At 45.2% G+C, this 144,179-nt stretch overlaps 1 protein-coding gene across 5 annotated transcripts; it reads right to left on the bottom strand.

Annotated features, from left to right (window-relative positions):
- Nucleotides 1-16,336: 16,336 nt before the first annotated feature.
- On the bottom strand, nt 16,337-91,644 carry LOC146859226 (uncharacterized). 5 transcript variants are annotated; one of them, XM_085649916.1, is made up of 11 exons: nt 91,552-91,644; nt 89,757-89,777; nt 85,747-85,770; nt 82,025-82,045; nt 76,838-76,882; nt 74,705-74,743; nt 68,264-68,299; nt 66,432-66,476; nt 50,074-50,121; nt 33,222-33,320; nt 16,337-16,675 (listed from the first exon to the last, which is right to left on the bottom strand). In XM_085649916.1, the coding sequence occupies exons 1-11, from the start codon at nt 91,598-91,600 to the stop codon at nt 16,518-16,520; spliced, it is 585 nt and encodes a 194-aa protein (XP_085506042.1). In that variant the 5' UTR covers nt 91,601-91,644; the 3' UTR covers nt 16,337-16,517. The 5 variants fall into 5 exon arrangements, with proteins under 5 accessions (XP_085506042.1, XP_085506044.1, XP_085506045.1 ...); XM_085649918.1 differs by lacking the exon at nt 89,757-89,777; XM_085649919.1 differs by lacking the exon at nt 82,025-82,045.
- Between the last annotated feature and the right edge of the window lie 52,535 nt (nt 91,645-144,179).

A 144,179-nucleotide genomic window follows, 5' to 3' on the forward strand; every position in this document is an offset into this window, starting at 1 on the left:
TCAGTAGAGGAGTAGAAGAGGCTAAGTCAAAAGACACGGTCCCATTTACAAAATGGCTAACACTGAGAATAAAAGTAGATGTACCTTTCTGAAAAGATGGTGCAAAATGTGCTGCTGCTGTACAGGTTTATTAATGCTGCTTTGGAGCGTGCTTGCTCTACTGATTTCATTTAGAGTCACTATAGACACTTTAGAAGGTCATACTGAGAACAAGACTAATATAGGGAAGAGTCCATTAAAGGTAGTTCCAACTAGAACTAGTAATGTGCATATACATAAAGATAGGTCAATTAATGATTTTTCTAGCAATGTTTTTTCTAAATTGTTGTACGAGTACGTAAAGACAATGGAAGTAAGGGATTGCTACGTCTGCATGCAATTACCTGCCTCTGTTTCGGAAGGAGTGACTTATCATCATCTTCCGGCTACGTATGGAATTTCCTGTAGTGTGTTGATTAGTATATTTTATCAGTTAGGGAAATTAGATTACAATATGTCTAATGTAGATAATATTCTTGGGCAGTTGCCTATGAATAAAGCATTGAATCCTGCAAAAGATGCTAACACTTTAGGTGAGATTTTTTTAGAAACCAAAGAATTAACCTTAGACTATGTATTTAGAAACAATTTAACTTGCAAATTGAAAGGAGAAGAGAAGAATTTTCTAGACATGGTTGAGAGAAGAAGATTGAACATGCACAAGAAAGCAGAAGGGCATAAAATGAGGGACACAATGTGGGATATTGAGAAAGAAAAGGAGTTGAAAAATGGAGGCAGTCCAACTATGGCTATAGATGCCCCACAGAAAGGGAAACTGTGCATTACCAGGAAGAGATCCCAATATGATTATTATTTCATAGGGACTAGCGAGTGCCATGATACATACTTTATTGCAACCGGATGGGGATTTAGAGGAGGAGAAGATCCAGTCTTTCCGGGAGTGTATTATATTTGTGGGAACAAGGCTTATTACCGTTTGCCTGACCATTGGTTTGGTACATGTTATGTTGGCCTGGTCTTTCCAAAGATTTTTCACATGGATAGAGTAGATGATGCTGAACATTCTAACACATTAACACGATATAAAAGAGAAACATGGACAGAAATTGTAGGAGATATTTTTGGAGCTTTGATTCCAGCAGTGGGAATTTCTTTAAATGCCTATGGCATTCGGAAGCTATCAACAGTGGTAGATCGCTTGTCAACAAGCACCGCTGGAGGCTTTCTTTTGGTAAATACAGAAATGGTTGCTTTGCGCGCTATGGCGATGCAAAATCGACTTGCCCTTGACATTCTTTTGGCAAAAGAGGGTGGAGTCTGTGGAATGCTGAAAGTTCAACATTGTTGCACTTACATTCCTGACGAAAGTAAAGATCTAAACGTTTACATCAAAAATATTACTGATTTGCATGAAGAATTAGTAACACTGGAAGCTGAAAGTATCTGGACTAAAATGGCTAATAAGATGATTGCTATTAAGAACTTTGTAGCTAAAATAGGTAGTACCATTTTTGGTAAGATAATATTTCCATTAACTTGTGTAATAGTTGCACTATTGATTCTTAGATTAGGATGTATGTGTTGTAGATATAGAAGAAATAAAAAGAAAATCATAAAAGAAAATGTTAAAAAAAGAGACAAAAGAAATCAGAGAGAGATCCACAAGAAATAGAACTTGAAGAATTGAGAGAAAGCATGTATATAGAAACTAAAAAGGAAGATGAGATGGAAACTAGGGTCTAAAGCAAGAACAAGAAGACATTTCAAACTCTTCTAAAAGGGGAAAACTAAATTGAATTTTGGGGTTTTAATTTTTGTGGTGATTATATATCACCAAAGGGGGGATTGATGGAGCAGGGTTTTTACTTCAAAACGGAATACCTGTTTCAATTTTGCATGTTATAATTAAAAGTATTAATGAATAACTAATAATGATTAATAGTTTGTCGAATGTTGACTAATCAACCTTATTAACAAGAGAATTACACGTGGGAAATGCTATTGCATGGCTAAATAATAAGTGAACTAAGTTGGTGAGCAAACTGACAGAAAACGATGTTGCTTATGTGATGTTATGGTGTTTTGCGCTTATAATTAATATGCATTGATAGCTTATGATGTCGCAAATGGCTAGATTAATACACACACATAAGGGTATTAGCTGGGGAATAACACTGTTTAATCATTTCTATGCAGTAATTATGTTTTGTGTTTCTTTACTCTTAAGTTGACAAATGTGGCCTACTGAAAGATGGCCACCTCCTGCAGCCTGCAGTCGAGTAGATGACTTAATGGAAAATTTTGCAAGAAGGCCTCGTGTTGCCTGTGACCTTGCCCTCTTGTCGAACTAAAAGAGCCATGAACATGACGACAAATCCAGGCTGACAGCCAAAAACCCCTGGATGAGAAAATTGTAGCAACTGAATAAATCTGACTACATGATCTTTCGGTGGTCCCATAAGATGATACATTTTATCTGGGAAAAACATCCGTAGAAGTAACGGATAAAATTATGGACATTACATTTTCTATTCATCGTTGAAGACAGACAATATTTGGGAACTTTTGCTCATGTTGCAAGACGACATTATTTCCGCTATTCATCCATTCTGAATAAAGAAATGATACTTTTTAGAATGTAATTTACAGTCTAAAAGAACGTAGACTAGAGAGGTCTAGCGCCACTTCTTCCCGAGCTGATGATGCGAGGTCCCTATGCTGATGGAGAGGACGATGACTCTACATGACGGCAGGAAACTGTAATTCTTCTCCAGAGGAGCGGTTTTCTGACTTAGGATCTGACATTTAGACAGAATAGGTAAATATGAGAAAAATGAATTTGCATTTAATTGGCTTTTCTTGAAATTTTAGATAAATGAACAATCTGTTTAAATTCCTGTCTCGGGTGATTATTTCTGGTCATGTTTATTTGATTTATGGTGTATTCTTTGAAATGTATTTTGCTAGATCTACAACAATCAGCAGGTCGCATTGACCTAAAAGTATAGGCAGATCGGATAGAGCATATGTGAAAGAAAGGTGTTTTTCTCCTTTACAGGGCATGGATAGAGTGATTTAAGGTGAATGTTGGTGTAATGGGCCCCACCAGCGTGTGATGTGTGTATCCGTGTGTGACTGTGAAATCATTCCATCCGTGGAAGTAGAGGAGATTTGGAAGCTCTGATCTTCACCAACAGCTCCTGGGGAGGGCGACAGGAGAATAACATATCATGCCAGCCCCCTCCTTATGGCTTTACAAAGGACTGTAAACACTATGGCATTCTTGGATACATAGATAGAGTATAGGTAAAGACCTGAAGATTGTCAGCCTCAGTGTCCGAGGCCTTAATCACCCAGTGAAACGAGCAGTGATTCTTTCTATCCTTGAGAACTCTGGGGAGCCATATGTATTCTCCAAGAAACACACCTGCTATCAAGAAACACAGCGCGTATGCGTTCCTAGCATTTCCCATGCCAGTTTCGGTCCTCAAGTCCCTCTAAAAAAAAAAAAACTGGATCACTGTCCTCTTGGGAGTGAGATTTGCGGGCAAAGTGGTTTCAATGTTCCTGTAAGTAAAAAGGCAGGTGCTTGTGATACGAATTTAATAGGAGTCCCTACATTTCAATTTAGCTAATATTTATGCTCCGAACACTAAACAAGAACTCTTTATCATATAAGCCCTTTTAGAAATTCTGGTAACCCCTGACACAGCTATCCTGGTGAGAGGGGACAACAATTTTGTAATGGACACGGAAGTAGATAGGTCCTGCTCACGTTCCGCACAGACCAGGCCATTTTCCACTGAAAGCAAGCGCTGGCTGGTGGACTATGGCTTTCAAGACACTTGGCAGCAGCAGCAACACCCGGAGTCTCGCAACTTGACCTATTACTCAGCGGCTATGAAAACGTACACGCGACTAGACAATTTTTTAGCCTCTGCCGTGCTCTCCTCTGGACTGATGAACGCAACCATAGAGCCAGGTTCCTTCTCGGACCATGCAATCATCACGACCACAATCCAGGTGGAGGTCGGAAACTCAGCACCCTCCAGATGGAGGCTGAGAGTGAACCTTCTGCAATCTCCCACAGTATTAGCAGAAATGCGCGTAAAGCTTTCAGAGTACCTGCGGGAAAATAACGTGGGAGAAACTTCTCTGGCAGCAGTCTGGGAGGCTCTGAAACAGGTGATGAGAAGTTGATTTTTCAACAGCAGAGAATCGAGAGTGCCAGGAGAAAAGACATGGGCTGAAACAGGAAGTGGCAGAGATTAAATCTATTCATAAATGGACAAGAACGCCAAGAGTATGGAAGGAGCTGGAAAAAAAAGAGGCTCCTGCTGAAACGCTTGGATTTGGATAGGGCAGAGTACGCCCTCCTCAGACTTAGGCATACATTTTTTCTGAGCAGCGACCGCTGTGGTAGAATGCTCACACAACGGCTTAGAGCCAAGACAATGACTACAACTATCGCCTCGGTAAAGCGGCCTGAAGGTGAAGAAGTATACTCAGATGCTCAGATAGTTGAGACATTTAAGAATTTCTACAAAACCCTGTATTCCGACACAGATCCCGTAAATCAGGATACTCACACTTATCTCACAGACTGTCCAGTTACTCGCCTCCCACAAACAATCACAGCCCGACTCGACCAACCGATACAAATAGAATAGAATAGGTGATCTCAGTAATAGCCTGCCTATAAGTGCAGAAAGCCCCGGGTCCGGATGGATACCCGGCGCACTTCTACAAAGCCTTCTGCCAGGAGCTGGCACCTCTCTTGACATGGTTGTTCAACTCGTTCCTCGAAACAGGCAGGCTCACTGAGTCCATGTTAGAGGCTTCAATCTCTGTCATCCTTAAACCCTCTAAAGACCCCAGCGTATGTGGGTCATATCAGCCTATCTCTTTGCTAAACATTGACGCAAGACTATTCCCCGGAATTTGGGCTGCCCGGTTAAATCTACTGATGTCTGAACTCGTGGATCCAGATCAAGCGGGCTTTATTCCCACATGCCAAGGGAGCAACAATACCAAAAGATTCCTCAATCTCATGGATGGGATTCGTAGATCCCATAAAGAAGCAATTCTACTGTCAAAATACGCTGAAATAGCATTCAACAGGGTTCGATGAAGGTATCTCTTTGATACGCTGCGCCATTTTGGGTTCGGAGAAGGATTTATAATGTGGGTTAGTTGCATCTATCAGGCTCCCCGGGCATTTGTCCGGGTGAACGGGACATCGTTCAGCGCATTGTCAATAGTCTGGGGCACCAGACAAGGCTGCCCTTTGTCCCCCTTTCTTTTTGCTTTCTACATGCAGCCACTAGCACAAAAGATCCGGGACAATCCATGAATTGACGGCATTAGATTTGGAAGGGACTCACACAAAATTTGCCTATATACAGATGATGTGAATGAAATGTGTTCCCTTCCGGCCTTACCCGAGAGATTTGGGGAATCCTCGGGCTTCAAAGTCAATTTAAACAAGTCACAGATCTTGAATCTATCAGTACACTTGAGACGAGCAGAGGGCCTCCAGAATACATTCCCTCTGCACTGGCCAGAAACTTCATTCCCTATCTGGGCATCCTCCAGGCCCCCACTATATCCAGATCCCTTGCGCTTAATTACGCGGCTCTCTTCGATCAAACGGCCAAAGCCCTGGATGGGTGGTGGCGGCTGAAGCTTGTGTGGTTTGGACGTATTTCACTGGTCAAGATCGCGGTACTACCACCGCATCTTATACATTTTCAAAACTCTTCCACTGTTACCTCCTCCGTAGGAGCTACGCACACTGCAATTGGTGATAAATACATTTGTCTGGGGGTAAACCTTTGACTGCCAATCGCTCAACTGACACAACTGAAATGAGAGGGAGGTCTGGGGCTACCACTGATCCATAGATATTTGCAGGCAGCACACCTCAGCTATATCGTCGAATGGAACCACCCAATGTCGGAGAAATACTGGGGCAGGTAAAAATATCTGGCAGGAAGCTTGGCTTCCACGTAAACACAGGGATGGGAACTATACTCCTCCCCGGTAACTTCGTCCATTATGAAAGAATGGGATACGGTAGCCGAAAAGAGGGGCCTAACAACTTTTCATCTCCAATGTCAGCAATAGTGGACAATCCCGATTTCCCCCAGGGATGGGAATCAGAGGTGTTCCACAGATGGCGAGAGCTGGGGTGCAAAAGGGTGGGCTCTTTATTTGACCCTGGAGGGATTATTCCTTTTGAGCAACTGAGACATGAATATGCTCTTTCGGCTACCTTCAGTTTCGACTCTGGGTTACATACCAGGAAATACCAGGCAGCACTCAAGAACATTACTGGCCTTTGAAAAGTGGATAATTGTCAAACATGACGACAAGCATCTCATCTCAGAGCTATATGCAATGCACTCTACTTCAAACCAAAGGTCAGCTTTGCTGGGAGGATGAACCGGGCAGAGCACTTTTTGATGAAGAATGGGTGGACATACACTACAGAGCACATCATACGGCCCACAACATTGCAGGGTCAGAGTCTTCCTACAAAGTGATAGCAAATTGGTATTACAACCCGCCCTATATACATAGCTGGGACAAGAATCGCTCTGAAAACTGTTGGAAAGGGTGCGGCCTGGCAGGCTCTCTGGTGCACCTACTACCTGACTTAGACGACATTGATTAAGCATTTAACACCACACTTCCATGTTTCCCAGCATATAGTCTACTGGGACTTCCGAACCCTCTGCCCTTCCCTCGACGCTTCTTAAGGGAAAGACAGATTGCACTAGCTTTACTGGCAGCCTGACAGGCACTTTTAGCTTGATGGGGCACTGACAACATACCAGACCACACTGCATGGCTATACAAGCTATGGGTAATATTAGCCATGAAACGCATGTCTCTGGTGGTAGAACACAAGGCAGAATCGTAGAGCTTTGGACCCCCTTTCTACAGATTCTCTCTACAGATTTTCAGGAGGCCACATGTCTCAAATATCTACACATTCTTAGATTCCTCCAGGGAGGTGAGGAAGGGGCGGTGTCAACCTCATAGACGTTGCTCCCCAAAACATAGCAAATATCCTAATCGACATCCAGCTACATTTGGCCCAGAGGGATAGGCGTTTGGTGAAGGAGAAAGGGGATTGGATTCACCTGGGAATTTTATTGTCCTATTGAGTGGTTTTGTTAGATTATTTTTTTGATAATTGATCCTACCATCGCTGCCAGCCTCAGGGTTGTAGGGGCAAGGCTGTGTAGAGTTGCACCCTTGGCAATGGTTGTAGGCACTCAGCTGTGTAATTGACGCACTGGATCTTGTTGAATAAACAGATTGGTTTCATAAAAATATTAAGAAGCTTTTGTAAGCCTTTAGCTGTCCAGGCGATTAAACCTGTAACGTCTGCATAAAGCAGGGTCGGTAAAGGGCGACCTCTATTTGATTAATATAAAAAATAAATAAATAAAGGTGCTAAATACAGCCTTGCCGAACCCCCGCCACCATTTAAAGTGCTCAATGCACTCCCAATTAGGGCCAAACCTGACACTAGTTGAAAGGTCTTTGTGCAGGTCATATTGAAGTTAATTAAAACCGAATCGACATCCATTTGAGCCATCATAGACGACAGCTTAGAGCGATTAACTCTGTCAAAAGCAGAGCTAAGGTCCATGAAGGCCAGATGGATTGCCCCTTCTTAGCCTTGGTGTATTTACAAATTAACACATAGAGATTTAAAAAGTTTGCTCTATAGTAACCCGGCCGGGATGAGCCCATACAGGAGGTAAGAAAAGAAGCCTCTCTCCTCGCCCCAATCCGAGAGGCCGTTTAATAACATCCAACCAATGATTTTCACCTCTGAATCTATCAGGGAGATAGGCCTGAATGGATGCTATCGCTACTATCAATATAAGAAAGTGCACTATTATGTGGGGTAGACACTCGCCCACCTCAAGGAATAATAACTCGAACATGTCAGGATGAACCTCAAACTAAATTAATCTGAGTTTAACCTCCTGGTTGCAACAGCACAAAGCAGACAGGCTTAAATTAGAACAACATGTCAAGAATGTATGCAGTAATAAAAGAGTAATAAAGTTAAAATCCCAAACACTAAAAATTTCAAATTGAATTATAAACATAGAGTAGGTTTTAATGAAAAGAATTACATCAAAATGACAAAAATCCAATAAGGGGAACCAATATAGGAATTTTTAATGTTATAATTGAAAACATAGTGCCAAAAAGTAAGGAGGGCTAAATGTAATGTATGGAAGAGGTAGGCTGGGACCTAGGACTGATTTAAGCCAAAAGCAATGGAGAGCCGGTCAGCCACAGCAAATGGGTCATTGCAGTAAAGATTGTACCTTCTGACTTGGTCTTTGTAATAGAGCTGGAAATCATCCAGCAGGGCACGCCAAAGCTATATCTGATGAAGTTTCATCAAAACTGGATAACTTTGTCGTGAGATCCAGCTGATATTCTGGAAGTCTTGAAAGGCCAAATATGTTCTATGGTCTAACTTTTTGAGGTTTTTTGACAGCTGCTTCTCTTGGTCACTTTTGAGGCTCCCGTGACCTCAGGACAACACTTAGGGGCCAGTACTCAATCCAGCAGCATCAGTTCCTGGCCAACTGGTCACTTCAGGAAAATGGCCTCTTGCAGTTTGTTTTGCCTCTAAGCCACACAGGAGATCAGTTAACTGTTCCTTGGAATACACTTATTTGGCCCGGGTACCAGAGGGAGCTGATCTAGTCCTTCATGGATCGTCTTAGGGAACAAAAGCTTTCCACCTTCCAGGTTACATTCCATGCACTAAACTACAGCCCTGCTAGTGGGGTTAGTTTTGATGGCTAGTCATTCATAAAATGTGCCTACTTTAATTGTAATGTTTAAAGTTATTTTATAGTTTTGACAGAATGTTTCAAAAGTAGGTCTATAGCCATGTTTTATAGGCCAACCCTGTGGATGGCACTGTAGGTGCTGCAGTCTACAGTGGGCCTATAACTACCAGGCCCCTGGGTGCATTTTGTAGGCTGTATACTAGGGCCCTATAGGCAAGTTGAAATTGTCAAACAGAAGTAAGCCAAGTTAACCATGTTTGAAAGGAGAACATGGGCATGTCGCTCATGTTTGGCAAGGGTAAAGTGCACAGAGTTCTAAGCCCAGCAAAAATTTGGTACAACCATGCAGAAAAGCAGATTGGCTACAGTTACTTACCAGGGACTCTGCTTCTCCAACACTGGCTTCTTTTTCAGATTTACATGATTGAATTATTCCCAGTCATTAGGCTGGGTACTTTCAGTAAACATTATATATATATATCATTGTACCTTTACACTCAATAACTTCAAACGTTACAAATAATTTTGCATGCTATTTACTTTGTTACCAATGATCCAAAGTCCAGCCAATCACCAACCAGCACCCTCAGTTCTTCCCCTGCCAAATGTTCTAGCTCATTTAGAGCTTGAGTAAAACATATTCGTATATATAGCATCATCGCAAAAAGGGGTGGTGGGTGTGTCACGCATGAGTCTATGACAGTTGTCAATGTTAGAGAACTGGTGTCGCAGCATTTTTCTTTTAGTGTCTACGTCAATGCAGTAGTGCATAGAGAGTCACCCTCCACGTTGCTGCTTTGTCAATGTCATTTAATGGAACACCCACAAACAAAGCTATTGTTAAAAACCATAGCCCTGGCCAAATGTGCCCTGTATTTGGTGGCCGTCTTTAGTGATGATGGATTTAGAATTCAGGACATCTTTTGATTACCAATTAAAGTGAAGCTCTTACAGCTGGAGTGCTTGAATTCTGAAAAAAGTTTGAAAGCGTAATGCATTGAATAAAATTTAATTAGATCATTACTTTTAGAATCAATTTAGGGTTAGTCATTAAGGTGACCTTGTCTCTCAAATTGAACAAAAATGCAACTTTGCTAGAAAGCACCTGCAGTTTGCTAACCCTCCTTTCTGTTTTCCAGTATATCGTACTGAGCTCCCATGCAAGTGGCATTCTTACTTTCTGAGGAATACCCTTTCAGATTACACTGAATTTCTATTTGGTGTTCTTAGATATCTTTTAATAGCAGAAAGATGAACTATGATTGAGGTAAAGTTTGAGGTACTATACCTGATAATAATTTTTTGGCAGTCTACTTGGCACCCCGCATACTTACCTGCTCCCTGCTGACGAGAGGCAATTACCTCGAAACACGTGTCCAGGGATGGCATTTTAACTATATACTCGTGGCATAGGTGTACCCGCCGCTGTCACTACATCCTCCAGAATCCTATGGGGCTATTTGCTAGTATGACGAGCGGTGTGCGACCCACCTCGCATTATGATTGAGGTAAAGTTTAGCTTGGATTTTGCCAATCTTAATATGTATGTCAAAAATTGATGTGGTGATATTTCCAAATGATTTACTTTTTCTTTATTTCCCATATCATGAATCTTTTCCAATTCATATCGTTAGATTTAATGGATTGCTACTTTTAATATCCTTTTGAAGTCACAGTCTAGATCCTAATGAGCCAAGTTGTTAACAGCAGGGTTTGTGGATGGTGGTAAGGAATCTGTTCCTCACACCTTGTAAGAAACTGGGTATCTGCTTTAAAATTAATTGGACTCTCAACCAACATATCACAGAGCTCTGTAATCCAAGATTGACACACCCACGCTAGTGCCACAAGGATTAATTTGCATCCCTCCTTTCTGATATTCTGCAATATTCTGGTTATCAGAGGAATTATGGGAAAGGCACACTATAATTTACCCCTCCAGTGTATTGTGAATGCTTCTCCTTCTGACCTTGGGGAAGCCCTTCTGCTCACAAACCTCATACTCTTCTTGTAGGAACAATTTGTAGTGAACCTGTCCTAAGATGGAGTGCCCCAGTTCTAGAACACCAGCGGCAACTACCTGCTGTCTATTTCCTATTTGTGAGAATTTGTGTATTGTTTGCTTAGTCTTCCACCACATTGTTGCATGCTTCTTCAATGGGCTCCGCTGAAATTCTGTCTACCAAGAGGCTTCTAACTCAATAGACTTAAACTTGCATTATGTGAATTATGAGAATGAAGAAGAGGAACATTATCAGCCAAACAAACCTCCCTATGATTTCCAAAAGTATGAAAAACAAAGAGACCTTCCAAAGAACCTAGTGGTATAACTACTAACGCTGGGCATAGTACTAAACTTTGCATAGCACAGTACATAGCGTAACATTATCAACAATACCCACAAATGTTTTGATAAAACAATTTTACATGCCAAAAAAGTATATTACCAATTCACAAAAGTGAACTGCGAATGAAAGTATTAGGCAACGAGAGAGGTGATGATTTTGGTGTCCCCGCTAACCTAGGGGAGGACCAAGCAGATGCCTTGAACACAAAGAGCATATCGTGCTGGTGAACGATTCTGTGGTGGTCCCTTTCTCCTAGGACAACCCCAAGCACAGTTATTGGCAAAAATTCAATCCCAACCAAAGGCCCTGCAAAGCATTATGGGACAAGTTTAGCAGTGGGCAGTGAATTTTATAGTGTCCAATATCAATATAATTCTTCAAAGAGCTGCAGTTCAACTAGTCGTTACTAGATGTCCCTCACGAGTCAAATGCAAAAGCACTGAAATTATTATTACATCAAGCTGCAGTTCCACTAGTCATCACTAGATGTCCCTCACGAGTCAAATGCAAAAGCATTGAAACCCTTTCATGAAGCTTTTGCATTTGACTCGTGAGGGACATCTAATAATGATTCATTGATTTTATTGTCATTTTAATTAAAGAAATATTTTTAATACATTTTTAGTTTCTGTGTTAAAATCCTATTTTACCCTTGAGTTTGGGTTCTGGAAAGTATTTTTCACTTTCCTCTTGTGTTTACATTGTGCTATATGTTATCAAGATTTGTTCCAAAGGGAACTTATATTCTACTTGTTCTGAAGGATAGGAACTTCAAGTGTGAAAAACTACTCAAAATGGCTTTGATGACAAAGATCCTGACAATCTGTTTTTGATGATGACGATAAATTGAATTTATTTTTCAGCTCAATTAATGACACAATCATAGTATTTAGAATTAAGTTAAGTACTATACTACCAGCTGCCACTCCTGAGTTCAGAGCGATTCACTACCAAATGATAAATATTGGTTGAATGCCTTGAAGGAAAATTGCCTCAACGTTTTAGTTGGTGATTTTCACATAAATATGCCTGGTCTAATATCATGTTAGACCCTACTTGGAAAGATAGGCAGCAAATGATGAAAAATAAATAAAGTAACAGCATTTTTTAATTTGTCCTGAATAGAGGAAAAGTACAAGCCTGCTTGCATATTGAGTCAGGTGAAAATGGAGTCAGTAGCATCTGCGATGGTGCATCACAAACCCTGTTACCCTTTTACACTTTGCACTTCACCAATGGACAAAGAAGGAAGAAAGTGTGGCCCCATGGACAACATACTGGCAGCAGATTCAGTTAAGATTGTAAAAGCATCAGCCATGATAGCTAGATTTGAGAGACAGTTGTTGAATGATCTAGCAGCTGTGCTCAATAAATACACCAGAGGAGGGGAAATCAAAAGCAGCAGCAAGTGTACATGCTAGAGAGCAGGCTCAGTCATCTTGGACAGATATTTCTATGGATTCTTCTAATTTTGGATCTTAGAAAGTTAAACAAATATGTAAAGAAACAGAGCTTCTGCATAATAACACTCTAAGGGATCTTGTCCTTTGTCAAAAGAGAGGGATTGTCTACCATCTCTGGATCTTAATGATGTGCATTTTCACATCACAATTCATATGAAGCAAAGAAAGTATATGGGATTCATGGTCATGGGCTGTCATTATCAATTCAAAGGTCTGCCTTTTGGACAAATGTTGAAATCTTTAATCTTTGCAAAATACATTGACCCTGCTGCTGCACATCAGAGAAATGAAAGATGCACAGTTCACCCCTGCATAGAGGACTTGCTCATAAGAGGTACATTTTCAGTACTGCAAGTGTATAACAAAAAAGACAATATCAGAACTTACAAGCAAAAGATCCTAATATTTGGAATCAGACTTTAATACTACCTCTAGCCAAGAAGCCAGGAACGGATGGCAACTATCCGCCTATATCTTTGCTAGCATTTATGTCAAAAGATATTGGGAAAAAGTGTGAATGGACAGCTCACTAACTTTTTGGAAAAGAACTATTTACTAGACTATTCAAAGAAGGACTTTCAGCCCTTAAATAGTACTGAGTCCAACATGTTGGCCATACTGGATGATATCAGGTCACCAGTCGATCAGGGTAATGTCACTGCTCTGATCCTACTCAACCTGTCGGTGACTTTTGACACCACCTTCCATTGTTGGTTGATGAGGAAACTTCATGAAACTGTACTCCCCTCCAAACCCTTACAGTGGTTTAAATAATTTCTAAGGAACAGAACGCAATCAGTCCAGTTGAGCACTTTTAGATCCTGCCCCTATGTATACAAATGCAAAGTCCCTCAGGGGTCCTCTCTGAGTTAGACTCTTTTTAATAATTATGTCTCCTCCCTAGTTAAGCTGGTAAGAAAATGGGGCTTCAAGATTGGCTCCTACACAGACAATGCTCGAATGGTCATCTTCATGGGGGAGAAATATGGGGAACTTTATTATAATTTAACCAGTTGTCTTTCAGAAGTAGCAGATTGGATGACAGAGCATTGTTTGAAACTCAATGCTGACAAAACTGAGATTCTGTGTTTTGGAGAAACCCACTGAATATGTCTCACATTGGTTTCCCATATCTCTAGGAGGGGCATCGATACTCAAGAAATCATAAAACAATCTTGGGATTATTATTGATGACTCACTTTCAATGCAGGAGCAAGTTGAGGCCACTTGCGGAAAATGCTGTGGTGTCCTCAAACTGCTGAGATGACGGTTCCAATGAATACATGCCGACTGGCATAAAACAATAGTCCAGACTCTGATAACCAGTAGATTGGACTATGCCAATGCCCTGGATGTGTGTATGGCCGATTATCTTTCTACTGGACTCCATGTGATCCAGAATGGGGCTGCTAAACTGATCTTTAATGTGGATAGATACAGTGCAGCACCAGCCTGCTTGACAACCCTAAACTGGCTGCCATTGAGGGTAAGAGCTAGCTTTAAACTTCTTGGTCATGCAGACAAGACTTTATATTAGACCGGGCCCGAAAGTCTTCAATCTAGAGTGGAATTTTACAAGCCAGCACACAAACTGAGATCACAAAACCTTGCACTTGCCCAGACCAAATGCATAAAAACAGCTAGAACTGGAGATCGCTCGTTTTCACATCTGTTAGAGATCCACTAGAACGTTAACCTTAGATCTTCACTTGACTGATAGCCACCTGTGGTTTAGGAAAAAAAGGAAAAACTTGGCTTTTTAAAGATTAAGATATTTCAGCAGTTGATCCAAAAACTGATTTTCAGTTCTCACAGTTGGAAGATACAGAGCTTTCTAGCACCGTGAGATCCCTTCGATGATGACTATTTGTGCTTTATAAATATAATAAATACATCTTGGGTATAGCGATAAACATGAGAAAATTAAGTCTATTCCCAAGCATAGACTTGGATTTGTCAGTTGCTAAAATGCAAGCAAAAAAAGGAACGAAACTCATTCAGCAAGCATCATTTTCTATTAGAAGCAAGGAAATGGTACAGATAAAAACTCTGCGAGATTCTGCGGACTTCCGCGAGTGGGTGGAACTCAGCACTTTCCGCTGATATTTAGAGCTGGTAGCATGTTCTCCGCTATAAAATCAGCTTAAACAGCATCACGCGGTGCGCCAGAGGCACTGCTTCTTTCTGCCACTTGAGTAGATTTTCTACTCAAGTGGCAGCTTTCTCAACGTAAACGGTAGCGACCTGCCACGACCTCCAGTGTTGAGAAATCTTGCTGAAAGGCATTCTAGAACTGGAAAATCACGCTAGGGGATGCAAATTCTCATTTGTGCCTGGCAACTTAAGGTTGCAGAGCTGCACATGAGTATAAGCATGGCCACATGACGGTTGGTAGTGTTTTGCAGGAATTATGTGCTCGAAGCAGAGTGCGAAGTATGCAAAACTCAGCGAACTCTGCCGGCGGAGCGGAGTGTTTCACCCACCCCTACAATAGTTATACCTGGTGCCAGCCTTTTAGGCTACCCTCACATCTGATTCTGGAAAGTTCCTTCCTTCACCTGAGAAGGGTCCAAGAAAGGTAGGGTGGCAAAAGAATAGTTTCAGGTTTCTTTGTACGTTTGCTGGAGGCAGTCCTTTGAAGTGTAAGTGGGTCAGGGAATAGCTCTGCATCAGCTATCCTTGCAGGAAAGCCCAATCTGACAACACCTTGCCCCCTTTTGTCCTACTGTCTGGGGGAAATAGAAAATGCTCAACATCTAAGATAATCAAAGTCACACTGGCAGAAGAGCACCAAACGGATAAGACAAGAAATCACCAGCATTCTAAAAGTTGCATTTTGAGAAATGGGACTTAAATTTTGACTTTACTATTAAAGAGGGTTTTAAACTACAATTACTTTGAGTCCAAGCATAATATTTTGACGTGCTCCCAATCAAATGTTAGCACTTACTTTTTAAATACAATGTACTCTGCCCTATGGGCTGTTTAAAGCCTGACACATGAATTAAAAAAGTAGATTTAGACTTAGCAAAAAGCTTATTTTGTCAGGTCAAAATGGCAGTTTAAAACTGCATTACCGTCTGCAGAGGCAAGCCAAAGATGTCTTTTAAAGTGCTAGTTTAGTGTATGGCACAATGTGTGCTGCAGGCCCACTAGTAGCATTTAATTTACATGCCCTGGATAGATGTAGTTCCACTTTACTTGGGACTTACTAGTAAATTAAATGTGCCAATCAGGTGAAGGCCAATACCGTGTTTTAGTGAGTGAGCGCAAACACTTTAGCACTGGTTGGCTTTTTTGTATTTGGCATCTATGAAGCTATATTCCTGTTTAGTGAGTTTGTGAGTGACGACCATCAGCGCAGGTCGACAAAGGTGACCACCAAGGTACGCAAGTGATATATATGCGTAGAACACCCTCCATTGGCTTGATATATATTTTGTGAGTAGAACTACCTAGTCTGTTCACAACCTCATGGCCAGCCATAAAGGATGAATGGACAATCAGTTTGCTTATGTTACAAAATCCTGATTGATAACTCCAAACACCTATGATCAATTTAAAATTTAAATTAACATTCAAATTTAATTACATTATTTTAATATTTATTTTTCTTTGGTTAATTTACCATTAGGCGTTGTATTCAGCAGTGATTCAGAGAGAACCAAAAATTACAAAAAGACAACTAATGTGGGGAACTTTTCAAATTCTTTATTGTACTTTTAATGTGTGATACTTCTGCAATCATTGCTAAATTCGGGAGACATTTAACTCTTGAAGTCCAAGTACGTTCATTCTTGCGAGGTGGTACTTAATAATGCAGAAAACACTGGCGTAAGGAACTTTCAACTGAAAACACTGTCGAGGTCCCTTCATAGTCCTCCTTCTCCTCCAGTGGCGCCACCTACGGCGGCCGGCAGGCTGTTGCACAGGTCTTTGGTGGCCAGGCATGCATCTGTTCTACAACACATGTAACTTTTCTCTCCGTCTGAGCAAGCTGCTGCCGATTTACATCCACGGAATGTAGTTTCTGCAAAATAAAACATATTAAGAAAAGCAAATTATACCACTGATAAATGAACCATGAATCATACTAGCGAGGGTCCGGTTTGTCAACCCACAAGACAGTAAACACCAGTGTAGGTTTCAGGCGAGTCCCAAAGAATATGCACATTTAAAGAATTCTCGGCAAGCTGTACGAAGGGCAAAATAGCACTTCGCAAATTGCGAGTCTTTTGCGTCTCGTAATTTGCGAGGCGCTATTAGGATGTACAACAGTGTGTAACACACTGCTAACGATTCCCAATGGGGCCGCAAATAAACAGGCTCATGAATATTATTGAGCCTCTCGCAATTTGCGACCCCATGGGAATGGCAGGCCCTCCCAGGTATTGTGGCCTGCTGTGCTCAGCAGACTACCATGTCTGGGACTGCTTTTAAATAAAGCAGTTTCTTTTTTTTTTAATGCAGCCCGTTTTCCTTAAAGGAAAACGCGCTGCATTTAAAAAAAATTAAAAATGAAACGTTTTTGTTTCATTTTTTAAGGGCAGGATGCAAAGGGAAGGGGTCCCCTAAGGACCCCTTCCCTTTTGCGATCCCATTGCCACCCTCTTGAAGACACAAAACATTCTTACATAGGGTTGCGCTCGCTATTAGGAAAGGAATGCCCCATCCTAATAGCGAGTCGCGTCGCAAAAAACTTGCTAGTCACAAAGTAGGGTTTGTACATTCCCATGCTATTTTTGCATGCGCAAACGGATTCGCAAACCCGTTTGCGCATGCAAAAATGGTCTTATATCTGGCCCTAGTAGAACCAGCTATGCATGGTATCTATGCAGGACCACGTGGCCCCCTATGAATGGTGATGCTGACATTCTCAGCTCCATCTTCCACTAGAAGGGGGGTAGCTGCAGACCTGCTGCAGAGGTGCCCAGTGGCAAGTGAGACATGAGAGCGCAAAGCCACCACCATGAGGGAAAATGCAGTGCAAGGCTCCCCTCACACTACTTGCAGCAAAGCCATCACCTCCCCAAGTGTGCCCAGCTGGATTCCTGTGAAAGGATTCCCTGTAATAGCCACCTTCATTTACTGCCTGGGGACAGAGACAAGCCTGTGGTCACGGCAAGACAGGCCTTTCAATCCACCAGGCATTTTCCCGGTGCGCCGGAGCGCTTGTAGGCTGGTATTGGAAGGCCGGGCCGTTGCAGGAACCTCTGTCACTTTCCCCAGCTCACATAGGATAACTGCAGGACGATAGCAGTAGACAGAGGGAGGCTTCAAGATAGGGAAAGCACCGCAGATGGAGAATGGATGCATGAAAAGGGAGATTACATGAGGAGAGGAAGGGAGCGGGCCATGGTTGCTTTCGATGCCCTAGTCCGGCCATGCTTGTGGTTCAGGGACCCAGTGGCTGGGGAGTCACGTGCTTTGGAGGGTGGAGGGTGGAGGGAGAATAACTGAGTCTCAGTCTGACAAGCTTGGCTGTAGGAGAGGTGGAGCTGGGACATGCAAGCCAATCTCAGTGCTACTGGTGCACAGACTGGGGCACAGAGGGTCTGAAGGAGAAGCGGCTGTATGGTGTGGAGCACAACTAAGCCTCAGAAGCTGCAGTGCAAGCCCTAATAACAAGCATTGACAAAGTCAATAGCTTGTGCCTTTGCAAGAGGTTCTATTTTTGTATTCTCTGTTCTACAGCAGTTGTGTGGATAGTAAGTGTCTGTGTTAATAAAATAGTTTTTCATGTTTTGCTGATCAAGTGATGATTGTTGGAGGTTTTGTCTGCCTCAAAAGACCTATTGGCTTTGCAAATGTTTTTTGACGATGGCATTGGAAACCACTACTGCAGATTACATAAGCTCCCTTTGTCAATCTATAGTGCATGCTTTTGTTAAGCCATTTTAGCAATGTTAAGCATAGAGGCTTGGTTCTTTCAGTAGAAGAAAGGGTCTTATTTTAGCCTCCATTCAGTACAGACGTTATATACATAAGGTGTTCATATATAAACCTAATTGAAAAGCAGCGAACTCTGTACATTGTCTTTGACAAAATACAGAGCTCGCTGCTTTTCAAGCAGAGCCCATCACAACCTATGCTACAAGTGGTGGCTGGTTTGTGGGCTATTGCTGATGCGATTTGATGTAAAAGTGTTGATCAATATTTGTATATCAATCACCTTTTGCAGCATCATGTGATGCAGCGCAAAGAAGATGAAGTAGACTGCTCGCACAACTGCTTTCCTTGCTCCTGAACGCTAATTTTTGAAACATGTGGGGTAGCCGCAAGACTGCGTATCAACAGACCCTTTTAATAAATACATAGCTGTAAAGTTTGGGGTTTGCATTTATGGTTGTGATAATTATTGTATGCATTGTGCCTCTGAGTGATGATTGGCTGTCTCACGTTTGTGTGTGTAGCTCTCCATTGCAAGCAGTTGTAATGAGGGGTCGGAAGGCTAAAGAGGTACTCAGAGGGGAGGAGATGGAAAGCGTGGCAGACGACAGAGGGGGCAAGCAGCGATGCAGAAGGAGGTGGGTGGACGAAACAGGTCCCCTCCGAAAACAGAAACGTGATGAGATAAGAACAAGATTTATACGGTTTTTAGAGAAACAAATTGTGCGCATACTTGAACTGAAATAGACTAAAGTGAAAGTAATAGGCCACTGCTTTGTGAGAGGCAGCAAGACACATGAAGGAGGGACAAAAACACAGATTACCCACAAAGAAGCAAGCTTTTGGGAACGCCGCACAAAGAAATGATTCAAGCCCACAGAGTGGATAAAGCATGTCACCTTGGCAGAGCAACACATGCTCTGCCTAGGTGAGAACTAAAAAATGGCTGTGTTGTGAGACAGGTCTGGCTCTCTTTTAAAAAAGCTTGTCCCTCTATTTAACAGGACCTTGTTGTAGTTGAAAAAAACAGCAGATGTTCAATATATCTTACTAGGGTATAACTCTGATACAGGGAACATAAATGAGGGGGTACAGAGCTAGAATATCGATGTATAAATATCGATGTACAGAGATTTCGAGGTAAAAATATTGTGGGATAGAAATATCGATGGAAAAAATATCGTGGTCAAGAATATCGATTGTTAGGTAAGTAATATTGATTGCAAAAACATCGAAGTGTTAAATATCGTTTACAAAAATATAGCTGTTAACCCCTTCGACGCGGCGCGGATTACCGCGCCGTGCTGAAGGTTCGTTGCGCGGGCGGGGCCATGACGGAGTGGTTCCGTCATGCGCACAGCGCAACCGACGCGCATGATGGAACCACTCCGTCATAAGCAGCGATGAGGTTAAAAATATCGATTTATTTATGTATGTTATGTATTTTAATATTTTGTATGAAAATTGTTTGTATTTTTAGTATATGTGTTAACATTTTAGTAGGTAATATTTTTCTTTTTTTTAATACAATTTTTTTGTTTTTAGTTCCGTAGTGGGTTGTGGGTTTATAGGGGAATAGGGTGGGAAATAATTTAATTATATAGATTTTATCTATTATTTATGGTAGTTAATAAAAAATGTAATTTGAATTTTGTATTTTTAGTTCTGTAGCGGGTTGTGGGTTTATAGGGGAATAGGGTGTAATTTAATTTAATTAAATGAAATGTATTCAATAGTTTATATGTATTCATAATTGTTTAATTGTGATGTTATGAGTTAAATGTGTACATTAATTAATTAATAATTGTTTGATAATTAGTTGTTAATTAATTTAAATTAAATATTTAATAATTAATTATGATAATTGTTTAATTAATTTTTGGTGTGTGTTGTGGTGTTTATAGGTGTAAATGGTGAGAAGGGTGGGAAGTAATTTATTTTTTATTGATGAATTGTTAATTATTTCTTAATTAATTTGTATTAATTAATTAGTAATTAGTAATTGTAATTGTGTAATTAATTTTAGGTGTGTGTTGTGGATGTTATAGTGTTAAGCAATGTGTAATTAATGAATGTTTATAAACTTTTTTAATAATAATATAATTGAATTTCAATATTATTTATGTTAATAATGGAAATTAAATGTAATAAAAATGTTTGTTTTTTTGTTGGTGTGGTATCTAGCACTTTCCCTACTGTTGCACTCACTGGAGTGGGAATAGTAATTATTACCCCTCTGCTATTCAACACTTTCCCTGATTTTCACTCAATGGAGTGGGAATAGTAAGTTTTACCCTTCCGCTTTCCAACACTTTCCCTGCTGTTGCACTCACTGGAGTGGGAATATTAATTTTTACCCCTCCGCTATCCAACACTTTCCCTACTGTTGCACTCACTGGAGTGGGAATAGTAATTTTTATCCCTCTGCTTTCCAACACTTTCCCTAATGTTGCACTCACTGGAGTGGGGATTGTAATTTTCACCCCTCCGCTATCCAACACTTTCCCTGATTTTCACTCACTGGAGTGGGAATAGTCATTTTTACCCCTCCGCTATCCAACACTTTCCCTGCTGTTGTACTCACTGGAGTGGGAATAGCAATTTTTACCTCTTCGCTATCCAATACTTTCCCTATTGTTGCACTCACTGGAGTGGGAGTAGTAATTGTTACCCCTCCGCTATCCAACACTTTCCCTGCTATTGTAATTATTGTGTTGTGAAATGTATGATATATTTTTTTTATTGTTTAATGTGGTAATTAATTATAGGATGTTTTATTTTATTTTAAATTATTGATACATGTATATATTTTATTTTTATATAATTTAAAAAGTTTATAAATGAAATAAAGATAATAGTTAATAAAATGTATTTAAATAAATATATGTATATGTTCACATTTGTGTGTGTTTATATTTTTTAATTAAGTTTATTTGTTATATTTAGTTAAAAGATATATTAAATGTAATGTATTGTGTTAAAAATATTAAAATTATTTAATTTATTTAGTTTAAGTTATATATATTTTTTAAGTCGATATTTTTTACATCTATATTTTTTATTTGATTCAATATTATTGTACTTACCTGTTTAGTATAGGGAGTCGATATTCTTGTATCCAATATTTATGCATCAATATTTTTGTAAACTATATTTTTTACATCGATATTTAAACAAGGAACCTCAAACAGTGGTTTATGAATGAAAAAATGCATCAAATTATGTCTAAATATGATTAGTTAGGCAAGCTATTTTACATGAGACTGTGAGTTTACCATGTCACAAAAAGTCAAAACACCCAATGGATTACAAGAAATAATTAATCTAGATATGACTTTTTGAACTAGATTGGAACGCCAAACTGACACTAGGACACAACTTTACACAAAAGTAAGAAGACTTAGAGAAACGGGTTCATAAATGTATTGTCAGATTTTCAAAATGTATTTATTTTCTATTCATTACTTCAAATGTTTGCTGATGTCATAAAACATATAAAAACAAGTCAATTTTAACACTCTGAGACATCCAGTCATAACTAGTCTTCCACAAACTTCAGACCTGCTTCATTTGTGAACAGAGCTTTGCACACTGAAAAGCAGCACTGTATGTAAACAAACGCTTTAGGCCTCCCTCTCGAGAGATGTAACTTCTTCTAGAAATCATATCATCAGCACACAAAATATACAGAGAGGGGCTTAGGTCAGACCATTGTTTGAAGAAAGCATCTTTCATATTGTGGATAATTCCAGAGGGTTATTAGGGGTCATACTACACAAAGTGCCCTAGGGGTGTAACAGGTATGTGTGCCCGGTTTGTGTGTTCCTGGGGCACTTTTGCATTATAGAAGGGGTTACACACATTTGTGCAGCCACTTTTGTAATACTGTTTGTGCTGGCGCACATGTGTGCAAGTGCTATAGTGAGAGGGCGTTCCCTCATTTGCATGGGGGCATGGCCCCATGCAAATGAGGGAATCTTTTTGTCTTTGCGCCCATAATGTGGACCAGGCCACTAGGGCAAACAAGCCTTTCACAAAAGAGGTCGCGCACTGTCAGTGCAGCCCTAGAGGGCAGCCCCAAGGAGGAGCAAAAAGGGGTCCCATGGTCACTCACTAAACTCGCCTTCAAGGGTATATGTTTCCCCTCTTGCAAGTGTATTCAGGTTGCCGCCTGCACAGTGAAACACAGAGCAGATTCTATACAGCTGCTATGTATTTCACGTGAATGGAGTGCACCCAGGGTAGCTCAAGTTCGCAGCTGCTCTGAGGGCAATGCATTCACTATGAAAGCATGCTCTTTCTCTGTTTGCGCCTAGTGCCCCTTTTAAAATGTGAGCCCAGTGAGTAATACAGCCCTAGGTGTGTTAGTTTGCCTGCTTAATGAGTCATTCCACTCCATTGCATTACAGTGATGGAAAGCAACTATGTATTTCTAAAAGTGTTTACACACTCCTGCTGATGTTTAAAAAATAGTAATTTTGCAGCATATGCAATTTTGCAACTACATGTGACTGTTACTCTTAAATATGATAAAACCATGCTGCTTTTGATACACCAAGGGAAACTTTGACACTTAGGGCCCCATTAGGATGTCAGGTTGACTTCTGTCCGCCCACCACCATAGCGGTGCCGGGGCCGGCTGCCAGTGGTGCGGCGGTCCCGCACCGTCATTTAGGATGCCACCGCCACCGTGCGGTCGCATCCCATATTCACAACATTGCGGCAGGCGGTGCTTACAGCACTGCCCGCCACAATGTGGGGAATGGACGTTGTTCATTGGCATGCACAACGTGACAGGCACCGAGCGGTGCCTGCCATCTTGTCCATGCCAATGTTGGGGGGTACCATAGGTACCCCCAAGTGCAGCCCCCCCCGGTGCCATCCATATTAGAATGCCCGTTCCTGCCCGGTCGGGAATCCGACCAGTGGAAAAGCGGCGGACAATCTTCCATCTGGCGCGGTGCCCCTCGCCATATTAATATGGCAGGGGTGATACGGGGCAATCCGGGGGGGTGGATCATCACCGCAGGACTGGCGGTGGTCGCCCCCAGCCCAGGGGTGGCGATCCGCCTGTCACCCTAAAGGGGTCCTAAATGTGATTTTACATCTAAATGTGAGTTGTGCTTCTAAAGAGTTTCCCGACCAAATGTTTGTAGCATCTTGTAATAAAAGAACGCTGGAGCTCTTTACGTTCCCACTGTTTACCGTAGGCCTGTGACATAAGCTTTAGAAGGATGGGTTGAAGGCAGGCTTAGAATGTTGAGTTCTGACTGTTATGCGGCAGAATAAAGACTTATAAATTTACTCTCCATATTTGGTGTACTTATTGGCAAGTGCCTAGGATGACAGGTTGCTACAATGCTGATAATCCATGAAGGGTGATTTTGCACTTCAATGTGGTGCCAAACAAAGGCGATGAGGAATAGGTTCTGCACTGTGTGATATTGTACCTAAATATGATAGCACACACCTACTGACTTTAACCAAGAGCAGTGTTGCACCAAAATGTATTTTTTGCCCTAAAAGTGTTTTTTTTATTCAAATGTGTTTTGCACCATAAATGTTTCTCCAAAAACCTCTTGTTAATAAATGAAAGGTGATTTTGCACCAAAATATGATGTTACCTTAAAAATATTTGCTCAATTCTAATGATATTGACTAAAGTGTGATTTTTCACCTGAATGTTTTTTTTACAAATAAAGGCAATTTGCTTCCCGAAACTATTACCACACTCCAGATGATGTTAATCTAAGGAAGATTTTGAACCTAAATGTATTTTTTATTCTAAAGATGACATCAGAATCCTGCTTAGTGTACACATAAAAGTGATTTTCACCTAAAGGCAGTATTGTGTGGGGTGATTAGGATGTCGGTCTGTAAGTCTCCGACAGCTCATCGGAGGCTTACAGACCGACATGGTAGGTTTACGGTCCGACCTCCCAATTATGATGTTGTGTAAACCAGCCAGCCTTTCTGACTGACTTCTGACAGGCTCAAGGAGCCCATTGGCCAGTTGGAAAGCTTTCATAATCCCCTATGGACACCGTTTCGCCCGTGATGTCCTTTCTTCTTACTCACAAAACACACAAACATATCACACAGGAAACATGGACAGTCAGAGGTTACCAACACGTGGGGCACTAGAGGGCGCACGGCTAGATGGCCGCAACCTAGTGAGGCTCTGCCCGGATGAGCGCTAATCCGACCAAAATCCGCCTATTATTTGCTGCATCTGTGCCTCTACAGTGCCTGCATGGTGTTGTGAAGCCCTCAGGCACGTATTGAGAGAGGTTTGGGCTTCTGGAAGTTGCTGTAATTTAGATTTTGCAGTCCATTTCACTCCGGAGGTGCCGCGAGGAAAAGGTGAAAGGGAAAAGGGCAGCCGCCGTGAGGCCCTGACTGTGACCCTCGTCTGTTGCTGGGGGCCACTCCTACGGCTGGAGGTATATGCCCGCTACTGCCGGTGCTATGGTGTTGCACGGCTAGCTCCCTGCGATTGCTGACTTGGGAGGTATCTGGAGCCACGCACAACTGAGCGAAGGGCCGAGTTCCTGCTGACGCTGCCGTGCCTGAGTGGAGACCAAAGCTGCCCGAGGATGATAGCGCTTGCCGGCGCCAGCTGTGGTGAGTGGGTGAGGCTTGGCCCAGACTGATGGCTGTGGAGGCGGGCGCCGGCCTGGGTGCAGGCTGCGGCCTGCAAGCTGCGGCGAGTTGCTGGTGGGTGCGGACAGTGGAGGCCGGGGGTTCCTACACTGCCCGGGAGTGTCAAGTGCAGCGCGGGATCTGGAGTGCTGGGGCCTGTGGAGATCGATTGTTAGGGACGCTGTGTATCGGATCCTTATGGTGGGATGTACCGCTGCTTCGAGGCCTTTGCCTAGGGACTCACATTTGCTGGCCTTCTATGCATGCGTCTGCCTGATGTTACCTCTGCCTGTCCTGGGTCTGCTGTTTGCTGCCTACATGCGGGTGGTTGCTGCTGGCCTCTGATGTTTTGCGGGCTGCCTCCCCCCCCGGGTTATCTGTTGAGTGTGGAGGACCTGTGAAAAGTGGCAGGAATTGCTTTGATGCACGAGAACATTGCAGAAGCATGACACCTCACCTCCAAAGAATTAATAGCGCAAGGCAGTCAGTGCATATTGTGACTGTGGAGCCTGCACTGTAAGCAATTGATGAACAGGCACACTGCGGCACAGGGGGTCGGCCTTGACTGGACCCAGCTGAGAATCAGTTTGTTGTCTCTACTGCTGGCCCCTTGGGCGCTGTTTACTGTACGCCCCTGTACAGCGGGGGTCCCCATAATTTTGTTGCGCTGAGCTTGGGGGAAGGTCTCTAACACGGGGCCTGCTGTGTGAGTGAGGTGCGGGCCCTGCAGCACACCAACTGTATAAACGTGCACAGAGAGGAAGGTGCTGTGGTGTCCCTGGGGCAGGTGCATTGTTTGTATTATAGACTACTGCAGGTACCTCAGATTTAGACTGCCTTAAATCTAGTACAAGTTTGCTAGGAGTGCGAGTCCTGCAAATTTACTGCACTTGCTCACCAACTCACATAAGTGGCGTGCCTAGAAGTGGTGGAGATGGGGAAAACTGAAGGCAGCGTCTGACTCAGAGGTGGACACTCAGAACGACAACCCTCCCACACTCGAGTCCACGCTGCTAGCTCTGCAACACAGTCTCCAATCCATTGAGGGTACAATGGCGGAGGCGAACCGCCGACTAGACCATATGTCGACACAGCTGGAAAAACAAAATACTTGCATGTGGGAGGTGGAGCAGCGGGTATCTACAGCGGAGGATGGCCTGAGTGAAGTCACGGAGAAGGCGCTTAAATGGAGAAAGTGTTAGCCCTTATCCAGGCCAAAAATGATATTTAGAAGCACGGTCCCACAACAACATTAGACTTACTGGGCTGCCAGAATCCACAAATGTTGGTAAAATGGAGACCTTCATAGAAAACCTCATTAAAGAAATCTTCGGTGCTGATCAACTTTCCAATGTGTTTATCGTCGAGCAAGCCCACTGCTCACTTGCTGCTAAACCTGTCCCGGGGGCTCCTCCCCGCCCAATAATAGCTTGACTATTAAACTATAGGAACCGAGACACTATTTTACGGATGGCAAGGGACAGGGGCAATATAGTTCACCAGGGTAACACACTGGCTTTTTTCCCAGACTTTACTGTGGTCGTGCAGGCAGCCAGAAGGGAGTTTGGCGTGGTGAAAAAATTCCTGCAAACAGAAGGAGTCCCGTATGCAATGTTATATCCTGCCTGCCCACGTATAGGCCCAGATGGTGACTCCAAAATATTTTCAACTCCCAAGGCAACCCTTGAACACGCTAATCAGTTGAAACGTAGGATGCGGGAATCAAGTACTACAAAAGATGATGAGGAGCAGTAGAGGGATGCGTTGAACTTTTGAATATTGTAATCTCACTAACTTTACTCTAGAGGGTTGCAGGCTCAGGTCATGATGTGTGCTGGGGCGATGGGGAGTGGTGGAGCTGGCACGCTTCATGGTATTACTGTAATGGACTCCCGGCCTCTTAGCCCTGAAGTTAAAGAATAATATTCATTATTGTCGAGTTAAGAATCTGGTCGCCGGATTATGTGGCCAAATGTCCTTCCTATTGTCTGTGGGCTAATTCCTGATGTGCGCTGTGGAGGTCAGTGCTTGCAAGATGGCACAATTATTAGACCTGCTCAGCCACCTCCTACTAGTTGGGAGGCTAGTAGCGCTCTGACACCCCACAATGGGTGTACCCCATATACATTTCTTTTGTTTTGTGCTCTGTTGGGGTTGAGTTGTACTATTTTGTGATGGCTTTGGCGAGTTGGGGTTGCTGAAGTGGGTGGGGTGTTGTAGGAGGTGGCACAGGAGGGGTGCGCCGGCATTGTTCTTTTATAGTGAATTTAAATCTGAGGGGTTTGGCGAGCTATGGTACACATGTGTGAGGTACTATTGCATTTCTAATAGCTTGATAATGTGTGGCATACATGAGTGGTAGAGAAAAGTGTCTCACCTGGAATGTGAGGGACTCAACACCCCCAAAAAGATTTGTTCCGTTCTGGCATACTTGGATAGAATGGATGTGCAAGTGGCGTTTCTTCAAGAGATGCATCTCAATAAGGCCTCAAACAAAAATTATGCGCACGTCGGGCATGTGTGAGAATTGCATCCTCTTACTCTACTTACTCCCAGGGTTTGCTAATTCTTGTCAAGAAAGGGGTCTCATTTTCTGTAAATCACGCGGAAATGGACGAGTCTGGGCGAGTGGCGATGGTGCATGGTCAATTGGGTGGTGGGAATATATTATTGGTCAATGTGTATGGGCCGAATATTAATGATCCGTCTTTCTTCTCAGATGTGTGGTGCCACATCTCAGGTAGGGGTGGGTGGAATTTGCGTAGTCGCGCTATGCAAAGCTCTGTGAAATGGTACTTTTTTCCTGTTCGTGATCGCCGTTTGCATGCTCGGGGGGAAATATCTCACGAACATGCATTTTGAGAACGCGAACAAAATAAAAATTTCGCGAAGCCGTGAAACGCAGAATTTTGGGCAATTCCGCCTTCTCCGCGGAACGCAAAATTACCCAAATTCCGCGAGCGGAACGGAATTTACCGCCCAGCCCTAATCTCAGGGATTTTTTCCAGCTGAGATACTCTGTGGAGGTAATGTATATCTGGATGTGGCTTTGGATCAGGTGGGTAGTGGGGTTGCAAGGCCCAAGCAGGCGACCGAGACACTACTGGGGATTCTAGATGCCGGCAATCTACATGACGTTTGGAGACTTCAACATCCTGGCGCAAAGGAAAGCACCTCCATATCTTCTGTTCATGGGACATGGTCTCGTATAGACTACTGGCTGGTCTCTGAGGCTGTGTGTACATGGGCGGTGAGAGTCAGCTCTCCGATCATGCGCCTGTGGTCCTGGAGCTACAAGTGCCTTTATGTGAGAGGCTGCCATTTACATGACGTTTGCAGCAGGCTTCGCTAACGGATCCTGGTTTCTAGCAGACCATTGGGGAGGCCATTCATAATTATTTTCGGGAAAATTAGGGTTCTGTTGAGAGTGCAGGAGTGCTGCGGGAGGCATTTATGGAGACCATCAGAGAAACATGTATAGGCGCACAAGCAGGGGTTCTGCGGGACATCAGACGCAGAATAAAAAAATTAGCAGCGGATATCTCTACACTTGAGCACGAATATGAGAAGCAGCCCTCTCCTGCCATGTTAGCTGAAATTAGGAATCTTGTCACAGAACATAATGACACCATCAACCAAGAGTTACTTCATTTATCCAGGCGTAGTATGGCTCAATACTACGGGGAGGAGGGATGCTCTAGTCGCAGCCCAAAAGCGGAGTTGCGCACTATACAACGCCCAAGATAAGCGACATTGTGCTCAACTTCTACACCAATAGGGGCTTGGTGCCTCCAGAGGAGATACACTCCTATCTCAATGATGTTGCACTGGGATGGCTCCCACAGGGTCATAGGGAATATATCACGCAGCCCTTTGATGTAGAAGATGTCAAATTGGCTATAATGTCGCTTCCTACGTGTAAGGCTGCAGGGCTGGATGGGCTCCCTAGTGAGTTTTATAAAGCTTACGTCGATGATCTTGCCCCTAGGCTTCTGGAGGTATACGCAGAGGCATACGAGGAGGGGAGACTTCTGCCCACCCTCAGGGAAGCTCTGTTGGTGACTCTTTTGAAGCCTGACAAGACTGCCAATCGGTGCGATTCCTACAGACCTCTCCTGATTATTAATATAGATGATAAGATGATAGCCAAAGGCTTCAGCCGCTGGTTCCCCTCCTGGTCCTCCCTGACCAGCCGGGTTTTGTGACTGCTAGATCCACAGCACACAACTTGCGAACGGTGTTCTCCAACCTCCATTACTTCGACCCAGAATTCCTGGCAGTGGCTGTGCTGCTCAATACAGCAAAGGCCTTTGATTCCCTTCAATGGGGATATATGTTTACAGTCTTGACCAGGATGGGCTTTCCCCAATTCTTTCTCCAATGGATTAAGGTTCTCTACACGGATCCAGTAGCATCAGTGCACGTAAATGGGTGGGTGTCCAACGGCTTTTCCGATAGAGAGAGAGGCATGCATCAGGGGTGCACCTTGTCCCCAATACTTTTCTCGCTGGTGCTGGAGCCGCTTGCTTGTAAGCTGTGGCAGCAGCACGCGGCAGCTGCTTTGTAATTTCGGCATGGACCACTAGTGGTCTCATTGTATGTCGATGATATGCTCCTGTATGTTCGTGAGCCAGCTACTTACCTACCTGAACTGTTCTGGGAATACATCAAATTTGAGAGGTATTCCAGCTTAAGGATCAATTGGTCAAAGTCACAGGTATTCCCACTAACAGCTGACATGAGGGAGATAGCACTTGACTTTCCACAGACGTGGACTCAGGAGCCGGTACGGTATTTGGGGATATGGCTACATAGAGACCCAGAGCAAGTTATCTCTGCGAATTATGGCAAAGTCATCATGCGGATCATCGAGCAGGCAGAGAGGTGGGCGCGTTTACCTCTTTCGCTAGCAGACCTCATTGCAGTGACCAAAATGGCTACATTACCCAAATTGCTTTATCTTTTTGTTAATATTCCTATAAGGCTGAATATAACATTATTGAAGACACTACTTACATGTGTATGGGGGCAAGAAACCCAGATGCAGCTGAAGTTTTAACCTCACACTGCTGTCGAGTCGGATGCCGTTCTCCCCATGCCCCTGCAGGCGGCGACTCTCTCGGGAGGTACGGGTGGTCCCAGAACTGAAATTAATCCTGTACAATGTACTGCTTGGGCCTGGAGGACTCTAGCTAAAAGATCTCAGTTTCCCTATCTATATGCCCCGACGTTACCTCTGGCTGCACACCCTGATATCTCGGCGTGCGGGAAAAGCCAGCGCAGCGAGAATTGGCGGCCGTTGGGATCCCCCTCATGGGGTTCTGTATAAACAGGGTCAGTTTCGGTCCCTACAGAATGTACAGGGGGGTCGGAGCCGTGCTTGGTTTTGTATATGTCAGAGTAAGGCAGGCAATTAGAGCTATCTACCCGAACTTTCCAACGGAACCTAAGACCCTGCTGGCGCTGCAGGTGGTGCTAGCAGGAGAAGAGAAAAAAGGTCTGATTACCAAGCTATATTATGCTTCTCTGCGGGAGCGGGACCCGGGGGAACACCGCTCTTATCTCAAATAGAATGCCGCTCTGGGATCTACGCTCACTCTCGCAATGGAAGTCCTGCTGTATGCTAATAGGTCGTCTCACAGCGAACTGCAACATTTGTATAATTCACTTTAAGTACTTGCATCAATTATATTATACCCCACTGCATCTCTGTAAGTTTTGGACAGCGTGAGACTGCGGGCTGTATGTGGTGTGGGCAGCCGAATGCAGATTTTTCGCATTTGGCTCGGCTGAGTGCTTGTGTATCTTCATTTTGGTCAAAAGGGGCGAATTTACTCACTGATATTGTGCTGGAACCTGTGCTTTGAACACCAGAGATTTGCCTACTTGAGAATGTTTAATTTTTAAAGCGCTGCAATCGACGGTTGGTCGCTGTCTCAACCTTGTTGGCCAAAAGAGCTGTAGCGCAATGCTGGGGGGCGAAAACCACTCCCACTGTGAAGAAATGGATCCGTGATCTAATATACTGTAGAGACCAGTTGGAAGTATTTGCGGAGGAGCTACCTGAGGCTTTGCGCCCAAAGGACTTCTGGGCCCCGCTAACGGTATACCTACTGACTAATCCTGACCTGTAATACCACAATTGAACATGTGCTACCCTATACCCGGACACTGTTTCACTTGCATTGGAACTCCACTTCTTGAATGTGTTTATGCTCAGCCACTCATAAGCGTTTGCTTTGTTCTAGATTCACCACATTACTTGCGTTTGATATGCCGGCGGAGTGGGGGAGGGAGGGGTTTATTTTTCTTGCTGATTGATGTTTATTGATGTGTACCTTCAAGTAAGTTACTTTGCTATTGGAAACTGAATAAACATAAATAAATCAATAAAAAAGGTTACCAACACGAGAAATGTTAGATACAGATCACTCCCTGTTAAAATGGGAAAAATGAATCCTTAAGTATTAACTTTCAAATGTGCACCACTTTGTTGGATACCTAAATGACCCTAAAAGCTTCTCTCAAAGATAAGGTGTCAACACTTAGCACATTTAGTGCAGTAGGCAGTGATGTATTGTACATTTAAATACCTGAACAATAAAGTCTTACGTACTGACCATGACAACATGAGTTTACCAACCTCTACTACTACCCCATCTTTCTATTATCACCCACAAAACATTTGGGGAATAGGGTTGCCACCTTTCTTACCGGCCTGTACTAACAAAATATAGGCCAGGCAATCAAAAACCTTATTGGGAAAGAAACTAGACAGCATAATTCATGCATTAATGAAAGTAGACAATACCATAAGGTGAAACAGTTTCTCCCCACCTGAAGGAGACAACGCCCAAAGCCATCCTGGTAGCAATCACTGCCCCCTAATACAACCTTCTCTATTAATCAGCATGCTGGTGCGGTCCAACTAAGCAAAACCAATAGCAGAAAAACTAACCCTAGCATGATTAACTGAAGAAGTGTGTTTGCTCACCTCATGCTTATTTGTTGCTTATTATTACTACTCATAGAAAAAAATACTTTAACCCAACTTCAATTACCCACCTTCTTTGTAATCCCCCCTCTCTCCCTCAACCACCCTGCCTTCACTCCAATGGGTCCTTGCTCTGTCCATCCAAGACACTCCCGCTCCCCCCGCTTTCACCGGCAGAACTATCTGCCTCCCCATCCATATAGACGCAATTAACAAATCAAGCCCTCTGTTTGTCTGTCCATCCAGCCATCCCTTTGTAACCATCCATCCATTCATCCATCCATTATCATTATTCATTCACTTATACATTCTCATTGACATACGGTTAGAATGATTTGTTGGCACAATCCTCAATTTCGCATCCAAGGCTTTCTTTAGGGGCACTCAGGACAAGGGAGAGTATGCGCTCTTGTTGTGTTGCCATGTTGTTCATTGGTTTACAATCTGTGTTGTATTTTACGTAATGATCAGCTCTGGTTTTGAATCCTGTAGATAATATGGCTGCATCATCTATCGCGTCCTTCAAATCTTCAACACATTTCTGCTTTACATCATTTCAGGATTTGATGGATCTATTACATAAATTCATCAAGTTCAACCTCAGCATACCACTGGACATGACTGCTACAGCTAAGAATGTTTAATTCGTACATTGGTGAATTTGGTATTTTGTTCTTTAACAGCCCACAGATGACATATTTTTGATAAATTCGGAATAAACTCCTTAGAATGTCCCACCCTGATGCTTGCTTCCATTGCTTTTGTATCATGGTAATAAACTACCAAATGAACCTAAGACATATGGATTCTACGGCGCATGCAGAGGTTTTGAAGTGGCACAGTCTTCCCAGGACAAATGAGCCTAGACATTGGCAATGAAGCAGTAGGATGCTTTACTGGCAATGTCAAGCCTCACAATTGTTAATAAAACTCCTCTGTGGAGCTTATCCACGTGAAGCTCTTTCCCTGTTATTGGCACAGAGCATTCATGTATCCGAACTTTGAAAAAAAGATACGGTCAAAGACGTCAAAGTATCTTGGAATTACTTACGTGAGAACATGCACCTATCTGGGTCCACACATGGTTCACTGGTGCAATTATTTCCTGGCGATCGGCAATTTTGCCCTATAGGACAAGTGAATTTTTCACCTTGATAAAAGTGAGAGAAATACAGATTAGAATCAATTGGTGCCTGAGGTAAGCATTACTGTGTCAAAAATGTGTACATTTATTTTGGGTTAGACATGTAGGTGGGCCTCCCACGCCTTGTTAAGGTAGGAATGAATATAAATAGAGTATATCTGATAGAATATAAATTATAAAACTATTGTGTGGACAGAATATCATGTCAAAAATATCGAAGGTCCAAATATAGAGAAGGTAAGTACAATTACCATTGTTAACTCCACATCAAGATACCTTGAAGATATGCAGCTCTTCAAGGTACATAGATATAAAGTTATGGATAGAAAAAACGTAGATGTGGAGTTAAGTATAGAAAAACTTAGCTTTCCCAAAGAAACTTATCTTCATCATAACTTTGTCCTCCTTATTATTGACACAACATTTTGTCCACATGATATTTTCTCATCGTTATTTTGTCCAAATACCATGAATGGAATTACAATTCAATGCAATGCACTTTCTGTGAGAAAGTTAAAGAAGGTTTAGAAAAAAGGTATACACCACAGATATAAAGGTAAAAAGGGATATACAAATGTCACACTAGTTAATGTAGCAATGGCTGAACTATATTAATATGTTTTCATAACCGTTTAATCACTAAATTATTGAAGAATTAGTGAGAGAGGTTTTGCCCAATGGGTTTGCATTCTATACCTTCCATGGATTCCTCTCTGTAGCTTTTCCATCCTGGATACTTAAAACAGTACAGTAGCAGAGACAGACATAGGGTTGACATAGGGTTGTGATTCAAATGTCTGTGTGTGGAGGCCGAAGATAAATACAACTGCATAAATCCCTGTAGTAAGAAACTCGGTCAAACCTCGAATGAGACAGACATTTTACAGAGTGTATTTTTGTAACCCTCTAAATACTTTAATAACTCTGTGCCAACTCCTTTCCAAAGATGTTGATTTAAGACATTGAAGGTTTAACTGTTTGCATTCCCTTTGGTTCTGCTTTGAAATTTATTTACTGTTTATAGTGTTCGAGGGACAGCCCTGATTTTGGGTGTGTCTTAGGCTTCTAGTATGTGCGGAGTTGTAATGTGGTACGTGCGTCAGCATGACAGGCATATGTCTGCTCTGCAATGTCACTGTGGCAATACAATGGTCAGTGACGCTACTGTGCATCACAAAAATGTGTGAGTTTACAGATGGAGACTTACTAGGAAGAGCAAGAGGTGTAGGACTTCTGAAGTCTTTTCCATTATTTGGTAGATTTCAAAGAATTGTGTGAACACTTGCGGGCACGATGTTATGTACGACAAAAATCCAAGCAGTATAACTGGAGATATGCAAGTTTAGAGATTTAAGTAAAAATTGTGGATCTGAGGAGGCACCTCTTGCGCAATAGGGACTCAGTCTAGCAGAGGCCAGCAGTGCTCAGGCATGTCCAATTGCAGGCCCAGTTGCAGCAGGCCAGCTTGACAGTTGCAGGGAGACCTCTGGAGCTTTAGGTGTCCATCTAACTCAGAACAGAAGGTCAGCCAACAAACCCTTGGAGTCACTCAGGATAGCCTGGGATAAAGGGAGCGGGTCCAGTCTTCTTTCGCAGAGGGCATGGCCTCAAACAGTAGGGCAGTCATCTGATTGCAGCAGGGTAGTGCTTTGGGGAACACAGCAGGCCTTAAGCAGCAGGGCAGTGTTCTGGGGAGAAAGGTAGTCCTTCCTCTGTAGTGTCCACAAGATCAGGAGTGTACTGAAGAGTGGCTCAGGGGGCACAATATATATTCCCAGTGCCAGCCTTTGAAGTCGGGGATTCCCTATTTTACCCATACATCAGGTTTTGGAAAGATTAATTTCCCTTGCAAGGTTTCAAGAAGTCTTGAGTGACAAAAGGATGGTGTCAGGTTCCTTTGTGTGCTTCAGATAATCCTGTTTGTAGTGCAATCCTGGCAGGATGGTCCATGAATTTCTCTGTGATGTATGTGATGAATTCTTTACCTTTCTTCCTCTAGAGGGCGGTAGGGTGTTTTATGTGCAGTGTTGATAGTTGTTTGAACCACCTTAATAGTGGAGAAGTGTGACTCAATGATTAGAGCGGCAGACCCTGATGCAGAGGTCTAGCCTGGGACCAGGGTTCAATTCCCCGCCTCGGCGGGTCTTGGGCTCAAAAATTCCACGGACCTGATAATTCTCGCCTCAGTGCCATTCCAATCATGGAGTCTCACTCTGCAACTCTGGGCAATAGCTTGCTTAATCTCCACAACGGCCCCCACAACGCTAAGGATGCCTGGCCTCCACCTTGGGTGTGCCCAGGAGTGGACGCCTCACAGGGAAAGCCAGGATGGGTTCCACAGCGGTATTCGTACAAACGCCTTGAGACCCTTGCGGGTGAGTAGTGCGCTATACAAGTATCAATTTACAATTTTACACTGCTCCATTTGATAGGAGATTATTTGCTCGTTGATGTATTCAGATTAGGAGTTGAATATGGTAAATATTCCAAATCTCTCCTTATTTCCTCAACTTGAATAGGATTTGAGCTGTTCGATTTTATGCCCAAGTTAATTGCTCATCTCTCCAAGGTTATTGCTGAACTCTATTGTTATGGAGTCACTACAACATGTGAGGATTATAAATACACATTGGCCACCATAGAGTTACATTTCAGTAGAGAGGTGCCAATGACGCCAAGGGAAGACAATTGTATGTAGCTTTTGCTGCTGAAAGAGATAAAAGTTGGAATCCAGTGGAGGCTGTGATCATGAGAATGTAGGCAGCCACCTGAGCAGGCTTGAGGGAAGAGGAGGTTCGTCAGAGAATGCTGTCACCCTAAACACAAAAGTGTATTGAAGCTACCTAGATAATACAGAAGCACCCACATTGTGGTCTGAGCTATCTACCTTTACAGAGCAGGCATGAAATCTGTCAGTAATGCACCAAGTACTAGATCTAGGGAGCCTGGCAAAGCTGCAAGAATTTATTGAAATATGAGGTCCCAAAAAAGCTGAGTTCAGAATTACTAATGCTGTGGCACATGTAGGTATGTTGGTCATTTCACAGATTCATGGTAACATATGTTGCTCTAAATCTGATCCAGAGTCTGCAACTGGGAAAAGACTTGTTGTTTTCCGGATGCACCAGAACGTCCTCATTTCTCTCGAAACGGGGCCCCAAGGTGTATTTGTGTGCATACCTCAAATAGGGTAAGGTGCGTTATTCTATCATTTCTATTGACCATCGTTGGTCATAGTAACTGTATGATTTTGGTGCTCATGTTCTACTTGCCAAAGAGTGGTAAGTCTGGAGGACAGACAAAGTCACCCCTAGTACCAGTGACAGTGGCAGAAGTACTTTTTAAGCGAGTAGGCATTTATATAGATTTTCCTCTGAATCTCCCCGATTTGACTTTTGATAATAGTATGTACTGCACATAGCGAACCATACTATAAAGTATCTGAAAGCTATTCCATTTAGGAGCACAACTGCCCCTGTGATAGGCAAGCCTCTGTAAGATATTTTTTTATGCGTTGGGTTCTCTAGACAGGTAGTCTTCTATCAAGGAAAAAACATTATGTCAATCCTACCACTCCCAAAGTGACAAGCTGGTTGAAAGGTTAAACATGACTCTCAAAGGAGAAGAAAGCAGGAAACCCTCCTTCAGGAAGAGTCACAGAAGAGCTTTAGAAACTTTGAGCTTCTATACAAGACCCACGTCTGTAGCCCATTGGTACTTGTTAATGAAGATTGAGGAGGAAACCTGAGGACTCTTACAGGTAACAAGGTTGACTCCCTACTAGACCTAAGGTACAAGCCTATGCACACTGTGAAGACCACTCTCACCAACCTTCAGCAGTTGATGAATGGTATCATTCCTAATCTGGGGCATAACTCTGCCACTTATTTAGACAACAGCAGTCTTCAATGCTAACTGGGAGGATCACCTTTCACACCTCCCAATGGTTCTGCTGGCATTGGAGCGCACTGAGCTCATGATCAGTATAAACAAAAAATAGATCAGACAATGTCTTGATAAACAGGTATGATTCTGTGCCTACAAAGGTTTTTCTAGAACTCACCGGTATCACTAGACTTGTAAGGGAAATTATGGCACCAAACCTCTTCAGTGAGTGCCTCTTCACTTCCAAGAAGCAGCCCAGGCAGGTCGTTGTGGAATCACATGTAACCTTTGATAGACTACAAATGGCTCTGAGCAAAACTCCTCTACTTCAGGTGCCTAGCTATCGCAGGTACTTCCAGAGCCTGTTTAGATATCTCCCTGGGTGAAACCTAATTTTGCACTCTCTCTCTCACTCGTCTTTATTTATCAGTGTGTTAAAACATCTGAGGGGTAAAATGAGGATGGGAAGGTTAAACGGCTCCATGAGAAGAAAAAACAAACAACTGAGGACACAGGTACCAGCAACCTTCCAAAAAAGTGTGTAAGCACACTTTTGTTTTGAGCTTGCTATAAGGTAGAAGGTGGCAGGCACCTGCTGCATCCCTCTGAAGGGCAGTACCCTGGGCATGGGCCAATCTCACCCATGCTAAAGGCCGGCCCTGGTGTCTTCAAAGTATGGAGGGGCCCCTCAGACTAAGGTGTTAGTTCCATTTTGATGATACAAGTTCACATGGACATAGAGTTTCTGGTGGCATTTATTTGTTGTTGACAACTTTACAGAGAGCTAAACTGGGTGGTCCTTGAGAAGGAAACATAAAACATAATTTGAGCTTCTGAAGAGCTTCCATCTTTACATGTTAGGCCTTCACCATCCTGAATGATCATAAGACTTTAATGTATTTAGACCAAAATTTTTGCAATGTCGAATTCCTTAATAGGACTGAAGCTCACTGTTTAAACCAAAGCAGGGATGTCCCATGAAAATGTGGTTGCACACTCTAGAATATATACTACATCAGATGACAGATTCCCCTGAATGGTTGTTATCTCTGGAGGTCTGATTCGTGGAGTGCAGCCTGTAGAGTAGAAAGTCCCTGAATTAATGTCCATGTTATAACCTCTCTTCCCTTTTACTGTTCTGGCAGATCTAGTATGCTTTCCGGTGCAAGTGACCTTTGTCACAAATCCCTTGATCTGTTATATATGTTATTATGGCATATATCTTACTCACACAGTGCTAGACTACTTATAGTGGTATTACTTATAGCATGGGTGATTTCGTCCCAATGCCTAGACTACAGCACTACTAATGGTAAGGGGCAAATGATTCTAGTAGACGTACACAGCTCCATTTAACTGAACTTTTTCTGTAAACATGTACATGCGAGGTTATAACCATGTTGGGTTATGAAACCCCTAAAGTTGTAAGGTGCTCCTTATGGTTTGCTGTAGTAAGACTTGTCTCTCTTTTTCCAACATGGTGCTCCCATGCCGCTCCACTGGATTTCCACTCCCTTCGAAATACAATCTACAGCCAAGAGAACTGTCTGGCTTTCAATACACATTAGCAGGAGGGGAATTTTGTACTCTGGCTGAATCTGTGAACTAATCCCTGCAGGTCAATGTCTGATCTGAGAAACAGCAACACCAAGACAGAAATCTGGCTTGGTGTTGAGGCCCAAATGATACACTTGATAGGTAAAACTGGGTTGGCTCCTGCCACAAATCCCAGTACTCTGTGCTGTGAACAAGGACTGCCTATCTGAAGTACACATATGGCAAGGTGGCTGTTTGACTCCTAAATCGTCACAGTGAAGATTTGCATGCCTGTATGAAAAATGCATTGAGTGGACATTCACTTTATTGAGTCTGTTGGTTGATTGCTGAGCTCGAATCCCCCGACATCACCTCACCCAGAAGTGACTGCTTGCCCACGCTATCCTGGGAGACAACTCCAGAAATGGTTGTACTTGGCCCTAGGAGTATCGGATCCAAATGACCTCAAACTCCTTCTCCCCCCACACACACACACACACACACACATGTGGCATCAAAAGTGAAAGGTAAGTAGCGTTGGTGGTTCAGATAGGAGTTTTTAAATGCCAGTCAAAATACATTTTCTCTCTTGTCCTATTGCATTTTCTGTTTAGACACAACCGAGTCACACTATTCCGTTTTCTGTCCAGCTCATATGGGATTTCGCAAAATGTGGTCGATTCCACTGTTCGAGCTGCTGAGATTAAAGAATTGCACAGCGGCATGGGATTTTTGTGAATCGTTTCCATCGAGAGCCTTGGTATATGCTGTGTCAGTATTTCTCTTTTTGGATGGGAAATCTGAATTTACATGCAGGAAAGCAAAAAGATGGCTTAAATCTTTAATTCTTTTTCAAAACTAATGCTAAAAATAACATTTATTATAACATAATAAGGAAAACACATTTGCTTCCTGATTGTTTTTAATTAGTAATTTATATACGCATGGAATGTTATGGGTAAATCAGTAAGGATTTACAGATATAGCATAATGGAGTTGAACAAAATAGTTCTAGCTTGAATACATACACTGGGCCAGATTTACAAGCTTCTCATGCAGTGCAGTGAAGCAGCCACAAATGCTGCACTGCGTGAGAAGGAGAGAGCAGGAGAGTGCCATATTTACAGAAATATGGCACTTTCCTCCACTCCCCCTAATGCCTGTGTAAGAATAAGCAGCCGTGCGCCATGGACACGCCTTTGCGCTATAGTGCAAGGGAGTCTCTGTGAGTCTACTATAGGTTTTGTACTGGAAGGATAGCTTTAAACATATTCCCAGTTCGTATCTGTACTGTACAGTGCAGCACAGATGCAAAGTAGGAAAATAAAGGGAAGTAAAAGCTTTTCTCCTTCATAGCGCCTATCTGATTGAGTGCTACTTTCTGATGCCAAACCTTGTCCACTTTTATAAGTAAATAGGGCCTCATTTACAAGAAAGTGCCCGCAGGACGGCACCATAAGGCCTTTGGCGATGCCACTCTGCGGCACTTTCAAAGCACAGGGATATGCTATATCTATAAGGATATGATGGCTCCCTTTGCTCTCTCGCTGGTGCACAATTAGGTGCCCTGCGCCGACGCATGCACCCTTGCACCATGGTGCAAGGATGCCTGCATCACGGGGCTTATTGTTTATGTGCAGAAAGGTGTTCCATCCTGCACATAAAGAATATGAAATGGCGTTTTTCAACTTCTATGTGTCCTGCATTATCACACATAGACCTTGCAAAACGTGAGTTTTTTAATGATTACAGGACACCGTCCTGCACATAAACAATTCAAGAGGTGATTTCCTTGTTCTATGTGTGCAGAATGCAGCACAGATGGAAAGAGGAAAAAAGCAAGGAGAAATTAATGATACATTTCTCCATGTTTAGCCTCCCTACTCCTCCCCTGGGGAGGCGTAGCATTCAGTTGCATTTCTAGGTTTACAATTTCTTATAAATATGGAAATGTGTCAGGTTCCATGGGTGTTGCCCAGGAACACCCATAGCAACACCCATGGAAAGCCCCTTTAACACAAAGTGCTGTGTGTGAAGGGGCAGTATTTACAAGGAAAGGAAAAGTGGCTTTTCATGTCCTTCTAAATATGGGACAGCAAAATGCACCGCCTGTGCATCCCAAAATGGGACGCACCAGCGACGCAATGGGCTTGCAAATAAGCCCCATAGTGATTTGCGGCAGAAACCATGGGTGGTTCCATGGGAACGACCATGTACCACCCATGGCACGGCCCCTTTGCCCAAAGTAATGCAAAGCATCGCTATGCGCTGCATATCATTACTTGCAAGAGATTTTCCAGCGCATCCTTGGTGTGTGGTTTCCCCATTATTTATGCCTCTACCTCATGTATTTTTGACTGTGTGCTGTACTACATTTGTGCTGGTTTTTGTACTCTGGGCGCTTTACCAAAGCTGATCAGTGCTAAGTTGCAAGTGCTCCCTGTGTATATTGTGATTATAATTTGGATATCCATTATTGGCATATTTGTTTTACTGGCAAGTCCCTTGTAAAGTGCACTATGTGTGCCCAGGGCCTGTAAATCAAATACTACTAGTGGGCCTGCACCACTGATTGTGCCATCCACATGCGTAGCCCTGCAAACATGTCTCAGACCTGCCACCGCAGTGTCTGTGAGTGCAGTTTGAACTGCTATGTCGACCTGGCAAGTGCACTGGAGCTGCCTTTTAACATCTAACAAGTGTAAATTTCAATTGGGAAGAGATAGAGTCAGATACGATGCGTTCATTTCTTCTATCCCTGCGCCAATGCTCAATTGGCTGCCATGCGCCAACTCAGGCACCCGTGCAAGGGTGTCTGCTTTGTGAGAATGATTATTTTTGTGTAGGAAGGGACACCTTCCTGCACAAAAAAAATGAAGGAAGGCAATGTCCTCCTTCCATGTGTGCTGCTGAATGCAGCACACATAGAAAGAGTAAAAACAAGGAGAAATAAAGTTATCTTTCCTCGTTGCACCTCTCCTATGCCTCCCCTGGACAGGCGTAGGCTTTTGACACATTCCCAGGCTTACAGAATGTTGTAAATCTGGGACTGTGTCACATACAATGGGTGTTATGTGGGAACAGCCACCGTAACGCCCATAGCATCCCTTCCCATTGCAGTGTGAGGCAACCGAGCAACTTGTTCTCTGTTACCTCACACCATGTCTCCAAGGCCATTCAAAGCTACGCATGGTGGCTTTAGGTGACCTTGTAGATATGGCCCTGCAATGTGCACCATTGCAGCCTCATTAAAAGTGATATTCCAGCGGTGCAGCGGCCTTGTAAATGAGGCCCGTAACGTTTTTTTGTTTCACTGTTGTGATGCAGACACGGCATTACATCTTAATAAATAGATTATAAATATAGAATATAAATTGTTGGTATTGAAATTGAACTATTTTGTGGTTGTACTGTTTTTTATGGTTTAACTTAAGAAAAACAAAACATTCAAAGTGATATTGATTAAATAAAATTAAAGTGATTTCTATATTTCTCTATTTGCAGCAAATCTGGTAAGTTTCCTAGTGCATGTGCAACCCCGTCTATAGAGGTCCCGGTGCATACACATCTGCGGCTTTACTCAAATTGTTCTCCTACACACAGCCGTAAGCACAGGTGTGGCTGTCATACAGAAACAAACCCTTTTTACAGTGGTATCACTGCACTGTCACGGTTTCCGTGCATCCAGGAAATTGCATCATATGTCTCAATTACTTACCGGTAATTTTAATTACTCCAATCTTTGTCCTAGTACATACTTCCTGAAGAAAGACTGCATCTGGTTTCCTGATCACACCACTAGCCAAGCTTTTTCACCTTTCTTATGGTTCTGTACTTCCGCCCACCCCTTTTCCTCATCAAAGGCTTTCTCAACCATAGAACACCCTACTGATAACTTACGGCCTGATTTAGGTCTCGGTGGACTGGTTTCTTTGTCACTACGATGACAGATATCCCATTGGCTGAAATACAAATCCTATTTTATCTAATGTGATTTATATTTTGGCGGACGGGATATACATCACCGTTGTGATGGAGTAAGCTGTCGGCCCAGATCTAAATCAGGCCCTTAGCTCTTACTCTCAACATTATTTTAAGAGAGAGGGAGGATGCATAATTTCTAGGACGAGGGAGGAGGACTCAGAGTAATGAAGATTATCAAGAAGTGAACCAAACATTACCAGAAAAAGATTGTTGGAGCAGGGGATGAAGAGATGAATGAAGGGAATGATTGATGATAGTTTGAATGAAGGATGAATGGAAAGAAGGACAATGAGATGAATGACGTGTGAAAATATATAGGGTGATGGATGGAAAGAGAAAAGGATGAATGGATTGGTGGAATATGGAAGGATATCAAGAGAAAGAATGTACAATGATAAAAAGAAGGAATGAAAAAGAAATAAGCATAGGAAGGACGGATACAAAGAAAGATGATAACTGAAAAAGCCAAAGATGGATGGATAATAGTGCAGAAAATGGAAAGAAGGAATGAAAGCAAGATGCAAAAGACAGTAAGGAGAATGAGGAGAGGACAAATGACTGAAAAAAGGATCGAAAGAAGAAATATTTTCAGAATTCCCTTGGGTAAGCAGTCTTCCGAACGACTGCCGGGTTCCCTTGCTTGACCCACTCCCTTGGAGATATTTGGGACATGATTCAAAGTGGGGCTATTTTATGTTTCTGCCCAGTCCCTTGATGAAGACAAATTCACCACAGAAGAAGCTCATGCACTGCTCTGTAACTTCACTTTAACAGCGGCCAGTGCAGCCCTTCAATGGCCATAAACATGCAGGCCAATCCACTGCAATTCACACAAGCATCAAAGTAAATGCATAACCTTCACAGTAGCCTGACACAATGTCGCAATGGCTGACACCAATTGGTGCCATTTCAATAAAACAAGGCCCGCGTGCAGCTAAGGAAACAAAGGCAGCATCCTCTAAAACTAGAGGGGCGATCTCTCCCTAAACAAGGCCGCGTCCTGTGGGCCGGTACCTCCAAGCTCCTCCTTTTTAGGCGCCTTTGAACTGTAAAACATGATTAATCAATGAAGTACCTTAACTGTTGGCCTCCAAATAGCACCCTGGTCCATAATTCCCCATGAAGTGGTGAAAAAGAAGGCACAAAACAAAAACAGGGTGTTGTATGTTTGAGGAATTTTTATGTTGAAAAGGGAGGGTATGGAATACGAAACCATAAAGAAAGGAAGAAGTACCTTGGGCATGAGTGTGGTGAAGTAAAAGGGTGAAGTCTCTACAGAAAAGATTTGTTGTTACAAGCACAGTTGATAAAAAAACATTTGTGGTCAATATGCGTAATCTACACATGCCACATGACATGCACACACAATTCCATCAATAGCACTCCGGGGGATTAGTGTACTCCAAACCCATCTATCTCCAAGAAACCAACAGCTCGAGGGTCTGCAAGGGAAGCCATGGAGCACAGCCACTAACCTTGCCTTCGTCTTCATCCATCTCCCACCTATGGCTGCAGCTAAGACCTCCCTGTTGTTCAAGATTCTTCATTAAAACTTTTATTCCAAACATCCCCCTTTGGGGAGATGTCACTTTGATGAGCCTTGAAACAACATATGCTAGGAAGAATTAGAGTGGAGGACGATATCTTCTATCTGCTAAGACCTTCTTCATGTTGGTCAAGATTCTTCATTAAAACTTTTATTTCAAACATCCCACTTTCGGGAGATGTCACTTTGGAGAGCCTTGAGACAACAAATGCTAGGAAGAATTAGAGTGGAGGACGATATCTTCTATCTGCTAAGACCTTCTTCATGTTGGTCAAGATTCTTCATTAAAACTTTTATTTCAAACATCCCACTTTGGGGAGATGTCACTTTGGAGAGCCTTGAGACAACATATGCTAGGAAGAATTAGAGTGGAGGACGATATCTTCTATCTGCTTTCGCGATATCTCCTATGCTTACAAATATTTCCCAATCCAAGGGTGCGCCAGCTTCAGTAAAGTTCAAGTCAGTCCAACAGTTTTACCTCTGGTCACAATACAAGTCCAGAGAGTGGCAATTAGTAGGGTTTCTGTCTTGTCACATTTTATATTATTATAATGACTGATTCCTTGTTACTTTGGTGGCTGCAGCCCTCCAGAAAATTTCAATCCTTTCAAATCTGGTACCGCCATGTAAGTTAAATCTCTATGGTTGCTTCATTAATTGATTCTTGTTGATTATCAAAGTTTTTCGCTATCCAGTATAGCTCCGAAAAGCATTGAACAAAACTTTGGGGTTGACTTGTATAATATATTTGTCACTTACCAAAGGCAACAACGACATTGATTGTGGATATTTACAAGAAACGAGGAGTACGTTTGCTAATAATATAGGCATCTCGTTTATGAAAAGGGGCGTTTCAAAGGACAGAATGATGTATTACAATGTGCAATTGAACTTGCTTCAAAAGTACATGTAAGATGCATCTCCATACATTCATAAATACTTCCTCCGAGCATCTGCTTGGGTTATAAATTGACAACAACTCAGGCTAAAACTGCTGGTCAAAATAGACAGTGATTTGGCTCATCTTGGAGACACAAAATTGCCAGTTCAAGGGAAAATGAATGGATTGAAGACAATAAATACTACTTAGCGTAGTTACTATGATACGTTGTTTTTAGCGTTAAGGAGATATGAGCATTTTACTATATTATGCAATAATTAGTGGCTGTATTATTTGCTTTTTTTTAAAAAAATACAGCCTAAAGAGTATAGACCAAGCAATAAGAGGCATCCATGGTAAAGGTTCAAGTTGATGTAATTACCAAAACTAGATATTCTGTGTGAATAATTTACTTTGTGCATGAACAGGAAGAATTATGAATGAGAAATCATAAATTAGATCCAAGTAAAAGAATGTGTTTATATAATTTATGTAGAAAAAACTCAAGAAAGGAATTAGGATTTTGATGACCACTGAGCAGAAAGGTTACAACAAATCAGTTGTTTTGATATAGTAATTCCAAAATAGTAGACAGCAGGTGTGCACATAGAAGAACGATATATTTATAGCAACTTTCATATAAAAGGATTGAATAAAATGTTGAAAATGTGCCCTAGCTGGGGGATCTGCCCAGATTATATGACCTTTTTGCTGAGCCTTCTGTTTGCTGGCTATAGAACTCTGTACACTTTACCCTGCGAATCAGGGGTAAAGTGCTTGTGCTCCTCCTTTCAACATGGTAAAATTGGTATACTCCTGTTTGGCATATTTAATTTACTCATATGGCCCTAGTATAAGGTACTAAGTGGATCTAATGCCTGCAACTTAAATTCCACTAGTGGGCTGCTGCACCCACTGTGCCACTCACTGCAGTGCCTGCCCTCTGAAGCATATTGGCTCAAATTTGACCAGTCAAAATAAGACCTCTTGCTAACCTAAACATTCCTCTTAAATATTAATACGTCACCTCTAAGTCCCCATCTGGCAGGGTGAATTTTATTTGAAATGAGGACATGTAAAGTTTTAATGTTTCACAAGTCCTTACATTGAAAGATTATGAAAGCTATTTTCACTGGAGTTTAATGTTAGATATGGGAGAACACTAGGACTACCTTAGTACATTCCGCATACAAGCCCCAGCCATCGAAGCCCAAGTTTAGAGTGGCCAAAGAATTTGATCATCATAAAAATGCCCAAAGAGAGCTGGGTTAGTCCTGGGAACCTTTACACTAGATGCCCACGGAGTCCATTCTAACCCACTAGGTTGCACCAGGCATAAATTTGACACACTCATGCACCCACTTCAAATCAATCCTGGACCTGTGGAAGATTAGAAGAGGACTGAACCTGCTGTCTGAGACCTTAGATGAGCATAGAAGACTGGATCTTCTCTACCTCTTGTACCCATGACAAAGAAGTAGATTCAAAAGGTCATAAGCGGACCTCCTGTTATAGCCACAGGGACACAACAAGCTACAAGAGGCTTTTTCCCGCAACTGCCAAGCTAATCAGTAGCAACTGGACCTGGGCTGGACTCTCCTGTAGACTTCTGCCTGCCACCCTGCGAAAGTGCCCCTTCGGGAGCTTTAGAAGTGTACTCATGATGACAATTGGGACTTAAAGACCATAGGTAAAATCTTTGGCCAGGGTGAATCTGCTTAGTGTATCCAGCCCGTGCTCCATTGCGGGCAGCATCAAATTGCTTCTCCTTCCTGTTCTACCCGGACTATTGACTATCATCAGTACTTTGTGGTTCTTGGTGCTATTTTTGCTTAAAACTTTAAAAATACATCTATCTTGTTCCCCTAGCAGATTTTTGTCAGATTGGGGTCATTTTATTTATTACATTTTACTCCATTTTTTTTAAATCATTTGAGTTTTTTATTGTTTTGAGTCATGATTGTATAATGTTTTAGTATGCATAAATACTTAGCACATTACCTCTAAGTTAAACCTGTCTGCTCTGTGCTATAGCTGCCAGGGTGGTTGGGCTCAGATTAATTTAGTGATTTGAGGGTTCACCTTGACAAGGACTATAGTTATTACGTGAGGTGGTTACTAATACTTCATCAAATTCACTTGATTTCGGTTGATAAAAAAAAAACCATAAAAGGGTACAGCCACACAAATCGAGTTAAAACATTCTTAATTATAAAACAGTCAAGGAGAAAAATACGCAAGTGAATGATGGAAAGTAGTCTAGTGTACATAATAAAATAACATATCATAATTATGTTGTCGCCGGCCATATGGGGCAGGAGAATGGGGCCACATAAATAAAGTGCTAGTGCATTAGCAGAAATTATATAAAACAATCATCAGATTGGTAACCCCAATGAAATAAACAATTTATATCGCCCCTTTTACCCCTTGTTAACGCCCTTGTACAAGATCCAGCAGTAACAATATTACTGTACATAAAATAGTTACATAAAACAGATATATACAATTTAAAAGCATACATTTCAGATTACAAATTAATCCTCGCTTGCCAGGTGCGACCTAAGAATTTCGCTGTTGCGCAGGCAAACAGGGGTCTAGCATCTGATTTTAATATGCGCATGGCCTCCTCTGAGTTTCGGGTCCCTAGTTGTCTGCACACAGGTGCTAACCATTTACTCCTTGGTTTCGCATAAACTGTGCAGGCAAAAAGGATATGGCCAGTTGATTCGTATGGACAAGCACAAGAAGGACAGCCCTTGGATCAAGTTTTATTATTCATCCAAGAATTAGTAAAAGCATTAATAGTTAGGCTGCCATGCTTAAACTGGATGTACAATTTCCTATTGGCTGGGACCTTGATGACATCAAAGAAACTTTCTAGGGAACAGTTGGGTTTCGAATCCATAAAGGTATCAGCTAAGGAACCCTGTTTGGATTATACAAATTTATTCTGATCAACCCATGCCCAATAAAGTTGCTTTACATGGTCCCTAGTATAGGTCGGTGGGTGGCCTATGACCTGTTGCCAATGCTTGTCCAAAGGTTATCTACATAACTTGATCCATCTGATCTTTTTGTTACTGTCTAAGGCTGAAACCTCACTGAAGGCTGCGGCATATGATGGTAATTCTGGAATAGTGGCCAGTCTATGCAAACAGAGCAATGGGCGATGGGCGAAGTCTCACCAGGTCATTATTCGACTTGATTCCCAGATCAAGTTTAAGAGGGAGAAGGGGGGTGCTTTGGGGGAACAATACCAGGTTTCTGAAGAACTTATTTTCCACTACTCTGAGGTCACTTGCATTTGTTGTGCCCCATAGCTCCGCCCCATACAGAGCACTGCTCACAACCTTACAGGTATACAGTTTAAGGGCAGGTGCTATCGGCTTGGTGTATGACAGACGATGCTCCGGTAATCTGAGAGAATTTCAAAGATGCCTTCTTCAGGTGGTTCTTCCAGGCCATGCCCTCAGACAACTTGATGCCCAGGTAGTCAAAAGAGCTAACCCTCTCAAGCGGAATGTTATCCAAGAGCAATTTCCCTTTAAAGGTCATGTGGGGGTTCAACATCATTAATTTTGTTTTATCGGTATTGATAACCAGACACCTTTCATCACAGAAAACTTTGAAATGATTTAATAGTTTTTGGAGGCCCATTGGTATTTTTGAGACCAGAAGTGTGTCATCAGCAAATAAGAGTGTAGGGATTTTGTGGTTTGCTAAAGACGGGGCGTCGGCTAATACTTCCGTTTCTTACAAAAAGTATGGATGCAGAACTGCTAATTACCAATATTTACTTTCTAGTTTTTCCATAGACTAGCATTACTGGCCTCTCACCTTAATGTTAATGGTTGGCATATTTGAAAAATAGCACACTTTTGTATTTTTTGTGTGTTTTTAGTTTATGCAGTTTTGCATTTGCAGATGCGGGGAATATGTGTGAGTGAGAGTGAGGCAGAGTGTAGATCTCTAACCATAAGTCTTTAACCTTACACATATTACTAAGAGTTGCTTTCAGGAGAACTTCATATTGTTGCTAATATGCATAACAGACAGGAGTGTGGTTTTAATTCAATTCAAATTCATTAATGTGCCTCTTGCCACTACCAAACCACAACCTACACACAGGATTTCTTTACAATTACTGATTAATCCCTGTGCATCTGATAGGATCATCTATCTCCAAATGGACTACAAGCAGGCCACTCATTTTATTTGGATATTATTAACCAACCTAGTGTTCAATTTCCTAAGGCCCTCTTGTCAAAGCACTGGCCATGACATGGTGTATTTACTCTCTCTCCTACTGATTCTCCACCCTGCATGGTACCTGGTATCGAATTATCAACACCTCAGTTCTGGAAATATCTAATCCCTTGTGATAATGCTCAAGCAAATCCCTCTGAGACAGTGATCTACTGAATCATAGAACTGTCCACACACAAATAGTATGGCCCACATTCTGAGGTTCTTGAAGCAAAATTGTGACCCGGGTAATGGGAGGAAGATGCTACTCCAGCAAAAAAAACAGTGGCCCAGATTTTCCAAACCAGAATTATTGGGTGCTGATTCACACCCAGAAAATCCATGATAGATGGATGGATCGGGGCTGTGGCTATAGGTGCAACTCGGTCCCTGTCTTTCAATCTTCCTAACAGGGATCTTGAGATGGGGGCCATATGTCATTTTTTTACAGACAATAGAAAGTAAAGTTCACTTTCTGCTTAGATTTTGCATCCCAATCCGCATCCTCAGCCCCACCGTCATATTCATTCAGTTTATCCCCATCTGTACATCTGTGCACAGAAAAATCCAATAGTAGTTAACAATGCTTTGATTCTCACCCTGTAAGAAAGGAATTTATGGACACAGTACGGTTTTTTATGTTTTTTTCTACCATTGTCAATTTAAGACACACTTACCTGTACCCTTTTTGGTGCAGTTACCACTCAAGATGGCGGTCGCAGTTTCTAGGGATTAAAAAGGAAAGAATACAATTGAAAAAGTAAATATTAGTCAAATACCTTTGTTTTTATGCTACAGTGACATAATTAAATTTTTATATTTCTATATAATCTGTTCAGCCCCCCATATTATCTTAATTGCTTGTTAATGTTTCTCTACAGTGATTATCAAACCAATGGTGTTTTATTTCACACACAAATCATCAAACCAAATTAAATACATATAAATTACATGTAAATATAGAGAGCGATTTGAAGGTCATGGAAGAGATAGGCCACAGTGGGACAAAATACAATATTTTCCGTAATGGCTTAAAATAGAGGTGTTACTGTGCTGCTCATATTACATGAAAAAGACAGACATGATCCAGTGGAGCACATCAGTCTGCCATCCACCGATGACATCAGGACCCTGCTAGACAACGGGGAGACCGCAGCACTCATCCTCCTAGACCTCTCCGCCGCCTTCGACACCGTCTGCCATCGCACACTACGTGCACTCCTCCACGCCTCAGGGATCCGAGACAAGGCTCTGGAATAGACCACCTCCTTCCTCTCTGGCAGAACCCAGAGTGTCCGCTTCCCCCGTTCCATTCCAAAGCCTCCGAGATCATCTGCGGCGTACCCCAGGGATCCTCCCTCAGCCTGACACTGTTCAACATTTACATGGCCCGCTCGCACACGTCGCCCGACAGCACGACCTCAACAAAATCTCCTACACCGACGACACTCAACTGATCCTCTCCCTCACCAAGGACCCCATCACCGCCAAAGCCAATCTCCATGAAGGAATGAAGGTCGTCACCGACTCGATGAAGATCAGCCGTCTGAAGCTAAACTCGGATAAGACGGAGGTCCTCATCCTCTGCTCCAACCCGTCAGCCTGGGATGACTCCTGGTGGCCAACAACACTGGGGGCAGCCCCGACCCCCCCGACCACGCATGCAACCTTGGAATCATCCTTGACTCAATGCTCTCAATGACCAAGCAAGTCAACGCCGTCTCCTCCTCCTGCTTCAACACCCTCCGCATGCTCCGCAAGATCTACAGATGGATCCCGACAGATTCAAGAAAGACAGCCCCCCATGCCCTCGTCAGCAGCAGACTCAACTACGGAAACGCCCTCTATGCGGGAGCCCCGATCAAGCTCATCAATCGACTACAACGCATCCAAAACGCCTCGGCACGACTGATCCTCGATGTACCACGACACGGCCACATCACCCCCACCTAAGAAACCTGCACTGGCTCCCCGTCAACAAGAGGACATCCTTCAAGCTCCTCACCCACGCACACAAGGCACTCCACAAGACCAGCCCAGCCTACCTCAACAAACGGCTCTCCTTCTACACCCCCAACCGCCAGCTACGCTCCGCCAACCTCTCACTCGCCACCGTCCCACGCATCCAAAAAACAACCACCGGCGGGAGATCCTTCTCCCACCTCGCCACAAAGACATGGAACACCCTCCCACTGAGCCTACGACAGACCCAAGACCTGCTGACCTTCAGGAGGATACTGAAGACATGGCTGTTCGATCAGTAGCCGCCCTACCTCCCCCCCCATCGCCTTGAGACCCTCGCGGGTATGTAGTGCACTTAAAAAATGACTGTTTGATTGATTGATTGACTAGAGTTCCACCTTTACCATATATCCCTCTACATGCAAGGATGCTATTATTGAAGGATCTTAGTAACTATACTAGAGCAGAATGACTGCCCCAGTATGGGCGGAAACGTTTGGCAAATAATTCTACTTTTTGAAATAAAATGTATTGGGATGCAGGGAGATAAAAGTTTTTTCCTATGATAACAGCATGGTGATGGAGCAGGGTTTTCTCAAAATTAAACCTGCTCGGATTAACTCCCCCATAATACCTACTAACAGGTTGCGGTAAAGACTAACACACAAAAACATAATGAAGCACGTGGGAAACTGCTTTACGCATGCATGCATTAACGTGAAATAGTGCATGAAAGAACTAAACTGTATTTGAACTGTGCTTTGAAAGAAACGAGAAATAATCCATGACTAGTCCGCATCTTGCATCTTGCTTTAATAATAATAAACAATGCAGTTTTTGCCTTGAGATTCTGCTAGGAAAACATTACCAGAGAATAGTGCAAAGGTGGGTGGTAAACAGTGAAAAGTGCAGTATCATGTTATTAATGAATGCTTATGTTTTATTTGCTATAGTGAGCCGAAATGGGCCTCAATTATTCTTAAATTGGCCTGATAGATGAGGGGCTGAAAAGTGAGCATGAATATTTCGACAAAAAGTCAGACAGAAGCGCTGAGCGCTGCAGAGGAAGAATAAAAGTTCAATGTTATTCAGCTCAAAGTGCAATGTTTGCCTGCCAAAAGATGTGACTGGCTGTGGGATTCAAGACTTCTTCCGCGGACGTAGCTGATAAATATATGAGAATTAATGTGAAAGTATTGAGTATTGAATTAAACAAACAAGTCAAATATGATGGAATGAGAGAGGGTATCGAACAATGAGTTTACAACATTTTGAAAGGGAACTTAATGGTATGGCAGACCACCTCCCAAATCCACCAATGAGCTGTGGAATTTCATAAATTGTTTCAACTGATGTGGGACGGACATTTAGGTTTTACGGTATAACTGCCTTTCGGGGTGTGGTTTAGAACTGATGGTGAGATTGTCGACAGGAGAGAGGAGAGCAGAGAGGTTATGCGTCGCTGTTCGTCGGCTTGCAGAGAGGCCTAGCTGTTCCTGTCCTTGTCCGGTTTCCTGTCACTGAAGTCTTAGTTCCTGGACTCTATTTCAGGGGACCCCCACTACTTCCTTGGCCAGGGGGGTGGTATTTCACTGATTCTTTCGGTTAGTATTTTCCTTCTTGCTCGTACTTTGCATAATTATTTGCATATGATTTTTTGTCTCTGAAACTTATGTCTCTTCATCTATCCACTCCACCATAAGTGTATTGTTTTACATTATTTTGCTGAAACTTTTGCCTCTTCTTCTATCCACTCCTTCATATGCATATCGTTAATTGAATGATGAGTTTGACACTCTTTGCGTTTGCTGATGCTTTCTCTCCCTCTTGTGAATTTCATTGATCGCATTTGTAACCGTATGCAATGAGAATTTTATTATTCATCTGAGATAAACTTTATTAATCTTATTGAGAGTCTGTCATTATTTAGCTAACTAAATAGTTAGTTAGATAGTACTATCATTATCATCAACTATTCAACAAATTGGTCCGTCGACCAAGAGGAAACAGAGTTGATGTATTGGTTTAGTTATGTATCTAGAGATGTCAAACATGAATCTGTGAAGGAAACTAATTTGATGTCATTAAAACTTTACCCCCAGCGCAACAGGGATTTGGGTGAATGTGTATGGGCCATTTGCATGTTATCGAGTATTGATCCCTGATTAGGTGTTGCGCTGGATCAATGGTTTAAAGAGAAAACATGGAGATAAAGTTATCCCTTGTAACTGAGCTGCTAGACAACATTACTTGCATCAATGTTGATTTTAAATTTATTTGCATATGTCTAGCTTTTAGTTTTACAAGATAAAATGTCTATGTTACACCATTCAATGCTATGATAGACTTTGAAAATATCATTGAGGTATGAAACTCTTGCATAAACGTATGAATCGAATTCCCTTTTCACAGTCTAGTTGCAGCATTATTACTCTACGTCACTAATGTGTGCAGTCGTGACATCACAATGACTGCCCTGAGAGCCAGCGGATAGTCAGCAGCCAAAGAAAAAGTGAACTTTTGAGCAGAACACCCACTGCCACAGAAGAAAGAAAGGCAAGACCAACTCTTCAGCCTCCTTTACTCTGACCATTACATTTTTGAAAATGTTCACAAACTGTCTGAGAAGGAGTTATGCATGGTCATACATATAATAACTGCATGGCTGGAGATAGGTTCAGGAGGATAATTTGTGCCTCGCAGACATTCTAAGCGGAACTGCTACTGCCGATAGTTATTTCCTTCGAAATACTAAAAATATGTTTCTACAAAAAACTAAAAAGTGCAAAGTGTGGTATTTTTTTTTGCAGTACAGTTGATAATGCATTTATTATATCTGCAACAGAATGAGCTCCTACCTCAGAAAAGCAAGACAGGATGAAGGTGCCCATTCAACCATGGGACACAACGTTATCCCAGATCTGCAGGACCCTATGAAGCTGTATAGCTGTTGGGTTTATTTCTTTATCTGCTCAGGTCGCTGCTAGTCTCCTGGGGCTAACCCTGCTCTTTGACACCTGCACAGTTCCAAACTTCGAGCCTTGCATTACCTGCTGCACACCATTCATCGTTTCTTGACAAATGGATAGTCCATGATTTTAATTGAATTGCGTCTTGGAGGTGCTTGTCATGAAAGGTGTGTTTATGCGGGTGATTTGATCTCAGCCAAAGTGAGTGACTTCATTTGGAGCTTTTGTTTTATTGAATCCAAAACACAAATGTCCTAAAACCTTGCTTGCTCTTATATACTGATTTATGTTGGAAAAGTATGGGTTGTTAATGGTCTGGGAAATGCATGTTTCTTATTAAATGTTTGGACTATTTGTGACAGAGCTACAGGCTTCTGATCATTACACCTTACATTTTAAAGTTGGACACTGTAAATGAAAATGTAAAATGGACAACCAGAGAGTGGATGTTGACTAGTAGCTAGATTACTTGCAGCAGGACCTTGAAACTAAGGGACTTATTGAAATGAGTTTGTTAACAGGATTTGCTGCAAGAAATAAGTAGACGTTCTATCAGCCCGTGAATCTTTACTGTTAATCATGTTGGTATGGTCCTGGAATACCGAGTTAAAATATCTTACTAAAGAAATGTTACAGAAAAAATATCAGCAAGTGATATACTGATAATGTAAGAATATATATCTATGTATAGGTGTAATGGACTTTGTGTGTACTTTAAGGAAGTACTTCTAAACATCTTCAAGATACTTAAGAAAATTAAAGCTATACTTACTGTGTAAACTCACCACCACAATATTTTGGTTATCCAAATAGTTATTATGATATTTGTAGCACAATATGTTTGTAGTTGATAGCCTGATACACAATGATCTCTTTGATTAGTTGCTGTTAGGTGTGCCCAATGGGGGAGTCAGTGGTGGCTACACAATATGGATGCATAGAACGAAAAAACCTGCAGAGAGTCTGAGGTGATTGCAAGTCTATCCCTCCTGCATGCATCGAACAACACTCTGACATTGCTTTTTTTTTTTACAGGGTTTGGAACTGTGACCCTCAGATGCTGCTATAGCAAAGTATAACCATGTGTTTAATCCAAAATGAACCATGCACCCCTGAAAGAGTCTTGCTGTGGTCATGACCATGCTTAGTATCCAGCCAAAAGAGAACAGACCATCACACACTACTCTACTGTTAAATATCAGAATATCAGGAACAGAAATATAATACTACAAGAATAGTTGTAGCAAAAATATGGACAGCCAACATATCATGGCAGTAAGTATATATCAGTAAGAATAGATTAACTATTCTTAATCACAATATTTGAACATGTTTAGAAGCATATACCTATCCCTATAACTATACCTACCTACTGGCAATTGCCAGTAGGTAGTTATAGTTAGGATATAGTTAGGATCTAGTTTCCATTGATGCAGTTTTCAAAAGGATTAGCGAGACGGCGAAGAAGAGGAGGCGGGCAGCCCGGGGCACAGCAGTACAGGTAAGTGGTTTAAAATACATTTTTTATTAATGTTTAATTACTTTTTATAATGGGGTGGAGGCGGGTGGTGGAGCGGAGCAGAGCGGAGTTCCATGGAGTTTCTTTGCAACTCCGTGGACCTTCACGTAGCCCCGCTATGCACACTACGCCCGGGGTTAGTTAGAAGCTAACTTGGGACTTGGACTTGGCTGAGTCTGAAGAAAAAACATAAAAAGAGAAGAGGACAGGGTAGCAATACCTTGACCCATAGGTCCGGTGTTTGGGTCCCCAATTTTCTTTTTCAATTGAGCGGCAACATCGCAGAAGATACATGATTCCGCAGCAAAGTTGAAAAACAAAGGTCCGGTCTCCCAAGCTTTCATTTCTTTTGCACTGGGTGGGCCAGGTCCCAGTGAAAATATATTTTATATACAACCCCTGTGGCCCGGCCAATATCCTATAAGGGGAGGACAGCTACATGCTGCCCCCCCTCGGTCCGCGTTCAGCCCCGGTGACCCCATCCCCGGGACCCAACTGTACAATGCAAAGGGTGCAGGGCAAAGCAGCCCACCACCCCAGAGCCATTAATGGCCATGGGGACCCCATCCCCCAGGGTCGGTCTCCTGCTATGCCCCAAGGTGCCCACCCCAGGGGCATAGAGTGTTTGCTCTCACTTGGTGGGAGCAGTTTTAATGGTCCCACCTTGCGAGAGCAAACAGTAAGCCGCTCCCACCCACTGGGAGCAGACTTTTTATCTGTTTGCTCTCACTGAGAAGCGGGCAAGAATTATAGAAGGAAAATGTTCTCATGCATACAGGGAGCAGCATTGTTTGCTGCTCCTTGCGTGCTGGAGCAGTGCAATTTGGAGCAATGCCAGCTCCCGCTGGAGGCATGGAACTGCCTGCGGCTGCCAGGGCTATGAGGCTTCCATTGCAGCCCCCAACAACCAGATACAGGGTGCCCTGGGTGGGGCCAGGGCACCCACTAGTGACTACCCGGGGCTGGGGAGTGAGGTCCATGGGCTGACTTGGGTCTGCGCTGTGATTGGCCTGGTTCCGGGTATAGGGTATCCAAGGCTAAAATGGGACATGGGATGGGGGCCCTCCACTCCTTTCAGTAATTGGGCGGTGTTGGGAAGTGGATTATTAGTAGTGGCTTACCACTAGTAATAAGGCCACAGACACACTAAAAGGATCAGTCAAGGTCTAAATAAGTTTTTTCTTAGTTTAACCCTTAGTAGCTGGCAATGAGCAGGCAGAGGCCACTTAGGAGACAGGTGTGCAAAGCATTTAAAAACACCAATATATTAAATAAGTTAGACACCACACACTCTAAAAACCCAACACTAATCTATGAAAATATATTATCACAATGACAAAACTCCTATATAGGGAACAAGAGATATCTTTTCAAATATTGAAAGTAAAACTAGCGTTTGGAATCAAATAGCACTCAAAGCATTTATTAAGGTCATGCTGGACAGGGACAAAATCCAAAGTTCAGGCCACCCTTAATGTAACAGTTTTACATGCACTTCCAGAAATGTTTCTTGAAGCAGGAAAGGGGTCCACAGCGCCAGTCAATGGTTCAGATGCTCTGGTTTGCCTCTTGTGGCCTGCGACTATAACTCCCACAATGCACCTGGTCAGCTGATGGAGCTTTTTATAAATGTTGCTTTAAATGTCTCCAAACTTCTCTGTGGACCAACATTTGGACCTGTCTGGTTGACAAACAAAGATTTTTTAACTCTGTGGTGCTTATAGAAATATTAGTATTCTTCCATATTTATTTTGTGTTTCTGTGCGTCAAGCGGGGGGCACCCCTGTCCAATGGGATCCAGGGTACCACCCAGATGTATGACTATTTCCTCCAAAGTGTGGTATATTCTTGTCCCAAAAACACTATTCTCTCAAAATCCTACGTGGAGACATTCTCTCCCTTTGAGGTTAGACCAAGCTAAGCCAACCCACTAGTGTGGCTAAAATTCACTAACACTCCCCTTCCATCCGTCTCCTTAATCTAATTACAGGGGCTCCTGCTTGGCTGAGGGGTGCAGGATGTGGGGGTCAGCCTGTGATTGACCCAAACTGTCATTCTCCCTTTGAAGACCAGTTTGGCTACCCCACCCACTTCCTTCCTTTTGCTCTATCACCTGCAGTCCTCCACCCACATGATAGCTATTGTCTCTCTGACAGGAACTTTTACACCTCATTCAGAGCAGCTTTGGCTCAGCCAGGCAGAGGCTAACCAATCAAGAGAGGGCAGCAGGAAAGCTGGATTTTGGCTCACAGAAAAGAAAGTTTAATAACTTACTTTCTGCAATAGATATTATCAATATAACATTGGCAAGTTGTTGGATTTATCTTAACTATTAATTTGATACCTTGAAGTAGGAGTGGGCGGAATTTGTATAGTCAAGCTACGCAAAGCTCCGTGAAACGGTAAAAAATCTCCGCGAGCACGCAGTAATTCCGCAAACACGCAGAATTGCTTGTTCGCGAGGCTTTTTTTCCTGTTCGCGAACACTATTTGCGTGCTCGGGGGGAAATATCTCGCGAAAACGCATATTGAGAACACGAACAAGCAAAAGATTACGCAAAGCCGCGGAACGCAGAATTTTGGGCAATTCCGCGTTCTCCGCGGAACGCAAAATTACCAAAATTCCGCAAATTCTGTGAGCGGAACGGAATTTACCGCCCAGGTCTAATCTAAAGGAGACCTTAGAGGTAACTTATATGTAAAAATAAGGTACTTTGAGACCTTGATAGTACCTTTAAATCCAAATACGAATTTGCATATACTTTTAGGGTAAATGTGGTCTGAAAAGCAGGGCTGTCTTTCTAAATGACAGCAGGCACCACAGTAGTGCACACTTAAGCGCATTAAATCTACTGGTCCTCTAAACTTACCTGCTCAATTATATACTAGGAACTTACAGCTAGGCTGTCAGTACCAATTACAATTGTGTCTAATTTGCATATCCTTATAATCAGAGCACTAGCTCTGTGTCTGGCAAGCAGAGCCCAGGGCACAATCAGAGTTAGAAATGCAGCACCTAGCAGTCAAAATGGGGGCAAAAACTTTGAGGACACTGCAAACAGGTCCTGTTTTCTCACAGCCTGGTCCCAGGACATGTGGTTCCCCAGGGCAGAAATTGGCCTGAGAAGGAGTACTGCATGGTCCCCCTCCACTCATTTTAAATTGACTAGGCCCAAGGAGATGGAGTACTCATCCTGATGTGGGCCCAGAAAAGGGGGGTTGCATGCCCCCTTTCCAATTTAAAAACATATGGAGTCCTGGGGCATTGGGTCCCCTGTGCCGAAATTGGCCTGGGAAAGGGGGCAGCATGCGACCCTCCCATTTAGATTATGGCTGGGAGATGTTGTCCCCGGGGTCGAAAATGAGCTGGGGAAGGGGACCCTCCAAGCATGGCCAAATGCCATGAATGGGGTCGGGTTGGGTGCCTGTGGGGATGTTGGCCACAGTGCCTGGCCGCAAGATTAATGTTAGGTAATTAAATATTACTTAACTTAAAAAAATCTAGAAATTCACTGAAAAACCAAAGGTTACAGGGATGTCTCAGTTAGCAAATAGATTTTAAAAAAACATTGGAAATTCACACAAAAAAACAGAGGTTTCAAGGACTTTATAATTAGATCAGATTTTACATGCACAAAACCACAGAAATTCAGCAATTATAGTTAGAGTTATGTCAATAAGTTATAACTTGTGCCGTAAGGTAACTTTAACTTGTGCCCTCGCCATGCACTGCTAATCACCCCACAGATTACATCACTCAGGACATCTTCTATGACATCGTTGATAATATCAGTGAAATATTTGCTGTAAAATTATTGATGAGAAAACTGTGCATGACTGGGGTACATGTTATAGCTACCTTAGTAACATGGGCCTGTGAGTTTGTTCATCATTATGAAATCCAAACAAGAGATCAGTAGAGTTGCCAGACAACTGAGTGTGTTCTGGAAACTGTGTAACCCGAAATTGGAAAAAAATGTCAAGCAAAGGCTGCCAGCTTAATGTATATCAAGAGTGTAAGGGAGCAGTGCCCCCAGAAATGGTTAAATGCACTGCGCAGTGTGTCAAAAAGTGCAGATTTCCATCAGCTGATTCAATGGGAAAATAAATTCTACTACAATTACCTGAATGCCCCTCTTAGAAGTATGAGGATGAAAGCAACAATAAAATAGTGACTCACTTACCATGAACAAGACTATCATAAGTCGAAATTCATTGGCATCAAGCAATCAATCAATTGAGGGTTTATAAAGGTCCACAACTCACCTGTGAGGGTCTCAAGGCACAGGAGGCTGCTGGCCCCTCTGGATGTGGAGGATCATTCATAAAGTCAGGTCTTGAGGCCCTACTTGATTTGGGTCAGCGACGTGGATCGCTTGAGGTGGAGGGCCAGGGAGTTCCAGGTCTCGGCGATGAGGTAGGAGAATGAACTTCATCCAGTTTTGGTCTTGTGGATCCTGAGGATGGAGGGTAGGATGCGTTGGGCAGAAAGGGGTTGTCTGGTAGGTACGTGGAATGCAAGGCAGGTACTCTGGTCCTATGTTGTTGAGAGCTTTGTCAACATGTGAGAAGAGCTTGAAGGTCGGTCCGGTATGATGCCAAGGTTGCGTGTGTGCTCTGTAGGGGTGGTAGGATGTCTTAGACTGAAGGGGTGGGGCCCAGGATGAGTACTTTAGTCTTGTCCGAGTAAAGCTTGAGGCAGCTGCCTTCTATCCAGGTGGTGATGGCCTTCATTCCACTGTGGAAGTTGGTTCTGGCAATGGTGAGGAAGAGGATCAGTTGGTTGTCGTCAGCATAGGAGACGATGCTGTGTCCATGGTTTCTGATGATGTCGGCGAGGGGGGCCATGTAGGCGTTGAAGAAGCTGGGACTCAGGTGAGAACCCTAGGCACTCCACAGCTGATCTCTGTGGGTTCTGAGAGGAATAGGGGTAGTCTAACTTGCTGAGTCCAGTTGGTGAGGAAGGAGAGGATCCAGTCCAGTGTCTTGTCACGGATGCCTGCATCATGGTGTCTCATGATTAGGGTGCAGTGGGCAACGGTATCGAGTGCAGCCAAGAGGTCCAGTAGGATGAGGGCTGCAGTCGCGCCCCGGTCGAGGAGGAAAATGGATGTTGTCGGTGGTTGTGAGGAGTGCGGTCTCCGTGTTGTGGTTGCTTCAGAAAACAGATTGGGAGGTGGCAAGTACGTAGTTAATTCCAAAGAAATTGGAGAGTTGGGCATTGATGGCCTTTTTGATGACCTTGGCTAGGAAGGGGAGGAGGGAGATGGGTCAGAAATTCTTGAGGTCTGTCAGGTCTGAGGACTGCGTCTTCAGCAAGGGGTTGATCCTGACGTGTTTCCAGGCATCACGGAGAGCAATTGATGGTGCTGCGAAGCTGGGGGGCGATGGTGGCGGCTGCTCTGTGGAAGATGTGGCATGGGAAAGGATCCAACAGGGCTCCTGAGTGGATGCCCTTCATGGTCTTGAGTGTGTCCTATGTTGTGAGTGGGGTCCACCTGAGCAAGGTCTGTTGGGGTGCGGAGTGGTTGTATGCTGTGGTGGCAGGCATAGTGGCAGGGTCTGGGGCGTCGAAGCTGTCGTAGATATGCCTGATCTTGTGGTGGAAAAAGGTGCCGAGTTTGTTGCAGAGGTGTTAAGAGGGTGGTCTCGCTGTTGGACCTGGTGAACTCCTTGACAATGGCGAAGATTACTTTGCTGTTGTGTGCATTGGCATTGATTCTGTCTTGGAAGGCTGTTTTCTTTGTCATTTTGAGGAGGAAGTGGTGTGGGTTGACGGCCAAGTTGAAGGTTGCGTGGGTTTCTGGGGTTTGATGTTCCTCCATCTCTTCTTGGGTCGTTGGCAAGTAGTGAACCAGCTGGCTTTCTTGGAGTGTTACTTGCCTGGTCTCTTCTTTAGACATGCCAGAGTGTTGGCACAGTCGGATATCCATCGGTGGAGATTCTGTCTTGGAAGGCTGATTTCTTTGTGGTTTTGGGGAGAAGGTGGTGTGCGTTGACGGCGGAGTTGAAGGATGTGTGGGTTTCTGGGGGTTTGTTGTTCCTCCATCTCTTCTCGAGTCATCGACAAATAGTGAACCAGCTGGCTTTCTTGGAGTGTTACTTGCCTGGTCTCTTCTTGAGGTGTGCCAGAGTGCCGACGCAGTCGGAGATCCATTAGTGGAGGTTGTGTGCTGCGGTAGTGGGGTCATTTGGCATTGGCAGAGTGGTTGTGCTGAGGGAGTCAATGAGAAATTCTTTGGTGGCCTTGCCCCAGCTGCAATGGGGAGGTGATTAGGGTGGTAGTGTGCATGGCGAAGTTTGGTATTGATTGGCAACATGTAATTACAAACTATCATAAAACAACTTGGACATTTCAAACTCATGACAGTGCAGCATCATTTCTGTTGTTATGCTAATTAAGTGTGGCAGTTCGTCGGACCCAAACGCTTGCACCAGCAGTCAGGGCAAGCCATCTGTGACCATTTTGCTTGCTAGTTTGATTGCTGATGGCAGCTCCTGATACCAGAGGAACTTTGAAGGGATCAAAAACAGTTGCTGGACTGCAGGAGCATACTGAATCCTCCACGTGTGCACTTAAAACATAAAGACTCCAAATACGCTCTTTGTGACAACTGGATTTCACAAGGAGAGCCTCACTGAGGACAACGGTGAGCATGTGTCCTGGGATACTTCGTCCTCTGGGACCGATGTGACCAGTGGACTGGGGATTGCCTTGGTTACCATGGGCCTGTGAGTTCATTCATGCTAATAGAATCCAAACAAGAGAACAGTGTAGTTGCCAGATAAGTGAGTACGTTTTTGGAAATGTGTAACCCAAAACTGGAAATAAAATGTGAAGCAAAAACTGCCAGCTTAATATATATCAAGAGTGTAAGTGAGCAGTGCCCGCAGAAATTGTTAAATGGACTGAGCAGTGTGTCAAAAGTACAGATTTCCAGCAACTGCTTCAATGGGGAAGGGAAGTTGTACTACAATTAGCAGAATTCCCCTCTTAGAAGTATGGGGATAAAAGCAACAATTAAATAGTGACTCACTTACCATGAACAATACTTTTATAAGTTGAAACGCACTGGTATTTGTTTGGCAACATGTAATTATAAACTATCATTAAACAACTTGGAAATTCCAAACTCATGGGAGTACAGGGTCATTGTTGTTGTTATGCATACATATATGTATGCATATATACATATTTATATATATATATATATATATATATATATATATATATATATATATACACATATATAAATATATACACACACACTCATATGTGTATGTGTGTAAAGGCACATCAACAATGCAAGAAAATGCAACCCTCTTACAGCCTCCTCCTATGACAATGATGTATTTCCCTTGTAGTTTTTAAAAGTCCTCTCTTGAGAAGCTCTGTTATCCTATCCCAACTTACCTTAACCAATGACTCCCTCAGAAAAGGCCAGATCCTCTCAACACTGAATAAATCCACCCTAATGACCTCATCAGCTACCAGCCAATTACTCACATACTCTTTAGTGGCGAAGTCCTCAAAAAAGCAGTTTACTTCATTATCAAGATTGCATGAATGCCAACCATCGCCTGCCAGTCCAGCTTCAGTTAATGCTGCAGTAGGTAGTCAGTAAAGATGAGCCCTGCTCCTTTTTATTGCTGGGCCTCTCAGCCACCTATGACACACTGCCAGAGAATGTGCTGTATAATTGCATTTTTGCCGTATAATTTAGATAAGCTTGCCACACATTATTTTGATGAAATCCATATTTCAAGGGTAGCCTTGAAATACCTTTCATATTTCCCCATTTGAAATATGGGTTTTGACACCACAACATTACTGGCAATAAAACACTAAAACGTGTTCTAAATATATATGTTATTTCCCCCCAAAAGATCTCTTTTTTCCTAATTTGTGCATGGAAAGTTTCTAGAGGAATGTTTCAGGGTGATCTATCAAACAGGGGCAGAAAAAAGGTGGGGAGGGACCCAAAACACAAAATCTCTATGCATTTTCGATAGACCTCTTTACGAAGCACTACCGCAAATACTGCTGAACGAGATGACACAAATTTTGACAGGAAGCTAGATCTTGGTCCACAAATTGTGTTTTTGTGAATTGGTGTGAATCCGTTCAGTTGATTTTGAGATATTAATTATCAATATAATTGTATATATGGATGGTTGGGTACGAGGGAATATTGCAAGAATTCATCAAATCTAGATTTAAAAAATAGAGCTTAGTGATGGACCCATGGAGCCTTTTATCCCTGGGCCAGTATGCTCCTGGGAGAGTCAGACTCCACAGGAGTGAGTGCTATGATTGGCTGCCAGCAACATGAGATAAATGTTGCTGGCAGCAACTAAAGTACTTAGGGGCACAGCGTCATATGTACAAGAAGTTAACACCACCAGAACATCACTTTTTCCGTTGTTCTGGTGGCATTAACTCCTTCATCTTAGCTACAAGCTTTAGGCCACTCAACATGGCCTTGTAAATAATGACCCTATTCACTCAGCATGTAGAGTAAAAAGGGGCATGCAATGCGGGTTGCAGTTGTCGTTCGGCCATAACACCCATTGCTTTTTGACGTTATATTTACAAGGTATGGGGCAGCGCCCAAAAAACTGACAGGAAATATCCAGTCTCAAGCAGGCAATATGAGGAGAAATATTGTATTTTGCTCTTTCCACATGCGCTGCATTCTGCAGCACACATAGAGCAAATCGCCAGTAAAGATTGTCTATGTGCAGAAATGTGTCCCTTCCTGCACATGAACAATGACCCCTGCAGTGCAGGCACCCAACAAAATGGTGCTAGGGTGCCTGCGCTGGTGCTAGGCTGCTATTTTAGCTCCAGCTCTACGGGTAATACAGGTGTGCGCCGCATTCTTGAGACTGCAATGCATCCCTGTGGTTTGAAACTGGCGGAATGCGGTGTTACTAATTTTGGCATAACTCTGCACTCCACCAGTTTCTTGTAAATATGCCCACTGTATATATATATATGTTAGGGCATTTAGGGCAGGATAGGGGTACCCTGAACCCCTGGCCCTGTGGGGGGAGACCCAGAAGGACCCCTTCCTGGGGCCAAATAGTTTGAACAAAAAGTCTTTTTTTTTTTTACATGATCCTGCAGGGCTCCAGCAGGATTGTCCGGCAAAAACACAAACATTAAAAAAAATGCCACCTGACATTTTTTGAATAACTATATGGAAGGTGTGAGTAAAGCCCCAATCCCCACGCCCATTTTGGGCCTCGCTGAGCCTTTATAGACCCCGGGTACCCCTTTTCCTAGGGCTGGCTCACATTGTTTCCCGGGGATCCCACCCCTGGCCCACAGTAATTTCCCTGCCTACACCAGCAGGAGCAAGAAAATACGTTTGGTCCCAAACATACTTTCCCTGCCTGCAGCAGGGCAGGCAGGGAATGAAAGTCTTTTCCCAACCATTAGGAGATTTTAAAATGTTCCCACTAGCTGGGAGCAAACTTGTGTTCAGTTTACCTGCCTGCGCTCCTGTGGCAAGGAAACAATCCTTTTTTACAGTAATTCTTGCGATTTACATGGGGTACTCCCTTGTGTCTGAACCAGTGACGGCCCGTGTAGGGCGTCTTACCGGGGCGGTGACGTGGCGCAGAGGAGGGGCAGGGTGGGGGGTTGCAAAATGCGGCATACGGCCGATTTCAGGTAAGTTACGAAAAAAATTAATAAAACTAATTTCGTTGCGCGCGCTGCATCAGATTTGGCGATGCAGCACGCGCAACGAAATTCGTTTTATTAATTTTTTAACTCGATGTGGATGGCACAAGCTAATCCTATGATTGACAACTTTGCTGTGAAAATGGAAAGAGACTTTGTCCCGGCATGGATAGCACTGCACTAATACTATGCCTAAAAATGTTTCTGGAAAAACAGGCATTTGAGGTGAGCAGATTCAGAGTGCCACTGGTGTATGGTGCTCAACAGTGGACCTGCTCTCCACCTAAATTTGGCAACTATCCAGAGATCCTTCTTTTAGCATACATATATAAATACATCTATATATTCACTAAAAATACTAAAGGTTAATGCAACGTTATAGTTAAACAAAAATTTCAGCGACATTATAAAGTTTTAAACTAAGAAAACACTGAAATTCACTAGGTGTAGTTATCTCCAGTAACTATAACTTGTGCCCCCACCCTGCACAGTTTTGTCATCAATGATATAATTTCAAACCTTGCAGTGATGTTATCAATGATGCTATAGAACATGCCATGAGTGATGTAATATGTGGGGTAATTAGCTATGCATGATGAGAGATATATAAATGTGTTCACCAGTTATTGTTTAGTGAACTTTCTATAACTTGTGCCCCATCATGCACTTCTTATAGTTCACATATTCCTAAATGACATCACTGATGACATCACTGATGACATCTTAAGTGGCATCATTGATAACATCACTGGTTACATCATCCAGTAAATAACCCATCCTTTAAAGCCTACTCTATTAACCATGTAAATTAAAGCGCCAAGGTAAGAATTGTTTGCTCTCATCAAGTAGTCAAAATTTGTTTTCCCCAGCAGTACTTCATTTAAGGAATCTTACCGACTACATTACTAATAAGCGTCACAGGTAATTCCAATGGAGTGTCTGAAAAAGAAAATGAATAGAGAATAATAAAACTAGAGTTAAAGAACAGTTTTCAGTATTTTATGTTTGTTGCTTATGCTGCCCAGGATTGTGTGTCTTCTGTTGTTTCTGCTCATTAAATGAATAATGGCAAATGCATAAATCTCAGTATGACAGTTTTTTTCATAGTGATAAAGATGTTTAGAATTATATCTGAAATTCCCTAACTTCCTTGTTCTGGTCCTTGGTAGGACTCAATCTGTCGGGTGATGCGCTTTCTCAGGTGCTATCAACACATCTGTTGATTCTATGCCTGAGACAAAGCAATATTTGAGGTTGTATGTATGCCAGAACAGTGTATTGTTCTTTCCTGGCACGCAGTACATTGTGAGCATTGCATCGCAGGCAGTACATGAAGAGTCAGCACATGACAAGTAAGATTTGCTACATTTACATCAGGAATCACTACTTCGCATGGGACATTATTGGGCTGACTGCTTGAGAGTGCATGGAGATGAGCCAGAAGGTAAGTGAGCAAAGAGCAAAACTTTCTGAAGAAAAGTTGAACTCTTAGAAGTAAGACCATGATTGACAGAGAGAAAGCAACTTGGAGCAATTATAGTCTCAGTAATTGGGTGTGAGTCTCACGCCTTGGAGAACTATCTCATTCATTGACCATGTTCATGCCTTTGTGTCCTTTATTTGGTAAAACTCCCATAATGTAAAGCACAGTATGATTGGTTGTGTATGAGTTTCACTTACTGTAGCAAACTCATACTCTTGGACATTGGCAGTGGTCACACTCAGTCTAACAGAGTTGCGCGATGTTGACCAAAACACACAAAATCTCTATCTTGGAACCCAATTTACAATAGCATTTGTGTATAGGTTCAGATCACACACTCAGATAGCATTTGTATAAGTGTAACACCATTTCTGAAATTCACACAAATAGTATTATACTTAGACAAATATTTCTTACACAAACCTTTTTGGGGGTGGAGTTCAAAGAGTGGATGTGGATCCACAGTGTGAATGTTCTGAAAGTTTGAGCACACCCATAAGCATACTTGTTTGTGGATAGTCAAACTTTTTTTTCTTGTACCTCCCTAACCTGGGAACAGTTGGAGATTTTCTCCGGTAAGGCTTATGGGAATTCTGAAAAAGATAGATATCTTCACCCATGCGAAAATGTTAGCATGCAGATTTGTGTGACTCAAGCAATTAAAATAGAACCCAATGGCCACGAGATAACATGCAGATTGGGGTGGATCATATTATTGAATGCCTTCTATCTGTATTTCTAAAGACATCTCTGCCTGGAGTGATGAAAAGAATTCAGCAGGTTTTTTGCTGATACAATGTGGGGAAAACTCCTAATTGCAAAGAGACAGAAGATTAAAAAGGAGAAATAGACATAAACTGTGGGACGATGGCCAGAATGGAAATCCAGAGGATGAGCACAGAGTGAGAAGAATTAAAAGAGACAAATGGATAATAAAGTATGGACAATTAAACCTAAGGTGGTAAAATGATGTGCAATGAAAAAAGGAAAAATCATCATTGTATTTATGTGAGTGTGCCCAAATAGAACTTTAGATATAGAGTAACAAGACTTTACAAGACTGGAAATAGGGAGGTTCATATAGTTCATTTGTGTCTAACAAAAAGCAAACAAAAGCACAAAGCTTATGAAGTTCTGGGTATTCGCCTGAAAATATGGGACTACGCTGAAAACTTTGCAGCAGCTGATCACAAGGGAAGACCACAAGGGAAAATTACAAGTGCTTCTTGTAAGTAATCCTTACCTTTAGCAGCTTCCTTAATGGTGTCAATGCTGTGTCCTGGTAAGATGAAAATAACATTAAGTCAGAAAGACAAATAGAGGGCTCATCAGCAGGGCAATGCAATGGGTTGTCCCACCCCAGGCAACAATATTTTGCCAGACTCAACCACTTGCTGCTTGGAGGCGAAATCTGCTTCCCCCTACCCCAGGTGCCTGTGGTTGAGTCTCGCAGTGTAGGACTGAGAATCTTATGGTATTTTTCACACTATGTAGCACATCTTGATATTTGACTTAGAGGTACTGTCATGCAGTGGCTGTAGTTTATGCCATAGGGATCTCTGTGTCAACACTGTGCAGTGTTTCACACTTCTGTAGTCTTCTCGACAATACTTTATAACAGAGCCAAGTATGACAGTAACAGGAATTTCATGAATTTTGCACTTTACAAATACACGTCATGTTATGTTATGAGTCGCATGCTTACTTAGCACATATTGATGCTGCCACTGCCCATCCTAATTGGGTTGGAATCCTACATGATATTGTATTGGCCCGATGTACACATGATTTTTCCAGTTGTATATAAAATATGCGCCTGAAAAAGTAGAGAATGAGTGGTAAAAAGCTATGAAAAATCTTATATCTCTTACCAAGGACACTCCATTTTTGTGAAAGCAATAATATTATTGGAATTGGAAAAAATATATTTTTAAAATGTACTAAATGCAACCAATACAAGGTTTGTGGAAGATAGGACATCACTGGAGCTTAGTAATAGTTGGTATTGGTTGTCAAAAGGTTATAAAAATAACTTTTAAAACTTCATAATGTAATAACATTTTACGTACTAACTAACCTGTTTTAAAGGGAGAGATATGTTTGGCCATGAGATATCCTCCTAACCCCTTCCCATTCCCCACTGCTGAAAGTCCTCAGACGAGGGATATTGTGAGAAGGATATTGTGTTATATTGCTGGCTTTCAGGGCAATGACTAGCCCTGAGTGGCAGGGAGAAGGCATGTCCTGCTGCCTGAACTGTTTTTCTCTTTGTACATAGCGCTTAATTTGAGGTGATGTTCAGCACTGGCACTTAATTCTCAACACCGACACTTATGGCAGTTTGTCACATGGTGACACTGTTTATTTTTAGGTGAGGATGTCAACAGTGTTGAAAAATTGGATATACGTTAAAATTGATCATTCCAGATGTCCATTCAATTTTGATAGCTTTGGGTGACCTGAAATAATATAAATGTTCACATCTGTAGGACAAGCTGTAGTGGCCTTCTGAGAAAGGCCTTGACATTTACTTTTTACATAGAGCAATTCTCGTGCAGACCATCTGGATGCACAGAATAGAATCAGGTAAATTAAAGGAAAGTCGGGAATCTTGTTGTTTGGCTTATACTTTCCCAAGTATAACTGTGCATTTGTTGGACAACATAAACGTCAGGAATTTTGCGAAACTGATTCCATACAAACCCTTAGGATTTGTCACCCTAAGTCCTGCTAGGTCATACTGCACCATCTGTACCCCTAACCTGACAAGGTAACACATGTATTGTGCAATCATATAATATGACAAACCTGACTCCCCAAGAAAATTATGGAAACCGATCCAAAACCTTTTTTATTGGTTACTTATGCATAACCAAAGATATACACAAGAAATACTAAGCTAGGCACTTTAATATCTATTCAAGCATTGTGATTCTTGTATAAAAGACATGTGCTGCAATAATCAATAGAAGCAAACAGAATAGCGTAATTAGCATTATGAGAATAGTGAAGAAAATGAACAGTTCAATCATTGTGAATATATGCTGGGATATAAGTACTGCAATATATTATACTCCTACCTAGCGATACCTAACCTAGTATGTCTAGGGTAGGTGGATATGTCAAATCCTGGTAGGGTGATCTTACGCTCCATTACCTGTGGGGAATTGTCAGAAGAGTGCCCATCTTGCTGCAGAGCTGGGAATCCTTTCTCCAGAGGTATGCAGGAATCAGCTGGGCTCAGTGCTTAATTTGAGCCGGTGGTTTTCGGTGTTCTGCACCAGCACTTGAGTCTTAGCAGAGGCGCTTGTGACAGTCTGCCACACGGTGGCGCTGTCTGCCAAATTTGGATGTGAGCATCATAAGACATTAACAATCTGTTAGAAATGGGGTCTCTAGTTGGCAGAGGTTTGCACCTTTGTCTAAGTAGGGAATCTTCTTCCTAGTCAGGGTAAGGGGATACACTTTTAAAATAACCCCTGCTCACCCCCTTGGTAGCTTGGCACGAGCAGACAGGCTTATCTGAGAGGCAGTATGTAAAGCATTTGTGCATGCATACAGTACCACAGTGAAAACACTACAAATGGACACCACTAGTTTAGAAAAATAAGCAAACTTTATCCCAACCAACAAGACCAAATACGACAAAAATCCAACATACAAATAGTTACTGTGCAAAATAACCTTTAAATTGCAGGAAAAAACATGAAAATACAGTTCCTCCCACTTAGGGGGCTACCACGATACTGAATTTGGCAGAGTCTAACAATTCCAGCCAACAACATCGATACGGGTTAGCAAAAGCATTGACAGATTTGGAGACAGTACCTTTTGTTGTTGTGGCAGACGCGATGGTACGAGCCAGTCTGTGGCAGCTGTTGCAGTTGTGATGTGAGATGAAAGTGTTGCAGCATGCGGTGTCCTCACGGCTCGGTGCAGGCAGCGGCTCATTGACAGAATCGGTGAGACCAAGGCTTTCGTTGCAGGGTGAGACGGTGCTCAATGTGGTGCTGGCAGGTCACGATGCGGCGACGGAGCAGGTGTATGTTCGAGTCCGGCAGCGACGGAGACGATGACGTCAATGCAGTGTGTAGCAAAGCGGGGCGGAGTGCGATGCCAACAGGTGCTCTCTACGGTGCTTTCATGACACGGAATCCTGCAACAGACTCGGTGACAGAGTTGGTTACCCTTTTCTTCTCCTGGCAACTGAAACCATAGGTTCCAGAGACGGTGCCCAAAAGCTTGGGGAGGTATTTGAGGTTCCTGAGAATTTGTGAACAGAGGGCAAGCTCCAATTTAAGCCATTGAAGATCTTCCTCAAGTAGGGGACACAGCACACAGCAAAGTCCTTCTCCTTCCCTTGGCAGAAACAGCCACTGAAGGCCAACCCCAGACAGCACACTGCAAAGGGGCAGTACTCCTCCTCCAGTTTCTCCAGCTCTTCACCTTGGCACAGGTTTCTCTTGATTTCCCAGAAGTAATTTAAAAGTCAGAAGTCTGGGCTCCTCTTTTTATTCAGCAAAATCCTTTGTTCTCTGGTGGCAGAGAAGCCCTCTCCTCAGTCGAAACCAGTGTTGTCCTCTCTGGTGCAGCTTCCTGGCAGTAGGTTGAGACAGCATTGTGTCAGGCAGACCAGGCCCATTCAGGTTAAAGGAAATCTCCTCCCCCTACTCTAAATGCAGCCCAGGTCTATTCAGCCCAGCCCTGACCCATCAGACTCTCTAAAGCCACTGCTCATTCCCAGCGCCAGTCGCTCCAAAGTCAAACAGTCAATACACATCCTATGAGAGGCACACTTGATGGCTAAGCAAGAAAATGCCTACTTTCTAAAAGTGGTATTTTCAAACACAGAATGTAAAAATCACCTTCACTAAAAGATGCATTTTAGCATTCTGAGTTCAGGCTTACTAAACTTTATTTTCCTATCTTGTTCTCAGGGGTAGTTATGTTTATAAGATGCTATAAGAAAACTCCACATTCTATCTTAAGGGAACAGGTTGCCTTGCAATAGTGAAAAAACAAAATTGGCAGTATTTCACCATCAGGACATGCCACGCTCACCGTGGCATGATTAACTTAGTGTCACAACGGAAGCGTCCGTAGAACACTGTAAAGACATGTGTTCATCGGATCTCCCAAAACAAACTATAGTTCCCAGAATCCTAGGGACGTTCGCAGTAGCGGATGCACCCACGTTCCAGGAAGCCAGAGAACAAAAGAGCTTCCGGGGCGCCAGTCGGGTGCCATTTACACCACACCAGGAGCAGAGCATTAGTGTTGAGGAGGTCTGGTAAGGGTGCAGGTTCCGGCTACGTTGGGGTGAAGGAGCAGGACTTTTCGTTGGGACTTCCTAGTCCTTGCTCATCTCGGGAGCCGCATTTTGCCTAGCAGGTTATCAATAGTGCTGGCATTCCCCAAGCAAACCCGCGCTGGATGCTCGGCTGGCAAATTTGCTTTTCTGTTTCTTCCAGCAACATGGGAGTGCGGCTGCCGGGTGTTCTGCTTATTATTGGCAAAAATCTGTTCTCCCGTGTTGGTGAGTTGGTGTTTCTCATGCAGGGAGAACAAGCAAAACTAATACAACGCTATACCTCGTTAACTATCATTTGTAACTTTGACCGCCTTACGAGTTCCCAAGGAGAGATGGGAAAACAGTATTCAGAGTATGATGCAGGATATATTCTAAGAAGTTGCAATAATAGTCATTTATTGCGAATTGACTTGTGGTGTATTACTTTGGATATTGTATTCATGTTTCTTGTGACAATTAAAGGGTTTATAGAAACAAAATACAACCCAATAGAAATTGGGTTATTTTACTGGAATTATGCTTTTGGGTTAAGCTACTAATAATCCATGCTGTTTCTGGACTTGTATATTTCTGTTTTCCGTAGCAGGGTTGATCGAGCGTTCCTGGAAGGCCACTCTCCTCCCCTGTTACAGTCATCTCTATGAACCCTATTGGCATGTTCCTTCTCTTGGGCGATGTAGATACTACGTAGAGATATTAACACTAGAACTAGTTCTTGACTAGTTTGTTCATCTATCCTAGATCATACAATTTCATCCTTTACAGGATTCCTGTCTGGAAGCGGAATTATTTTACTTTACAGGTAGAAACCTCTTAAGGAAGGATAGGGAGGGTACGGTTGGTTTAATACTGATGTGTTGTGTTCTCAAACGTTGTTGTGTCTGTTACAGCTCTCCTTCCCTGCTGTTCCCATCCTTCCCTTCCCCAACTTGATCACTCCATTAAGTCTGTATGTATATATTCAGACCTTGGGGCTATCAGGAGGTGGACCATATATAGCAACATACAATCCGAAGGATTCAAGGCCACGACACTTACATGCACTGCACCCTGCCCACAGGTGTACCTTGGGCCTACCTTAGGGGTGACTAACACGTAAGAAAAGGGAAGGTTAGGGCCTGGTAAGTGGGTGCACTTGCAAAGTCGACATGGCAGCCCTAGACTGCCCACAGATTCAGCAATGGCAGGCCTGAGTAAGATTTACAGGCTGCTTCTGTGGGTGGCACATTCAGTGCTGCAAGCCCACTAGCAGTATTTGATTTACAGGCCCTGGGCACACACAGTGCACTGTACTAGAGACTGACTAGTAAATAAAATCTGACAATTATAGAAACTCCAATCCATACATACAATTGACAGGGAGAACATATGCACTTTAGTACTGATCAGCAGTGGTAAAGTGCCCAGAGTCATAAAACCAACAAAACCGGTCAGAAATAGATGGCCACAAAGCAAAAGATCAGGGGATAAACCTGCTGTGAAAGCCAGGTCTAACACAATCACAAATACATGCCACCCAAGCCATGCTTATATCATTGGAGGCGTGGAATAATCTGATGTGTCATGCTTGTAGGAGTGTGATGGGTAGTAGTTGTGTTGGTACTGTAATTGGCAATGCTGACAAGGGCCATGGATGGTGCAAGCTGCCGTGCCCTCTTGTCGAGGGCCCTGGCACACTTATGGTTTTACAAATTAACCACTGGCTGGGCTGGAATTCCGACATGTGGCAACCTATCAGTGTCAGCATAATGCTCCTCACACTGAACAAGGAAGTGATACTGTATATTTAATAAATATCACCTATGCTGCCATGCCGAAGCCCCAGTCAGGCTGATATTGTATATCATACTGTGATAGCTCTGTGGCCTAATGGCTAGGGCGGTCCTAATCAAAGCTGGTGAACCAGGTTTGAGTCTTGGCAGGGATGCTCAACATCCTGTGATTCTGGGCATATCACTTAATCTCCCCATGCCTAACAAAATGAATGTATCCGTCTGTTCCTCAACAGGTGCTCATGTAAAGTACTCTGATTCCTTTGGGTCGAGTTCGCGATATATGAAAAAGTGACAACATTTTGTGTAATGAGTTTAGTTCTTGTACATAAGGTTCACATTGGATGACAATATGCTCATCAAATGGAAATGTAAGCAAAACTATTTCAGATAATACTATCTTGCACAGGCATGCAATGAAATTTGTGTCAAATATCAGTGTTCAAGAAAAGATGTCAAGCTTAAATGTGAACCTGCAAAATCGTGAAGTGTACAAAAGATGGAGGATGAAGTTTAACTGTGACCATTCCTTCTTTTAAGCACACAAACCTCCAGCTTTCTGTGTTCCCTTACACCAATGGCAAGTGCAATGAATTCTTACCTTTATCTATCTGATCAACAATGGCGTCAAATTGGGCTCCTGAAAAGATTTAAAGAACACTTAATCAGAAATACATTTAGAATATTATTCATCAAGGTAAGCCTCAGACAGTTATATTTACTCCACCCTCCGGTAGCGAGGACACATTTGAACTATTTGCTTCTCTGAGAGTTCAAGAGATAGTTGCCTTACTCTATTCAATATTTTAGAAATAAATTCAGTTTCACAGTAATTTAGGGGGGCATTTAACTAATTTCTCACGCAACGTAGGGCAGCAATCAAAGCTGCTGCACACCATTGCATGAAAGGGAGGCAGCATTAATGCTTCCTATCTACAGCAATATGGATCATTTCTGCTGTCTCCTAGCTCTGGGGCACTGTGTGCTACCGAGCGCCAATGCAGGCAACCTTGGACCATGGTACTAGGGTGCCTGCTTTACAGGCAGGTTGGTTTTTGTACAGAAAATTACACCTTGCTGCACACAAACATTCTGGAGGGGCATTTTCCTCTCCTATGGGTGCCGCAGAACAGAGAACATGTGGAAAGAGGACATAATGAGGAGAAAAAAAGAGATTCTCCTTGCTACTTCGGTTCAAGGAGGCGTATCAATTTTGTGCAATCCCAGGTTTACTCACAATAGTAAATCTGGGATTGCACCAAAATCCAAGGTTGGATACATGGGAACACCCTGCTCGACTGATTGACGGCCTCTGTGATGCAAAGTAACACAAGGCGGCACTATCAGCTGCCTTGAATAACATTTTTAGAAAAATCCTGCCCAAATCTGATTTGCGGGGCTTTGCAAATCACGAACAACATTTCGTATATTGGCTGCACTGAAAAAGTGTTGCATCCACAATGCAAAATATTTGTAAATGTGGGCCACAGTTCTCCTGCCTTGTGTGCTCGTACAGCAGCATACTGATGCTTGCCTGTACTCTTTCGTCTCTCAGCGAAACACACACTGCATTGATATGGACCCTGTTTAAAGGAAAAAAAACAGGTCCAAGTCAAAAATACGACTGAAAAAGTTGAGAATGCATGTGCAAAAGCTTAGGAAAATGTTATTGTTATAGATTTTTTACAAGACAGTTAATGTAAAAGATGTTATTATTGTTGGAGTTTCCAATAAAGCTGTTTTTGCAATGTTGTAAATTATGTCTATAGAGTTTTATCAGCCATCCCCAAAATTTTAAAAGTTATAACAGTGTTTTTTATTTTAATAAAAGCTGGTATTGGCATAAAAAACGCTAAAATAACCTTGATAACCTTCTATGTTATGTTAAAAAGCTTTCTAAAGATCACAGGGGCATATTATCAAGATAGGGGATACTATTATCGCCACTTTAGCGGCAAACAGCGATAATGAGCTTGATAATATGCTCTATGGAATTCCAATTGAAGCTCAGTTTAGATGTCCTTCACATCTAACATGGGCTTCAATTGGAATTCCATAGAGCATATTATGAAGCCCATTATCGCCGTTTTAGCGGCAGTTTTCTGCCGCTAAAGCGGCGATAATTTCATTGCCTGTCTTGATAATATGCCCCCAGGAGGTGGTCCAGTTAGAGTAAAGACCTCTAAAGAGAAAGAAGAGCATCCTCAATGATTCAGCTTCAAACCTTATTTGTCTTGACGTGAAACCCAGGCTCCTTCCTACTTTGACACACTTAAGGCTATGATGTGCTTTGCAAGTTATACCCTTAGAATACAATGACTGCTAATCCTAGACATGTACTTCACTCTCCAATGACCACACAACAGACCCCATGTCCCCTAGAAAATGTTTAAGGGATGCTCTCGTCAACATAATTTGCACTTCTGATTACTCTCTGGGGCCAGCATCTTCACCTGAGGCAGATAAATCAAACCATGAATCAACATCATCAGAATTCAGACATCACAACTCAGGAGTGAGGAATGGGCACACACTTGGTGAATCTGGCTACGGGGGACACAGTTGGGTGAGGATATTCTTCGGCAAACACCAACAATTTTGGATACTTTGCCAATGAACATCCCCAAACGTGCCAGACATCGCAGACAAAGATTCAGCCTTGAGCCCCCTACTATTAAGTAAATGTATTCTATTGAATGTTCTCTGAGCAGGGCTTCATGTCGGCAATCCTTACCTGGGCCACCAGTTACAGACTTGAAAGCGTCAGTAATTGCGCTAACTGGAAAGAAAAAAAACTGAATTAGACAAACATATAAAATACTCATTTGTAGAGTCAGTCCAATGATTTGTGCACCAGAATCAGTGATATTTGGAACACTGCACAGCCAACAATGAGGCCCCATTGGCAATATTTGCTGTTTGCAAGGGCCCTGTGGTCCCCCTCCGCCTGGATATCTTATCTAGGACCACACTCCTAAAGACCCCTTCCTGGCCATCTCAACATTCTGCCTCATCTCAGTCACATACATGTATTGGCATCCTGGGAGTTGCCGGCGCCCACTGTGCAGTCGTTCAAGTCTTAGGAGCTTCAGTTTCACTGTCCTGTTTCCTGCCTTTGAGTAGTTTATGTCTCATTGTGCATGTTCTGTCCTATAGAGCACACCAACCCATGCGCTGGGGTATCTAATATTTTATATGAAGCCTTGCATGACAGGTCTCTTAGGTTTTTACTCAAAAACATATCAGGACTTGCTCTCTGCAGTGCTTTGCATCATTCAGTGTTTACAACGTATTGCCTTGTTTGTTTAGTGCATGATCTCTTTCACGCAGTGTCCTTGCAATGGGGATGCATGAACTCTTGTGTCCATTTCTCTGTTTCTTTAGCTATCCTGTTGCACCTTCCTGCACAAAACATAATCCTTCCAACAACACCTTAGTGCAAGGGTACCTGCGTTGGCGCTAGGCTGCCAAAATGGCGCCAGTACAGGGGGGGAGAGGACAGGAATGCACCATATTGGATAAATACAGTGCATTCACTTTGGCGTAGGGCAGCACAGCAAGGTGGCTTGAGGTGCTGCCCTACACCAAATCCCCATAATTGAGGGCCTGTGTTTCATCTACCAGGGTCTGGCAGGTATCCCTATGGGACACTCTCTCAATCTCTGCTTTGCTGAATGCACATAGTCTTTGTTAGGGCTACATCACAGGGTGGACATTTGGCTCCACAACACATCAATACCTATCAGGACAAATTCCATTTGCTTAGGTAGGAGGATCCATCTTGTATCAAGTCATCAAGCAGTGTGTGTGGCCAGCAGAACTTGTCTAGATGGCTATTGAGAGCCAAAGCTACCCTCCAACCAGTGTACACAATTTAAGATAGCTTCCCCACTAATAGCGCAAACCATAGGAGAAGCCTCACATTTAATTTACCACTTAAATAAAACAATTAATGTACACCCTATGCAGGTAGATTATGGCTAATCACATCTGTGCCTACACCAGGGAGAGCATGAAAGTAGTTGCATCATGTAGACTTGAGTGTTGCTGATGATGCTGGTGACTCAGACATCATTAATAGCACAGCAGTAGCCCAAACAATTGTTTTCAGACCCACTGCCCAAGGAGTAAGAATGGTTTCTTGGTTCTTACCCAGATGCACCCATGCACAATTTTTCAGCCTCTCCCCGTCCCTAAGCAGAGAACGTGAAAAATGGTCACATGATGCTTCTAAGAGAGATTTGCAACTAGTTGCTTATGATTACTTTCAAGATCCAGATGCCCCTACATTCAATTTAAAAAATTGATTCCCCTTGCAAACAGCATCCCAAGAAATGTTATCTGCTCCTTCTCAGATGATCCCACATACTCTCTTTCTACGGAGATCATGAAATACCAGAGGAGCAACTAACTCAGTTTCTGGTTCTTTCCACATGTGAAATGTGTGGATGAGGATATTGAGGTACTCGCCTCAGGCTTGGACTCAAGCTTTGACAATGTCACTGGAGTAAGCAGATGGCTGAGTCAGCAGGCAGATAAGCAGCGATCAGTAGATATGAATTATATGCACAGCGTGAAACCACCTTCCTCTCAAAACTGGAGTTGTTGGTGATTGTGAATACCCCTGCTGGAGCTCTTGATGTGCTTCTGCAAGTCCTATGCTGCTGAACGGGACCTGCTCATCTGTAATCCTTGTTGCATCGTAATGCACTACCTGCATTGGATACAGTTGTGTGTCTTCAGGTGCTTTCAACACACTATCCAGTGATTCACATGCAGATAGACCATCCACTGATTACCACCGCTTTAGGCTGTGTTGGAGCGTGCACTGATTACCACTCTTTTTGTTATGGTGGACCATCCACTGATTACCACCTCTTTGTGTTGTGGTGGAGCATGCACTGATTGCCACCTCTTTGTGTTGTGGTGTGATTCCATTGCAGTGATGTCATGTTGGTCTTAGTGAAACCAATATTTCAGTGACCAGTGTTTTATGTCCTGTGTCCCTGACCTAAAACGCCAGACAAGATTTTCTGAGCCACGCAGGGTCTAATTTGCTTTGCCTTGCTTGAACTTACATACTGGAAACATAGCACCAGTAGCAAGCAGTTTGTGAAAAGAGCCAAGTGTAAAACTGTACTTAACCTGATTTGGTAATTTAAAAAGCAACATACTATGAGTTTTTAGCAAAGTGATTTAGTGAGAGTTACTATTCTGAGCATGCACTGGAACAAAAAAACAGAGAACATTAACTATGAATAACAAAGTAAGCAAAAAGGAAACTTACAACATAAACAGAACTTCCTTTTTAAAAACCATAAATCAACACAATACCACATTTTACTGTTCCCTGGACCATCGTACCAGAGCCATCCAGGATGGGGCCTTTGATCTGAAAAAGACCTTCTAAGCCTGAGTCAAGCTTCATTGTGCTGATAATATTAAAACAATTAGTGGCTTTAGCTTACCAGGGAGGAAATGTTAGCATCAGGTCAGCAACATGAATTTTGATGCTTTTTCCATTTGACATGGGCACAAATAAAGTGCTTGCATTTTAGTTGTAAATGCAAGTAATTTGGATGTGCCTCCTCATCTCATGGGCCAACCAGGCAGAAGGAAAGGGGCAGTTCAGGAGCAGAGAAGTAGCTCTGGGGCAGTGCGATGCTAGATCAGTCATTTTGCTTTTCTGGTGGGCTCCCCGCTAAGAGTCGACCAACCTCTAATGATGGCCTCCGCCAGTCTAGGGCCGGGTTGAACATTTTACCAGGGTTGATTCTATTTCCAGTCCGATTCTGAAGGAACCACCAGACCTCTCCCATGACAGTATCATCTTAGACATGTCAGGTCATGTGAACTGCACGCACACATGCATTCAACCTGTGTTTTAAGCTCTCACATGCCTTTTTTTCTATTTTGAATGATATTGCTGCAGAGGTAGTGAAGATAGGGTAGTTTGCCCAGGATCAACATTCTGCTTAAGTGAGAAAGTGACTGAACTCAGGAGTACTAGATTTAAGGCTCACACATTCCCATTGCAAAAAAAAAAACGGTTATAAAAAAATTCTACAGTGGTGCAAAGCTGCACTTGCATATGAGCCCTGAAATCTTGGAGGTGTGGATCCAAATCTCTAACTCAGTTATGAGGAACAGCATAAAGTATTGGTCAAGAGATAGTTTGCATGCCACTACCTAAGTGGATCCTAGAGTGCCTCTGTGGTGGGTAATAGGCACTACATGGGTGAAAGGAGATTTTTTAATTAGGCGGATGCATAAAATCTTTGCCATATTTCCCTGTTGCAGATTTTAAATTCTATTTTGTTTAAAATAGGGGACGGTGGACAAAGTGCCAGGGTCGCAATATAATCTTGCATGCTTCCTCTTCTGCTCTCTGTTATCTGCCTCCAGACACATGGATAACACTCAGCTATATTCTCAGGGGCTTATTTACAAGTCCTGTGGGTGGCTGGAACGTCATTTTTTTTAATGTTCCAGTGGCACAGAGTGCGGAGCCATATCTACGAGGCCATGGAAAGCCACCCTGCATGACTTTTCATGGCCTCGTAGATATGTTCTTAGACAGCGCGTCACACTGCGTCAGGGAGGCGTGACATGGGCGTTGTGATGGGTGTTCCCACTCAACACCTATGGTATTTGACACATTCCCAGATTTACAACACAGTTTAAATCTGGGAATGCATCCAAACTGTGTGCCTCCCCAGGGGAGGCATAATGATTGTTTCTGTGCAGGAAGGTGCCACTTACTGCACAGAAAAAAACAGATTTCAACACAGACGCCGTTGCGCCATGGTGCAAGGGTAATTGCGGTGGCACTAGCCACCAATTTGTCCACCAGGACAGTGAAAGAGGCCATGAATGTGCCGTATGTCTCAGATACGGCGCATTCCTGCCCTTTTCTTTTGAAGTAGGGCAGTGCAGGAAAGTGACGTGCAGCACTGCCCCGCCTCAAAATCTAGGAAATGAGGCCCTCAGTCTCTCCTAAGATATAGAAATCTTGGGACTCAGCAGAGACAACAATATAGAAACAATTCCTCAACAATCTCACTCATGGTCCCCAGACCGCACACCTATGAGGCACTTTTTTCTTATTCACTGTCTTTCCAACAAATTTTGTTGAAATTCACACTAACCACAAGGATCCAGCATCACTGAGACACAATTGATTTGTGTTCGAAAGTAGCTGTACAGTAAGATAAAAGTACTGTTTTGTGCTACGTTGCTCTACTTTGTGTTCGGGGGCCAATCTTTGGGTGGTACATGGGCGGTCCCATGAAAACACCCATAGATTTAGCCACAAGGCGCTTTCTACTAAAAAAAGGTAGACAGCACGTCACCCCAAAAATACATGGCTATTAGAGGCAGACGTAAAGTCGGTTAATAGTTTTTCTTTCTCCAAACCTTTCCAAATGTGCAAGTGCGCTGAACTGCTCAGCGCACATACAAGGTGGGAAAAGTGATAAGCTATATCTAAGCATAGTAATTAGTACAGACAGGTTATCCTTCCAGTATAAAAACCTATTCTTGACATCACGCACACAGCCCTACCCAAAGATGCCAGAGTGTATGCACTGGTGCAAGGCAGCCTAATGCTCCTGTATGGGATAGAGGAAACAGCACTATCTTTGTTGATATTCTGCTGCTCTGATTGCTTGCTTTGCCGCAACACTGCAACTTTTGTTGCTGCACTGTGTTGAGACAAATGGCAGTAAATCTGCCTTGAGGAGTTATAAGTGTTACCACCCCCATAATGAGAGTTAAGACATCAGGCATGTTCTGCAGTTCATACAGTCAGAGCTACAATAGATTTCAGAGGTCAAAGTTTTCGAAACTGAGTAATGATCCTGAGTAAGCGTTACTAGTTCTCACTGTGGGCTCTTAAGTACTCCATGCAAGGAATCCTTACCTGGATCAAGTGGTAAGGATCCTGAAAAAAATAACAAAACATTGTATTAGTAAAATCTGTGACCTCATCAGCAGGGCCAGTACAATGAGTCCTGCCACCCCAGAAAGTAACTGCTTGCCACCCCCCACACTTCTTTTTGTATTCTGAGAAGCTGGCACTCCCCACCCTTGGAGCTCTTGGTTTGCTTCTGCAAGTCCTATGCTGCTGAACGGGACCAGCTCATCTGTAATCCTTGTTGCATCGTAATGCAGCACCTGCATTGGATACAGTTGTGTGTCTTCAGGTGCTTTCAACACACTATCCAGTGAGTCACAGGCCGGTGGAGCATGCAGTGCTGTGGTGGAGCATGCAGTGCTGTGCTGGAGCATGCAGTGCTGTGGTGGGAGCATGCAGTGCTGGGGTGGAGCATGCTCTGATTACCACCTCTTTGTGCTGTGGTGCAGCAAGCTCTGATTATGATCTCTTTGTGTTGTGGTGGAGCATGCTCCGATTACCACCCTTTGTGTTGTGGTGTGATTCCAGTGCAGTAATGTTATGTTGGTCTTAGTGATACCAATATTTCAGTGGATGTAAAACGCTAGACAAGATTCTCTGAGCCACGCAAGGTCCAATTTGCTTTGCCTTGCTTGAACTTACATACTGGAATTATAGCACCAGTAGGAAGAAGTCGTCGAAAAGAGCCAAATATAAAACTATCCATGATGAAGCATGACACTACATATTGAGTGAAGGCAATCATAATTTTTTTTTTGATTTTCCAGTACGTTTTTTCACAGTCTTTTTTACTTTTCCTTTTTTCTTGACCCCTTTTTAGCTAATTGTTCCACCTCTTTAACATAAGAGTAGGGATTTGTCCTTTGCTTGTAGTGAGATCAATAGTTTAGTAGGCAGAGCAAGGGAAGGCACACTCCCTAGTCCCTTCATATTTGTGTGCATATAAAACTGTACTTAAACTGATTTGGTAATTTAAAAAGCAATATATTGAGTGTTTAGTAAAGTGATTTAGTGGGAGTTAATATTTTGAACAGGAATTGGAGCAAAAACAACCAGAAAATATTAACGGTGAGTAAAAAAAAGGAAAACTACAAAATTAAGAGTAAACAAATTAAGTTTTTTTAATTAAAAATACATAAAAAACACAATACCCCATTTTACTGTCCCCTACCCCCTCGTCCCACCGCAATCCCTGATGTGGCCTGTGAGCTAAAAAAAAACCTTCTGAGCCAGAGTCAAGCTTCATTGTGCTGATAATATTAAAACAATAAGTGGCACTTACTTTACCAGGGTGCACATGGTAGAGAAAGGTCAGCAACATGAATGGTGATGCTTTTACCATTTAACATGGGCACAAATAAAGTGCTTGCATTTTAGTTGTAAATGCAAGTAATTTGGATGTGCCACCTCATCTCATGGGCCAACCAGGCAGAAGGAAAGGGGCAGTTCAGGAGCAGAGAAGTAGCTCTGGGGCAGTGCGATGCTAGATCAGTCATTTTGCTTTTTTGATGGGCTCCCCGCTAAGAGTCGACCAACCTCTAATGATGGCCTCTGCCAGTCTAGGGCCGGGTTGAACATTTTACCAGGGTTGATTCTATTTCCAGTCCGATCCTGAAGGAACCACCAGACCTCTCCCATTACAGTATCACCTTCGGCATGTTAGGTCATGTAAACTGCACGCACACATGCATTCAACCTGTGTTTTAAGCCCTCCCATGCCTTTTTTTCTATTTTGACTGATATTGCTGCAGAGGCAAGGAGGATAGGGTAGTTTGCCCAGGATCAACATTCTGCTCAAGTGAGAAAGTGACTGAGCTCAGGAGTACAAGATTCAAGGCTGACACGTCTATTGCCACAATCAAATTGTTTAAAAAAGAAAATCTGCATATGTGCCCTGAAATCTTGGAGGTGTGGATCCAAATCTCTCACTCAGGTATTAGGAACAGCATTACAGTTTGGTCAAGAGATAGCTTGCAGGACACTACCCAAGTGGATCCCAGAGTGCCTCTGTGGTGGGTGATAGGCACGACATGGGTGAAAGGAGAAGGTGCTACGGGTTTTTGAGTAGGAGAATTTATTAAATCTGGGCCTTTTGTCCCTGTCACAGAAATCAAATTCTTAGTGTGCTCGACAAATTTTCCAGGACATCTCACAAGTAATACTGGGATTAAAATAGGGGAAGGTGGGCAAAGTTCCAGATTTGCAGTATATTCTTGCATGCTTCCTCTTCTGCTGTCAGTTATCTGCCTCCGGACACGTGGGAAATACTCAGCTGAATACTCAGGGGCTTTTTACAAGTCCTGTGCGTGACCGAACGTCACTATTTTTGATGTTGCAGAGGCACAGAGTGTGTACGAGGCCATGGAAAGCAACCCTGCATGACTTTTCATGGCCTCGTAGATATGGTCTTAGGCAGTACCTCACACTGAGTCAGGGAGGCGTGACATGGGCGTTGTGATTGGTGTTCCCACTCAACACACATGGTATTTGACACATTCCCAGGTTTACAACACAGCTTAAATGTGGGAATGCGTAAAAACTGTGTGCCTCCCCAGGGGAGGCATAACGATTGTTTCTGTACAGGAAGGTGCCACTTACTGCACAGAAACAATCAGATTTCAACACAGATGCAGCTGCGCCAGGGTAACGGCACAAGGGTGACGTAGGTGCTGTTAGGCACCAATTTGTGCGCCAGGACAGTGAAAGAGGACATGAATGTGCCATATGTATCAGATACAGCGCATTCCTGCCCTTTTCTTTTGAAGTAGGGAGGTGCAGGAAAGTGACATGCAGCACTGACCTACGTCAAAATCTAGGAAATGAGGCCCTCAGTCTCTCCTAAGATATAGAAACCTTGGGGCTCAGCAGAGACAAAAATAAAGAAACAATTCATCAATAATTCTTCTCATGGTCCCCAGACCGCACACCTATGAGGCACCTTTTTCTTATTCAGTGACTTTCTATCAATTTTTGTGGAAAATCACCCCAACCACAAGGATCAGCATCACTGAGATACAATTGATTTGTGTTCGAAAGTAGCCGTACATTAAGACAAGAGTACTTTTTTGTGCTACGTTGCTCTACTTTGTGTTCGGGGGCCATTCTTTGGCTGGTACATGGGTGGTCCCATGGAAACACCCATGGATTTTGCCACAAGGCGCTGTCTACTAAAAACGGTAGACAGTATGTTATCCCAAAAATAAATGGCTATTAGAGGCAGTAGTAAAGTCCGTAAAGAGTTTGTCTTTCTCAAAACTTTTCCAAACACTGATACGTGGGGATAGTGATAACCTATATCTAAGTAATTAGTACAGACAGGTTATCCTTCCAGTATAAAAACCTATGCTTGACATCACGCACACAGCCTTACCCAATGGTGCCAGAGTGTATGCACTGGTGCAAGGCAGCCTAATGCGCCAGTATGGGATAGAGGAAACACCACTATCTTTGTAGATGTTCTGCTGCTCTGATTGCTTGCTTTGCCACAACACTGCACTTATTGTTGCTGCACTGTGTTGAGACAAATGGCAGTAAATCTGCCTTGAGGAGTTATAAGTGTTACCACCCCCATAATGAGAGTTAAGACATCAGGCATGTTCTGCAGTTTATACAGTCAGAGCTACAATAGATTTCACAGGTCAACGTTTTCGAAACTGAGTAATAATCCTGAGTAAGCATTACTAGTTCTCACTGTGGGCTCTTAAGTACTCCATGCAAGGAATCCTTACCTGGATCAAGTGGTAATGGTAATCCTGAAAAAAATAACAAAACATTGTATTAGTAAAATCTGAGCAGTCTTCAGCAGTGCCAGTACAACGAGTGCTGCCACCCCAGAAAGTAACTGCTTGCCACCCCCCCCCCTTCTTTTTGTTTTCTGAAAAGCTGGCACTCCCCACCCTTGGAGCTCTTGGTTTGCTTCTGCAACTACTATGCTGCTGAACGGGACCTGCTCATCTGTAATCCTTGTTGCATCGTAATGCACTACCTGCATTGGATACAGTTGTGTGTCTTCAGGTGCTTTCAACACACTATCCAGTGAGTCACAGGCAGATGGAGCATGCAGTGCTGTGCTGGAGCATGCAGTGCTGTGTTGGAGCATGCAGTGCTGTGGTGGAGCATGCAGTGCTGTGGTAGAGCATGCAGTGCTGTGGTAGAGCATACAGTGCTGGGGTGGAGCAAGCTCTGATTACCACCTCTTTGTTCTGTGGTGCAGCAAGCTCCGATTACCACCTCTTTGTGTTGTGGTGGAGCATGCTCTGATAACCACCTCTTTGTGTTGTGGTGGAGCAAGCTCTGATTACCACCTCTTTGTGTTGTGGTGGAGCATGCTCTGATTACCACCTCTTTGTGTTGTGGTGGAGCATGCTCTGATTACCACCTCTTTGTGTTGTGGTGGAGCATGCTCTTATTACCACCTCTTTGTGTTGTGGTGCGATTCCATTGCAGTGATGTCATGTTGGTCTGAGTGATACCATCATTTCAGTGACAAGTGTTTTATGTCCTGTGTCCCTGACGTAAAACGCTAGACAAGATTCACGGAGCCACGCAAGGTCCCATTTGCTTTGCCTTGCTTGAACTTACATACTGGAAACATAGCACCAGTAGCAAGCAGTCGGTGAAAAGAGCCAAGAGTAAAACTGTGCCTATAATGAAGCATGCTACTACATAGTGAGTGAGGGCAATCATAAAAACCTTTTGGATTTTCCAGTAATTTTTTTCAGTCTTTTTTTACTTTTCCATTTTTCTTTACCCCCTTTTAGATAATTTTTACAGCTTTTAAACATAAGAGTAGGGATTTGTCCTTTGCTTGTAGTGAGATCAATAGTTTAGTAGGCAGAGCAAGGGAAGGCACACTCAAGTCTAGTCCCTCCACATTTGTGTGCATATAAAACTGTACTTAAACTGATTTGGTAATTTAGAAAGCAATATAGTGAGAGTGTTTAGTAAAGTGATTTAGTGGAAGTTAAAATGTTGAGCATGCATTGGAATAAAAACAACCAGAAATCAATCACTACGAGTAAAAAATAGAAGGTAAAAGGAAACTTACGTTATTAACAGTAAGCAATTTTTTTTAAAACGATTAAAAATCCATAAAAAACACAATGTCACATTTTAATGTCCCCTACCCCCTCGTCCCACCGCAATCCAGGATGTGGCCTGTGAGCTAAAAAAGGCCTTCTGAGGCAGAGCCAAGCTTCATTGTGCTGATAATATTAAAACAATAAGTGGCTTTAGCTTACCAGGGAGGAAATGTTAGCATCAGGCCAGCAACACGAATTTTGATGCTTTTTCCATTTGACAAGGGCACAAAAAGTGCTTGAATTTTGGTTGTAAATGCAAGTAATTTGGATGTGCCACCTCATCTCATGGGTCAACCAGGCAGAAGGAAAGGGGCAGTTCAGGAGCAGAGAAGTAGCTCTGGGGCAGTGCGATGCTAGATCAGTCATTTTGCCTTTCTGGTGGGCTCCCCGCTAAGAGTCGACCAACCTCTAATGATGGCCTCCGCCAGTCTAGGGCCGGGTTGAACATTTTACCAGGGTTGATTCTATTTCCAGTCCAATCCTGAAGGAACCACCAGACCTCTCCCATTACAGTATCATCTTAGACATGTCAGGTCATGTGAACTGCACGCACACATGCATTCAACCTGTGTTTTAAGCTCTCCCATGCCTTTTTTTCTATTTTGAATGATATTGATCCAGAGGTAGGGAAGATAGGGTAGTTTGCCCAGGATCAACATTCTGCTCAAGTGAGAAAGTGACTGAGCTCAGGAGTACTAGATTTCAGGCTGACACATTTCCATTGCCAAAAACAAACTGTTTTAAAAAACAAATTCAGTGGTGCAAAGCTACACTTGCAGGTGTGCCCTGAAATCTTGGAGGTGTGGATCCAAATCTCTAACTCAGTTATGAGGAACAGCATAACATTTGGTCAAGAGATAGCTTGCAGACCACTACCTAAGTGGATCCTAGAGGGCCTCTGTGGTGGGTAATAGGCATTACATGGGTGAAAGGAGAAGTTGTCATGGATTTTTATTTAGGAGAATGCATTAAATTTGTGCCTTATGTCCCTTTTGCAGATTTCAAATTCTTAGTGTGCTCGACCAATTTTCCAGGACATCTCACAAGTAACACTCTGATTAAAATAGGGGATGGTGGACAAAGAGCCAGTGTCGCAATATAATCTTGCATGCTTCCTTTTCTGCTCCATTATCTGCCTCCAGACATGTGAATAACACTCAGCCATATTCTCAGGGGCTTAATTACAAGTCCTGTGGGTGGCCGGAACGTCACAGTTTTTTGATGTTCCAGTGGCACAGAGTGCATAGCCATATCTACGAGGCCATGGAAAGCCATCCTGACATCACGTTTCATGGCCGCGCAGCTATGTTCTTAGACAGAGCGTCACACTGCGTCAAGGAAGCGTGCCATGTGTGTTGCTATGGGTGTTCCCACTCAACACCCATGGTATTTGACACATCCCCAAAATTACAACAAAGCTAAATCTGGGAAGCATCAATACTGTGTGCCTCCCCAGGGGAAGCATAATGATTGTTTCTGTGCAGGAAGGGGCCCCTTACTGCACAGAAAAGAACCAGATTTCAACACAGATGCCGTTGAGCCTTGGTGCAAGGGTGACTTAGGTGGTGCTAGGCACCAATTTGTCCACCAGGACAGTGAAAGAGGCCATGAATGTGCCGTATGTCTCGGATACGGCGCATTTCTGCCCTATTCTTTTGATGTAGGGCGGGGCAGCAAGGTGACGCGCAGCACTGCCCTGCGTCAAAATCTTGTAAATGAGGCCCTCAGTCTCTCCTAAGAGCATAGAAACCTGCAGGTGCAGCAGACACAAGAATAAAGAAACACTTCCTCAACAATCTCACTCGTGGTCCCCAGACCGCACACCTATGAGGCACTTTTTCTTATTTAGTGACTTTCTAACAATTTTTGTGAAAAATCACCCCAACCACAAGGATGAGCATCACTGAGTTACAATTGATTTGTGTTCGAAAGTAGCCGTATAATAAGACAAAAGTACTGTTGTATACTACGTTGCACTATTTTGTGTTAGGGGACCCTTCCTTGGGTGGTGCATGGACGCTCTCATGCAAACACCGATGGTTTTTGCCACAAGGCGCTATCTACTAAAAATTGAGGACAACACTTTACACCAAATATAAATGTTTATTAGTGGCAGACATAAAATCTGTGTAAAGCTTTTCTTTCTCAAAACCTTTCCAAATGTGCAAGTGCGCTGAACTGCTCAGCGCACAAACAAGGCGGGAAAAGTGATAAGCTATAACTAAGCATAGTAATTAGTACAGACAGGTTATCCTTCCAGTATAAAAACCTATGCTTGACATCACGCACACAGCCTTACCCGATGATGCCAGAGTGTATGCACTGGTGCAAGGCAGCCTAATGCGCCAGTATGGGATAGAGGAAACAGCACTATCTTTGTAGATATTCTGCTGCTCTGATTGCTTGCTTTGCCGCAACACTGCAACTTTTGTTGCTGCACTGTGTTGAGACAAATGGCAGTAAATCTGCCTTGAGGAGTTATAAGTGTTACCACCCCCATAATGAGAGTTAAGGCATTAGGCATGTTCTGCAGTTTATACAGTCAGAGCTACAATAGATTTCACAGGTCAACGTTTTCGAAACTGATTAATGATCCCGAGTAAGCGTTACTACTTCCCACCATGGGCTCTTAAGTACTCCATACAAGGAATCCTTACCTAGATCAAGTGCTAATGATCCTGAAAAAAATAACAAAACATTGTATTAGTAAAATCTGAGCAGCCTTCAGCAGGGCCAGTACAATGAGTGCTGCCACCCCAGATACTAACTGCTTGCCACCACCCACACTTCTTGTTGTGGTGTGACAAGCTGGTGCGCCCCACCTTGGAGCAAGTTCTATGCTGCTGAACGGGACCTGCTCATCTGTAATCCTTGTTGCATCGTAATGCAGTACCTGCATTGGATACAGTTGTGTGTCTTCAGGTGCTTTCAGCACACTATCCAGTGAGTCACAGGCAGATGGAGCATGCAGTGCTGTGGTGGAGCATGTAGTGCTGGGGTGGAGCAACCTCTGATTACCTCCTTGTATTGTGATGGAGCATGCTCTCATTACCACCTCTGTTGTGGAGTATGCTGTGATTACCACCTCTTTGTGACGTGGTGTGATTCCATTGTGAAATGTAAATGTAGTGCATTTATATAGCGCTCCGCACACCCCCGAAATGGTCAGGTGCTGTGCACATACCGCTGTGGAACCCTTCCTGGCCTTTCCCTGTGAAGTGTCCACTCCTGGGCACCCCCAAGGTGAAGCCAGGCATCCTAGCGCTGTTGGGGCCATTGTGGAGATTAAGCAAGCTATTGCCCAGAGTTGCAGAGGGGGACCCATGATTAGGCACCTGAGGCGAGAATTATCGGGTCCGGGTAAATTGAGCCCAAGACCCACGAGGCGGGAATTGAACCCTGGTCCGGGCCAGACCTCTGCATCAAGGTCTGCTGCTCTAACCATTGAGCCACACTTCTCCACATTGTGCAGTGATGTCATGATGGTCTTCGTGATAGCAATATTTTACTGGCCAGCGCTGTATGTACTCTGTCCAGGGCATAACATCTTAAGCAAGATTTACTGAGCGACTGAGGGGACAATTTGGTTTGCATTGCTTGACTTGACATGTTCTAAATAAAGCCCCAGCAGCAAGCAGTCGGTGAAAAGCGTCAAGTGTAAAACTGTACGTAACCTGATTTGGTAATTTAAATAGCAATATATTGAGAGTGTTTAGTACTGTGATTGAGTGTGAGTTCATAATTTTAGCATGCACAGGAACAAAAAAAAATAGAGAACATTAACTACAAGTAAAAACGAAGCTATAAGGAATACTAAATCATTAAGAGAAAACACATTTAAAAAAATCATTAATATAACCTTAAATCGACACAAAACCACGTTACTGTAACAATGAACACATTGTGTATTGTTCGCATTATTTTTACATGTTATGAATTTCATGCACATAAGGTTTGCATGCTGGTTGCAGACGCAGTAACTCTCGAAGTCAGGGATTTATTTTCGTGGTTACATTTTACATTTGTAAAAATACAGAAACAAGTGGAAGCACGCAGCCATTCTAGCAGCGGATGCAACAGCCCAAATAATGAATTACAACTTCATTTTTTTCTCCACTTCATAAACAATCATTTTGCATAAATAACAATTCAATGAGCATTAAAAAAAACTTTGATAAATGCAGGTTGAAATATTATGGGACAAAAACAAACTTTCACAAACCCTTTGAAACTCTCTGGACCTAAGGCCTTAGCCCACATCTTTACTCACAACTTGTTCCTTGAAGAAACATATAAATACTCACCTCTTCCGCTTACTATTTATTCATTACATCCTAATGCATTAGATTCTTATGTTTTTCGTAAAGCGGCTTGATCCATTTTAATGCACTAGCGCTATATGAAAATGTTATATAAATAAATAAAGTGCATTTTAATGCGCTGTTTTCTAACCTCCATGTGTGGCAGTCAGATAGGCAACGAGCAGGACGAAGCACTTCATTGTGGCCTCTGCAGTGTTCCAACAGAAGGAATTCTCTGTGTGTCTCTCTAGCACCCTTCAACTGTCTTAAATAGAAAACCCTGAGTACTATGGCCAATGGAGCAGAACAAGCCAAGGATTTTTTTTTATTCAAACCAGGGATAGGGCTAGTCCTTCAGTCTTTGTTTTGTAGCCAATGTTTGAAGAACATGAAACAAAGATTCCCAGAATATGTAATCCACATGATCACGCCAGGTACTACTGCCAAATAAGTTTAAAGGTCCACGTGTGCGTCACTGCTTCTAGAGCCAGATATTCGTTTTGCCTCTCAGCGGATAGTGAGATTGAGAGATACTTTAATTAAACTTCTGTTTGCCAGAAGTAGAGTACTCAGCAATGCACTCCTGTCTTTTGGTGAGGTTCAAAATCGGGAGATGGCATGCACCAGTCAAACACATCTTCTGAAGGCCTAGATTTATAAGGGGTGTGTATCAGGTTTGCGCTCCTTTTTTTGATGTGTTGGGCTGAGATTCACAAACCAACGTGAAACAAGATTTGCGTTGGTTTGTAAGTAATGCAGCGCAGTGCATTGTGCTGTCTTGCCACGCTTTGGGGCATATCAGCAACAACCGGCGATAATTAGCGCCCAGCGCTCTTAGTGTGAGGATAATTATCGCCGGGTAACGTGGTTTTTTATCGCTGAGATAGTGTGCTATTAGCAACGCTTATCTCCTCAGCGATAAAAATCCTCACGCTAACTACCTAACGTGAGATTATCGCTAGATTATCGCTGGAAACCCAGCGATAATCTCACGCAATGTGGCGTTAGCTTGCTGATAGGGACTCACAAACTTAGCCATGATATCCACCCTCCATAGGATATCATGGCTAAGTCAGTCCTGAAGCAGGCGTAAGGAAAGTAGCGATAACAGGGGCTTTCGCTACTTTTCCTGACGCTATGCTTAGTGACATTTCTCCTGTCATGTTAGGTCAGGACTGCCCACTTTGCATCTCATTAGAGATGCAAAGCTGGGCGTTAGGAATCCCCACGCTAAAGCAAGGTTTCACGCGTTAGCGTGGCCTTGCTAATTAGGCAATAAAATTATCGCCGCTTTTTGGCTGAAAACAGCCACAAAAGCGGCGATAATTTTTTATCGCCAGCTTGTAAATGTGCCCCCACGTATCAAGGGGGCTTCCCTTGGATGGTGCATGAAGGTTTCCAAACAAGCACTTATGGGTTTTGATGCAAATCCCTATCTACAAAGAATGGGTTTTGATGCAAATGCTATCGACAAAGAATCGTTGCCAGTGTCTAGCACCAACATCCAGCGCCTCCCCAAGGCAGGCGTAACGAGGACAAGTTTTCAATAACTCCTTGATGTTTGCTCCTTGCATGTGTGAGGAAGGGGTCCTAGGTTGACTACAATGCAGACACTGTTGCACTGCAGTGCAAGGGTGCCAGCGGAGGCGCATGACATGACAGTGGTAAGCACGCCAGCACTAGCAAAGAGCAGAACTGCTTATTTCTTTGAACATATGGACCTGTTTTTCTCTCTCTCATCCATGCAGCGCAAAGAAGCAAATTCATATGCTGCACTGCAGTGCTTGATTCTCTTATAATTATGCCCCTAAATATACTATATATACAATACGTGACATGGATATTGAGAGGCTGGATAAATGTATTGTCCACATTTGCAGAAATGTGCAGTATAGCACAATATCATATATCATGAAAGTGAGTTTATTTCTAGTGCAAATTTGTTCCAGGAAAAACATATATATGCTTCTCAAAGAAAGGAAATGGCATACCCTTAAAATAGCTAATGTGGTGCTAAATTGCCTTATGGTGCTAATTAGCACCAAGGCAGCATCTCATGCAATCCAAACTTTGTGTGGTTTTCGCCAGTTGATAAGTTGAGTTGAGAAGATAAGCAAACTAATGTCACTGCTGGCAGACAAGTGACTATCTTTAGGTGGAGTTAATTGACGAATGAAGATGCTTTACTGCATTCATGACCACTAAGTGGTGCAATGAAAGGATGCCATTTGGGCTGGCCAGTGCCTCAGTGCTGTTCCAAATACACTCAAGGGGATGAAGGGTGCACAGTAATCAAATATGGCATCTTGTGTTTTGGCCTGAGGCTGATGCTAAGAAGAGTGTTATCCATATTGCAAGAGTATGGGGTCATTGGCAAGTGAGAAAAATGATGAATCTGGACATGATAAAGAAGAATATTTGGGGCTCACAATAATTATGGCGCAATACCAAAGACTGATCATGTAAAATCCATTGTTGAAGTCCCAACATAGTTAAATAACGAGTGGTAATTATCATTCTTTGGCCTCACCAAATGTTATGCTTGATTCATCGATAATTATTTGAGTACTGTGGAGCCAATGTGTAGATTTCTTTTAAATATGTGTAGGGGCAAGAACAAAATGAGTATTTGAGGAGGATCAAAAGTGCAATTATCAAACCACCATGTTTGAAGCTGCTCAGTGTGCATAAGAAGTGTGGATGCAAGAGGGTATGGTGTGGCGATTGTGTTGGTTCAGAAGGATGGTGTCAGTGAGTGGTTTGTGTTAGGTGGGTGCCGGACTTTATGCACAAGTGATAATTATATTTTTTAAATTTTAATAAGACTTGTTGGTGGCATATTAGTTGGGAACTAAGTTGTTATTGAAGACAGCCTGCATGGTGCTGGTAAACCTCCTGTCCCCCGCTGGTGCTAGGTCGGTGGCCCCACATTTAACATGGCTGGTTTGGTTTCAAAGCTACAGGCACATACATATTCAATTGAATATGTGGTTGGTAAATTGAATGTCCAGGCGGATGGAGTATCCAGGCATCCGTTGAGTGACAGAGGTAGGCTGGTATGCAAGTTGATGAAGAATGTGAAGTTACAGTGATGCATGAGTGTTAGACATTGGGAAAGAAAGTTGAGGATTGGAGAGGACCCCACTCAATTATTAAATACAATCCTTGTCAGGGGAAACCACAAATGTCACTGAATAAACCTGTTGTTAACTTTTGGGTCGCTTGGCACACTAGCAAACAGGCTTTACTTTGAGGCAATGTGTAAAGTATTTATGCAGCAATCAAACTAACAAAATGTGAAAACACAACACAAAGAAATTCGCACACCAGTTTGGAAAAGTAGAGTAAATTTAATGAATGAAATGACACAAAAACAACAAAAATCCTACAAGTAGAACTGGAGTTATGATTTAAGTTTCAGGTGATAAGAGTGTCCAAAAACATAAAGTGGCACTGGTGGTTATCTGGTTTCACTGGACAGGGTCAAAGTCACAAGTTCAGGCCGACTGAAATGGAGCAGGGTCAGATACAGGGACCAGGTTCATCCCCATGAAGTATTTACTTTCTCACAGACCATTTCCACTTGAGGTACCTCACCCGGAGCTTTGCATTGGTTAGAGCCACAAAGAGGTCATTGTTGTGGTGAAGAGCAAGTTGGCGCTAGAGCTTTGCGTAGTCTGTTGATGCGAAGAGTAGGTCACTGTCGAAACGTTGCATTGGTGGGTGTCACAGCAGTTGCTGGTAAGGCAAAGAGTCTGCTTGTGGTCACAAAGAGCCCAAAATCTCTGTCTTTTCACCTGTAGCCTAGTCTTTGCAGTTGGCAAGGAGGAGGAGTGCACACTGATGCCAGCCAACACTCCAGGACCTGGTGGGACACCTCTTTGGGATCAGGATTCTCTCCAGCAGAGGCGAAGCAGCAGATCTCAGGCAGATGCAGTTGGTGCTGGTTAGCTCGGTAATTAATGAGAAGGCCACTGGAAAGTTGTTGTGCCTCCGTAGCTCAGACGGGTGGTCAGCCAACTGTCCCTTGGAGTCATTTCGGAGGATCATGGGTTCAAGGCAATCAGGTACAGTATTCCTTTTCCAATTCAGGCCAGTCCTTCTGAATCTCCCACAGGTATAGGAGAGTTTTAAAGAGAGCTTCTTTTACATCCAGTTCCAACCTATGTGTGGGAGTCCATATCCTTGGCTACCCCCAAACTATTTCTGGGCAGTTCTGCTCCTTCCACGGTGGGACTGCGGGGAGGTGGGGAGGAAGGGTAGAAAGAAAACCTAGCTGGTCACCAGCCACTGCCTCTCCTCCGATGCAGGTAGCACACAGGTTCCCAGACTTATCTAGCGAATCAAGATGCTGCCTCATTGCAGCATTGTGGTTGGTCAGAGGGCCGTGTTTTGGCACTCAGATGGAGGCTGGGAGGCCGTGCATGTTCTTGACCCAATCTGTGCATTACAGCCTGGTAGAGAACAAGCAAAGTTCACATGACTCTTTGGCTGGCCCAAGACAACTGTCCAAACTGTTAATGCTGCTTTAGAGTATGCCTACCACTCCTCTCCCTGGCCCCTGCTACGGTCAGCACAGCCCTGCCCGCACCTAAGCAGGAACGGAAAAATTTAATGAAAATAGCTCGGGATGTCGACAAAAGTTCTGAGACAAAAGGATTTTCCTGCTCAGATTGTCAACCATAGTATACAGGGCTCCCTGTATGTAGGTCACTACAGGGCCAAATGAAAATGTGATCTTGCAAAGGGAAGGAAACCACTGCCACTCACTCATCTTTATAGGAATGACCTATTAAAGGCTGACATTAGAATTAAATCAGTTTTATTGGCAGAACACATGTTAAGACAATACATGATATCTGTGCCTCCATCCCAAGGGGCCGGAAACTGAAAGGGCAGTCCGCAAAGAAAAAAGGCCTGTGACAATTGCAAATCGAGAAAGAGAGAAAAAGAGAAGGGATAAATACACAGGAAATCGCCTATAACCCACTCGGGGCCGGCCGCGTCAAAACAAGTAAGAGAAAGCAAAAAATGGCCCACGATTTCAGATACATGACAATGAAGAGGCCCAGTTAAATGGAACAAAAGGTTGCGCGGAGAGGGAGGATTTAACACCCGCATAGCAGGACTATTGCATCCCGGTCTGCCTTTCCTGAAACAACAATAAAAGGAACAGAAAATAACTGTTAAATCTCCAATCTACAAGGACCAACAAACCCGCCCCCTGCCCCACCCTTCCACGCCCTCTCCGGAAGATTCACATAAGGCAATCATGGAACAAATATGGCCCAACCCAGAGGTCAAACAAGCTTTGAGAGCCTACAGGAAAGTGAATGATCGAAACCACCAACATTCGTCCTGTATCAATTTCACAATACGTAAATATGTGTGACATGTCAACTCATGGAACTCCATGGATAAGATGGAGATAACAGGGGCCCATGGCTTGGCATAATTAGATTTATCACACAGTGGGGCCATGGACAACCTTTAGTTCCTAACAGGAGCCATAGTTGGTGAAGAAGCCATTGGGTATGGTCCGGTACTTTGTCTGTTTTCCAACCCCTCAGACTCACGCGGTGAGCAACATTTAATGCCAAGTAAATTTGTCTACCCCTCAACGAGCACAAGGGAAAAGTCAAGGCATTGGCCACTCCTAATATGGTGTATGCTCGGAACCTAGGGATAGTAGTATCAAAGGCTCTATCAAATATCTGGTGAGTTTCGATCAGTTCCACAACAAGTGGAGAAAAGTACCAGGGCTGCCACATCCCCACTGCAAAAACCATCACATGAGAATTCCATTTGGCCATACGGGCTGGTGTGTAATACCAATATAATACAATTTTGTATGCTGTTTCTGTGTGACCCATGGAATGTGCGGTATGGTGGGTCCTTTAGAAAACGTCCTCCCATTTCTTGTCCGACAGTGTGCATCCGAGTTCGCTCTCCCACAGCTTCTGCCCTGCAGTCCGCTCCCAACGAGACCCCTGAGAGGGGAGTGTGTAGATGTTCGAGATGAGTTTGCGGTCATTCTTTTTCTGAAGGAGCCATTTTTCAAATGGAAGCATGGGCTTACTCGCCAGTGGTCATATTTGAGAGCTCACCACCCAATGCAACAGTTGTACATGAAGGAAGCGGTCCGAAGGATAGAGGTTATAGTCAACTGCTAATTGTTCAAAGGGGATATGGCCATCTGCTTACAACCACCCGCCAACCAGCGTGCGCCCACCCCCTTGTACATGCCTGGAGTAATCAGGGTTTGAGAAGAGGGGAGACATAGGGAACAGAAACCTCGTGAGATATGGGGACGAGCGGACCCTATCCCATAGCGTGCATGGTGGGTTGGTTGAAGGGGGACGAGTCCAGCCTCCAGGACCGGGAGGCCCAGGGTAACCTGAGCTCCCTCCAAATGTTACCTCCCGCTACAGTCTGGTCCATAAAAACCCAGTGATTTTCCGTCATTGAATGGTAAATGGCTGACATTAACCTATGTACTAAGGGTAGGTGGTCCTGTTAATTGGCCCATTTGATCAGGAAATTGTGTTTTTTCTTGGCCTTGGTGTGGCTTAGATTGGATGAGTGCCTGAGTGAGAAGAACATGCCTCACATGTAGTAAAGCAAACATAGAAGGAGACAAATAGGTAACTGACACACACTGTCACTATTCAAATGTGCTACAATTCCCAGCATACTTGGTTGTACACTGATTGTTGATGACTGTCTGCATTGTACACATAGTGTCACAAGAATCTGGAACTCCTAACCACTCAACCACCTGCATAGTCACCTTCAAAGGCACCTCAAGCACCTCGTATTTGACAGACATCTTAGATATTCACCCTCGACCACACTTAAGTGCTCGCTCCACGAGGACACAAACTACCTCTGTTATATTACCCCACTGTAGTGTCCTGCAGGACACGCTCTAGTGTTTGGCAGGCTATGACTTTCCCAGCCACTTTGTAGTAGGCTGTCCCCACATGTTCAGGTGATGTAGTAGACATAGCCGAGATGCTTTTATGTAGTTTAAGTCCATAAGTAGAAATTACAGCAAGCTAGAACAAGCCCCACCAGGAGCAGCCTCCTAACTGCTCAGCCCATCTTCCCAACTGTCTCACACACACACAGGCACCCAAGCATTCCACTCACACTAACAATCTACGCGGAACACTCACACTGGCTGAGCAGCTAGGCACAGGATGAAAGGGAACATATTAACATGACCTGAGGATACTACACATCCTCTCCCTTTTACACTGAAAATTATTAGGACCCAAACAAAAAATGAAAACAACTATACACAGAAATGTACAAAAGATGTAAAGAGTCCATAAACCCAGGGAGGCATGATGAAATACATCACAAGAGGGAAAACAGACACACTAAGGAGGAAGGAAGGATGAAAGGATAGATAAACACACTAATTTTTTTTTCCAATTTATTTTATTATGTTTTGGCACTCCGAAGAGGGCCACATAAACAAAATACACAAATGCAAATACATATTCCCAAAGTACAAAATGACAATTACGACACTCTCCAATGAACAAGACAAATTACAACACAAGACCTCCATATTTCATCAATAAATAGCTAAAAAACCTTTAAAAAAGTTAAAAATATTGAAGCAAAACATTTCATTTGGAGAGTTCATATCAAGAATACCCAATTGCAAACATATTGATCTTAACCACTTCAAGCGAAGTGGACGCAATACAGGACAAATAAACAATACATGAGTTTGATCCTGTGCAGACATATTACATAAGTTGCATAAGGGAGAGGACCCATACCATTTTGCCAAAAGAGTATTAAGTGGCAATAGGTCCTGCCTCAAGAGGAACCAAAATCTCCGAACACCATGAGGTAAATTCCAGATGACATAAGGTTGGGCAAGCTTCCTTGAGTATGTATTAATCAGAAGAGCACCTCCCTTCTTATCTATCATGGACTTTTTGTCCAACATAAAACAAAGAGTCCAGGAAGCCTGTTTCAGAAGAGATTTTAGCTGGGAAGAAGAAATAGTAAAAATAGTACTCTCATCTAACTCAAGAAGTGCCACAGCCTTTCTGAAGTTCTTAACAATTTGGGAGTACTCTCTAAAACTTCCCAACAATTCCCCCTTGAGAAGGGATCTCAGAGTCCCCCTTTCTCCTCTAGCAAGGCTGGCAACCCATCGTACTAAGGCAGACAGGCCCTGCACCCAACTGCTACGGAGACCAAACTCAAGTCTGCAGGCAGCTACAGAACAAGCAGAATTAAGAGAGGTTATAGACCTTAATAATTTTCCTTCGACCGACTGTAGAAAACCCCAATGCTTTAAATCGACCAATTCTATACCATACAGGAGGGTTGATGGAATTTTTGCCCTATAAACCTCGAGTAAACAAGCAAAGTGTCTTCTCCCTGTGGCGGAATAAAGAGCACTCAAACTTTTACCTTGGGACAGGGCTTTACGAGAATTGTTATCGATGTGAGGCTTATCACTCAGGTTTGCAGAAATTATTTTTCCTAAAAAGGTATATGTTTTAACCACCTCCAATTTCTGACCACCAACTGACCAACCAAAATTCTCAGATTTAGATTTTTTCCTCCCTGTAATGCACATAATTTTACTTTTTGTAGCATTTATCTTCATGAAGTGGGTCTCTGCAAAATGATGTAAAGCCTGCAGACGATTAGCTAAACCCTTAGGAGTTAAAATCAAGGATAAGAATATCGTCTGCATATAGAAGGCAGGAAATAGAAAAAAAACCCACTACCGGGGCTATGCCAACACAAGATGCAAGCGATGCTGGAAGCTCAGCAATATACAGTGAGAACAACAGTGGTGCCAGAAGACAACCCTGTTTTAATCCATTAATAGAGGGTATAGCCCGCGATAAGCCCCTTTCTCCACCCTGTAGCACTCGACACCAAGGTGCCGATCACGATCCGGTAAAAAATTACCCCGTGCGACTCGTATCGGGTCTTTTTACCGTACGAATCGTACAAGTGGCGTACGAACTGGCAATCACGATTCGCATGGTAAAAAGTCCATACGAACCGCACTGGGAATCATTCCCCACACGTCCTCGGGTCGGAAAATGTGTCCGACACGTCCTCGGACGATTTACCGTACAAACGTGAAAATCCAAGTCCGACCGAGGAATCACGATCCATCCCGTGCGTCCGAGGTTACAACCGTATGGAAAAAACACCGTCCGCACCGAACTCCTACAGCAACCATGGAGACATGTGCCCGCATACGCGCCCAACACTCCCCCCAGCCCCCGTACGTCCGACACGTACCCCCCGTATATGTATACCCCCACCCGTCTAGGTACACCCCATTACGTTCCAGTCGAACCCCCACCCCAGTACGTGTCATAGCCCCGTCTACCTACACCCCAGTACGTCCCAGTCGTACCCCCACCCCAGTACGTGTCGTACCACCGTCAATGTACACCCCCCACCCCTGTACGTGTCATACCACCGTCCATGTACACCCCAGTACGTTCCAGTCGTACCCCCACCCCAGTACGTGTCGTACCACCGTCAATGTACACCCCCCCACCCCAGTACGTGTCGTACCACCGTCAATGTACACCCCCCCACCCCAGTACGTGTCGTACCACCGTCAATGTACAGCCCCCCACCCCTGTACGTGTCGTACCCCCCGTGTACCTACACCCCAGTACGTCCAGTCGTACCCCCACCCCTGGACGTGTCGTACCCCCCTGTACCTACACCCCAGTACGTTCCAGTCGTACCCCCACCCCAGTACGTGTCGTACCACCGTCAATGTACACCCCCCACCCCAGTACGTGTCGTACCACCGTCAATGTACACCCCCCCACCCCAGTACGTGTCGTACCACCGTCAATGTACACCCCCCCACCCCAGTACGTGTCGTACCCCCCGTGTACCTACACCCCAGTACGTTCCAGTCGTACCCCCACCCCTGGACGTGTCGTACCACCGTGAACCTACACCCCAGTACGTTCGAGTCGTACCCCCACTCCAGTACGTGTCGTACCACCGTCAATGTACACCCCCCACCCCTGTACGTGTCGTACCCCCCGTGTACCTACACCCCAGTACGTTCCAGTCGTACCCCCACCCCTGGACATGTCGTACCACCGTCAATGTACACCCCCCCACCCCAGTACGTGTCGTACCACCGTCAATGTACACCCCCCACCCCTGGACGTGTCGTACCACCGTCCATGTACACCCCAGTACGTTCCAGTCGTACCCCCACCCCAGTACGTGTCGTACCACCGTCAATGTACACCCCCCCACCCCAGTACGTGTCTTACCACCGTCAATGTACACCCCCCACCCCTGGACGTGTCGTACCCCCCTGTACCTACACCCCAGTACGTTCCAGTCGTACCCCCACCCCAGGACGTGTCGTACCACCGTCAATGTACACCCCCCCACCCCAGTACGTGTCGTACCACCGTCAATGTACACCCCCCACCCCTGGACGTGTCGTACCACCATCCATGTACACCCCAGTACGTTCCAGTCGTACCCCCACCCCAGTACGTGTCGTACCACCGTCAATGTACACCCCCCCACCCCAGTACGTGTCGTACCACCGTCAATGTACACCCCCCACCCCTGGACGTGTCGTACCACCGTCCATGTACACCCCAGTACGTTCCAGTCATACCCCCACCCCAGTACGTGTCGTACCACCGTCAATGTACACCCCCCCACCCCAGTACGTGTCGTACCACTGTCAATGTACACCCCCCCACCCCAGTACGTGTCGTACCCCCCGTGTACCTACACCCCAGTACGTCCAGTCGTACCCCCACCCCTGGACATGTCGTACCCCCCTGTACCTACACCCCAGTACGTTCCAGTCGTACCCCCACCCCAGTACGTGTCGTACCACCGTCAATGTACACCCCCCACCCCAGTACGTGTCGTACCACCGTCAATGTACACCCCCCCACCCCAGTACGTGTCGTACCACCGTCAATGTACAGCCCCCCACCCCTGTACGTGTCGTACCCCCCGTGTACCTACACCCCAGTATGTCCAGTCGTACCCCCACCCCTGGACGTGTCGTACCCCCCTGTACCTACACCCCAGTACGTTCCAGTCGTACCCCCACCCCAGTACGTGTCGTACCACCGTCAATGTACACCCCCCACCCCAGTACGTGTCGTACCACCATCAATGTACACCCCCCCACCCCTGTACGTGTCGTACCCCCCGTGTACCTACACCCCAGTACGTTCCAGTCGTACCCCCACCCCTGGACGTGTCGTACCACTGTGAACCTACACCCCAGTACGTTCGAGTCGTACCCCCACCCCAGGACGTGTCATAGCCCCGTCTACCCACACCCCAGTACGTTCCAGTCGTACCCCCACCCCAGTACGTTCCTGGCGCACCCCCAACACAACCTCCTAAGTACGGAGCGCACCCCATGCCCCAACATCACAACCGCATGTACGAGTCTTACAAAGCCACACACAAGGACAAAATCGTACAACCAAATGGCCCATGTACACACCGTACACACGCTCAAAACGCACGTACACAACCAGGACAAAATAAAACAACACAAGAATACACCATTCGAAAGGCACACAGCCACTAAACATGGCCAACAACCACTAAAATAACACAATCACTGACCTGCAACTGCCAAAAACAAACAGAGGCCCAATACACCACCACTCCTTATAACACACCCACCCAAAATTCAAAAACTGCCACACCCACCCATGGACCAATAAAAAGGGCCCACACACACAAACCATGAGCCTTTGCAACAGACTCACTGCTGCCAGACACCACAGAACCAGACTACAAGCTACACCACACCTTACACTTGCACACCTTCACACGACCACCCTCACAAACTCCCTCTCATCACATTCACACACACACACAACCATCCACACCCCCCCCCCAACATCCACACCCCCCCCCACACCCACACCATCCCCACCCACACCCCTCACCATGCCCACTACCAAGAATCCAAAGTTCAGTCACCGAGAGTTGGAGGTCCTTGTTGATCAAATCCTCAGAGTCGAGCCACAGATCTTTGGAACATTGGTCAGAAGCACCAACCAGGCAGCCAAAACAGCCATGTGGCAGACCATCGTCGATGCTGTGAATGCTGTTGCGGACACCAGGAGGACCAAGCAGGATTGCCAGAACAGGTGGTACGATCTGCGGAGGAGGGTCAGAGCCAAGAGGCAGGAGGAACACGACCAGGCCAACGCCACCGGAGGAGGGCCCTCCCGCAGAGCCGTACAGTACCATCCCTGGGAGGAGAGGGTGATGGCCATACTGCCGGTGGAGGCAGTTGAAGGAGTAGAAGGACTCCGAGACCCGGGTGAGTACACAAACAACGCACCTCACACGGGGGGAACTGCAACCACAACCAAAATTAATAACAGGCACGCAACCACCACAAGCCATCGCATGACTCAACCACACTCCATGAGCAGGCACATGCCACTGCTGCCACCATGCCCCATGCACCCAGCTGGACAATGTCAAGTCACAGGCCACAGAAGACAACAACACATGACACGGTAACCCGGATGGCGGGAGGCTGGGCACCAAGAATCACATAGTGCGACTCCAAAGCAGACAACAATGCCCTCTGCCCATATGGCCTAGGTCACAGCCAGACAAACACTGTGTCCCAACACAGGAATGACTTGCCAGCAAATGGCGGACGCCTTGCATCAACACATGGGGGTGAAGGCACTGTTTTGCACATGCCAGCAGCTAATGAACAGCCAACAGTGTGAAAGAGTGGCAGCACACACCACCACAGCAGCAGCGCACAGACACACAGCAGACAAAATGGGTGCCTGGAGATCAGAAACAAACTCACATCAACAGGCCAAGGGCCACTCAAAGATCTGCTAACAGTGTGTGCCCAGGAAGCTGGGCCAAGGTGACAGAGGGTGACACACGGAGGGAGGGAGAGGGGGACACAGAGGGAGGGAGAGGGGGACAGAGAGGGAGGGAGAGGGGGACTGAGAGGGAGGGAGACGGACAGAGGGAGGAGGCTGACACACGGAGGGAGGGAGAGGGGGACACAGAGGGTGGGAGAGGGGGACAGGGAGGGAGGGAGAGGGGGACTGAGAGGGAGGGAGACGGACAGAGGGAGGAGGCTGACACACGGAGGGAGGGAGAGGGGGACACAGAGGGTGGGAGAGGGGGACAGGGAGGGAGGGAGAGGGGGACTGAGAGGGAGGGAGACGGACAGAGGGAGGAGGCTGACACACGGAGGGAGGGAGAGGGGGACACAGAGGGTGGGAGAGGGGGACAGAGAGGGAGGGAGAGGGGGACTGAGAGAGAGGGAGACACAGGAAGATGGACACAGGGAGGAGGCTGACACACAGAGGGAGGGAGAGGGGGACAGAGAGGGAGGGAGAGGGGGACAGAGAAGGAGGGAGACACAGGGAGAGCAAATCAGTCCTTTGGTGTGTGGGAATGTCTGCTCGTCAGCAGGTGGACTGCGTGCATGTAGACAAGGGTGGCCAGTGCCAGAACCCCCCCTCTTCATCATGGCAAAACGCAGGGCCATGTTACAACCTGTACACGAGCACAAGGACAGCCACCTGCATCATATAAGTGTGTGGATCCACTCCATGTGCACATGTACAGTGCTACAAGGAAGGCGCAAATGCATAGCTCGGCACACATGCACACTCCACTGCTGACTGCAGTCACACTTGACGCAGCAAGTAAGACTGTGCCACACATAGTTAAAGGGGCCAAATTGGTGCCCAAGGGACACACACATGCACAAGTGCACTGTGAGTGGAATGCAAGACAGATCCTAATTCCAAGAGGAAATGTGCCAACTTTGTAACGGATGAAACATGGATGTTGCATGGATCAAAATTAACATTGTCTCTCTCACACACAGGTCAACGTCGTGCTGCACCCCCCAACACTGGGGGGGAACACTCACAGGACCCGGATCTGCAGGAGACCGATCCCACCGGCAGCGACCACTCTCACCACTCTGCGGACGACCCCGACCGACCTGGCCCCTCTGGTGTCCAACCACCTGCAGCACCTGCGTCAGGTACAACCGTGCCAACCACCACCCCCACTCCTGCCACATCCCAGGAGACACCCAGGATCCCTGCCCCAACACCACAATGCAGCCAGGCTCGCCAGGAGGGACACGGTGTCCCGGGCACCCAGGAGGAGGCAGGCGACAACGCCAATGCCACCCCTCAGGGGTCCCGGAGACCCCATGTGCCCACAAGTGCAGGCCAGACGCAAGTGGGCAGGGGTGGCGGGAGTGGAGGACGGCGGAGGCGCGAGCCTGACCAGTTGGCTGGGGATCCGGTATTTTCCCATGTCCGTAACATCCTGGACTCATACCGGCAGGACACCACGGGCATGGCCCAGGTTGTGTCCGTCCTCGAGGGGATCAAGGTCCAGCAGGCCCAGCAACATGCGGAGCTAATAGCCTGTCTACAGCTACACCAACGGAGGATGGAGGACAGACAGGCTCAGCAAGTGACGGCGTCCCAGGGGATTCACGCTGAACTCCGTCGGATGGCCGACACCATGGCCGACCCTCCCTGTGCCAGAAGGCGGAGAACATCACCACCCACAGGGAGGGATCATGAGGAGGAGGAGGAAACATCCGACGGAGCATCCCAGACGTCGTCACGGCCTGCTGCTGAGGTTCCCCGCAGGAAGCCCGGTCGTCCACGGAAAGGACCGTGAGGGTGGCTGCTACATCACCATCTCCCAGGACACCTGGCCTGGCACCTGGCCCACTGGAGCAACAGCATCACAGCATCAAGAGACATTCTCTGCCACATGGCCCTGCTGGTCACTGGCTGACCAATGTTGACAAAGACTGTGGCATGGACTCTGAGGATTTCCAATGGCAAGGACACCAACTCCCCTACTGAACTTTGGATTCCCTAATCCCGGAAAGGCCCTCACTTTGCCCCCCCCCCACCCCAATAATAAATCACACTATTAAGAGTAGATGCCTGCTGGTAGCATTATTACCTAACATGTGTCTTGTACAGTCTAGACATGCCTGAGTCATCTGTTCACTTCAACCATCCACACCCTGGGGCCTGAGTCTGGCACAGGAGACATGGGTCACAGTTTTCTAGGCAAGACAGACATGGAGCACCATACACACCCGTGATGGTCAGAACCAGCTGAGGGGGTGGCCGAACAACCGTGCTGACAGACACATTGAGTACAGCAACAGTCATGCGCAGAGGTCAGGGATCCTGGCCCGTGTCCTGGGGGGCACCCAGGTACGTGTAGACAGGTGGCAGAACCATGTCCTGCAAGCTTGAGTCCGGTGGATGCAGAGAATGGGGTCATGGACAACGTTGGATGCATGGGGATGGCACATGTCACAATACCCACACAGTCATGGACATCATGCCCATTACACAGTCTCAGCACACACACACAGCTTGCATCTTGCCACTCGACACATTGACACATAGCCACAATCAGGGAATACCATGCCAGACATGCAGGATGCACCGTGGCAACACACCAGCATTGACTGAGAAGAGGCACCTTGGAGGCATAGGGACACCTTTAATAGTCATGTGTTTGGGATTGCAGAGGCAACTTGAAGTACACATGAACACATCATGTGGAGTAACATGTGGCTCCAACACTGGCACCCCCCTTCTGCAGCACAAATGCGTGATAGCCATGGAACTGGCACACAAGTGTCGGATAACAGCTAAATACCCACAGCTGCTCACGGAGAGACTGCCATACACCATACATCCGCTGATGTGGAAGTCCCACGCCATGTCAAGACAATGTTAACCGTATGTGTCCGAGGGCAGTGTCACACACATTGATGCCTTCATCACAATCCACTATCCCATCACTGATGACTGACAACCAGGCAGCCCATCTATTCAGGTGTACCCAGCTGCATGTCGTGTCCCATGGGGATGCCACATGTCTGCAGAGGAACCAAACCCCGACCGGGGCAGTGTGCACACATCGTGAACAACTGCCACACCCAATACACCCCAGATGCATCCCTTACCCCATGGAGACTTCCAAACGTGTCCGTGCCTGTAACGCTGAGTCAGCCCACGATGCCATGTCCATGAGGAATAGCAGTGCCACAACAATGCAACCAGAAGACGGCATGCGCAGGTACCTGGGGAAGAGAGACACACAAGAAGTCAGCCACAAAAAGCACAGCCACTTGCATGTGCATTGACTCGACACATGTATGGATGACAACATGCTAGGTCACAATTATGAGTGTGGAAATACTACCATCACTGCCACCATCACTCCAGTGACACACCCACACACACCTCTGACTCACGTGCCATACATGCAGGTGGAGACACGCATCACAACACATGCCACACGGGGACCAAGGCGTGCACACTCAGACACTGGTACTCACCACTAAGCAAAGAAGTCGCGTATGAGCCGAGTCCGGATGTCCTCTTGCGGCTCCACATCCTCCACATCACTAGCCCCATTGCCAAGCCCTTCGTCCTCCACGGGTGGATGGTCCTCGTCATGTTGATTCAGGATGAGTGGCACAGCTCTTTCAACTGCCATGTTGTGCAGCATGCAGCAGACCATGAAGATCTTGCAGACCTTCGCCGGGGCATATGGGAGTGCGCCGCCGGTCTTGTGGAGGCACCTGAATCGGCTCTTCAGCATGCCAAACGTCCTCTCTATCACTCGCCTTGTCCGGCCATGGGCGGTGTTGTAGCGGAGCTGGGCCGGCGTGATGGGGTTGCGGAGAGGTGTCAGCAGCCAAGGCATGTTGGGATAGCCAGCGTCCCCTAAATGGAAAGCACATGGATATCGTTAGAACTGGCGAAGCGGTAGTGCTGCTCGGCCAAACAGAATACAGGACAGACAGACTGTACCCACCAACAACACATGCCCGTTCGTTGCGCAGCTGCATCATCATATCAGGCATCCCGCTACGCCTCATGATGTAGGCATCGTGTGCTGATCCTGGAAAACGAGCACAGACATGTGAAATCACCATGTTGGACAGACACACCACAAGGGCATTGATGGAGTGGTAGTGCTTCCTATTGCGGTACGCCACCTCCCGTGCGTGTGGTGGTACCAAACCTACATGTGTCCCATCTATGGACCCAATGACATGGGGCATCCCTCCCAGGGCATAGAAACCACGCTTGACCTCAGTCATCTGTTCAGGGGTTGGGAACTTGATGAAGTCATCCAGGTGAATCAACATGGCCTCCAAGAAATCATGCAGCACACCGCTGAACATGCTCTGGGACATGCCACCAACATGAGCTATGGTATATTGGAAGGTACCCGTGGCAAGGAAATGTAGGGCAGCCATTACCTTCAGCTGGGGTGTCAGTGCCGTAGGATACCTGTGCTGCGGTTGCAGGTGTGGTGCCAGTCTCGCCGTCAGCTCCAGAATCAACGGTTGGGTGAAGCGGTAGAGCCGGATCGTGTCATTCTCCTGCATGGTGGCCAAGTCTGGAATTCTTCGGGCAACAGGAGGCGCTCTGCAGTAATTTGGAAGTGACAAGGAAGAGTGAGTGCACTACGAGAACAACTCATGTCTACTGAGCACATGTAAATCTGGCAATACACACATGCCACATAGGGAGTCAGGCATGTGCTACATGCCCAGGACACGTATGGATGCAAGGTGACACTCCTTCCAAGACCCAGCTACACACGGTGAATGAGAACCTCCCCATGCCACGCCATGAAAATAGCTGTGTCCCAGTGCAAGTGCACTGCCCGACGCAAGACAGGAGTGACATACACCCACACATCAGCAGAAGTGTGATGCCGATTGCAGAGACTGGCAGCGGAACACTTGAGCCACAGGTCACATGACATTACACTAGTCCAGCCCACACACCTTGCCATGTGAGTTTGCTGACATGGCCTTGTCACGCTACTCCGTGTCCCTTGCATACATGTGCACCTCACATCCGATAACACATGTGGCATGGTGTTGGGAACAGTGTGCAATGACAATCTACACACAGCCACATGTTGGTTGCTGCAACGGCTGCAGCTTTTGAGGGTGCTACAACATCAACCCGATGTAAATCCCGGACACATATATGGCATAGTCACATTTTGCACTGTGGGTAGTGATGAGTCATGTGTCATGACCCCTGTACCGGGCATCATGGGACACTTCCGTGTGTTGGTGTCCGTGCCATGCCAGTGACGCTCACCCCAAGTGCGCAGTCCCACATGCACACATGTCAAAGGAGTCAAGGGCATGCCTGGCACACATTGCACCCTCACACAGTACACATGTACACATCTCATCATACATCTGGTGCCTTCTACACTCAGGAGGCATGTTCCACATCACAGCCTGTGACACCTGTGCCCCACACATGTGGTAATGCACAGACGATGCCTTGATGTCCATTCCTGGACAAGTATGTCCATCCATGGACAAGTATGTCCGCCCTATTCCTACATGTGTGTCGCCTATCACCACAGTGATGTGTAAAATCCGCCGTACTGCTGCTGAGAGGGCCTGTGCATGTTCCCAAATCACTGTGGGAGTGCTGCCGTATGTGTACCCATCGTGATGGCGAGCGTAGATGCGAGTGTACGGTCCGTACCACTACGAGTACGCATACGCGTGCAGACCCATAGTGATAGAGAGCGTAGATGCGAGTGTTCGGTCCGTACCACTACGGGTACGCATACGCGTGCAGACCCATAGTGATAGAGAGCGTAGATGCGAGTGTTCGGTCCGTACCACTACGGGTACGCATACGCGTGCAGACCCATAGTGATAGAGAGCGTAGATGCGAGTGTACGGCCCTATCACTATGGGTCTGCACGCGTATGCGTACCCGTAGTGGTACGGACCGTACACTCGCATCTACGCTCTCTATCACTATGGGTCTGCACGCGTATGCGTACCCGTAGTGGTACGGACCGTACACTCGCATCTACGCTCTCTATCACTATGGGTCTGCACGCGTATGCGTACCCGTAGTGGTACGGACCGTACACTCGCATCTACGCTCACTATCACTATGGGTCTGCACGCGTATGCGTACCCGTAGTGGTACGGACCGTACACTCGCATCTACGCTCACTATCACTACGAGTACGCATACGCGTGCCGACCCATAGTGATAGTGAGCGTAGATGCGAGTGTACGGTCCGTACCACTACGGGTACGCATCCCGTGTCTTGTAGCACCGCTCCCTCATCAACCCCCAAAGCCTTCACAGCCTATTATCTCAACACCCGGTCTGCTGTTGCCCATGTACATGAACTTTCAGTCTTATTGGATCTCCATGCTCCCGACCTTCTTTTTTTAACCGAGACATGGTTCTGCGATGACTCCCTCCCTGCCCTACTATCCACCCTACCGGCCACCTACTATGCCCTTAGGGCGGACCGCCCTTCTGGCAGGGCCGGGGGTGGCGTGGCGGTCATCGCACGCACCAACCTCCCCTTCCAAATTTTATCTTTACCTGACATTGCGACCACTGAATTTCTGGTGATCCGCACAGTCTCCACCTCTCCCCCCCTGACCTGCTTCCTTACCTACCGTCCCCCTCAGTCCCCCTCACAGTTTCTCCCCGACTTTTTGGAGGTCTTGGCCACCATCACAGTCAACAACTCCTCCATTCTGCTCCTTGGCGATTTTAATTTCTGGCCCTCCGACTCCGCTGAGTGCCCATCCTCCAAGGAATTCTCCGAAACCCTTCACTCCCTCAACTTCATTTCCCATGTCCATTCCCCCACCCACATCAAAGGTCATATACTTGATCAGATCTGGTCCCTGAACTGCCCTGTGGATTCACTCTCTATTACCCCTTGCTCCTGGTCTGATCACCACTTGATCTTTTTCCTTCTTCCCATCCCCCCTCCAGCCAAGCCCCCCCGGCCTAAAAACACCTGGGTCCGATCATGGGGTCGTGTCAACCTGGAGAATCTCTCTTCCCATCTTACCTCATCCCTCCCCCCCCTTCAGGGTCTTCCCACACTTTCCCAGGTCGATGCCATAGATCAGTGGCTCTCCCACGGACGCGACGCTTTTGCCCCGCTCAAGCGCATTACCTCCAAACGCGACAAGGGCGCTAATCGGTGGTTCACCGAAGAGCTTAAGACCACCAAATTAACAGTACGCCGCGCGGAGCGGGCATGGAGAAGAAATTACTGCCCCACTCTAAAACTGGATTATACTAACATCCTAAGCCAGTATAAAAAAGACATCTTGGAGGCAAAAACATCTTACTTCTCCTCCAAAATTTTAGCCGCGGAAAACCAGTCCAAGGAGATATTCACCATCATCCACAACCTAGCGTTCTCGGACAGAACTACTCTTAAGCCAGCCCCGTCCGAAGAACTCTGTTCTTCTCTCAACAACTATTTCATTCACAAAATCATCACCATCAAGGCTAATATCCCGCCACCCTCCCCCTCTTTTGTCGACCCCCAATGTCACCCCCCCAAGGGCGTGCTTACCTCACTTCCCCCTATCACTCGGGAGAGCCTGATCACCTTGGTTCCCCTGGTCAAATCCGGCTCTCCTCTAGACCCCTGTCCCGCTCACATTCTCCGCCATATCTTTGTTTCCTGCCCTGACCCTCCCCTTCACCTTCTTAACAGCTCTCTTGCCCAAGGCATCGTTCCTAAACCCTTGAAATCGGCGGTAATTGTGCCCATCCTAAAAAAACCCGGGGCAGACCCTTCTGTCCCCGCCAATTTCCGTCCTATTTCCCTCCTACCATTCCTAGCCAAGGTGCTCGAGCGCCACGTCACCTGTGCTCTGAGCTCTTTTGTGGAGAATCATGGTGCTCTTGCCCCCCGTCAGGCCGGTTTCCGCCCTGCACACTCTACGGAGTCCGTTGTCCTGTCGGTCTTGGACACCCTCAGGGAGGGCATGGACACTAATCAGCACCAGGCCCTTGTACTCCTCGATCTCTCAGCCGCCTTCGATACGGTGGATCACACCATCCTCCTCTCCCGTATCGGAGCGGCGGGGATCGGGGGGACTGCCCTGGTCTGGTTGTCCTCCTTCCTGAGTGACCGCACCCAGGCTGTTCGCCTGGGTGACTTCACGGCGGACGTCCGGAAAGTTCAGTGCGGGGTTCCCCAGGGTTCCTCTCTTTCTCCCCTCTTGTTTAATCTGTATATTGCTCCCCTAATCTTCTCGCTTCAACAGATGGAGGTCGGCGTATTTAATTATGCGGACGACCTCCAGCTTGTCTTCAATCTATCTTCTCCTTCCTCTGTTCTAAACTTTCAATCTGTTATGCTTCACATCAGGGACTGGATGAACCACAATCACCTTAAACTCAACCCCGACAAAACCGAGTTGGTGTTGACGGGTGGTTCATCCAGCCCCTGGTCCCCTCTTTTCTGGCCCCCTTCTCTTGGCCCCCCTCCTACCCCCGCTTCCTCAGTCAAAACACTTGGTATAAAACTTAATTCTCAACTCACTCTTCACTCCCAGGTTAGCTCTGTGGTGTCTTCTTCTTTTCTTTCACTGCGCACTATACGCAGGGTGTCCCGTTTCTTCACTTTCTCTGCTCTAAAGCTCATCATCTTGGCCATGGTGGTATCCCGCCTGGATTATGGCAACGCCCTGTATGCCGGCATCCCCGCCTACAGTTTGCGTCGCCTACAACAGATCCAAAACCAGGCGGCCCGCCTGGTTTTCAAACTCCCCAAATTTCACCACTCTACCCCGCTCCTAAAATCACTTCACTGGCTCCCTGTGCGAGCCAGAATTCAATTCAAGCTTGCTTCCATCACTTTCCGGGCCCGACACGGACTCGCACCTGCGTTCATCTCCTCCGAGATTGTTTCCTATGTTCCCACCAGGGAACTTCGTTCATCCTCCCAGTCCCTCCTCACCATCCCACGCTTCCGGAGAAAGAAGTGGGGAGGCTCCAAATTTGCTATTCTCGCCCCTACCCTCTGGAACTCCCTTCCCCTTGAACTCCGTACCATTTCTCTCTACCCACAATTCCGTAACCAACTTAAAACCTACCTGTTCACAAAATATTTCGAATAATAAACTTTCCTGTCCCCCCAGCTTTTTAATTTAGGATCCGGTTAGTAACAGCGCCAAGAAACCGCAGGTATACGTGCGCTTTATAAGAAATTTTAAATTCAAATTCAAATACGCGTGCAGACCCATAGTGATTGTTAGAAATGGAATTTCTGGTTGGCTAAGGCTTGCGCCAAAGTCAGGCAGAAACCACCACTCTAGTCAGGGCAAGGAAGTTACACGCCAAAGATAACCCCTGCTCACCCCCTTGGTAGCTTGGCACGAGCAGACAGGCTTATCCCTGAGGCGATGTGTAAAGCGTTTGCGCGCGCACCCAGCAACAACACCCAAGGCCCACCACAAAGGAAACTCCACACAAGGTATTCTATAAAAATAACCTTTGTATTATACACAACACATTAGATAAAAACACACACTCTACAATGTGCCAACAGGCACGGGCAGAATTTACAAGGGATTATATATACAGGGGACAGGGCCTTGGGTGTTGTTGCTGGGTGCGCGCGCAAACGCTTTACACATCGCCTCAGGGATAAGCCTGTCTGCTCGTGCCAAGCTACCAAGGGGGTGAGCAGGGGTTATCTTTGGCGTGTAACTTCCTTGCCCTGACTAGAGTGGTGGTTTCTGCCTGACTTTGGCGCAAGCCTTAGCCAACCAGAAATCCCATTTCTAACATTGGTGGCAGCGGTGGGATTTTCAGCGGGGTGGGCACCCGCAACAACATAAACGAAGGCCGCAATGCGGGGTGGGCACCCGCTGGGCAGCTGCACGGGGGAATCCCTCCTATGGGGATTCCCTCCCTCCAGACAGCAGCGCATCGCTGCGGAGCTCCAGCGCTCCAACGGGCAACATAAAGCAAGGTAGCGCTCCCAGGGCACTAGAAGGCTGCACCAAGCCTTGGTAAAGCGAAAGGACCAGCAAACAGGTCCCCCACGGTCCCAAGGGCATCCAGGGGGCAAGGTAGGGCCCAGGGGCCAGCACACAGGGCCCTCCAGCAGGGAGGTAGCCCCAATGGCGGTCCCTCCTGGGCCCCACCAGCAGCAAGCCCCCCTCTGTCAGGATCCAAGAAGAGAACAATTTCTGTGGGGACACAGCCCCATTTTTATACAGCGAACCCCTTTGTTCTGGGTTCAGGGTGAGGGGGAAAACCAGTCGCAGCTGGTTGGGGAGCACCCTTGATGTGCTCAGCCTCTCACTCTATTCATTGGCAGGGCTAGGGTCGTCAGTCGCACCACAGGGGCGGGGCCAGCATTGTGTTTGGAAAACCCTGTCCTATTCAGGACCCAGGTGGACTCCTCCCACCCATCTAGCTGCTGATCTCCCCATTCACCACTGGGTGACTCATCCTGACACTGGGGAATCCCTAGCCCGTCACATGACACGACCAGCCAATCACGCGACAGACACACTGCACACAGAAGTGCCCACTTCTAGAAGTGGCACTTCCACACTAGGTACATGCACGCCGCACACATCATCGCGCAGCATTCACTCCCACGAGTCCGCACATACCAAACTCGGGCCTGCTCACCCCACGCATCAGGAACTACTAGGGACACATACATTCCCCATGCATTCCTATGGGAGGGCAGGCCTATCTCACCACATGCACTCAGAGCACGCACGCACTTTACCCTGGGACACAGGGAAAGTGCGCAGAGACCAAACAATCACCATACCAAGTCACCAATAAAAAGCCAAAAAGTCCAGGGGTGAACCTGCCAGAAGGGCCAAGTCCAACAGTGATAGTGAGCGTAGATGCGAGTGTACGGTCCGTACCACTACGGGTACGCATACGCGTGCAGACCAAAAGTGATGGAGAGCGTAGGCATGCATGTACGGGCCGTTGCCATGCATTTGGGGTGCCCTAGGGCCCCCACACGCACCGTACCTGTGTGTGATGCTCCAAATTACATAGGGGACAAGTATTAAGGCCTACATGCATGCTGGTTGTCATGGAGACCAAGTTCAAAATTCGAAATTGTTCTGGAAGGTGCACAGCAGAAGTCAGTTGGGATTTGTCTACTTTGTTGCAATGTGTTTGTGGGGCTGACATCATGCAGGAGAATGAAACCGATCGAGAACCCACAGACTGCTAGGTTTGAAGGGATTGGTGGAAACATAGGATGCAAATGTGAGTGACCAATCTCTCTGTACTCCTGTGCATGAGACTGGGCAGAAGGGCACATATAAGGCAGCCAGGTCCCATGAGGGAGCACTTGCCTGCACATCTTTGCATTCGTCGACCCAGCTGCTGCTACTGATTCCCTGGAACCATGTCAAGGGCTGTGGAGAGGACACAGCCATTCACCCTGGAGGAGAACATGGCTCTGCTGGATGTGATCCTCCCACAGTACTCCATGCTGTATGGGCGACCAGGTTATCAGGTGAGTGCATAGGCCACTGCCACAGACTGTCCCTATGTGGTGACTGTGACTTCTGCCATTGCGTCCAGGTGTAACACACATGCCATGTACTGTCGGGGGGGTCCCAGGGGGGGGGTGCCTGATGTCTCCCAGCAGTGCCCTGAGACAGGAGGGGTGGGTGCGGAGTCCTCCCAGCAGTGCCCTGAGACAGGAGGGGTGGGTGCAGAGTCCTCCCAGCAGTGCCCTGAGACAGGAGGGGTGGGTGTGGAGTCCTCCCAGCAGTGCCCTGAGCCAGGAGGGGTGGGTGTGGAGTCCTCCCAGCAGTGCCCTGACACAGGAGGGGTGGGTGCGGAGTCCTCCCAGCAGTGCCCTGAGCCAGGAGGGGTGTGTGTGATGCACAGTGTGAGCCTTGATCATTGATTGTGACATTGCCATCATTCCACCTGTGTACCCACTGTGGCACGTAGTGCTTTTTCCCTCACCAGGGGATGATGTCCCTATGACAAAGGTGCAATGCGTTGGCTGCATGACATGCCTTGTTGTTACCAGCTAATTTGTACCCATATGTCTCTCTGTGACATGTGGCTGGTGTATTGATGTGGTGTCACTTGTTCCTCCTCACAGGTAGGCGCCACTGCCAAGGAGCAGATCTGGCTGACCGCCGTCAGTGCCGTGAGGGGTGTGGATGGTCGGAGGCGGCGCCTGGCCCAGGTGAGGAAACGCTGGCAGGATATCCGGTGCTGGACGCGGAGGATTGCACGGCTCCTGCTGGGGGACTCACCTGAGAGCCACAAGAACCGCGGCCGCCGCCGTCTGAGCCACCTCCACAGGCGTGTGCTGCCGGTGGTCTTTCCAGACCTTGAGAGGCGCTTACAGGCGATGCAGCAGCCGGAAGGGGGTAGGTACATGTGTGTTTGTTGTGTGTCACCGGCATTTGTAAGGGCACAGTAGCATTAATCCACTGGCAGGGTTTAAAGGTGCTGTGCAGATCCTGTTTGCCCCAGTATAGCGCTGTGCCCCTGCCACCCTTCCCCTCCTTGCAATGTGTTCCCTGGTCTGTGTGTAGTCACTCCTTCACAGGGTAATGTAGGCTGGCGCTTTGTCCACGGGAACAATGTCTGTAGCATCATGTGTGGGGGTGGTGTGTAACAGGTTGTGGGACCTTGCCTGTGCACTGTCAAGTTCACTGCATGTGGGTTCCATGTCAGTTGGCACTGATGCTGACTCCAGACATGGGAGTTGGTCTCTCATGTGTCATGCCTTACAGCGCGCATGTCCTATGTAGTGGCCTGTGACATGATGTGCATGAGTGTGCGATACACATAGTGCAGGGATGGTGACGTGTGTTGCAGTCATTACCATTCAGTAGCATGTAGTTGCGTGCCCACTACTGTCCCCTGGGGCACCTTTTCCTCAGTGGTGTATGTGTCATCATAAACGTGGCCACTGTCAGTGTCTACAGCGTAAGTTGTGCTCTGTGCCATTGTCCCCTGTCACCATGTATATAGACGTGCTAATTTGTACAGGTGTCCACTGTGCAGCCTGACCTGATTGTCCTTCTTCATACTCACAGTTGCCAGTGCCTGTGTGTCTTGTTATACTCATCTGAGGATGGGCACTGGTACCTCATTATTTGTACAGGCGCACCTTGGCTGTTTGGCGTCCAATCTTGCTTTTTGCCTGCCCCTGTGTGTATCACCCAGACCATGAGATGTTGGTGCCACCTGTGTCTCCACAATTTGCCTCGTGTAGGGTCTTGTTGGGGCGGGCAATGCCTATGTGTTAAATCCTGATTACCACTTGCTGGGTCTGGGCAGTGTGTGATGTGCCTGGACACACACGCAATGTGCAGTGACCGAGTCATGTTGTGCATGTTTTCAGCATTACCTATGCAGCATGTGTCTCAAGTTCATGGATATGGTCCCTGGTCATCGGTATTTTCGCCAACGCTGTGTGGTGCAGATGCAGTGCTGGATTGTCCCCAGGGCCTGGGTGCTATGTCAGACTCCTTTTCCTGTGTTTAGCTATTGTCTCATGCTCTCCATGGTATTTCAGTGGCATGGTGGCTCAACCAACTGTGTGTTTCATGCCCTACATCGGTACCCTGTTCAGTAGATGTTAGGGATCTTCCTTTTCAGGCCATGCAATGTTACCTATGTAGATTGGACTCATGTGACAGATGTGTACAGGTGTCTGAATAATTTCTGTCTCTCCACCCTGCCCACAGCATCGTCGGGGGACACAGAGGGAGACATGGACACAGACCAGGCGGAGGGACCGAGCACCAGTGCCAGCCGTGACATCGGGTCTGGCACATCGAGTGGGACAGAGGCGGAGGAGAGTGTGGCCGAGGACCTGTCGACTGGCACATCAGACTACGAAGCTGACAGGTCCGGGGACGATGTCTCCGAGTGGGCGGAGGCTGCACCAGCAGCTGACAGCGGAACAACACCTCGCACCGCCCCCTCAGTTTCCACCAGCCGCCTCCCACTTGCTCGTGTCCCTTCCCAGCGTGCCCGGTCACAGCATGTCTCCTTCCTGCCAGGCACCGCACCCCCTGCCCCTGCCGCCAATGCTGAGTCTGTGGACATCCAGCGGCAACTGCAGGTTGGTCAGGCTGCGATCCTTAATGTCCTCCATGCCCACGGCAAAACCCTCACCAACATCGAGGCTTTCTTGGAGGGCATTCATTCATCGCAGGCTGACCAACGCAACTTGCTGAGGTCCATCGACTCCACACTGACTGCAGCAGTGGGTCTCCTGCAGCGCGACCTCCCCCCACCTACCCCTGCCCCATCCACACTTCCCACTCCCATGCCTGTCACACGTACACCCAGACGTCGGCATGCACCCACATCAACGGACACGGGCACCACACCAGCAGGGAAGGTCCACCGCACTCCTCCTGACACGCACACACAGGGTGAGGTAGGCACACCCACTGGGTCGGGGGGCAAACGTGTGACACGCAGCCATAGTGGGAGTCCGCATTCCACCCAGTCCACTCCCTCCAAATCCCCTCCCCTCAGCTCTCCTGGCCACATCTCCCCCAAGGACTCCTTCATGGCCGCTCTGTCCCTGAGCCCCACAGTTACACCACCACGCAAGCGGTCAAGGAGGTCCCCGGTCAGGGTGGTTGAGTCTCCCCCCCTGTCTCCACCCTCCCCCAATGGCGCTGCGACCCATCCCTCTGACCCCCCCCCCTCCTTGGGGCCTGAGGTCCCTTCGGGTGCAGGGGACTCCCTGGAGGACCTTGCAAAGGTGTGTAGTGCCATCCTGGCCTCCGCCTTTGGCACTGACCCACCCCCTGTGGTGGACTCCTCCATCCCTGCACCCACAACGCCGCCCCTTTGCCCTGATGTCCCTGCGGTGCCTGTTGCTCCCCCCCCCCCTGATGCCCTCACCAGTGTGGAAGACGATGCCATTTGACTGTGCAGGCAAGGTAGGGGACACGCATCCCACTGTGTCCCCCATCCAGCTGAGAATCATTGACTGCCCTATGGGCTTTGTGAAGATTGAACTGCCTGCGATCCACGGACATTGTGCTCCTGCTGAATAAAGCTTAATTTTGTTTTCATTATCACACTACTGCTATGCTGGTATTGGTGTTGGTGGGGCTGCTACATGGTTTTGGGTGGTGTGTAAGGGTTTGGGTGTGTGGGATATGTAGTAGTGTACTGCTCATTGGTGGGACCCTGTGATCTGTGTGCCATCACAAGGTGTTGGCTAACTTTCTTTGTTCATGTAGGCAGTTACTGCATGGTGCACTTGTCCAAGGGTGTATTCCTTCCTCTGTGTACCCAGCTTTCTTCCCTGCAGGGTGTTCCCAATGTTTAGCGCAGAGCTGTGTCTACATGAGCTGTGTGTGTGACGGAGCCCTTCTACTTTGGCCATGCATGCAGGGCCATGTCTCCACCTGCGACAATCGTGGCATCCTTGGTGATCACTGTACTTGTGTGTGGAGTCTGTTGACATGAGTTCATGGGGACATGTTCCCTTGTAGCCAGTATGCATGTGGATAATTCTGGCCTCACACACATGTGTTACACCCCTCCAGTCTCAGGGCACTGCTGGGAGTGATGGGCACCCACCCCTCCTGTCTCAGGGCACTGCTGGGAGGACTCTGCACACACCCCTCCTGTCTCAGGGCACTGCTGGGAGGACTCTGCACCCACCCCTCCTGTGTCAGGGCACTGCTGGGAGGACTCCACACCCACCCCTCCTGTCTCAGGGCACTGCTGGGAGGACTCTGCACCCACCCCTCCTGTGTCAGGGCACTGCTGGGAGGACTCCACACCCACCCCTCCTGTGTCTGGGCACTGCTGGGAGGACTCTGCACCCACCCCTCCTGTGTCAGGGCACTGCTGTGAGGACTCCACACCCACCCCTCCTGTGTCTGGGCACTGCTGTGAGGACTCCACACCCACCCCTCCTGTCTCAGGGCACTGCTGGGTGGACTCTGCACACACACCTCCGATTTCTGGATATGTGCGCTTGGCACATACACGGTGGGGGTACGCACAATGCATTCGAGGTGAGGGTACGAGTCTACTGACACTGGTGTGGTGGGGGTACGCTCCGTACGTCCGCGGGTGTGGGTACGGGTCGTACTTACACTGTTGGGCAGGGGGGTACGCTCCTTGCATTCGCGGGTGGGGGTACGGGTCGTACTTACACTGTTGGGCTGGGGGTACGCTCCGTACGTCCGCGGGTGGGGGTACGGGTCGTTCTTACACTGTTGGCATGGGGGGTACGCTCCTTGCATTCGCGGGTGGGGGTACGGGTCGTTCTTACACTGTTGGGCAGGGGGGTACGCTCCTTGCATTCGCGGGTGGGGGTACGGGTCGTACTTACACTGTTGGGCTGGGGGTACGCTCCGTACGTCCGCGGGTGGGGGTACGGGTCGTTCTTACACTGTTGGGGTGGGGGGTACGCTCCTTGCATTCGTGGGTGGGGGTTCGAGTCGTACTTACACTGTTGGCATGGGGGGTACGCTCCATGCATACGCGGGTGGGGGTACGGGTCGTACTTACACTGTTGGGCTGGGGGGTACGCTCCTTGCATTCGTGGGTGGGGGTTCGAGTCGTACTTACACTGTTGGCATGGGGGGTACGCTCCGTATGTCCGCGGGTGGGGGTACGGGTCGTTCTTACACTGTTGGCATGGGGGGTACGCTCCTTGCATACGCGGGTGGGGGTACGGGTCGTACTTGCACTGTTGGGCTGGGGGGTACACTCCTTGCATTTGCGGGTGGGGGTACGGGTCGTACTTACACTGTTGGCATGGGGGGTACGCTCCTTGCATTCGTGGGTGGGGGTTCGAGTCGTACTTACACTGTTGGCATGGGGGGTACGCTCCATGCATGCGCGGGTGGGGGTACGGGTCGTACTTACACTGTTGGCATGGGGGGTACGCTGCATGCATACGCGGGTGGGGGTACGGGTCGTACTTACACTGTTGGGGTGGGGGGTACGCTCCCTGCATACGTGGTGGGGGTAGGGTCCATACATATCCGTCCCCACGCTATGTGATGTTTGTGCGGCCCGTACCCAGGCCTTTGCCACGTGGGTGCGATCCGTCCCGCCATTGTTGGGGTGACGTGTGTGGGCGTGGTCCGACTCGTACCCACGCTCTTCAGGCGTGGGTACGGGACGTACCTGTCTGGTTGTGTTGCCGGTTCGCGTGGTGACGGACTTCCGTTGTGGCGGTCGCTGGCTTATCAGGACACGCCCCCACCCCCTCGTGGTGACCAGGGCATGGGAGTCAGGTATGTCCAGGCCATGTGTGGTGTGTGACTCATGTGGTTGTTTTGTGGCCTGCCCTGGTCGTGCCACCCCCACCCCACCCCACTTTCCCCCCTCCCTTAGTTATTCTGACCTTCTGCGGCGTCTGCGTCGTAACCTGTAGAGGAGGTGGACTGCTATGAGGGCAGGGATGACTCGTAGGTTCGGGTCCATGTCTGTCCGTCGCGTACTGGTCCTCCTTGTTCGCGGCGTCGTCTGTCCGTCGCGTACTGGTGGTCCTTGTTCGCGTCGTCCTGATTTCCCGGCAGTTTTTGGCTGCCGCAAAATATTCACCGTGCGGGGTGACGTCGGTGCGAATCGTGATTCCTGGGTCGTGAATGGCTGGCTGCGTGCGTCCCGACGTCAGGTCGGCGCTTTCCCGGATCGCATTGGTAGGTGTTTTTTGTTCGGTCGGGCTTTTTTACGATTCGTACGGTAATGGTGTACCCGTGCGAATCGTAATTCCTTGTTTGTAAAATTTGACGACCGGGTACGCGTCGGGCGGAGATTATGCTCCGTCCGACGGTTCGTACCCGGTTTTTGCCGGATCGTGATCGGCACCCAAGTGTCCGTATGTAAGGACCGTACTAGCTCTAATAAAGGTGGGGGCATACCCAAAACAGCTAACATTCGCCACAGCAAAAGGCGATCTACTTTGTCGAATGCTGTGGAGAAATCAATAAAAGCCGCATACACTCCTCCTCCCCGAACTCTTATATATTTGTCCAGAATAACCTGCAGGGCTGTAAGGTTATCCAAAGTACCATGCCCCTTACGGAAACCAGTTTGTTCAAGGGGTAATATCTGATTCACCTCAACCCAATCAGTAATTAATGATAGGAGACATTTGGAAAAAACTTTTCCAATAGCATCAAGAAGGACTATCTGACGATAGTTCATTGGCTTATCCCTATCGCCCTTCTTGAATAGAGGAACCAAAATGCTCCCCTTCCAAGAAGAGGGCACAGTTTTACTAAGGAAGCACGCTCTAAATAAAGGAGAAAGAATCTTGCTCCATAAAACAGAGTCTAACTTCAATATCGAAATAGGAAGTTCATCAGGCCCCATTGCTCCGGAAGAACGCATATCCTTAATAGCCATTTCAATGGTTTTCTCTGAAGGAACTTCAATGGAAAACTCAACGTCTCTAATGGCTCTAATGGGCCACTCGCATTCCAACACTTCGCCGTTCCCAGCATATAGGTTGGAAATGAAAGAGACCCATGACGATTCAGCAATAGGAATAGGGAGAGGACTAACTCTAACTCCACAACCCTCTCCAATAAGAGACCAAAATTGTCTGACTTTGCCATGAACAACAGCCTCCCGCAAACTTATCCAGAGAGAATCCTCTTTTTCTTTTTTAAGTTTCTTTCTAATTCTACTTCTCCTTCTTTTTAACAAATATATTTTATTGTTTATTTCAGTAGATCGGCACAGAAATTGCTCCCGCACTAATCTATTTATTTCCTTATTTAGAAGGATAATTGAACTAGGAACATAGATCCTTTTTACGGAAGAGGTGGATTTTTTTGCAACACGAATAACCTCCTTCATAAAATTCTCAAAATAAATCAATTCAGAACCCTGCCAATCATTCAATTCTAAGATAGTTTTACCTAAAATACACTCCAGGCCCTTCTTGGCTTTAAAATTCCAAAAACATCTTCCAGAGTCCTTATGAAAATTAACTATATCACTATTAAGGGACCATGAATCGGAATTTGGAAAAAGTAGAGAAAGGTTTATGGTAATCACATTGTGGTCACTAAATGATGTCGGAGAGACCACCAAATCTTTCACTAAGGAAAAGATACCATAGTCAGTGATTACATAGTCCAGGATTGACTGGCTTTGAGAGGATCTATGAGTGTATTTTGCAGGAACATCAGAGGGAAGCCTACCGTTCACTATTAACCCCTCAGCTGCAGAAAGTTCTTCCAGCAACAACTTCCCTCTCTTATTAGTTTTAATTTTATTAGAGAAGAGAATCTGAGGAATAAAATATGCTTCTTCTTTGCATTTGTTTCTAAATAACTCTAAACTAGAGTTAGAAACTTTACAATTAAAGTCGCCTACTAACAACACATGGGGGGGCGGTTCTAACTCTTTAATCTGTTTAATATACGAAAAAACTTGCTTCAATAGGATATTAAAACATTCATCCGGGGGGGGTATATACATTTATTATTACCAAAGAATTATTGTTTCCCCTACTAGTTAAAGTGCAAAGGGTCACCGCCTGGAAAAGGTTACTTGGGTCAACATAATGGGTGAAATTCCATTTTAATCTATTCGACAAAAGGCACGCATTTCCCCCTTTTTGCATGCCCTTTCTTTGAAGGCGAGGCCATTGCCTCAAGAACGAAATAATCTCTCCCTACACACAAACTACTGGCACACCAAGTCTCTTGGATGCAAATAATGCTAGCTTTCAAAGAAAACAAATATTGTAATTTCTCGGGACTATTATTTATCCCGGCAGCATTCCAAGAGATAACTTTTGAATTATTGCTAAAGGTGTTGAAAGAGCTTAGGATTGTCTAAAGATTTAGTAGACAAAACACCAGGCAACCAATTCCACAGTAGATTGTCTTCTACTGGGGGAATATTCTGGATTAACGGAACCGGCTTTACCTGCGTCACCTGACGTATATTTTTCGAGACCGAAATCTTTAAGTCATCAAATAAGGGAGGGAGACTATCTTGGACAATGCCCTGCTGAGAGAGTCTATTATGAGGGAAGCTATTTCTCCCAAAGGACAGAACAGGTAATACGTCAATTCCCCTGCACTGAAAACTCTCAGCCTGTTGCAAAATAAGATTAACTATAAGTTTAGAATAAAACTTTACCCTAACAAAGGGTGCGGCGGCTGTTCCTGATATAGCGACTAAATCAATATCGTTAGATTGAATTAATTTTAGGCTCTCTATATCCTTAAAATGTTTAAGTAGCCATGCTCTATTTAAAAGTAAATCCGAATCAAATAACGAAAGAAAATCCACAGTCAATGTATCTACAAAGGCTTCTGATACTTTAGTTGGCAGATGATGAGGCCATACCACACCACCACCCGAAACATGAAAAGCAGGGGCGGAAGGATCAAGAGCTACAGACAACGAAGGGACCAACCCGGGCAACTCTACCACAAGGGGAGGAATTGCCGACCCCCCCACATCCAATGGGGGGCCATTCCCAGGAGAGACCGGACAATCAGGGGAGATTTCTATGCCCAAATTTGAGGGCTTCAAAATGTCATAAGAGTGAGTGGCCACCTCCCCACCCACAGATTTTCCAGTAATATGAATCTTGGTGTCTGGAACCTGAGAGTCCTCAAAAATTATTTGTCTCTGCCTTTTCTTCCTATATTTACGGGTTGGTTTCCTCTTTTTACCCATGTTCTTTCTTTGTTTTTTAATTTTTCCCTTTTCAACCCCCCCTATCCCCTTCATTTCAGGCACAAAAATAGAAAATAGCTCTTTTTCAGCTTTTGGAGCGGCGACCTCAACACTTTCTTCTTCAATTTCAAGGTCAAAAGTCTTTACACAATTAGATAGGGGTAGTTTGGAAGCTAAAAAGGGCTCATTTTTAGGAGTAGCCACGAGATTATTTTGAACTGAATTTACATTTACAGTTAAATGATCACTACCCAGCTCATGCTCCTGCAGACCTACTTTAGAAACTAAATCAGGGATCTTTTCCGGGAACTTTAACAATAAAACATTTAATATCTGAGTGACTGATTCCAAAATACAGTCAGAGCTTCCCACAAATTTACTCAATAACTGTAAGATGGATGCCAGCAAATGTTCCAATACAATCAGGGATTCAGAAATTGGTTTTTCCACTTTATCATAACCAGGAAGACCCATATGACCAATGCCAGATAAGTTAAGCAGTGGGCTCTTGGAAATATTATACTGATAAAAAATATCTGGCGATTTTAAAGAAGGGGTACTACTATAAAGCAAAAGACCAGAGGGAGTAGCATCAATCGGGGACTTAATAGCTTCAGGTGATTTCAACGAACCATCAGCTATGTATCGACCACAAAGCTCCAGTTCAATACTTGACAGCTGAGATACTCCCTTACTGTCCGCCTTTAATTGTGAACCTCCCATAGGGTCAATGGATGATACCACTTTATAAATAGCAGACCCATTATTTTGTTGCCCAATCTCAGAATTAAAGGAAACACCCTTATTGCCACCGGACATATCAGGGGGCACTGGGCAAGATTTTTCAGTAGTCAGAGGGGCCGAATAATCTTTATTCCCCACATAAGGGACCTTCTTCTCCCATAGTTGTGGCAACTGGCATTGACCATTTAATACCAAATTACTGGTAGTCTTGTTACTATGGGGGTTGGATCTTGACAACGTGCAGACCCTTCACCCTAATTATCTCCCCGAACGTAGCTGTTTAGCCGACATCCTTATACGAGGGGAACAAAAAACAACCGTAACCCCGAATGAGTGTGATTAATAACAAATAAACAATAAAAGATTTGTGAATTTGAAGGTGCAATACGAAGAATTCCTAATCAGAAGGAGAATGTTCACACAGTAATTATACAACACAATAAACATGTAACACTAAGCACGATGCAGAATATTAAAGCTAAAATGTACATAAAATATAAATGAATAGGCCCAGCCCAGCCTACTTCAGCCTCTGAGGGCCACAGAGGGCCCGCCCTTTGCCCGGGCTTAGACCGGCGCCGACCCACGCGCGTCCCGCATCGCGGGGGAAGTCCTCCAATTTAAGCGCCTCCGGGCGCGCTACTAATGAGGGCGGACTTCCGGCGCTAAGGAGCTTGGGGGCTGTAGTCCTCACTGTGCCCCGCGGCGGGAAAAGATTTGCTGTGGCAGCGACGAGTTGACCAGAAGGTGAGTGCCCCAATAATTACAGCCACAAGCACACACCAAACTGCTGCAAATTGGTCCAGGACAGCATTAAAATACACCCGCTCTGCCGGGGAAGTCCTCCAATTTAAGCGCCTCCGGGCGCGCTACTAACGAGGGCGGACTTCCGGCGCTAAGGAGCTTGGGGGCTGTAGTCCTCACTGTGCCCCGCGGCGGGAAAAGATTTGCTGTGGCAGCGACGAGTCGACCAGAAGGTGAGTGCCCCAATAATTACAGCCACAAGCACACACCAAACTGCTGCAAATTGGTCCAGGACAGCATTAAAATACACCCGCTCTGCCGGGGAAGTCCTCCAATTTAAGCGCCTCCGGGCGCGCTACTAACGAGGGCGGACTTCCGGCGCTAAGGAGCTTGGGGGCTGTAGTCCTCACTGTGCCCCGCGGCGGGAAAAGATTTGCTGTGGCAGCGACGAGTCGACCAGAAGGTGAGTGCCCCAATAATTACAGCCACAAGCACACACCAAACTGCTGCAAATTGGTCCAGGACAGCATTAAAATACACCCGCTCTGCCGGGGAAGTCCTCCAATTTAAGCGCCTCTGGGCGCGCTACTAACGAGGGCGGACTTCCGGCGCTAAGGAGCTTGGGGGCTGTAGTCCTCACTGTGCCCCGCAGCGGGAAAATATTTGCTGTGGCAGCGACGAGTCGACCAGAAGGTGAGTGCCCCAATAATTACAGCCACAAGCACACACCAAACTGCTGCAAATTGGTCCAGGACAGCATTAAAATACACCCGCTCTGCCGGGGAATTCCTCCAATTTAAGCGCCTCCAGCGCGCTACTAACGAGGGCGGACTTCCGGCGCTAAGGAGCTTGGGGGCTGTAGTCCTCACTGTGCCCCGCGGCGGGAAAAGATTTGCTGTGGCAGCGACGAGTCGACCAGAAGGTGAGTCCCCAATAATTACAGCCACAAGCACACACCAAACTGCTGCAAATTGGTCCAGGATAGCAATAAAATACACCCACTCTGCCGGGGAAGTCCTCCAATTTAAGCGGCTCCGGGCGCGCTACTAACGAGGGCGGACTTCCGGTGCTAAGGAGCTTGGGGGCTGTAGTCCTCACTGTGCCCCGCGGCGGGAAAAGATTTGCTGTGGCAGCGACGAGTCGACCAGAAGGTGAGTGCGCCAATAATTACAGCCACAAGCACACACCAAACTGCTGCAAATTGGTCCAGGACAGCATATAAACACACTAACATCATCCTCCTTCTTTAATACTGAACAAAGAAAATGTAAGAAGTGAAATAAGAGCTCACAAAAAACAAGGGAGCATGACACACGTGACAGAAAAAAAGGGTGAACTTAACCCAGACTGGAATACAATGGCTAGAAAGACACCCAAGGAAGTACTTCTCACTTGAGAAGACTGTGGCGAAAACACAATACGGCACCCCTCATGTGAGGGACATGATGGGACTGAAACCCAAGGACTTGTGCAGCATGAAAAACAGAATGCAGGAAAAGTGTGGCATCTAAAGATGACTACTTACACGGCAACATACATAGAAGTGAAGAGACTGACACCCAACACACCAAAATAACAAAGGTGGGACTAACGCCCCCTTTAAACTGAGTAAATATGACTGATACCCATTACTAATAACAAGGAAATAGGGCTGAAACCCATCCCAAATGTAAGTAACTGAGCACGTGGGGTAATGGGACTAAAAACCCACTCTCATCCCTAGACAGGGATAAAATATCTAGAACAAAAGGAGATAGGACTAAAACCCACTCCTATCCCTAGACAGGGATCAAACATCTGAAACATGGGGTAATGGGACTGAACACCCACTCCCATCCCTAGGCAGGGATAACAATATCAGAAACAAGGGGACAAGGGGCACTTAGCGATGTTGACAAATTGCAATAACACACTGTAAATACATAAATGTCAAATGCCTGTGAAGAGAAAACATTGTAGCATTACATTTTATTGATAAGAACAACAAACTTGTAATAAACATTGACAATGGTGTGCCTGTCACCGAAATGAGGTAGAAAGGCGTTCAAATAATTTAAAATAAGCACTGTAAGCCTAAAACATGCATGTTGATTAACCAAAGTTATAGGTGTGCCTGTCACCGCGATGATAGACAGGCGTGGTGTAAAACATTTTTTGAAGACGTGAAGGAAAGTACTCGCAGGAATTAAAGCCACAGAAGATAGATGATCACTAATTCAAAGGATGAATTCCAACTTGGCACACTAGATGGCAACGTAACCTTGTGAAGAGCATTGAAATAATGAAACTCAGTTTATATTAAAATGACATAGTAACTCCAATAAGCCTAAAAAATGTGTACTGTCAAATGGAAAATACCTTCCAGTTACTCTTTCATTATGTCCAAATGTAAACTGGCATAACGCACACCAATTCTGACATCGGACGGTAGCAAACACTGACCTCTGTAAGATGATCCATTTGATCATCATGGGATGACCTTCTAGCGCTGCAGTTAACACTGGAGTAAAGATTGTAGAAAACACTTGACAAAAACTCCCAAACGTGACCTTCAATACCACACCAGTGATGACGAACGTGGTTGGCGTGTTGAAGAAAAAACACATGAAACCATATCAGGAAAGTCCAACTTCAAAATGGAGGCACGCAAACGACGTGAATGCCGGATGGCTCACGGCGCGCTCCTGTTGCAGAGCGTCCATAGGCAGCATAGATGACCAGGTGAGGTGCACGAGTACTAATTTAAATTTGAAAATACAGTGCAACTGCCATATTTTACAGGCCTCAGACAGGAAAAAACAAACATAAATTTCAACAAAGTGAAACTTTACTAAGCTTACGATGTCGTTCTCCTCTTCTCAGCAGGCAGGGAGACTTGAAAATGATCATCAAAACCAGCCGCAAACAGTTAAAAGATATCACACATCCAATTCAGCACTCAAATGACACAGCACAAATGAATCCTGGGAAACCTCCACACTTACATAGACCCCCAATGCTCGCCAGGGGTATCGGTTTCCTCATAATGCCATTAACATTTGCAAAATCCCAAAATATGATGCTGGTTCACGTAGAGATAACACAGATGTAGCGCTAGTACAGAGGAGCACTAATAAAAAATGTCACACATCCAAACCCATAGAAAGGGAAGAGTTGAACTAATAAAGTAATGGATGATGAACTTGAAGAATTCTTATGTAAAACCGAAGTAGCATACATCGGGGCGTGGCTTGTGCGCCGAGGTGACATGGTGGACCCGATGTGTGCTCCGTTCCGCCGCAGGACTCCGACGTCTTCTATGAGCCTCATTTCTTCGTTTTTTCACCTGTGGATGACGGTCCTTAATTGGTGGCAATGCGGTGAGTCTACAAGCCGCTTTTCCCCACTAATTTCACCATTTTTGTGCCAGTTCACCATCTTGGCAATTTTCGCCTCACAGAGACGCGAGCGGCCGCCATTTTGAATTGCGGTGCTCGCGTCTTCTTGTTTTGCCGATTTTTTACAGTTTCAAAATGCAATGGGGCTTCAATTCCTCCTGTCAATATGCCTGCATGTAGAGTCCTCCCATGGGCATGGAGTAATACATAAGTACCCCGTTTTTTGCGTTGTTGTTGTTGCTGAAATAATGATGCCTATGGAATAGCTCCTTCTGAAGTGATCCTAGCCTTGATTTTGTGAAGAGCTTGAGTTGAACTGCTTCTGTTGCCCTCTCTCATTGAAGGATCTTTTAATTTTTGTCATTTTTGAGGGACATATTCGTACTACCCCCTCCTCACCATAAGGAACATTTTGTTTCTCACTGCACTTATTGGTTCTTTGACGTGAGCGTCCACCATTATGGGTTGTGGTGCTTGCATTTCTCCTCTTTTTTGCTAATTCTGTGCTGTTTTCAGCTACGGTGGGGTCTTACTGCTTCCTGCCTACCTGTACAATCGCTTCTGGGCATGGAGTAACCCACAAGAACACCGTTTCTACTACCACAACATGATACCAATGGAGTTGTTTTTTCTCAAGTAATCTCAATCCTGAATATGTGAAATTTTTCAACTTAAAGTGCATTTGTTGCTTTTTCTTATTGGAGGAACTTTAATTATCTGTCCTATTCTGACTGAAATATCATTATTTCTTTTTTATTCACTATAAGGACTATTTTGTTTCAGATAAGAAATTGTTTAATATTTGCTACAAATCTCAAGGTGATTTCCTTGTAAATCAACAATGGCTAACAATCCCCACATGGCCAGACCCTCTGTATCGGGTACAAAACCGAAAAGGCATAAAAACGACCCACCTTCTCCAATTCTTTCTTCGCAGAATCCAGTTCTGGACTCTGTCTTAGATGAAGTTCGCGGCCTCCAACCCTTTATGTCCACTACAAATGAAAAGTTCAAAAAAATTGATGAGAGATGGATTGTTATGGAAGGCAAGGTGCTGGACCTTGAACAACGTGTTAGCGATATACAAGATATCTCTACAAAGATTCCAATACTTGAACAAGAAATTCACAAGTTAAAAATCCACACAGAGGATTTTGAAAATCGCAACCGTAGAAATAATCTACGCCTTTATGGTCTTCCGGAGAATATTGAAGGTCCTGACTTGGTAGCATTTCTAAAGAAATTCCTTCCAGAGCTTCTGGATCTTCAGTCATCGTCAAACCCCCACAACATACAAAGAGCACATCGGCTGGGTCGTCTTCATCCTTCTGCTAACAAACCACATGGAATCATAATGCTTTTCTTGGAATTCACTGAGCTCATGCATGTTTTGAATGCTGTAAGACTCAAACGTCGTCTTATCTGGTCAGGCCATAACATCTTCATATCTCAAGATATCTCCAATGCAACAAATGCCCGACGTCAAAGAATTTCTTGCTCTTCGCCCTCAGATGAGACAGCTTAATATCCAATATGGAATTCATCATCCGTGCCTTTGTAAAATTACACATGATGGTCGGTCATGCTCCTTTGATGATCCGGATGAACTCAAACTCTTTCTTCTTAATCTCTCCTCACATGGCATGGATACTAATACTTGACTTCACTTATATTTCAGGATCGTTTTCTTAATTCAAATGTTTTGCTTGTTTGACTTTCGCTGACGATTTGTTCTCTTTGTAGTCATGAGGTTCACATTTTCTCTATTCTTTTATATTTCTTACTGTGGTCCGTGTCCTTCGGTGTCACTATGCTCCTCTTTCTTCGATCTTCCCTCTCTTTACAGATCTGGATGTTAATCCTTGATCTGTTTACTTGCTTCTTCCTCTTGTTTCTTCTCTTTCTTTTCATCTTTCTTCCTTTCTTCTTTTACTGTTTCTACACACTTTTAGTTATGTTTTATAATAAATGTCCTACTTCTAACACTACCCTTCCCTCATCCCATATTAAACGTTGTCTTTCTTTCTCTTTTTATTTTTCTGATTTTGCAGCTTCGTGTTCTTGTTTCCTCATGTACCCCCTAACCCAACGTTATGGTTAATGTGGTCTCGTGGAATGTACGTGGTCTTGGTCATCCTGTTAAATATCAAAAGGTATTGTCTCATTTAGCTAAAATTAACGCCCAAGTTGCTTTTTTACAGGAAACCCACTGTAATGATTCAGAATCTCATAAACTCAAACGTCAATGGGTTAATAAAATTGTTTCTTCTCCTGCTACTGAACGTCATGGTGGTGTTGCAATACTGTTTCATAAATCTACCAATGCCCAAATACCATCATCAGAATGTGACTCTAGTGGTCGTTGGGTAATGGCTGATGCTATCATCAACAAAATGCAAATTAACTTTTTCAATATTTATGGTCCTGTTAAACCGGATCCAGAATTTTGGTACTCTATAAAAATGAAACTGTTATCTATATCTAATTCCAATGTTGTGGTTGGTGGTGATTTCAATAATTGGCTAGATCCTTTTTCAGACAGAAAATCCAATTGTAAATTCAAACCAGATAAAACCCATAAATCGTTCCAGTCTGCCATTTCCTCTCGTCCTTTATTTGATGCATGGAAAACATGTAACCCAGATACTTCAGAATTTACTTTTTTTTCTCCTGTTCACCATACAAGGTCTCGTATTGACTATATTCTCATTTCTAAGTCACTATTACCTTGTCTCCACTCGTCTGAAATTGGTTCAATTGTTATTTCTGACCATGCCCCCGTTCCTATTTCTATTGATGTATCCATCAGTACGTGCAAACAAGGTCGCTGGCGCTTTAATAATCACCTCCTGTCAGAGCGTACTTTTATTTCAGAAGCGACCTCTTTTATTAATACATTTCAATCGTATTATAAACTATTATACACAGAAACTACTAATCCCTCTGAAGAAGATTTTGTATCTTTCTTCCAAGATATTCCTAAACCTAAAGCTCTCCCAGATGTCTTCTCATCACTGGAAGTGGATATCTCTCTTCAAGAAATATCCGACGCTCTTAAATCCTTAAAAGTATCTAAGGCTCCTAGACCTGATGGCTTCTCAGTTGAATTATTTTCAGCCTTCACTTTAATTTTTGCACCTAAATTATTAGAACATTTTAATTCATTTTTGTCCAACTCTAAGGTCTGTGGCTCTTTTTTAGAAGCTCTTATAATTGTCATCCCTAAACCAGACAAAGATCCCTCCTTTTGTAAAAATTTCCGTCCCATTTCACTAATCAATTATGATTGTAAAATGTATGCAAAGATTTTGGCTACCCGTTTGGAGAAAGTTATTCCTCTTCTAGTTAACCCAGATCAGGCTGGTTTTGTTAAAGGACGTTTAGCCTCTGATAATGGCAGAATGTTTTCTAATATTATCACCCTTAGTAGAAAATATCCCTCTCCCTTAGCTGCATTATCCTTGGATGCGGAGAAAGCTTTTGACCGTATTAATTGGTAATTCATGGTTTACACTTTAAAATGGTTTGGATTTGGTCCAAAATTCATTTCTTTTGTCAAATTATTATATACAGATCAAAAAGCATGTGTTTTTGTTAATGGTATTTTTTCCCCATATTTTGGTTTACAAAGAGGTACACGTCAGGGATGCCACCTGTCCCCATTACTTTTATGTTTGGAACCATTCGTTGAACGAATTGGAAATAACCCTCTTATTACTGGTTTTACACTGAAATCACACCAAATTAAACTCTCTGCATATGCCGATGATGTTCTTATTTATATGTCCAACCCTGTTTCTTCTCTTCCTCCTTTTCTACATGAAGTTTCATTATTTTCTAATGTTTCTGGCAATAAACTCAACTTCTCCAAGACTGAGATTTTACCTTTAAATTCTTCATGTTATCAACATAGGTTTGATTCTACCAATTTTACATGGTGTCCTCAAAAAATCAAATATTTAGGAACTTGGTTTTCCTCTAATATCCGAGATACATTATCCCACAATTTTACTGCTCAAAAACTTAAAATTACCAACTTGTTGTCCTCTTGGTCACATTTATTTTTATCTTGGTGGGGCAGACTAGATACAATTAAAATGATGATTGTTCCCCAAGTATTATTCACACTATCAATGTTACCTTTCCAAATTCCCCAGTATTATTTCACACAGATTAATTCTATATGTACTAATTTTTTATGGAATAATAAACGAGCACGCATTGCCCTATCCAAATTAATTCGTCCAAAATCTGAAGGGGTGTGTTCGTTTTCCTGATTTTAAATTAAATCATAATGCTTTTTTGATTCGTCAATTTTATGCTATGTCTAAGGATTATCAAAATTTATCTAAGCCTTCTTGGGTCACTGTTGAATGTTCATTGTTAAATGATTTTTCACTACATGATGTTGTATTTTTGACCAACTGTACTTTTATTTCTAAACATCCAATTTTGAAACATTCGCAATATCTTTTACATTCACTTTTCTTTAACCCCTTCTGTGCCCATGACGAGATGGTCTCGTCATGGAGCACAGTCGCGCTGTGCCCATGACGAGACCATCTCGTCATGACACCCACCCACGGGGGAAGCGCTGGCGCTCCCCCCGTGAGTGGTCAATCTTTTTTTTTTTTACTGGGAAGGCAGGGGAAGAACTTCCCCTGCCTCGACCCGCCCCCCCGCGTCATCAATGACGTCAGCGCGCGAGCTTAGGGTGGGGGCACTTTGGCATGCCACGAGGCTCGGCTTCGATCGTGTGTGCCTGTTGTTGCTTCCCTGTGAAATGGATCCAAATTTGAAAAACGCTCGTCTTTCTAGTTGCTTCCCTGTGAAATGGATCCAAAAATGACGAGAAATGCCCTTCTTTGTAATTTTTCAAATCCAAAGTGCAGCAGCATGATTTTTGCATCGGTGGGTTTGGGTTAGGGTGGGGGCACTTTGGTATGCCCAGGCATGCCACGAGGCTCGGCTTCGTTCGTGTGTGCCTGTTGTTGCTTCCCTGTGAAATGGATCCAAATTTGAAAAACGCTCGTGTTTCTAGTTGCTTCCCTGTGAAATGGATCCGAGAAATGCCCTTCTTTTTAGTTTTTCAAATCCAAAGTGCTGCAGCATGTAGAGAAATAGAATTTCTTATATGATTCCTAACTAATATCAAGACAGAGGGGTTGCAAAGTGGCCAGATTGTTATTTTTACATCCAAATACACCAGCATCACTTTACAGAGTTTGCCAGTGAAGTGCTACTTTCATTTTCTCGTCTTTCTTTGAAGAGCATTGTTGTTTCCAGGTTGGGAGAGTGTACCATTCCTGGAGGTACTGCAATACCTGGTTGATGGGTGGATTGGAAAACACAATGTGTACCATGGCTCTGTGTTTATAGATGTGGTCTTTTTATACCATACTGCTTACGTTTTGTAAGGTTGTAAGGGTATTCTGGGTAAGGAAACGTTGGGGGATCCACACAAGCCATACCTCCCTGGAATCCTCCGGGTGTCTAGTTTTCAGAAATGTGTGGGTTTGGTAGGTTTCCCTAGATAGCCGCCAAGCCCGGGGCCAAAAACTCATGGGACCCCCTTTGCAAAACCAGGTTGTTTTGTGATAGGTAATTTTGATGTCTCCTCAATTGGTTTTGGGCCCTCGCCTGACGCGGACACTAGGCCTACCCACGCAAGTGAGGTGCCATTTTTCTCGTAAGACTTTGGGGAATGTGGGGTGGGTGGAAATTCGTGGATCCACGCAGATTCCGGAACTTTCCACCACAGAAATGTGGGGAAAATGTGTTTTTTTTGACAATTGTTTAGGTTTGCAAGGGATTCTGGGTAACAGACCCTGGTGGGAGGCAGTCAAGTCACCCCATCCTGGATTCCCCTGGGTGTCTAGTTTTCAAAAATGTATAGGTTTGCTAGGTTTCCCAAGGTGCCCGCAGAGCTAGGGTTCAAAAACTACAGCTAGACATTTTGCCAAAAAAGGGTCATTTTTCACTGCGAAATTGAGGTGTGACCACGTTGCGTTTTGCGCCGTTTCCTGTCGCGGGCACTAGGCCGACCCACACAAGTGAGGTACCGTTTTTCTCGTAAGACTTTGGGAAATGAGGGGTGGGTGGAAATTTGTGGATCCACGCAGATTCCGGAACTTTCCACCACAGAAATGTGGGGAAAATTGTTTTTTTTGGACAATTTTTTAGGTTTGCAAGGGATTCTGGGTAACAGACCCTGGTGGGAGGCAGCCAAGTCACCCCATCCTGGATTCCCCTGGGTGTCTAGTTTTCAAAAATGTATAGGTTTGCTAGGTTTCCCAAGGTGCCCGCAGAGCAAGGGTTCAAAAACTACAGCTAGACATTTTGCCAAAAAAGGGTAATTTTTCACTGCGAAATTGAGGTGTGACCACGTTGCGTTTTGCGCCGTTTCCTGTTGCGGGCACTAGGCCGACCCACACAAGTGAGGTACCGTGTTTCTCGTAAGACTTTGGGGAACGCGGGGTGGGTGGAAATTTGCGGATCCACGCAGATTCCGGATTTTTCCAACACAGAAATGTGGGGAAAATGTGGTTTTTTTTGACAATTTTTTAGGTTTGCAAGGGATTCTGGGTAACAGACCCTGGTGGGAGGCAGTCAAGTCACCCCATCCGGGATTCCCCTGGGTGTCTAGTTTTCAAAAATGTATAGGTTTGCTAGGTTTCCCAAGGTGCCCGCAGAGCTAGGGTTCAAAAACTACAGCTAGACATTTTGCGAAAAAAGGGTCATTTTTCACTGCGAAATTGAGGTGTGACCACGTTGTGTTTTGCGCCGTTTCCTGTCGCGGGCACTAGGCCGACCCACACAAGTGAGGTACCGTTTTTCTCGTAAGACTTTGGGAAACGAGGGGTGGGTGGAAATTTGTGGATCCACGCAGATTCCGGAACTTTCCACCACAGAAATGTGGGGAAAATGTGTTATTTTTGACAATTTTTTAGGTTTGCAAAGGATTCTGGGTAACAGACCCTGGTGGGAGGCAGTCAAGTCACCTCTGGGTGTCTAGTTTTCAAAAATGTATAGGTTTGCTAGGTTTCCCAAGGTGCCCGCAGAGCTAGGGTTCAAAAACTAGAGCTAGGCACTTTGCCAAAAAAGGGTAAATTTTCACTGCGATATTGAGTTGTGACCACGTTGCGTTTTGCGCCGTTTCCTGTCGCGGGCACTATGCCTAACCACACAAGTGAGGTACCATTTTTATCGGGAGACTTAGGGTAATTCAGATTTGTAAAGGAAGTGTTATTATCTATTGACTTTTGATGCATTTCTGCCTTCCAAATGAAAGATATTGTGTAAAAAAGAAGTCATTCTAAAAAATGACTGATAATTTTCATGCTAGTATGAGTATTCCCAATTTCAGAAATGTGCAAATATCTATTGTTTCTAAACTCTATATTTTGTTCCCATTTCAGAAATACATAGGTGTCTTTCATACCGTTTTTTCCATGTACACATTTTTACAGAATAATTACTATATACCCGGTACATAATAAAAAACCATTGCAAGTTGCTGCTCAGTTTTTGGCTCTGGGTTCGTCGGGTTCTTGGTGAACCTACAAGTCCTATATATCCCCACAACCAGTAATGTCCAGCGGATGTAATGGTATATTGCTTTCAAAGAGCTGTCATAATTAGACGAAGTTACAGGTGAAAACGTTGACACAAAATGCTGTTTTTTTCAACTAATTTTCAATTTATCCTATATTTAACTGTTAGTTTCTATAAGAAAACCTTGATGGATCTACACAAATGACCCCTTGCTGAATTCAGCATTTTGTCTTCTTTTTGAAAATGTATAGCTTTCCAGGATCCATTATTGCTTTTGTACCCATTTCTGCCATTAACTGGAAGAAGGTCAAAAGCACAGAAAATAGCAAAAATAGGCTATGTCCCAGAAAAATGCCAAAACTGTGTAAAAAATGTTGGGTTTCTGACAAAAGTCTGGTATCCCCGAAAAGCTGGGACAATGGTGATTTCAACCCCACAAACCCTTTATTGATAACATTTGCAGGGAAAAACCCAGATGCTTTCATTTGAAGCCCGTTTTTCCCATTTTTCCGAAAAAAAACAACATTTTGCTGTATTTTGGCTCATTTCTGTAACCCTCTAGAAGAATCCACAAACCCTGAGTACCTTTAGAATCCCCATGATGTTGGAAGAAAAGAGCGCAAATTTGGCATTTATACCTAATGTGGTCAAAAAGTTACAGGGGCCTAAGCTCGCACTACCCCAAATAGCCAAAAAAAAGGCTTGGCACAGGAGGGGGAAAAGGCCTGGCAGCGAAAGGGTTAAGCATTTTGACAGCTATCAATCTTTCCTAGCCTCCTCAATATGGTATAACAAATATGTCAAATTTCGTCACAAATCATTTTATTACAAGTATTGGAAAGAAAAAGGCATTTTTCATGTCAATCAAATGATTGTTAATAATGAGATTTTACCTTTCTATCAATTACAAGAGAAATTTAATCTACCTGATTCATGTATTCAGCAATATAATATTTTGGTTCCAGTACTCCAGAGTTATTTACAGAATTTCATTTCTCAGCCAATCCCAGTTTCATTCACACCTTTATACCAAATTTCTCATGATATTATTCCAAGTGCCTCGTTTATATATAAGTCTCTATCTACAGTTACTTGTTCATAAAATAAATCTAATATTGAACTAGACTGGGAACAGGATCTCTCCCTAACTTTGTCTATATCTCATTGGGACAAATTATGGCAAAAACTCTCCAAGACATCCAAAGCTGCAACTATCACACAATCCCTCTTTTTTATCTATAATAGAGTTGTTATCACTCCCCTCCTTCTGCATAAATTCAACCAATCAGTCTCCCCTTCTTGTTGGTCATGTCTTGCTGCTGAAGGTTCATTATTACACTTACTTTATTACTGTCCTAAGGTTCATACCTTTTGGAAAACGGTTTGGTCAAAATGTCTATTGATTTTCTCTTATAAAATCCCACTTAATATCCACAATGTATTTTTAGGTACTCTATCTTCTGTTTTTGACCAAATTGCCTCCAAGTCACTCCTATTTGATTTATTTATTGCTGTTGCTTTTAAGGTTATATTACCATGTTGGAAAGACAACTCTAAATTATCTCCTTTACTTTGGTGGAACTTAATATGTGATGAGCATAGAATTGCATCGGTATTTTATACTTCAATTCATCTACAGATTAAATCTGATCTATTTTGGCTTCCGTTCACTACTTACCTGTCATTAAACTCACCTTCTTCATAATGTATCTCTTATATTCTTCACCTTCTCTTTCTTTTTCTTATCTTTTCCCTTGTTCTTCTTTTTTCTTTTTTCTTTCTTCTTTTTATCTTCTCTCTCTATTCCTTTCTTTCTCATATTCTTCTCTTTCTTTCTTTTTAGAATAAAATCTACTAAAATATACTTTGCTATCATATATTTTCACACGTACACAATATTTCTTAGTTCACTTGTTCAGTTCTATAATAAGTATGTGCTATTTTATTAGATATTTCATATAGAAGTGTTTATACTTATTCATGTAATCTTTATGTTTTATATTTTCAGTACACTTGTTTTTTACAGATGTAATTATTGTATAAATGTATACTCATACTCTTCTGCATGACATATTATATATATATATATATTTTTCTGTGTTCTTTATCTTCAATAAAAATCATTTAGCAAAGAAGTAGCACACATCGCACTGGAGACAAAAACACTGGCAGCCACAGATTACCTTGTTTCTTGTTGCACAACTACATCGGTTGAGGCACAGTAGACGTTTTTGTGGCATTACAGACGTTAGATGTGGCGCTGTAGCCATTTGTAGAAACGTAGGATCTTTAACAAGATGTTGTAGACGTATACAAAAGGACAAAGCACGCCACAGCTGGGCTGTCTGGTGTAGTGGACACTGGTGGGGCTGTGAGGCGTTCTTGAGTGATTTCTTACTTGACTGGTTGCTTTTCTTTTCCTTGAATTTTGAGATACTTGTTTCAAAGTCTTTGCTTCTTTGTCCCATCTGCTTTAACTTTACTCCTGGTACTTTGCACGTTGAGTTGAAGAAAAATCCTATGTTGATCATCGCCAAAAATGTAGTGGGCTGGCCCCACATGTTCAGGTGATGAAGTAGATGTAGCCGAGATGAGTTTATGCAGTTTATTACGTCCATAAGTAGAAGTTACAGCAAGCTAGTACAAGTCCCACCAGGAGCAGCCTCCTAGCTGCTCAGCCCATCTTCCCAACTGTCTCACACACACATTGGCACCCAAGCATTCCACTCACACTACCATTCTACGCGGAACACTCACACTGGCTGAGCAGCAAGGCACAGAATGAAAGGGAACATATTAACATGACCTGAGGATACTACACACTCCCTTGATAGCTGGGCACACTTGCACTTCCACCCATCCATCACAGGTGTCACGAGTGACGTGATCCCGGCAATAAATGGCCTGGGTGCACATGCTCGTGATCAGTTACTGCACTACATAACCTGGTGTCTGTGTCAGTTATTTCCATAATGAGGGCCTGAGGCCTGACAACACATTGGCGACGAGCGGGTTGACACCCGTGAATGTGCTGGCAGCTCCTTCGCCTAAAAGAGGGACAGTCTAGCCCTTGTCTAGAGCACCCACTGCGGTCAGCGGAACATTTCCTGAGTGCGGGGAAAAGGAAGAAAAGTGTCGCAGCACACACAGCATTCGAGGAGCCCCCACCGCTGACCCTCGCTGAAAAGGACAAGCATCCTACTCCCGGAGCTCCCCCGGTGCCCACGTGGTTGCAGAGCCTACATCAAGAGTTCAACGGCCACAGTGCCTGCAGGAAAGCAGAGCATAAACCAGCATGGCTGCGAGCCGTAGGAGAATCAGCTGCTTCAGCCGTGTCCATAGCCCCTGCACAGCAGCGCACAGCCCGCAGTGCTAGGAAGGCTCCTGTGGCCTGCATGTGCAGCGGCAGCCCCAACGAGGTGAACTACAGGGGAGACGAGCCACTCTGCTGCAGTCTGCAAGTTAAACCCCCAAGGCGCGCTCCTGAAATACCCTCGCGGGTGACGAGACTCCTACCCTGACCAGTAATCGGCCACAGTCCCTGCTAGCATGGCCCCCGCAAGCCGAGACTGAGCCTTCCCCAGCGGATTTGAAGCCTGCACCGGCACAGTGAACTCTGCGCTGCTGGTTGATCACCCCCTGCACCCATGCCTGCATGAAAGTATATGCAGCGCCTGCTGTGCACACCCCCAGCACGACCCGACAGGCATCCTCCCTGCGGCAAAGATGTGGACCCCAAAGCTGGAAGTGACAAAGACTGCATCCAACCTGATCAAGCCCCTGATATGCCCGGCAGAGCTTGCTGCCACTGGTAGGCCTGGGAGGTCTCCACGGCATGAGGAAGCCAGCGGCCCTGTCACGCCCTGGCCTCAAGCGATCCACAAGGTGCAGCAGAAAGGAGCAGGCCCCCAAGGCAGAAGACGTCCAGCACCTGCAAGGAACTCACAGTGGCCTCGTACCTGCATCTTCAACCCCCTTTGAGGATCTAAGAGATTGATTGAGGGTCCCGGATAGCTGTATTGCCACCATGCAGTCAGTGAGCTTCACCGCAAACTGAATAGCGGTCTGCAGGGAGCAACTGCAGGGAGTCACACAGCTTTAAAAAAAAGAAAGAGGACGCTCAGCACACCGCAGCCCAGGAGCAGAGTTCAACACAACAGGAGCCATCTTACCTCACTGGCGCCATGTGTCCCTCTGTCTGCATCCTCAGCACCTTCCCGCACCGTGCCTGCCGGAACTCCTGGGGCACCAGCAAAGCCAGTGTAGCTGCAGTGCCACCTACCTACTGGGTCGGGGCACCGCGCCACAGCAGCACACAACCCAGCACTGGCATCTCAATCAGCAGAGGTCCGCAGTTCCTGGAAAGACTGTAGAGGCCTGTACACTGAAACACTGCCCTGCCATCCAGTGGCAACCAGTGGTACTGCACCCAAACAAAGGTCCCTGTATGTCTCCAGCACAGATGAACAGGTGTGGCAGCCACGTTCCTCACCACTGACTGAGAAGCACCCTCCTGCCTCAACTCTGTTTCAACTCTGTTTCCACTTCAGTGTGGAGACCGAGGAAGCGAGAACAGGCCAGATGGGCACAAGACACACTGCTCCTATATCGCCAACACCGTTGCATCAGCCTCCGAGATGCGACAGCTGCAGCGATACCTGGTAACTGGTACTCTGCACCAGCATCGGAAGTACTCTCACGCATGGCCCTACAGCACCACAGTAAATGCCACGCTGCCCCAACACTTAACACCTGGTCCAAGAGAGACAATGGAGGCAGCAGAGTGAGAGCGAGAGAGCGCAGCCCAGATGAAAAGGGCACCCTAGATCAAAGAGCAAACAGGGACCCAGCGCTGCCCCACAGGAAGCACAGGAAGACGGGCACCACCCCAATGGGCTGCCTAGACTCTCAATTGCACGTCACCAAGGGCCCCAAGAAGCCCAAAGCCTCTCCAGCCCAGGCAAGCGCTGACCAAACACAAGCAGCAACACCACAGACAGCCACCTCCAGCAAGAGTGGAAGACCTGCCAGACAGCAACACCTCAAGGTAGCTATTCCCACCAACAGCACAAGAAAGTCTGATGCATAGCGCACCACAAGTGGCTGCGCAACACCACCGCCGGAGAAGAGATTGCATCACTCGCTCCTACTGGTGTGCAGAGACAACCGCAACCTACAACACAGGCACACCCAGTGCCAGAGGAGAGCACCCAAGAAGAAGACAGACCGCACTAAGACAGAGATGTGCAGAAGGCCGCGCCAGCGAATCTGACAGCACGTGCAGGTGCCCGGGAGATAGAGACATCTCCATAAAGAAGCACTGCTGACTACAGCACAGAGAGCGACTACATCTCTATTGCACCAGCGAAGCCTCACAGTTGGCCGAAGACAACACACAGTGTCCTCCCTCACACAGCCTCCAGATCGAGTCGCCATTGACCCAAGATAGGCAAGGGGATAGTAGCACACTCCAAGTGGCCAGCCACTACCTCAGCGCCCTACTGCCCATGGAAGTTGTTCCCAGAAGAGGGAACACCCGGAGTAGGAGCTTCAAGAAGCTGCCTAAAGAAGGAGCACGCGAGACAAGTGACTGCTCTCCACGCCGCAGAGAAGAGTGACAGAAGTCTTGCCCGCATGGTCCAGAGACCATTGAAGTTGATAGGCCCTGTTGGCCTTTTTGGAATATGGTACATGCCACTGCATGTTAGACAAAGGAGGGACTAGGGGCTGCCAGGGTCGGCGGCAGGGTAGGTCGAACGCTAAATAGTGTTATACATGCTGGACCCAATCGGTGTCCTCTTAATACTGCCGGCTACTGTTGCAAACACAATTTGTGGACTGTATAGGTCTACCAAAGAGTATGGGGCATGTAGATTCCACTTACCTTGTAGTGTAGATAGTATCACTTTGATCCTGAAGAAGTGTCCTGATCACAATGACTTTAGAGACACGAAACATGTCGATCATTTGAGAGCTGGGCATACACCACTAGATACATCACGACTGTTTCTTTGCCCCTCTCTCTTTCTTTTAATTTAGGCAGTTTACCTTAGGAATAAATATTGGTTAGGACTAACTGACCTATTTTAACTCACATTTTTCCCTACATCTACACACGCTAGGCCCCTCACCCCCACTGCACCCACCAGCAGGAACAAAAGATCCCCGATAAAGAGCCCCGGTTCCGGGTGCACGTCAGGTATTGCAGCGCCGACCTGACGAGGGGCAGGTTCAAATGATGAAGCATGACACCTAGCTTGCTGGGTGTGTGAGAGCCCTAGTTCCAACAAGGAGAATTCCCTCTCCTTCACTCACACAATAGTGGTCCTCCGGTGACCGAACTGTCTCTTTAGGCTCCAACCCTCCTAACATACTATCACAGAGGAACTCCGTACCTACTTTGTACACAACATGCCACTGCACCCAGAGAAGAAGCAAGAAGAGTGACAGCCCTTGTACCCCGAAGAACCGGATGAACACAGGTGTGCTGAAAAGTCCGAGGACTCGCACAGCAAGCCAAATGCACACCTAAACACACCAGACAGCCACCAAGGCGGACTGACATCCCTGGACCCAGCCTCACATCAGAACCAAACATATGCCGCAGCAAGCGTGAACCGCGTCTCTCCCCAATGCTTCCCCAGGTGACCGTCCATTCCCGAGCACCGGCAGTCTAAGTCAAACGGCATCCCTGCTCCTGATCGCAGATGCCACAGGTGAAGATCAGCACCGAGTGTCCTTCCTCACACCGCCTCAAGATGGAGTCGGCAATGGCCCCAAGA

The sequence above is a fragment of the Triturus cristatus genome, chromosome 3_2 (genome assembly GCF_964204655.1).
Source record: "Triturus cristatus chromosome 3_2, aTriCri1.1, whole genome shotgun sequence".
Classification (NCBI taxonomy): domain Eukaryota; kingdom Metazoa; phylum Chordata; class Amphibia; order Caudata; family Salamandridae; genus Triturus; species Triturus cristatus.

Coding starts and splice junctions, on each gene's coding strand:
- LOC146859226 (XM_085649916.1), bottom strand. CDS start 91,600: ATGAAGTGCTTCGTCCTGCTCGTTGCCTATCTGACTGCCACACATGGA. Junction 76,883..82,024: donor ATCCTTACCACTTGATCCAG/GTAAGGATTCCT, acceptor TTTTCTTTCCAG/TTAGCGCAATTACTGACGCT. Junction 33,321..50,073: donor CTGCACCAAAAAGGGTACAG/GTAAGTGTGTCT, acceptor ACTTTTATCAAG/GTGAAAAATTCACTTGTCCT.